Genomic DNA, 102,255 nt, shown 5'->3' with positions numbered 1-102,255 from the left:
GAATGAGAATGGGTGGTACTGCAAACTTTCGGTTATTTAACGATTATGTGACAATAGAAAGAAGGAAGCGGAAATCATTTGCATTTAATGATTGCGAGAGACACTCCACTCCAGGCTGGGTCAAGTCCAACGTGTGATCACGATAAAAAGAAAAACCATAGGTCAAACCTAAACCCCTATTTTAATTGGCGTTGGTCAAGGAATAAATGTTGCTGTTCAGGTTTTGAGATTTCGGTTCAGTCAAGTGCCCAACGTAAACCGACAAGCTCACCAGCTTTACATGAAAAGAGAAAATGCCAACCGATGTTATTTTCTAGGTGAAGAGGCTGATCTGATCCATGGGAAAGACAATGTCAACATAACCTTAGCTCGAAACAACAAAAAAGGGAAAGGGAAATTTTCACTATTTCAATATATGTTGATTTATGAAAAATATTATTCCTTTTAACACTATAAATTTTATAGTTTTAAATTGTGATGTAGCACATTGGCTCTGCTCGTCCCGATTCTTTTGTTTAGTATTTTCGGATGATTTTTTCAGGATTTAGCTTGTAGGACCCAATCACTTCACTGTTGAAACAAGAGATGACCCCCTAAACCCAAGACAGAAATTTTAGTAGGATTCATATCAGATGAGCTTGGAGGAGATGAATCAGGAAGGCCAGTCCTGAACCCTCGCAGAGGCAGTCATCTAACCATCCAACAAAAGTTCAATATTATCTATAGAAACGGGAAAGACACAAAAGATAACTTGAAATTTGACAGGAATGTGAACAATCTCATTCTCTTAAACTGAACTGCCTAAACAAAGGGCAACCTTCCTGATCGACTAAATGATCGGCTAGATTGATCTCCTTACAGTTGCCACCAACTAGCAACTTTAAGCAGTCGCAGCCAAACATCCAAGAGTAATCTCATGGACGTTCTCGCTTGCTTCCATCATGTAAACGCAAATATCTTTACGGCCAATTACTGAAGGTCCGAAGGAGGTCCAGGTTCCAGCCATGTCAAAGTGCTATGCGGCTATGCCCCAGTTTCAGTGTCCAGCAGACGAACGGAAACAGAAAGGAAAATGATCTCAGTTTCAGTTCATGAGCACAAGAACAACAAAACAAACAATGGACTGGTTTAGTGTGCATACTTGCAGTGTAGACCAAAGTGTGAGTTATGTTCAAACGCGTCAGACAAGCAGTGTAGAGAAGAATGGAGTAGGTGGCCTGATGAGCACAAAAATGGGAGGAGCAAATCCACTGATATGCCCTCACAGCTTATAGAGTTCAGACACATGCACCACAAAATCAGGAAAACATTTTCTTAAAGAGATGAAATGACATAATTACAATTTCCTGACAATATGAGAACCAAATTTACATTTTTATTGTGTAACTTCAGAACCGCCTCAAAGTAAAGCCTATTTATTCACTTCAATTTACAACCTCATATGTAGAATAAACCTTCCTATTTGATGTAATTATGCACTCAACGAAAAAGCGTCAAAATGTCTCCTCACCAGTTAATTCCTACCAAGTATAGTACCATATACGACCCCAATCAACAATTCACTTTTTTATGTCCTGATGATAGTGAACGTGGGCTTCCAAAGTGGTTGTTTTGACATACTCGTACATTTCTGATGACTTTGCTGCAAACAAAACTAATTCCTCAAAAAAATCAACTAGGCTTGACCGCAAACTATCAAACCCAGAATGCAAGTTTGCATGAGTTTCTCTGTACTCAAGGTCCACAGGCCTATATCCATCGACATCATTGTGTCCCTTTATTTTCCATGACAGTGAGGTGAGCTTTGAATCCCTTGTCCGCTTGTCTTCTTCAGGTGGCAAAAGGCACTGAACTTCATGTGCTAGATTTTTTACTGCACAAGAGATTTCCTTAACTGGTAGCCCATTAAGTTGGTCAAACCAGTCACGGCAGGTAACGAATATCGGTGGTGCACCATCCTTACGAGGTGAAAACTGCATGTTCTGTCTTTTCCTCCTTGTTTCTGATTTATGGCGTTGGGGAACACACTTAAGCAGCCAATCATAGAGAGACTTCAAATATGATTTTTGTGCTGACATCCATTTTGTGAAGCTTAGGTTCAAGGAACTCAGTTCATTTACCAGATCAATGGCCAGCTGTCTATGAAGTTGAGAGTTGGCTGGAAATTCAGCTTGTGTGCTAAGATATGCTGCAGTAACAATTGCATGCTGGTTCTGATGGCATTCAAACATCATTTTCCACATTTGAGCTAACCTGTGTCAGCACAAGAAACATGTTCAGGGCAGGAAGCGTGACAGTGTGTGACTGGTTTTCTTTTCTTGTGCATTCACCAAATGTTTGGATGTGAAATTTATAACTTCAAAGATAAGTAATAGAAGTTATAATATCCTATTATTTTCTCTGCCGTAACAACTAAGTTTTTCCTGCACATACAATATCCTGCGCCCTAAGATGAAAAAAGTGCAAGACCGGGTTGAAGAAATTAATTGAAAACCGGTTTTGTATGAATGATTGATATTGAGATTGCAAGGAAGTACCCTCCAACCAACTCCTCAAGTTGCGGATGCAGCTCCTTGTCCCTTAACTCCTCAATTTTCCTTGATATTGAGTCTATACGCTGAATGGCAACTAGGATTCTTGAATGAAGATCCTTAACTCTAGCCCGTGCTTTGTCAATCCGTACACTTTTTTCATCCCTTGCTTGTAGATGTCTAAGTTGTTTGCATTGCATATCGTATTCCCTTCTGATGAATCCACTAGCCTATAAGAATGAAACAAACTAGTGTCAAGATTTTCCATGCATTAAGGTATTTGGGTAAACAACATCAGCTTAAATTATTCTACATTAATGGAATCGTAGGAGGCTTTCAGAATTACTTTAGAAAAGTGAACCAATTAAGGTACTACAACAGGATGACAAACAATAGAGGACACACGCTCATGGTCACAAACCTCAATGCAAGTGATTTTAAATTTTCTCTTTCCAGGTCTCCAATAGAATTCCACCATAAACAAGGAAATGTGTACACGTGCAAGAGTATGATTGTCTCCAAACCCATTCAATTTGAAAATCATGGCAAGAAGGTTACTGAATTTTCAACTACATAACAAATGAATCCCATACAAAAAGCGGCAACAAGACAAAAATATCAATCTTGAAGAAACAATTTCAGCAGAGTAACTTGAATGTAATGAAAAAGCAATGGTAGCTATTTTCAAAACAAAACCAATTAGATTTTATGTTATTTTGCTAAGAGGACAAAAAGGGATAACATGAAATACTATTACTCCAGCTTGCAGTTTTCAGTTTTAGGGCCCTGTCCATATACCTGCATGCTCTACACAACTTAGCTTTCAAATTTTGTGAAGCAGATTGCCAACAGAAGCTGCACATTTCAGTAATCTTTGTGACATGCTCACTAATTTCAAGGTTTTCCTTAAATAGGAAGTTGGTAGCAGTGCAAGATGTTTTCTATTAAATTCTTGAAAGTCCAACCAGCTAAACGTTGATAAATCAGCTTAAATTTTGATGAGAGCAGTATCAAACATCTAGCTTGAAGGTTTGAGTTTCCAGTGCTGAAAACATTATTCAATCTCTGGTACCCAGAATCATGTAGAATGCATATTGGGAGACTAATAATATAAATAGCAAAAAAAAAAATCAATATTTGTTCATGATAATAAATAGCATAAAAAAAACACCTTGACTTCATCAGAAAGCTTTCTTTCCCATGCATATAGGCGGTCCAGTGTAGATGCATGACTTCCTGAATTCATGCAAAATGCGTCTCCATAATCATTGCTGCTATCATCCACATCATCCCTCAAAGACGTTGATGCCAAAGGATTCCTTGACGATGAAGAACGTGCTGATGGTGACTGATGCCAAGTGATAAGCTTCAATGTGCCCGGTGCTTGTGCTAAGACAGTGGGAAAAAAAAGTGGCATAATTGGTATAACATTGAAAAATGTTGTTCAATAGTTTGAAAGTACGCACAAATGTTACCTATCAGAAATATGGATAGCATCATAAACAATTAATTCTTAATAAATTACAGAACCGTTATTATATAAAAGGACAGATTTTGTCATCATGTAAAGAAAATTGCTAGGAGGCCACCAGAACCAAAAGGGATAAGTTTACATACCAGGAGGAACAAATGTAGGGTCATCAAAACAAGCCAGGCACGCCGAAAGAAACAAAGAGACCTGAGATTTTTTTTGTGCTGCATCACAGTGTGCATGTTAATCTTGTATGGTTCAAATCTAAAGGAGAAAGATACTGATAACTTGCATCTCAGATAGATCAAATATACAGTACACAAGACAGGCCACACTTAGAGAGCCTGTTATGGATTAAGGAAAGACAGAATCAGGAAAAGACTACTAGAGCACATGGTAATCTAAGAAAAGATGCTTACCTTTTCTTTCAGCAAAATTTGGTAGATAATGCATGTTATTTGCTTCAAGCATCCGTTGTACCTCCTTCCCAGATTCGGAAGCTTTAAGAAAAAGAAGCTCAATATCTTTTATACTTGACACAAAATCCTTTGATGAAACTACATTGTCAGGGGAGGTTCCCCTTTGAGTTTGCACATTTCCTTTTAAAATGAGTGCCCCAGTTGGACCTCCATCTGGTATTGTCTCCACAGGACATTTTTCATTATCAAGCATTGTCAATTTTGCCTCTTCCACTAATGGTTCCTTAACAGGTGATCGACTGTGAGAGTAATGCCTTGAGACCTTCCTGCTATGCCTTTCAGAGTTAAGGACTGCCTCACCTTCCGAAGATGATTCAGATTCCTGCTCAGATTCATGATCAACACCTTTTCCTCCATCAAAACCCTTCTGTGCTGGGAGATCAGGAATTCCCTCACTGTTTCTACTAACGAAGTCCCTTTCTCCTTCCTCTTCCAGATCAGGAATTCCCTCTTCTTCACGAAGCTGTTCAAGATAATCTGCTTCCTCAAATCCAAGACTTGTTTCGGTACCAGCTTCAAATGGATATGTGTTGTCAACAGAAGGGAATATGTCGAAGTAATCCCAGGGTGGGGCCTCCCTTGAGTGCGAAGATGTGGGAGAAGGAGGGGAACTTTCAGCAAATTCGGTGTGTGAAATCTGAGTAGTGGTATTTGATGAGTTGTGCATTGTTACAGGTACTGGAATATTAGGCTCCTCCTTGATGGTGGTGCTGATATTCCTGTTGGATTTCATATGGTTCACATGGACCCGTCTAGAAGAACGCGGAGATGAAATCGTTGGCGAAGAAAGAATTTCTGCAGCCTCCACGTGGTTGGACAAAGAAGGAGAAGCATATGAAAATCGAGGAACAGCCTTGTCTGTGAAGGCAAAGGGTTCAGGTGTTGCACTAGTGGAAGTATACAAGGAGGAATCTGCCAAAGGACCAGGTTCCACAAGCTTCCTAAGAGCGATCCCTACACTCTCGAGTGATCTTAGGTATGAAACATGAGCAACAGCTAATGCTTGCCTCCATTCAATGGCTTGTCTAACAAGGCGCTTCCTTTCTCTACACAACAGCATTGCTTTATCAACTTGCGGCTTGGAGTTCGAAGCCCCCATTGTTTTACAAAGATTTCTGTGAAATTAATGAAAAGACGCTTCAGATCTCCTTCGGGTGCATAAAAGTCAGCATTCCAAGTGGAAGATAGCTTATGGCTGATGCATCTTCTTCTTTGTACTCCGAACAAATCACTGAACGTGTACATAAGAAACCATAACAATAGCGCAGCAGCATGTTTCGTGGCCTTAAATTTCAACGCCAAGAAACTCTGTCATCCGAATTCCAGCAAACTCATCAAATTTCTCCGGAGAACGCATGCGGCCATCGCAGCAACTGAAGTTTGCAAAAAACCAGTAATTCAATTCATTCCGTAAGTTCCATCGAACACACATGTATCAACAAGTCCATTAATCATAAAAAGCCTCAGCAGGCAGATGTTTTCTGCCACCTGGAAATTTCCAAGAATATTACTCGGAACTCTTAACTGACCTACTCAGTAATCTGAATCCAGTCCCGGTCACAAATTATCCCGAATCGATAAAGCTAAGATCAAACAAATAAAAGTAAATGAAATCAGAGTCGATGACAGAATTCACTTAAGCCCTTTCTAACCAGACACAACGAAATTAATTGGGTCGTCAAGAAAAAAAAAAAACCATAATTGAACAGCCAAAACTCCAATTCTTCAGTAATTTATCAAACACCAACTTGCAACAGGGAGAACCACGATACCCACAATTCAAAACCACCAGATGAAACAGAATTGCAGAAAAAGAGGATCCATTTCAACCACCAAGAGAAAGAAACTAAAAAATTCAGTGAAGCCAACAAAAATGCCTGCTTAAAGGAAGCAGTAACGAGAAAAGAAGAACGAATTTTTCGATTCTTTTGGTGCGTTTACCTGATCAATCAGCGTGTCAATTTCACACAGGGAGGAGGAAGAAGGAAACACGGCATGAATTTCTGGAGGACGATTACTTGGCAGACTTCCGTGGCCACAGCAAGAAAAAGAAAGCTCCCTCCAAAAGAAAGACGGTAACTGGCTGCTTTTCCATTTCACAAAAAAATCTACGCTAAAAAATTCTATGGACGATTAACCTAAGAATAAAGAGAATAAAGTAATCGATCGAAGGCGTAACGTCGTGGAAATAAAGCTAAGACAGTTCACAATTCTTCAATGCGAACAAACGAACCTTTAAAATACCATTCATGTCTCCAGATGTTCCGTTTCACGGTCCGGGCCCGGATCTGTCACTTTATGTACCTATCGGGGATATAAGATCGGTTCCAAAACTAAAATGATTCTCGGATCAAGAAGGTCCTACGTACTTCTGCATGTAAGTTGCCGGATGGATCCGACCAACTGCATAATTGGACTAACAAAACCATATTGAATACTGGTTCATTTAGGTTGTCATCTGCCTAAAAGATGTTTGTTGCAACCGGACATGCTTGAATCCGCAGCTGCGGTCTAACTCAACTCAAAAAGACTAGAAAACAAGACAACCAATCGAACCTCGAATTTTTAATTTTAAATTTTCAGTTGATGAGATCTTTACAAGGGCCAGATAATTATGTTTGAAATATTTAATAATAAAAATTGAGTTTTGTAGAAACTTCCGTGGGAAAGGGGCCATGGTCCCTGCCGGCCCATCGAAACTTAAACACCAAGTGTTTAGAAAGTTTTCTTATTGAAGAAGGACTTTTCCTTTTTTTTTCTCCCAATCTAGCTTTTTTTGTCTGTTTTCTTTCTTAAAAGCCTTGAACAGATAAGCCCACCGGGTTCCCTTGGGTGGCCGATGAACAGACCGAACAATTTTGAGATGCCATGTCGGGGAAGGAAGGAGTAGACGTGACTCGCTGCTCATATACGAGCTTTCTCTCCTAGCGATCCAAACTCTTTTCTTTTTATATCACCGCATACGCCGTATTATTCAAACAAGCTTATAAGTTTGAGATTTATTAAAACTTTGAAGATCTGGTCAATGACAAACGTATCGTATTGTATTGACCCATCCTCAAATGTCATTGGCCCAATAAAAGTTTTAAAAAAGATCATGTTATTTATTTAAATGGTAAAAGTAAAAAAAAATATAGGGCGACATAAGCCAATGAGGATCCAGATTGTCAGCGAACCGATACAGATCACAGCCAAAACCTGCCCCACTGTGGCAAACTTCGTAATAGTCATGTATCTTTGATATCCGCCTATTCAAATTGACTTAGTGGCAAACTAAAACTGATCCCGTTTGAGCACCATGTGTCAATTTTAAAATAATTTATTTGAAAATATTAAGAATTTTCTTGTTTGTAATTGACTGATAAGCTTTTTCTTTTTTTCAAAATAATTTTTTTTTTAACATTTTTGCGGAACCAAAAATTTGCAGCACCAGTATGGCTCGGTCTAGTGCTCAGCCTTGGCGCTTTCGAAGTGGGATTGATAGCTTATTGGCAACTACCGCAAAGTTGGTTGAGTCTCTAAGGACGTTTGGATGATGTGAATAGTTAATATGTATATGGTTACATTTCATGAGGTTGGTGAAATGTGTATGTTAGGTTGTAAGAAATTTAATATGATTTCAGAGCTGTGTATAAAATTAACTTCAGCAGTAAGGATGCTTCAATGCAGTTCATTCAAATCCGTCACTCTGCAAGTCAATGAACCAACAGTTGGTTATTCCAGCTCTCTTACTCAGAACAGTACTCAAATGGGTTGGTTTTTGAACTCCAAAAACCAACCGTTTCAAAGCAAAGTTAACCCCGCTACTGGATTATTAATTTACCTAGGCTTGGGTTTGTGGGTATATAGTTAAAAAAAACAAAAAAAACAAAAATGCCTCTAATAAGGACAAATTATAAGTTCATTAATTTTGTTAACGTTAATACATTAACTTTATTTTGTTATTACTACATAACATGACGATGCAAATTTTTTTGTCTTTTACGATTAGAAGTTCTCCAAGAAAAACTTGGTTGTGTTAATGAAATAAATGACAAAATTTTAAATCAACTATTAAATTTTTTATTGTTAAATCTGTAAGAATCAAATTACCATTTTCCCTTAAATGCTACTTGCAAGTGAGGGAAGCTTACATTACAAAATAATTGAACCTACATGTGACTAAAGGCAATTACCTTTAAGTTGAAGGAAGCCGAAAGTTGGAAATTTTGTTCCTTCATAAATTTGCCTAGCGCTTCTTTTAAAAAGAAAAATATTAAATCTTCGGACGTATTATTTTGCTGTTGGACGCTCTAAGCACATAGGGAGTCGGATCAGTATTTGCTTGATTCGAGTCAAAATTGGATTCTGACTTAGATTTTAAAACTTCAAAAACTATGCCTGGACTGGATCTTTACATGGTATTATATCGGATCCGGATACTGATTTGGATGCGAATTCAGATTCAAATAAAATGTATCAGAAACATTGGCATGCCTATTAGAAGCCTCACATGCGTGATGTGGTGATAATATCATTTGGCGTGAAGGAGGTGATTAGCGCACGTGCATGCATGTGCTTTAACTTTGTTTCTGGATCTGTGGTCGATTACGAGATGCCACTTTCTCCCATAAATTAGACCCGAAACTCAGCTCAAGGCCAGACAGACCAGAAGCAGGCATGTGTCCACAACATTTCCTATATTTCCGTTAAAAAAGAAAATTAATTTGAAGACAAAATCAAAGAATTCATAACTAGAAGCAAGAAAGTTCTTGTTAAAATCGCAACGTGGCACTCTTGAATCGAACCCACCACCAAAGTCGAATCACTTAACCACCGAGTCGTTTTAAATAGCCCGATTCGGGCTGATACGACTGGTACGAAACCAGCGAGTTTGCCACATGTTTGTAGAGTGGGGCAGGTACGAGTTTGGCCTTTCATGAATCTTTTTAGAGTTTCTCCAAACTATGCAATTTATCATTAAAACATATTTAACCAAAATCATGAAGGTGTGGTGGATCTGAGCATTTTGGCTCTATCCGGATGCTTCGCTAAAGCTTTGGTCCGAGTCGGAACTTGTGCAACAACTTCCCATCAAAGTGAAATAGAAGCAATTTGACTGGCACGAATCAAGAGTCACAGTTATGCCCAAGGGTGAAGGCAGGTGTGGGCAATTGCCCACACATGCCTGCCAAAAAAAAAATTTGCTTATTTTCATATTGACACATCATGGCAGTTTTTTCCATTTATATATATATAAGTGCCCTTAAAATTTTAAAATGATAAAACTAGTGCCTTTTAGTTAAAATTTTATGGCTCTGCTCAGAAAGTTCTGGAAACCACAAAGTGATGACATATTGATGTAAATTTGTCTTGTGGAGCGAATAGGAGCTGGAAATCCTTTTCTCCCCAAAAGTACCAGATATAGAGAGTTGTTGGGCTAAATATAACTCACGGAGATAAAATTAAGAAGCCTCCAGTAGGCGGGCGTGATGGGACCCCACCCTACTTTATTTATGGAATGTCCAGATCTTCTATGGCGGTCCGGGAACCAGAGGAAGAACGGCGATGTGATATGTGTAAGGTCCATTCGCATTATCGGATCGGACAAAAGAATGTGGACCGGGAAGAGGTGAGTGGGGACATGATTGACGTGGCGTCAAATCCGGAACAGGCTCCTCCCGTCAGTCACTGACGATAGCTAAAATACATCACAAAATAAAATAGGTTACTGTGCAATATGATATACATGGCCAGCTAAGGCGACTTGTTGCTTAGATCCATAAATGGTAAATACGCAGAAAATCAGACGATAGAAGCAGATGCAACCAAAAGTGCAAAAAAACATAATCGCATTCCTATTTCCTATGTGTAAATAACCCAATAGGCAAAAGACAGATCCAAAGTAGGTTAAATTAAATCTCCACAGCCCTGCGCTTCCCAATTTCACACGTCTCATCAGCCAACTTGGTCCTGCTCAGCATTTCCAAACAAATTAGGTCACACCAATGGCAGTGGAGCGATGTGTCTCTTCGCTAGATCTAATGGAGATACATTTTTATCTCAATCGGAAACCAAGGAGCCCGCAGCTTCCTGCTCGCCGCGTTTCAACGGCAGCTCTCCTCACCTCATCCCTAAACAGTTGTTTGCCCGATCGATTTAAAATCACAGAACCAATAATCAAAGCAATGCGCTCAATGCAGTACGGTAAGAAATTAAAAACCAAAAATCCTCGCATTCTAAACTTTTTCTATCTTCATTTTTGGGCGGAATCGTTTGCTAGGGCATGGACTTGAGCAAAATATTATTTCCGAAATCCAGGTAAATAAGAGGAAGGATTATCTCACCTCCGCCCGAAAGGAGAGTTCTCATGAATTGTCTTTGTCCAGACAGCAACAAAAACGAGTGATGTCCGATCATTATCAGCATCGCCTTGGCTTCTTGTTGCCTCTCTGGTCGATCGTGTGGACTTCGCTGCGGCACCACTCCCGTGGTCGTGTAATCTGTTTTATATCACTCAAGGCCCACACCACACCACTTGGCCCATTCATTCCTTTTAGAATGCGAGGAAAATTCGATACAATGCTCAGACCTCCAGCCAACCGCTCATTTCTGATTTCTTGGATGTTCAAATGTTCAGAATACCCAGAAAATTTAAAAAGGTGGAACATAAAGCCTCCATCCTTTTTTACAAGGAAACAAGAAAGGCCTCGGCAATGCCATGTGTATAAAAATGTCATGCACCATATATGCATAATTAATTTCAACGTTCAAACTTAAATCTAGAAAAAATAATATTCGCAGCTGATAACACCAAACTTCAAGTCCAAATATCGTCGTCCGACAAGGGTTCGCTATCAAAATCAATTATGAAAGTTGGCAAATTTGAATTATCATTCCCACTAATGACATTCAATCGAATGTCAACCATTTTCCAACCAAAAAGAAAGAAAGAAAGAAAGAATTGGAACTGATGATCACAGAAAGTTGTAGATCAAAGAGCTCTCGAACTGAAACCCCTACAAACCCAAACAGAAAAAGTCCTATCAAATGAGAAAATGTTCTTCGTAAGGATAAGATGGGAACGTATACCTTCTCGATAGCTCCAACAGAAGTGACGCTGCCTGTTATCTAGAGGAGTTGCACACATGTGCGGCGTCCATGGCAGTAGTAAAAAAAAAACTTTTCAAAACTAATCTTATCAATATTACCACGTATCTGGAGTTTATTGGCCATATCATATCGGCATTTTGCTAATAAGATACAAGGCAGATACTGATTTTCGTTATCTTTTTTGTTTTCCAAATCAATATAAGTCTATCTTGAATTATTTTTTAAATTCATAAAATCAAAATACATGGTAATATAGACCGCTACTTGTATGTATCATAGACGGATACGCCGTATCAGTGAACGAACCGGTATGGCACCGACACCCATTGTTGAACATTCTTCCAGGAAAGTAGCGTTTGCTCTCTTAGAGGTTGAGTGCGATCTGGTAGTTAAGATTTGATGTTTGACAGATCAGACCTGGTTGAATTCGTGGAACAATTAAAGAAGAACTGCATGCAATCAACTGTGGAAGTATTTTCTAAAAGCTAATTGTTCATGTCATTTTCTTCAGCACCTTTACATTCTAAACGTGATTCTATATAGTTTTAAAATCTAAATAATGATAAAACGAACTTATTTGACTACCAAATGCTGAATGGTTTGAGTACCTTTCTTTTTTAAGGTAGCATCATGATGTATAACGGTGTGAGTCTCACCAAATGCGTTGGAGTCCAACACCAACTCGGAGTGTCTATATATGAAAGGCGAAAAGTACTCAGATACTCGTTGAGAGGCAGAACACTACTGGATCCCGTATGTCATCTTCCCTGAGCTTGAGTAAAATGTAGTTCATTATTGTACTATGCACAGCACATTGTCAGTGTCTTTTGCACCGATCTTAATTAGCAGAAAAGGTTGAGCATGATAAAGTGCAAAGCCGTACAGTACAGAGATGGCCAAAACTATTTCAAGAGTAATGTAGAGGTGGATATGTGGTTCAGATATGCTGATATTTCTTCAATTATCCGAGGGAAGTTATAGTTTCAATGTATTCCCTAGAATTTCCAGAAAAAGAAAAGGAACTCGCTATAAGTGGCGGAAACTCTGGCTTCTCCTCTGCTTCTGTGTGCTCCCCCATCAGAAGGAGTCTGCTTGTCAGTTGCCTCCAACTCTCGTACAAACTTTTCACGTATTGGCACAGGTTGCCTGTTTCCATGTTTTGAATTTTTTCTGCGGTTGGTGGGTTATCTGGATAAGTTTGAAGAATATCCATCTACGTGCGCGAAACAATTCACAGTGCCATGTTCCTGTGATTTTAGGCTTTTAGCTTTTCTAGGTTTCCTCTTTTGCCTTTCTCTTGGTTTCCATTTTAGTGGTCTTTTGTTTCTTCATCGTGGAAGAGGCGACGGGTTGTTTGTCTAACAAGTTCATCGCCATTCGAAAGGTTTTTCCTTTTCCCTTTCGTTTCACCTTTCTGTTTCTTTTTCTGTTCTTCGTTTTTTGAGTTGCTACTGTGTACGGATTTCACAAACGCACACAAGAACACCAACGGAGCCTTTGTTTTCTAACTTACACTCTGTGACACATTTCTTTTGCTCTTTTGAGCTTTCAGTTGATCAAAGAAGAGTTGATAGATGATGGGTGGTCTTGAAGGGCCATTGTCTTTGTGCCCAAGGAGTAAGCTATGCTGGGAATGGGCTAGAATCTACATGAGCAGTTGTCTCTGTGATGTGAAGGATAAAATATCGTTCGTATTGGGGATATTAAGTATCATCAGTTGGAGCATTTCTGAGGTTCCTCAGATCATTACCAATTATAAGGAGAAGTCCACTGAGGGCATGTCAGTTGCTTTCCTATTGACATGGCTGGTTGGGTAAGAAACAGATAATTCTTTCAATTATAATGACTGGAAAGGCCTAACCCAAAGAGTTTTCATAATTCTCTCAATTTTACTGAACTATATAAGATCCACTTCATGCGTTTTTTTCTGTTTCTTTTCTCTTGGACTTATAAGGTGCTGACCTACTAATTTTTGCGTAGAACTTAACTTAATTGAATTAACACTTATAACGTTTTTCGGTCTTTTTTTGCAACGCAGAGATTTACTCAACCTTTTCGGTTGCTTGCTCGAACCAGCTACTGTGAGTACAAGAAAGTTAGTTTCTTCTGATTGTCTTAATTAGCATGATACAATCTGATCTGGTACGTGATTTCCATGTGCAGCTAGCCACGCAATTTTATATAGCACTGGTGAGAAGCTCAAAACTGTGTGTTCCAGGCTTTAAATCTGATTGGGCTGTAATCTTTCAGGCGTACATGTAGACGATCTGACAATATTTGCCACTCTTTGCAGCTGTACACAGTAATTGCGTCGCTCCTGGCCCTGCAAACTATTTACTATGGTCACATTTATCGTAGACTGAAAATCCATAAATTTGGTTTTGGTAACAAGGTTGGTACTTGAAGGCCTCAAGTTATTCAAAGTGCAGGATCTAAATGACGTCCAGTGATGGTTCATTTTGTTAAATGTCCACCAGCAGGTCTTTAGGAGCATTATGCTACAGTGTGTGATCCCCCTTTGTTTGGATGTATGGATTTGTAATTAAATAGAGAAGATGTGAAATCTGCAGTTGTGCACCAAGCCAAAAAGATTGCTTGCCTATTTAGGTTTCACTTGAAGTTTTGTTTGGAATGGCTTATTTAGATGTCAAATGCCCTGCACTGTTTCATGATATCATTTCGGATGGTAAGAAACAGATAATTTACGTTTTCAGGGTCAATTTAGAGGGGAAGAGCATATAGAAACACAAAAGCACTCATGGAGGGCGGACTCTCATGCTAATGACTCAGTTGTGCGAGATGACGAGTGCAGTCCCGTTAGCTCACCAATTCCAGTTGCAACGTCAATTGCTACTGGATATGGCTCAGTGAGTAGAGACAGATATTACATGTAAAATTTTCTTTCCTTAACTATTGCAATTTGAAACAGATGCATCTCGTCCTCATAAACGTGACTGCCCATTTGCTAAATCATTCTTTTACAACAGTTCTTTTCATGACAAATGAGAATTGGGATGCTGTAACTTTTACGGTTTTGCTTTGCTATGTATTTAATGTACGATTCAGTCCCTTCCAACTCCTGGCAAAGTTCGAAAACCCAGCCAGGCTAGTCATTACTGCTGGTTCTCGTATTAGGTCCTGATTACGTGCAGTGTCTCCGGTGGAGTTCATCTCAAAGTAATTGTTGGTGTGGATGTAAAACATGTCTCTCATTATGCCACTGCCAATTGTACTACTGTCATGTTGCTTCAATGGTAGATGAGGCTGATGAATTGAAATGCACCGCATGTCTCTGTGTAGGGGAAACCTTTAAAATTGAGTACCTTAGCTTAATCTTCTACGTAGCTCAGTCAAGTCATTGCTTTAGTTGCATTGTGGTCATATAGGCTGGTTCTCCTTGAATAACTAATACTGTCTGCAGATGGAGTGACAGAAAAGGAAACTGTGATCCTTGTATCTGTACAGTTAATTTGGTTCTCTGATTTTTGTGAGTACAACAGTTCTGCAAGATCGCTAGCAACCAGCCCCAATCCTGTAGTGGGGTCGGACTCATACCATTGGGCCTGCCGGAAAAAATCACATGCTTCCATTCTTCATCAATCTCCCAAAGGGGATCCATTTCTAAGCAGTGCCGCAACTGCTCGGTCTGCGCCTCCATCGGACACTAAGAGTCTGTTGTGTGCGGTATGTCTGACTTTCAAGCACTCTGTATTGCGTATCAGACTTCAGAAACGAATCAAATTACCTTGTGGGTTTCAGGTTTCCGTGACCATATTCTTTGTTGGTAGTTTTGGCCTCAATGTATCAGCTGCCCGCAGATCCCACACTTCCTCAAGTAGTGATGCTGCTGTCATCATACCAATAGGGAGGAAACTTTTACAGGTACTTTAATAATCCAACGTTGGTACATATTTATTAAGTTATAACCGAAGACGTACAGATTAAGGCGATTCAACTGTCACATTATAATGGTAAAGTCTACCAGACGCTCTGCTAAAGAACACTATACACTTACAATAATGACAGGGGATCATAACATTGCAGGTCGCAGGTCTGTCATCAAGCGGAAATAATAACACAACCAGTGCGCTTGGTACTTATCTCGGTTGGTTAATGGCCATCATTTACATGGGCGGGAGACTTCCACAGATCTATCTAAATGTAAGTCATGTATCTATTTGCTTTATTGAAAGCTAGAGTCTGTTATATTTATCTGAATACCTGATGTCATAAGCGTAATTTGTGACATGAGCTAAGAAGCATCTAGGAACTTTTTGTATGCCCACAATAGTGAAAGTGTGTAGTATGGAATGCGTAAAAAGCGTGAGCTCTAGGAAAGCGAGTGGAAAGCACTGACCGAAATGGAAATGAAACTTTACGTAGCTTGACTTTTAACAGTAGTTTACTGTAAAACAGATTTTAAAAATGGGTGTATCTGTAGCAGCAGAAGGAATTTTACTCTCATATGATAGGGAAATCAAGCTTTTTGATCTTCCAGATATGATTTTTTCCTAAAGCTTCAGAATCATGAAAGTATGACTCTGCCTGTTTCTTATCTACCACCGTTAGAGGGCTGCTCTGGTGTGAGAAAGTTCCATAGGGTTGTGTGGTTTTCACGGGTGAAGGTTAATTCTACAAAATATTGATGTCAACAAATTTTTGTGCCAAAAGTTCTTACATATCAACACTTACAGACCTGCCTAAACGCCAGAGGTTCAGCAACATTAGAGTTGAATTAACGTCCTCATTTTGGTCTGGAATCCTGTGAATTTGGAGTTTTTTTTTTCTACGATTTCTATGGCATCTTTCAACCATTGCGTGCTTTCCGAGTGCTTTAGTTTCAACCGCTGCTTTGATTATATTTTCCTTGATCAGAAAGTGTGACATAATTTTCTGAACCATTTTATGTTTGCAGATTAGACGAGGAACTGTCGAGGTGAGATCCTTCTTCTTCTTCTTCTTCTTCTTTCTTTGAGTGCTGGTACTTGTACCATGATGACTGCTGCTGCTACCACTGCAACATGCAATTCCTGCTTTCTTTTCCTGATAAAAGAAACGGCTCTCTGACTCTTTTGTGCAGGGGTTAAATCCTTTGATGTTCTTTCTTGCTGTAGTTGGGAACGCAACATATGCAGCAAGGTAAACGTCATGATTGCAAAGCCTTACTCCAGTGTGTGGTATTGAAAAGAAAAAGAAAGGAAAATTTTAAATTTCCTTTTCCTGATGAATAATGTAATTCCTTGTACAGCATACTAGTCAGCAGCATAGAGTGGTCGAAGATCGAGCCAAATTTGCCATGGCTGTTTGATGCCGTAGCATGCATGGTCCTGGACTCTGTCGTATCCTTACAGCTCTTCGCAGTTTATGGTTACTGTTCTTCAATTGGTATACTTGTAACGGGTCCTTGACAACTGTCTAGATACTTGTGCAATTTATTTACTATGCTAGGTGGGCAACGAAAGATGGAGATGACAGTAGTAAACAGCATCTTCTTGAAGCTTAGCGCTCCTTGGAAATGATTGGCAGCTCCTATTGATAGAGTGCCATCTGCTTGCAGATAGTGGCAATGGTCCATGAATCATGATCGGTGGCTACATATAAGGAAGATCAGATTCAGTTTTAAGAATAGTAATGTGTGAAGGTCAGGCTTGATCTGCAATACTGCAGACGGCATTCATGTATGTGGCTAGCGCGCCAACTTTCAGAACCATAAATTGCTATCCATGCTGTCTTCTCTCCCTTTTGCTTTTTGGCCATTGGCGAGTCATTGTCTCGAGATAACACAGAACGGATCCCGTCATAAGCTGCAATCAGCTTTTAGTATTATGACATAAATTGTGCGGTCCATACTAGTCTAGGAGCAGCGCCGAGGATGGCAACGTAAGTGACATCTTGTAAGCATTCTAAAGAAGTTGGTCCACCCGAATTAGATTCCGCTCCGACCAGGATCAAGATCAATTCCTAATGCTGCAGAGGTCTTGGCTGCTTTCTACAAAATTCAATATGCTTTTGGGCAATTTCTGCAGGATTTCTTTATTATATCATCTTCCAATTGAAAAAGGCAAAACCCACAAGAGAGAAGCAATTGGCAAGGTGGAGTTGAGTCTCAACTGAAAAACGGACAGCAGCGGTTCAAGCAACTATGACATCAATTCTCTGCACAAAGGGTTTTAACTTTTACCACCAAAGTATCAACCCCTCGTGTAATAAAGAAAAAAAATACGAAAAACTGACGAAATGCATTATGAAAGGAAAACGAAATGCAGTTTGTAATTACAAAAGCCGTGACTAGGATTCAGTATATTTTTTCCTTCAATATGAACTATAGACACTGCCAAGACAATAAGTACACCATTCCAGGTTATTGGAAGACAACTGTTTCACCTGCTACGGACAGACCTTAAACTCCTCCTCGGTTGCTGGGGAGCAGATTGCATGGGACACCCAGATGGATCTACTTCAACACCGACATCAATCTTTACTTTGCATCTCAGCTTTTTGTCGGGATCACCTGCCCTGCCAGTTCTGCAACTTCTGACCCTCTTGGTCATGGTAGGACTACCAGTGGCATCAGGAAATGGAACCCTCAATTCATCCTCTGCCACATTGACTTCAGCTTCAAGCTCAGTCTTGCAACTCCTCAACCGCTTGGCTATAGGGGGCTTGTCCGTGGCATCAACCCTGCAACTCCTAACCCGCTTGGTCATGGCAGGACTACCGGCAGCATCAGGTGATGGTATCTTCAGTTCGTCTTCCTGCTTAACTTTTTCCCTACCATATGGCCAATCAAAACCACAACTTGGGCAAACTCTTGCTACCTAAAAGACGATATCAAACGTGAGCCCGCCTTGTGCATAGTCCAATAGGTATGTGTAAATGCGTGACCGCGCGTGCGTGTATTTACTGTGCGTACATGCGTCTCTACTCTGTTTGTGTGTATGTGAGAGAGAATATGAGAGAGAGCATACCCCTTCCTGAGAGAATTTCTTTTCTAAACAATATGAATGAATGCGCCCCGCACAATCCTCATTTCGACACATGACCGCCTGACGAAGAATGATTTGCCAAAGAGAATAGAATAAAGAAGATTATTAATGCGAGGAAGCAAATCCAAATTAACTTGCTGAACCTAATAGGAAACTGCTCAATTTATGTCATAAAGGACCAGAGGGAACAGACAAAGGCCTCGAGAAAGTAGAAAAAACGACACACCTTCACTCCAGCTTCGTTACAGACATCACAAGAAGGAATGTCGTTGCAGCGGAACCAACTACGCAAATCGAGAAAAGATCTAATGCCAATACCGACATTTCCATTCTCAGTAGAGCATAGCCATCCATCACGGATTAGATCGTAAAGAGTTTTCTCTTTCTGTGAAAGAGAGAACTGCCTGAAGGAGGAGGGCGCCTGAGAACTACCAGCCTGAGATGATTGCCTTGCCTGATACCAAAAAGAAGCGACCTTCAATAATTTCCGGAAAAATAAGGAGTAGCAACAGATATTTTATGCGACGCTCCACAATGGCCCCTTCCTCCAAGCTCTAATCCTAGCCAAGAACGGATAACACACAAAGCCACGCCGCAACACAGACAAGGATCGGCCAGACGAAACGTAGCCCTTTTCCACGGATAAAAGAACATTTAGGATACCACATTATGATATAAACTGAGAAAGAAATGTGAAGACCTAAAGCTCATACTGAAAATGGATTTACTGCTTTATTCAAAAGCAGGCTTTCATTTTCAAGAACAAATCTCGAAGTTCCGTTTTAGCAAATAGAAATCTTGTTAACGTTCTAAGTGAAACTCTAGAGAACACCAGCAATAAATGTACAGTATAGATGTACAGCTAGAGTATAAATTGCATAGTTTCAGAAGCAACAGATTCCAATTAAAACCACTAGTGTAAAAGAATATGGTGGAACTACAAATTCTGGATTGGTCATAAAAAAAGTTGGATATTTTTAATAAACCAGAAGAAAAAAACAGCAAGTACCACCACTACAGGCATCAACCGTTGTGAACACACTCCATATTCCACGAGAAGAAAGAGACGTCATGACCATTATAGGCCGTGACACTATCTTATATAAGTGTCATTAAAATCAGAGTGTATTGGTATGTATCAGCCAAGTATCAGCTCCTTGCCTATAAGATGTGGAGTCTTAACATGCCTATATTTTTTTATTTTTTGGATCAATTTAAATATTTTAGCTACTTTAAAAATCAGAAAAAGGGAAAATAGGCCACTACGAGCCATGAGGATGGACCACTTCACAGCAACAATGAGCAAACTTAGACGACACCAATACCGAGATTGACAACATTGATCCTACATGTTCTACGGGGCAGCAACTTTTGCGTACATCATTAATAGAGACGACGGAATTTGGAGAGCATGAAGTCATCGTGCATGTATACCTTGTTCTCCAGGCGAACATTGAGAGAAGAAATGTGAGATATGGTGCCTTCAGCCCCTGATTCATGCAAAATTGCCTCTATCTGCACAGAAAAACAAAACGTGAGATATGCATATACACACAAAAGTTTAAGGCATATTTTGGCTGTCAATAAAATTGTGCGATTGGTTGGGCATGACAGGTACCGAAGTAATTTCAGTCTGTTAAGGGATTTGATAACAGGTGTTGTTAGGATAAACTGCGTGGCCTAAGTCACAATTCTAAATTTGTATATGCAAACTAGGAAGGGACACAGAAATCAGATATCTGAAGCAATACTGAGCACAAGTTGTCACACTGAAGATAGATCAGGGAGAACATAAGTAGCAAACGAAGGAGGTAATAAGAGCTTAATAAAAGAACATTTTTCAGTAAAAATATATGTTTCAAGCTGTACCTACAAAGGTTTACAATGGACAGAATCGTTCATTTTATAAGAAACAGAGTTTTCACTTTGTAATAACAATTTAATATGTTTCACACCAGAGAGACCAAATCTTCAACATCTAATGCAAGCTTACCACCGCCTTGAAAAATGCAATCTGTGGTACAGAGTAATTTGTTCCAAGTTTCGATTGTTCATCAGCAATAGTGTTAACAATACCATAATAGACTTCTCCATCGTATTGATTTCTGCAACCCCTTAGCTCAAACTGAACATAAGCAAGCTCCTTGTTTATTTTACGAAGATAGTCATTGAAGACTTGTTGGTTTCGACCTGCAGTAACAAATAGAATAGATCTTCTATGAACGGCATTGTCGTCTAAAATCTTACTGAAGAGAAGATACAGTGGCAAGATTTGGTGTTTATTCGTGAGAAACGAAAACCTCGTGGTTCCTAATTACAAGAGAAAACTACAAGAGAATTGATGGAAAGAATCCTTAAGAAGGATAACAGTGCTGCTTGAATGAGAATACGAAAAGAGGCTAGTTTTCATGTTTTCGTTATAAATGACTGACAATGGCATCTCTCCACGACCAAATAAACAATTCCTATGGATATTCGAAAAAAGTACCTACTTGTTCTACAACTTATTGTAGAGAAAATACAGGTTATAAACGAAAAAAAACACACACACATACACACAATTTTCTCATATCAGTTAGCACTAGAGAACACTATTTCCTAGATGCAAGAATTAGATTTGCCAACTCTAAAAAAAAATAGTAACCCAACAGGAGAATTTGAGAACATAAACGCTTATCAAGACCTTAACCTCAATTATACGTCATACTTACCATGGATCCATCAATTATAAGAATCAACCACTGCATGCGAGTATGAGATCCAATAATACAACTAAATACGGTACTCCTATAGGTCCCTATACAAAATACTCATTAGAAGACCTGATCAGGTAGGACGTAGCTTTTCATACTGACAGGAAAAAGGGAAACCGCATAGTTAAACAACTAACAGAAGCAACATCAATGTATTTTTTTCCGTCAAGAATAATGGCTCGAAAAGCCGAAAACCGAAGTTGTTTTGCCCACTCCTCTTGGTTTTAAACGAAGCGCCCTCCATGCACTGAAAGGAGCCTGATGACCGTTCCTGTTAGGTTGTTGAGTTGCCAATGGATACTTACTCGGGACTTATTGAACAGAAAATTGGGTTACCAACCCCAACCGTAATGCTACGTGTTGATGACACTTGCACGTCCAAACATTGGAAGGCGTCAGATAAACTAAGACAAACTTATCGTTGTCTAGATACCCTGTTCCAAAGCAGTGCTCTAATGACAGCTTTTTGTCCACACGATTATCGTTCCACCGAACTCCGTTAAGCCAGATCCTCAAAGGGATGCTTCAAGCATCCAAGTTTCCGCAATGCCATTTCACACTCCATTGCTATCTAGTTTGCTTCCAAGCAACATACAGAAACCATCACAAATATGTTCCACAAAGGAAAAGGAGAGACCTGAGGTCATAGTCCTCCTCTTCCTCCTGATCATCAGTCACAAAAGACATCGCCTCCTAACTATTTATAGGCATCCCTGACTAGTTAGGACAAAAACCTGATAACCGAACAAAGAAGCCAAAGGGAAAAAAAAAAAGCATAAAAGATAATCATCTCAAACTGCACCAAGAGCAAGAAAGCTCCTGTCGATACCAGTCATTAATGTCCTCGTCAAAATCCATCATCGTCCAACCTCCTATATAACTTTGCTGCTCCTTTGGTCGTGGACGACCAGAAAGCAAACAAGAGAAGAAAGCATGATCCCATCAAACATCTTTTCCACTCACATCGTGTTCTTGGCTCAAACTCCCAACTCACCGAACACAATGAGTTGAAAGTCAAACAAAGAAGCCAAACATCTCCAATGTAAACAAAACACATTTGCTCTCCGGCTTTCCACCGGAGAACGGATAATCAAGTATCCTGCACAAAGAATGAAAGGGAAAGATAAAGACCTGGATTCTTGCCGGTAACATCTGCGAAGAGAGATCGAAAGGCCGACTCTTTGAGAGGGCCGCGAGAGAGCAAGGATTGGATGATAGTGTGGTGCTTCCAATCCAACTCCGCCATCGCTTTCGCCGAACCAAGCTTCAGGACGTCGGAAAAGAAATACAGATCGTTTTGGATAGAGAAAAAGAGGGAGATTTCTCGACTCTGTGCATATGAACCCTAGAAAAGGAAAGGGCAAGGGGGGAGAGGGGATTGGGGGAAGCCGGAAGCGGAGGATTTCGAAATTCTTGGTGGGAAGAAGGACGGTGGGCGGGAAGGTACACCGTCAGATTTTTCTGACTAACGGCCTATCGGCGTTCGGGATTCCCATGCTCGCCTTTTGGGCGCTCCGCTCTGGGAAAACTTTTGAATTTGAGAGAACGAAAATAATTTTTTTTCATCCTCATGGCTGGCGACCGCGAATGGATCGGGTCCCATTCGAGGCAATAGTTCCGGATTCCTTGCTGTTTTCGGGTATTAAATAACCTTGTCCATAGTCCGAGCCAGATCTGCTCCAGATCCCCCTAATGAGACCCTGTATTTGATATGAAATCAAACACTATTGTTAAACAGAATATCTGAGGTCCAAAACCAAATGTGGATCTTCGTGTTTTCAGTTATTGTTGCAGATATCCACAGTTTGTTTAAACAGTGGATCGGCGGGTCCTACAAAAGAAGGATTTTAGAAGTATTGACTAGAATTATGTTATTTTTGCACTAGCAGATGGTCCGTCCTACTTGTGTAAACTAAAACTTGTTTGTGGTATATAATGTTAAAGCCAAATACAATTAACGTTAGTGACACGTATGATAGAAAATATATAGTATTGTGTTTGATTAACTATGTTAATGCAGACCTCAAGACTGGTTTATGGATCACAAAAGGGCGTTGGGCAATATGAACAATAAAAAAGTGTAAAGTGTTAGTGGATCTGTCTCAAGGATAGTTAAATTGATGAAACGTTCCATGCATATGTTCTTGTTTGATTGCTTATGTTTCCTTAGTGGCAATGCCATTTGGCGGTCTGCGAGAGGTGAAGTGAATCCCTTCCCACCACATCCAATGGTTCAAATCTACGTCAAAATTACCTATGTAAAACGTTTATCTTGCTTGATTGTTCCATGACTTTGGTTCCGTTGCAAATAATGCTGTTTGAATTTGTTCAGTATCTAGAATGATAGGATCTTGTGTTGGAAAATGGTGCAGGTACGAGGGTTCACCTTTGATATGATAATGGCAGATCATGATAAGTCTCGAGGTAAGGTCCATCACAACTCGGTCGATATCCCACCATTTATCTGACCTGTCACAGTCAATTCCCTTTTTATTGGACTGGCAATTAAGAAAGGAAGACGCAAGGTGGAAGATTCAGAAAATATAGGCCCTCCGGGCGTCGTTTTTGGTCTCTATCTTCGCCAGTTCCCTCGAAGAAAGCGAGGGAGAAGAAAGGCAATGGAGACGTGGTGCAGGCAGCTGCTGCAGATGCTGGCGGCCGTGGTCTTCTTCCACGCTTCCGAGTACGCCCTCGCCGTCCGATTCCACGGCCGGCACAGAGTGAACGCTTCATGTGAGTTGTCACCCTCCCCACCTTTACTCTTCGACCCTTCATCTCTCCTTCCTCTTCAACACTGTGCTGTTCGTATGTGGGTTATGAAAATCGGTGAACTGAATTTGCTAAACTGTTAGTCCACCAAAATAAGAAGAAAGGAGAACAAGTGGGTAGTTTCTCTATTTCGAAATCAGACCAGGTTGTCTTTGAAGCCATTCGAGTTGAAGGGCGTCTAGGGTTCTGTTTTCACCGTTTTTTTTTTTTTCTTCATCAAGGATGAGATAATGGGGTGCTTTTTATGGTCGACAGAGAGTGCACCAGGGTTTTGCGCCGAGGAATAAATGGAACGGGGTATTAGGGGTTCAACTCACGAGCACAAAAGCTCGTTAATTTGACACAAGAAATGGGTAAGAGGAGAGTGAAGTTCGAAAAGTTTCGCGAAAAGGAAGGCAGATGTTGGTGTTATGGAATGCAAGGAAGATTAGTTGAACTTGGAATACTGCGTTGCTGGAAGATGCTGAATTCACCCTCTAAGGATTAGGTGGCTTTGATATTTATCAACTTCCAATACCCTAGACAGTTATTACCGAAGAAAAGGGGCTGTATAAGAAATCATATCTTAGTATCTCAATCCTATGGCTGAAGATAGTACATTCTCCTATACGGGAAGATGTTATTATTTCCTTTGTACTTGTAAGTCTGATCTGTGTGTTTTTTCTTAGTGTCGAACAAACTGGGGTTCTCCACTGGCAGCGAATCTGCCTTTTCAAGTCCAGGAAGTTTACTGTTAAGTGCTATTCGTCATAAGAAATATCACTAAAGTCTCTTTTTTTTGGGTTAAGTATTTTAGTTAGATGATTTTAAAAGGTATTTGAAAGATACTGGTGGCGCTTGCTTCTTAGTCTTTTTATTCTTCGTCTATGTCCAATTTTCTTGTCAATGCATGCCACATCTTGGTAACTAAAATATCGATGACCATGCAGCACTTTTAATCAGCAAGCAATATCTTCTTGCAATGATTTGTGCATTAATCGAGTACGTGGCAGAGCTTATGTTATTTCGAGAACTAAAGGAACAATGGTGGGTGAGCAATCTAGGCCTTGCACTGGTTGTGATCGGGGAGCTCATTCGTAAAGTTGCTGTTATAACTGCTGGCAATGCTTTCACACATAATATCAGAATATATTATCAAGAAAATCACCAGTTGGTAACTGATGGAATCTATAGGTAAGTAAATTGTCAATCCTGCTGGTAGATTCTTGAGCAACGCCAGAAAATGGCACCCTTTTGCTAGTATTTTCGTATGTGATTTTTTTAGCATTTTACGTCCTAGATTGATTTTAATTGCATCATGGGAAGGAAGAAGTACTAGTGTAGGACTTCTTTTCACAAGCTATAGGTAATTCAGTTGTAGTCACATAAGAAGACTCTGGAAAACTGAAATATTAATAAACATAAAAATTATCCTGCAATATTTTGATTCTGTTATTGGTGGGTTATAATTTATATTGGTAGTTTGGTAGTTTCTTGGTTGAAATTCCAGACATGCTTTCTGCTGTTCTCAGTTTGTAGGGTATGTGGCTCTCAGTCTATAGGTGTTCTCCAGAACTTGACACTAATCATTGTTGAAGACATAAACAAGTTATAGGCCGAATGTTGCCAAAGGTGCTGGTATTTTGATATTTATTACTTTAAAAATGAAAGGAAACTTTCTTAAATATGCACTATCTATAACAATTTGAACGGTGACACCTATCAAAGGAAATGACTAACTGAAATATGAATTAATAAAAATTTAAATGTGCACAAATGTGACAGCTGTTAACTACATATGAGTTAATCTTCTATGGATATTAAAGCTCAAATATTGAAATGGAATTCTAGGAACTATTATACCAGATCTAAATATTTCAGGTGGAGCTCAACAAGATAGACTCTTTTAAGTGGCAAGAAATGGGATGATGCAGATGACAATGTAGTTCAATATATGTAGAATGATGCCCGTGTGTAAGAAACTTGTGCATTTATTTTCCTTATGAAAGCTAGTTCGATAATTATCAGACAGATCATGGACTGCTCACTGTTCTTTTCGTTGCTCTTTTGGGTTGAATTCCTCATCTAGGTGACTGGCTTGCAAAGCTGTGTCCCTTTTTGGGTGTACCAGCATGATATCTCATTATTTGCATAGCACACTAGTTATTAGTTAAGTCATATTTTGTACTGCCAATTATGTTCATTAGTTTTGAATTTTTACAGGACCATCTTGACAATCAGGCTTGTCTTATGCAGACTTCTCTTAGATATCATGAAAATTACATGTTCACGTCAAGTTGATAGTTTCAGATAAATTTTTAGTTGTTATATCACCATGTTGTTGATAGTTCAATGGATGGACCAAAGGCTCATCCTGGTCAGTTTATTACATTTTAAAGCAATGTGTGTTTTGCATTACTGCAGGTGTTTTATAATAAATAGCAAACTTTTATTATAAGAAATTTATATGAATCAATGCTTTTCACAGGTTCGTACGTCATCCAGGGTATTGTGGTTTTTTCATTTGGGCAATTGGAACTCAAATCATGCTCTGCAATCCTATTTGCATTGTTGGATTTACATTTGTTACATGGTGTTTCTTTTCAAGACGGATACGGTATGTTTCTCATGCTTTGCAAACATAGACATCACATTTTGCACACACAGTCTCTCTTCCCCTGCTCCCTCTCTCTCTCTCTCACACACACACACACAGAGTACACACAAAGAGATAAAATACTCAGACCTTTACATGCAATTATACATATACACAGTAAATATGAAATGTATAAAACTATAAATAAGTTTACACAATATGCATAAAACCAAATACGGATGGGAAGTAATACACTTTTATTCCTAACTTATTGGCGATTGACACATCCATCCTCGCTTTATTGACTGATAAATTTTCCTGGTGGTTGGCCTCTAAGGCAAAGTCATTCTTTTGTTGCTTAACCATGTTCATGTGCTTAGCAAAACAGGTTTATATCGTTTGAGAAATACTTGAATGCTTCCTGTCTTTCTTTTCAAGGTTTTTTTTTTTTTTTTTTTTGTTTCTTTGAAAATAATAACAGTTTGAATTTGGCCAATCTAACCTTAGGGTGCGTTTGATTCCTCATGGATCTCAAGTCCGAGGGAATCTCAAATATGTGATAGCTAAAAACCACAGTTGTCAGCTTCTGTCATGGACATGGATTTCAAATCCACACTTTGATGTCAGATTTGAAACCCGCCAATCTCAAATTCGCAGTGATCTGAGATCACTGCGGATCTGAGATCCATGGTGATCAAGCACAACCTTAATGACTAATTTCAAATATTGAGGTAAAAGTGCATGGTATGTGCCTGTCAGCGGTTGCCCAGGGTTTTCACTTTAGGCTGGTCGCTGCAGTTACAAAGTCTCCATCAACTTAGCCTTTGTAGCCAGTCAACCTAGCCAGCGCCAAGCTCTGTGCATCAAATGACTTAAGGAAATCCCTTTGCCCTTCCACTGAGCGGCTATTGGAAAAATCATTCCTTGCTTGCCTTTATTGCTTGTTGTAATTTTTTCCCCAGATTCATGTCCCTGCACATCTTTTTTGCAAGTGAGATGATATTTCTGGGATTTATTATTTTCTTTAGAAATAGGAATAATAAGGAAATTGTTACATGGTTAGTTGAAAAGTTGCTTCTTCTGGTTGCAGTTTTGCAGCTTTGGTAGTGTGAGTGACTCAAGCTAAATTATCAATTGGTTCTAATACAAATCCAATTTCAAGTTTCAAAGACAGCAATTTTCACATAAGCACTGTTTTGAAATGCTTTGATTCCTTATTTAATTTCTTTAGTTGCCTTAATAAAAACAGCTATGAAGAATTCTTCTTGAGGCAGTTCTTTGGTCAACAATATGAGGTTTATGCTCAGAAGGTTCCCTCAGGATTGCCATTTATCAAATGAACACCAGTAAGATACCTTGTCTTGTTCTTGCTTTTGCTTTTTTGAAGAAACAGCAAGTATGTTGTGTGTCAATGCTTAAATTCAGAACCTCGTGGCTAATGGTTCTATTGGAATGGTCTTGGTTCCTGTCCAGTGTCCACCCTTATGCACGAGCAGGATTCTTGAATCATGCAGATCCTTTCTCCGATATAATTTTTTTTTTTTCTTGTGTTGTTAGCAGGTGAACTCAGATTGAGACAGAATTCTGACGGTTGATTGTTTCTGCTGCCTGAATTTTTTTTATGGTAGCAGTTACTTAATGAAAGATGGAGACTTCTGATTCAGAAGCATCGGACAGCAAACCTTTGCAGTTCATAAGTGACTTGTAAAGATTGATGAGCAGTGAGGAAGTGGCTATGCATTGCTTACGCACAATCAACATATGTAGCTAGCACAGTCTCGGGCAATAATTGGACTGAGTTTAGTGTCGATTAGTAAAGTTGCCAGCTCCCCAAGGGATGGGAAGATAAATTAGTTTCTGTTGCAGTTTTCCTCTCTCAGAACAGCTCCATTAACCACTCGATTGTGGATATCCTATTTTTCCTCAGGCTTGGTGTTCTTTTATTTTAACCTAGTTTTTGAATGCTTGGGTTATTTTCATACTGAAAGCGGCCGTATGATGCTTGAAAGCTGAAAGTCTTGGTTCTATTTTTGACTGTACTCCCTGCACTTTTCTTTAATGTGAAATTTGATATACAACATAAGGTTTTGTATCTCTTTGTTTGGTGAATGGCAAAACCAACGAAAGCTCTGCTAATAACTTATGTTGCAAAATTCGTGAGATACGAGTTTGTGCTCCTTGCTTCAATGTAAAAGTTGGATGTAGCTATCGACTTCAATGAGTCAATCAATTAGACCTGCCAATCTACAGTTACTCCGAGTTGTTCACCTTTGTCTCTCAACTACACACCTTGGTGTGTATGGTAGGTGGTCCTCTTTTTGTAGGTCTTGTTTAAATATAAACCAAAAGTTTTCATCTTCTGTTGTCAATCCTGTCTTCATGTTCCTTTCGAGTCTCACCACTCGTTAGTTTTTTTTCAACAAGATGGAACTCACGAGTTACGAGTATGATTCCATGGTATCTCTACAGAAGGTTGACATTGAAATGGTGGGTCTTTTTTTTCTCTTCTGAATTGAGGGTGAATTTCGGCCACAGAGCTTTACAAGGACAGTACCATAGAAAAAACATCAGACAACAGAATGACAAGGTTACAACTTAATTCAGGGTCTTCATCTCAGCACCGTCACATTTTTCCCTTTTTTGGCTACATGCCCGTCACCTGTCGTGGCGCTGTTGATCCAAATTGACGACACAAGGTTCAGGAGATGTGGATATGAAGTTGGGAATGATAACTGAAAGTTGATAGAGTTTTACTTTACCTAAAATACTAACTTATGACATTGGGAATGGCTTTTTATGAAAGCCGTCATTCTTTGAGGCCATATTTTTGAAATGTGAAGCTGCTGATTTATTATGTATAAAGTTTATGTTAGAGTTTTAACGAAACAATCCAGGTATTGATCTCTACAAAATCAATCATATTGTTTAATATCAACTCGTGAAGATTGAAAACAGCATTGGCTCTGATAACTGAGAGGGTTTCTGTATTTTGACATGTTGGCAGAGAGCTGACATATTTGATCCACATTAAGAGCTGTTTGTGTGTGTGTGTGGGCGTGCGCGCACACAAGTTGGTTAGTTGAGCATCCAGTCCAGCTTCATCCGTTAACTTGGGTTCATACTTTAACTAAATAGATTTCAAATATATTTTAGATCCGATTCATGTTCCTTGAATCAAATTCAGTTTCGAATCAGATTCCGGCTACAGCCATGAAATGGCATTAAGAGTCCAAGACCCAATCCGATAGCATCAGACCTATCTAAACAACTGAGGGTTAAATCAAACACGAATCCGGACCCAAGTACAGCTCTAGCAACAACATTTCAAAATCGGATAGAATATAAGCCGTACCCGATCCATCTGCAGCGGCTTCGTGAATTGTTTCAGGAGTTCCTATCTGATACGACTCGGATGGTGCAGATTTCTGGTACGATTAAAAGCGGCTGCGGGCCGGGTTCCGGGGTCATTGCGGACGGTCGTGCGCCATTTTTCCTTCCTTCACTTGGCTCGTCGGGTTCCTTCGTGGGCTGACGACCGATCCGTCAGAACCCTAACCTCGCAAATCTTGGGGAGAAATTGTCCTCGCGCCTGTCTTCCTATTGTGATTGTTCTTCCAATCTGATCTCAACCTCAAAAGCCGTTCGCTTAAATTGGGATTGAGCTTCTTGTCTCTGGAGGCCTGTGATGGCGAAAGGTGACGATGCATCGGCGATGGAGGTTGACGACGGGAAGCCATCTCACACGAATCCCAAGTTTTCTGTCAATGGTGATGATCTCTGTCAACAAGACAGACATTTGTTAGTTTTCTTTTGGATCCACGGTGAATTTTGATGGATTTCTTTTGACACTGTATTTTCTCTCTCTCTCTCTCTCTCTCTTCTTCTTTATGTTAGTTCTGCAGCTTGTGAAGTCTGCTCAAATGCAGCACGGTTTGAGGCATGGGGACTATACGCGGTACCGGTAAGGTTGCTGTCTAGATATATTATTTGTTTTGCTTTCCGTGTTGTTACTTGTGGAAACTATAAAATGCTCTGTTTATCAAGAATTGCTATCTTTGAAGTGCGGGCGGTTGTGAGATAAGAAATGTCATACTTAATGGCACTATTTTGGTTCTGCTTTCCATTGGCTGCAGGTAGATGCTTTCCATTGGCTGCAGGTAGATGGTTATTTCATCATACGCTTCTTTTTATAAAAATGATCGAAATGCATGTTGAGAAGAATGTGTATTCCCGATGATCTTCCGACATGTGCATTTTGATTCTTAAAATTTTTTATGTTTCGCGATTGCTTGTGGTTTGATAGTTTTAGTTTCTCATTAGCGGATGGTTGTTTTTAATCTTATGCGTCAAAATATGCTCGGTTATCATTAGAGAAGTTGACAATAGTTTTCAATCAGATTGCGTGCTACTCTACCTAATACAGTACTAGCGGGTTCCGAAGACCTTAAATTGTTGGACGTTACACCGATCGAGCAGACAGGAAAAGGGAGAAAAAATGCATAGGCGGGGAAATGTAAAGGAATTTATTCAGAAAAGCTGACCATTAAACTGCTAAGTTAAAAATGTAGCACTTATTTTTTATATATCACCTGGGAGTTCCCCCAAAAAACATCTCATTCAGAAAGGCTTATTGTGAAAGATTCAACGGCCAACACAAAGAAAGACATGTGCCTGAAGCTGAGAACCGTTGGACCCATGGTAGCCATTGAGAAAAAAAATGCAGTCATATGTCTTCCTTCGATGAAATGAAAATAAATGCTTGAAATGAAAATAAATGCTCTCCCCCTCACTCTGATTGTGATGTAAAATTTTCTATATGTGCAGCCGATATTGCAGCGCAAGGTTGAGAAGATTGTATAAGTCATTGAAGTTCACGCACGGGCGTGGGAAGTACATAAAGAAGGCGATTACAGAGACCACTGTCACTGAAGTGCGGTATGATAATTATGCAGAATGTTATATGGTGGAAAGTATCATGTTTATGGTAGAAATGTGTAATGTGATTTTTGTGTTAATATTCGTAATATAATTTCTTTTTTTGCCTATCCTATAAAGTTTCCCTCCTCAGTGAGGCAAAGCATATGATTATTCGCCAAGGACAATCTTGTTTGGTGTTTTTCTTCCCCAATAAATATAGAGGCTGATCTGAATTTTGTGTATTTTTTTTTAATGGAAAGAAGTCATTACGGATAACAAATTTTCTGACTAACTTGTACTTCTTTACTCTTGAAATAATTTTTATAAGAAAACTGGCAGTTTTAATCTGTAGTTATTTGTATGCTTATGTGAAGGCTGATGATGCTCTTTTTCATTTTGTTGAATTAGCTATTCCATTCTCAGCAGCAAATATGATACATATTCCTATTAACTTCTTTATAGGTATCTCCATGTGGTTCTTTATATGGCAGAAAGGGCTTGGAGTCATGCTATGGAGAAAAGGCAGGTAGCAGATGGACCTAATGCTCGTCAACGCATGCACTTGATTGGGAGGCTAAGGAAGGCAGTGAAATGGGCTAACCTTTTTGCACAGCTTTGTTCTGTAAAAGGAGATTCCAGAACTTCATTAGAAGCTGAAGTATGCTTGGTTCATTCTAGCCCTACTTGTCATGCATATGGCTTCGTGTCAAAAATATTATCACATATATATCCAAAATTAGAAATGTTTATTTTTCTTGACATGCAGGCATATGCCTCTTACATGAAGGGGACTCTTCTGTTTGAACAAGAGCAGAACTGGGATGCTGCATTGACAAATTTTAGGAGTGCCAGGTAGGATAAATATGCTGTGCTTTTGTTTCCCATTCTGTAACTTTTTGTGCCTTTGATCAAGGAAAAGGAAGATCCATCAGATGTATATTTAATAGCCGATAAAGTAATGATTTTAAGTTTATCTCACATAGTTATGTAAAAGTACCATCTATATCCTTTATTTGTGCTGAAATCTTGCACAGTGCACTCAACTTTTTCTGGATACATTTTGGTATAAAGTCTCTTCGAAGCTTATGCCACAAGCTTTGGCATCTCACTCAGACTAAACTAGTAATTTCATGGTCTATCGATAGGGCTGTCTATGAACAACTTGGTAAATATGGAGACATAGACAATCAAATACTGTGTCGTGAGCGTGTTGAAGAGTTGGAGCCTAGCATCAGGTATTGCTTACATAAAGTTGGTGAATCAAGCTTGCAGACCTCTGAACTTCTAGACCTGGGAAAGATGGAAGGGCCTGCGTTTGATCAATTCCAAGCTAAACTTGAGGTGCACCTTATCTTATGTAGTTGTAGCAAGCAATTGTATAGTTTATTGGGATGTATTCTTTCATGCAACAATGAATTATGACTTTTAGGCTTTCAGAAACCGGACTATAGATTCTACCATTTGTTTCTGTAAATGCCAATGGATTAGTAGCTGCAGTCATGTTTTAAGGTTTTGTCACTCATTTCATTGTTACTAGTTCTTTATAATTTATATACATTAAAACATTGTTTAGGATGTTCCCTAGTTGTGCTTGTAAAGATTTCTTTTATTTGTTGCAGATCTACTTATCTTTTAATGTTTGTGTTATTAGTTTCTTACTTATTTTATTTTTTTTTCCTTTTTCAGTTTTTTTAAATTTTTAAAAATTTCCCGTATTTTTCCTATTTTTTCCAGTTTTTTTCAAGCTCGCCGTATTATACCTGAGAAAAACTTCGCTGTTTAAAACTCCGAGATGTTATTTGTGACTTTGACATTGTCACAAAATACACGTCCTATTGGAAAAAAACATGTATAATACGTCAAAACACAGTCAGCCGTATAAAACGTGAAAAAATGCGTTTTTTTTTTAAATGTCAGAAAATAAAAAACTTGAAAAAAAACGTGTATTATACACGTATTATATGCATTTTTGCGGTTTTTTTCTTTTTTATGATTTTTTTTATAATTTTCAGGATTTATTAAATGTTTTCAATTTTTTAAAAATTTGCCGAGATATACAACTTTGCTGTATTATATCTGAGAAATTCTTCACCGTATAATACCCATACACGTTTTTTGTGACAATGCTTTTGGGTATATCATATCTGTGTTTGTGGTGGCATGCCATCAGGTCCAATGGACCAGTATTTGATGATAAGTGCATGAATACATATTCTGCTTTTACAGGCTGTAATGGCTGAAGCAAGATCTCAACAAGCTGCATCCATGACAGAATTCTCATGGCTGGGTCATAGATTTCCAGTCGCTAATGCAAAGACGAGAGTGGCACTTCTCAAAGGTTTTTTTTAAATTCATACCCATTTGATAGTTTTAATCAGTCTCATATCTTGGTTTTTTCTGAATCACTTCCTGTAATATTAAGTGAAAACAGCGACAAAACTGTACTTTTTTCATTTTCATTCAGTTGATATCAGTGGCCAATTATTACCTGACAATTGTACACGTCTTATAACTATGTAAGGTGAAATTTATCCTGAAACTAGAAATTATATTTTTAGATGGCCATGATTTCTCTTATTTCTGTCATGATGTGCTTACTGATAAAAGACATAATATGCTTTCTCTGCTCTATTACGTGATTAACTCCCCGATCCCTGTACAGTTTTCCAAATTATTGAATGTGAAGTTCAGACGAGACATTTAACCAAATGCTTTAGGAAATCATGTTCCACTAAATAGCAGAAAATAAATTTTACTGTTGCCATTTTTACATGGTTTTCCCCAGTTGTATGAAGTGTCTTGAGAATGTTGGATGCTTGTATAAAGCCAACCTGGTAGAGTGAATAATACCTCTTAATTGCAGGACAGCAACTGAAGAAATATAGCGTGGTTCAAGTCTAAACCAATTTCTCGGCTTCCAGTTTTTCTTGAAAGTTCTCATGTTCAGTTTCTCTAGTTTGTAACTTTATATTGACAGTCAGCTAAACAAATAAACAAGAAATATGTAAAACTTGATCTCATTTTACGTTTCTAACTGAGAAACATTGTTCCACAACATTACATGTTTTCCATTGTAACTTCTGGTGGTACTAATGGCTACTTCAATTAAAGTTATCACATTATCATATTTGAAACCCCTTTCAAACAAGCTCCAAATAGGTGTATGTAAGCTTTACTGAAGGCAATACATGTGCTCTAACCTCCTTTCTGTAGACTGAGCTGATGCTCCTTTCTTTTTTGCTTTTAAACTATTGTTGTTTAAATCAATGATTGCACATTATATAAACCTATGGCATTTAATTAATCTAGATACAAATTAAGTCTTCTAGTGTCGCTTTTGGAATAATAATGGGTAGTTCACAAAGGAAAAGATGTATATCTCATAGACTTCTGAATGCTGCTTGACTCATTAAGAAATCTGAACAGCTCAGGAGCTGGAGAAAGATTTGCACGGTCCATCATCAGAAGCACTCCCTGCTGAGAAAAGGATTTCCTTGTTCGATAAAATCTTTGCTGCATATCATGACGCCAGGCGCTGTATACGCAATGATTTGGTAAGTTGCCTCTTTTTGTATCCCTTTGGTGATGCTCTTCTGAATCTTTTTATCAGCTGGAGCTAAACACCCCTAGTTGCTGTACAGATTTTTTCTTGCATCAATTTTTTTGATACCACAGTTACTTGATTATTGATGGCTGACCATATTGGCTATGCTTATCCATTTAATATGCATACTCAGGTTACTGCAGGAAATGCAGAAAATGTTAAGGATGATCTTAATGGCCTTGACAAGGCTGTCAGCGCCGTCCTAGTGCAACGTACAATTGAACGTAATCAGTTGCTTGTTACGATTGCTAAAAGTAAACTTAGCAGAAATCCTGATGACAAGGGTGAAAAACGCACAAAACCTGAAGAACTTGTTCGTCTATATGACTTGTTAATCCAGGTATAACTCCTGTATGTCCTTATCAGCTGCTTGTCGTATGAATATCTGCTCGCATGATGCTTTGCCATGCAATAATTGGGAGGCTGACTGCTACACTCTTCATTTCTGTTTCATTCTTTCAGAATACAACAGATTTGACAGATTTAGTTAGTTCAGGAAGAGAAAGAAAAGCAGAAGAGGTGGCATTTGCCGAAGAATATGAGCTCAAGAGTTCAGTTTATCAGGCAGAAAGGTTTTTCCCTCACCTTTCTCTTTTCTCTTTCACTATTTGGGCTTAGAGGGATGTGCTTTTCTGATCTCAGCTATTTTACTGTGATAACTAGACTGTAAAAAGTGCTTGCAAACAGAGAAAAAAATGTTTTTTTTAAGATTTGTAATAATTTCATGTTCCAATGGCCTAATTAACAGGGTAATTTTCCAGATGTTAGTATCATAAACCAAATTGCTATTTTTGTGTCTGTTTAAATTTTAAAATTAGCAGCTGCCAACATTGTTAGCTATTATATTTAGTTTTAACAAAAAATTTATTCGTTCTTCATATTTCAGTTTTCTTAGTCTGAGAGAAGGTTTGCTTTTCATTAATTTTGCTAATTTAGTCCCTAATTTGTTGCTTGAAATGTTGGTTTTTGTTTTTTAAACTGTCCCTGTAATTTGTTTATTGAAGTGTTTATAAATGCATAATTTTCTTGCTTGTTAATAGCTTAGGTAGTGCAATTATCATAACCATGTACAGTTTAAGTATTAGTGTTCCCTTGGCTTGATGCGAGTCTTAACTCTTAACTCCTAAGCATGTCGGCGCAGGTGCTTCTATTTGGCTAAGTCTTATAGTTCAGCTGGAAAAAGGGCAGAAGCATATGCTTTATACTGTCACGCTCGCTTGCTTGTTGATGTTGTTCTCAAGAGATTGCAATTGGTTGCAGATCCTGATAAGGTGAGATAGCTAGCTGTGTACTGTTTCTCTTATAGCCACTTGTTGAGATACAAGGGTACCATGGATTTTCTATTTCATGAAAATGTTCCTCACAATTGCCTCCTGGTTAACCTTGTATTTTGGGTGATTAGTTGATACAGGAGTTGAAGGTACTGGCCGACAATTGTAGGTCTAGCAGCTATATAGAGCATGCGACGGGCATCTTGGAGGAGGAGAATGCCAAAGAAAGTATATCTAAAGGAGTATCAACAATCTCGCTTTCTGGTGCTGGAAAGAAGGTAACTTATTCTAGTTCTGGATTCGTGTAGATAACTGCATTCTCGGCGAACACTTGAGGGCATTTTTGAACGTAGTTCAACAGTTTAATGCCCAATCATTCTAAAACCCTAATTTTGCAGTGTTTTCGCATTCTCCCCAGATAAACCTTCCATATGAATCGACTTTGCTCAGTTACAAGTTTTTTTCCGGTTGCTATAGGTCGATGCTTGCATCTTTTGGTTAACTACCAAAATATTGATCTTTAGCAATTATGGTATACAAATAATTTGTCATAAGCTTTTATACTTGCTGCTTAACAAGGACAACTTTCTATTGCAGCCGGAAAAATATCTCCTTGAAATGCTCGAGGCCTACGAGTCTGCGGTTGGTGATTCCCACACAAAAGGAGTTCCACGTATTGCAATGTTTCCACCGGCTTTCCAGTCAGTGCCTTGCAACCCTATTGTCATGGACATCGCTTACTACTCTATTGAATTCCCTTCGCTAGAGGCAAGAGTAAAAAAGGACAAGAAGAGTATCTTCAGCAGATTCTGGGGTTGAAGATTTCCAAAATTAATGTGCTGCACTGTTCTCTTTTCATGGAATTTTTACTGATCCACGTATTCTGTTTCATTTACGTTTTGCCAAAAAATTTTGTCATTCATTTCATCTCCTTAACCTTATCTTCCATCTGTGTCTTTTAGTTGGACGTATACTGGACAGCGACATGCTCAGCGGCATGGCATTATTTGTTTGTTTTGTTTTGTTTTTTTTTTTCCTGGAACGTCAATCCTGGCTTCTGAGAGAGTCCCGAAGTTTGTAAGTTCCAGCTAACCTGAACCCATCCTTTTTCATTTTGGCGAAGGTGAATCTGTAATTTCTCCTTAGCGAATTATTGAACGTTCAAGGTAAAACCAATTCTTTTGAATGGTAAATCTCAGAGCAAGTTATTTGAGTTCTTGTGACCTAAGCGTGGCGTTTGATCGCTGTTCTTCGGCTTGAGTTACAATTACGTGGGGCTGAATGGGTTGGATATACGAAGTTTATCTTTGAAAACTGGATTCAATTTTAGATCCAATCACATGAAAATGAGAATGTAGCAGAAAAAGAGCGGGTAACAGAGTAGAAATTAAACACTACATTTTTCAAAATTTTGGATACGGAGTTCAAATTAAACTCAAAGGTAGGATATCTGGCCCTCTAAGCGACATCCTAATTGGATGTGTGCAGAGAAAAGCGAGAGAACTCGAGTCCGTCGACTTAGAGTTGGGCCTGGCTCGCCCTACAACTAAGCCGGTTATCCGTCTGTAGAGTTGAAAAAAATGCCACAGTTCTAGATTTAGGCACTTTGACATGTCAATACATTCTTTCTTTGAGCAGGTTTGATCGGTGCAGCATCTGATCATCATTACATTCATTCTTTGAGAGAATCAGGTTGATCGGTGCAGCATCAGATCATTACGTTCATTCTTTGAGAGAATCAGGTTGATCGGTGCAGCATCTGATCATCATTGTCTGGCAATAGAACCCCTTCACGATCTAACATGCTGCAGGCATGTTCGTGTTAAATTCAGTGGCATGCAAAACCCAAATATAAGTGTGGTATCTGCTGACATTTTCGAATAAATAATTCTATTTAAGCTTTTATTTTCCCTGTTGGGGAGAAAAAAATCATTAAATCCACTGCATGCCAATTTTACCAGTCGCAGTTTTGTCACCATAATATCGTGTTCTGGTTATCCCTCGGTATTCCCATTGACATTCGACTTTTGAAGGATGTCAACTTTTTGTCGTCCTTCTTGTCAAACAAGTTCGCATAGAGAAGATACTCTAAACCATGAAACGGGGGATTGAAGAACGACTTTGCTTTTAGAATTTAAGAGCTTTAAAATCAAACCATTATCGACTGTGCATTCCCATGCGGACATAAGTTGATATCCTCAGACGGAGGAGTGTAAACCACAAGACGACCTCAATGGTCTACGTATAGGAAGTAATAAACATTATCCCTTCGGCAATATAAGAGATAAATATCACTAGTTTCCACAATTATGGTGCTACTGCCTATCATCTGCTGCATACTGACGCCTCAGACTAAAAGATAAAGCAGGAAAAAAAAAAGTGGATATTTTTACCCAAGCTTGCATTCTATTAAAAAGGAATGTAAGTTGGACAACAACTGCTAACTATTCTCTGCAGCATTCTTCAAACGAAACTGCAGATGGCAACCCCAACTGTGTCAAAATTGATTTTTCTTTTTTTTTTTTCCATTGATTGGTCAGAAAGGACGGAACTTTCTTGCTGCCTTCAATTGTTGAATCCTTTTCTTATCCTGCTCGAACTTGCTCTGCAGCATCATAACCTCTGCAAGAGAAAGCATTTTGAATTTGTATCAGCATTGAGAATCTTATAAAAATTTATGTCTGGAGAAGTTAACAATAGCATATGCCCATTGAATAGTAAAGAGCTTAATCAAGATAAGAAAATACCGTAGAAAATCAAACCAGACAAATGAATCCTAAGCAATGAGGAAAATAGAAAAATTCATTCAAATACTAAGGATAAAAGCTTCTGTTGGGTAAAGCTAAGAAAAGTCGCCACGTTGTAGTTCTACTCACTCCATGCAACCGATAGACGAATAAAAAAGTCCAAAGGACTTGAATTTAAAATTGGAGCTGATATGAACAAGATGAGGGTGTTCAAAACAGGTAGATGAGCCAAAATAAGCTCAAGCACAGGCTAACTCGAGTAAGATAAACAAAGTTAGGCAGGTTCCCCTTAAAAATAACAGTCTTCCATGCTTTCATAAGCTATCATTCATACCGAGCAAACCCACATTGCAAAAGTTACACAAGGAATGACACATTTCAAGCAATAAAAAATAGAATTTGCAAATTCTTAACATTGTACAAGGCAAAACAACATACAGCACGTGACCTGTTTGTGATCTTCTAAACGCTGAGCTGAAGCAAACAGGTGTTTACTTAAGCTTAAGTTCATCTAATGAGTTGAGATCAGCTCTTACAAGCCGGCAAGACTTAAGCTGTGAGAAGCTTTTCCCAATCCGCAGCTTTATGTAAATCAGGTAATCACCTAAGGATACAGTTACATCGCTAGTTATAGTTTCTATAATTTCAGTAAAGATTCCTCAGACATCGTGCAGCTACCTACACATAGGTCTCCCCAAGACTAGGGATGTTCCTATCAAGAGCTTGAGCCTAGTTGGGCCAAATCGAGCTCAGGTGAAACTTGAGTACACTGAACTTGCTCGGGCTCGGCTGGGGCTAAGCTCGAGTTCAGCACATGTTACTCAAAGTTTCGCTAGCAAGAATTTAGAAAGATTTTCTATTTTCCAACAGAAGGAGAAGAGTGGGTTGATGAAGTTGAAAACATGATTTGAGGAGCCAAAGAAAACACATAATACACCAACAGTGTGATCACAAATACACCAACAGTGTGATGAGCTTACTCAACTCTCAAGCCCAAAAACCTGAGATTGCTAAACTCAAGCTTTAACTTTTTACTCATACCTGACTAGTTTAATAAATGAGTTGAGCTCAAGTAGCTCAAATAGAGCACCCGACTTGAAATGTGGCGCTCATTATATGGCAAGTGAACAGTCCAAGGATAGTTCTTTCAAGTAGACTCTACTATGTTTTCAAGCAATTTAGCTCCAAAGGGAGTAGTCAATAATTAAAATAAAAAAAATAAAACCTCTTTAACTACCCAAAGCATATGTATCTACATATATACACATACACATATATATACATGTGCAGAAAACACCAGAGGCAATCACATCCTATCAATTTCCATATATTTCCAACCTTATTGTTTCACCATCACAGCTCAAACTCCCACACCTTTAATGCATATGAACAATCAAATACATCAACATGACACATTGCAGTATTGCATACTGTAAATTCCACAACATTTATTAAAAACATTTGATCAAATTTGTGTGCAAAATGAAATCTTTCGCCTACCATTTCTCTGGGCTTCACGTCTTTGGAATCTGTAAAAATCTTTAGCTGGTTCTTTGTTTTTCTTTTTGGCAATTTTTTCCAAAACAACTGCCTCCGCAATAGATCCCACAGCGATTCCACTTTCAGCATCCATTGTTTTTTTTCTACCTTTATGGTGTGTAACAACAGTCCATCCGCCATCTGCAGCAAGTGCTTCCCTCTCTTTCCTTTCCTGAGAAATCAGAGCAACTGAATATAAATAATCCAATCATGTGGAGATACAGAATTCTAAAGCACGTCATCAGTTATTCACCATCAACTACAGCAGTATCAAATTTGCCTGGAACGAATTTTATCTTTTGGATTCTGGATTTAAGTAAAAAACCAACCTGTCCTAGAAATCATTGTTTAAGTATTTGATGATACTAGGAAATTTTAGTTCAGAAACTAACTATTTGGCCTCAACAATAATGCATCAAATACAAGTATAACATAGTCACACAACCCGAAACGGCAAAAAGCATTCTGTTGTGTTAACACGAATGGATTTCAAAAGCCATGTTTCTTGGGAATTTCGTGCTCTCATATATAACGACAGTGTCTGTATTTTTTGCCATGTTAACATTTCCTTCTGAACGTAGATGTACTAAGAAAAAAGTTCTAGCAAACTAATACCTTTTCCTTCCTTGTTTCATAGGCAACTATAAAGTCATCAATTTCCTGTTGCAAAATCTCCAACCCGGGTCTACGTTGATGGTATTCAGTGACCCACTCTGACAAGAAAAAAGGAAAGGTTTACTAGTAACTACAGCAATGAAACTTCAGCTAGTAAGAAAGTACACACTACTTGACAGGATATTCAACAGGGAGATAACTGATGGAACAGTAACAAAATTCAGCCATCAATGAAAGGACAGTAACAAAATTCAGCCATCAATGAAAGGGACATTCCCCACAAATAACTAATGGCAACAGCAACATAATTCCAGACACCATACTGCTAGTTTCTGATTCAAATTTTTAGTGCTACTTCCTTTTTGAACATCTTCAAAAAGCAGCAACACGGTTTTGAAGATAAGAAAACATAGAAAAGAAGCATTTGAAAGGCACCTATCTAACAGTTTACTATTATGCACAAGTGTGACAGGATGAACCACTCGAGACAACACATGTACATAGGTTAGAGAAAAACAGAAATATAAATAGAAAAGGAGAACAGCGATACTCAGTGCAAGGACATGCAACTCACAACAATTAACATACTTTTCATGCCTTTGGAGCAGTCATCATCTACTGAAGGGATTTCATAAACCTCATTTGCTTCATCTGTCTCTGCATCTGCACTTTCTCTCAATACTTGAGAAATTTTCCTTTTTGCCATTTTGCCGGATTTCTTCACCTTAGGATCTGGCATAAAATTTAACAATTACATGACAATCACAATCCATAGTTGCTTAGAAAGTACAACCAAAGAAGAAAAGAAGTGTGACTAGTCATGGCTAAGAATCTACAATCATCATTTCCAAAATTTAAAATTGTTATTTGGATTTGGTTTTGTGTATCACTTAAAAATACTGGAAGACCAGGCTGTAGCATCATGAACTGCAGAAACAACACAGCTAAGCCACCTATAGACCTAGTTGACTCATTAACTGTAGAAAGATTATTAGATTAAAAACATACATGCTCTCGTAGTCCAATTGGAAGATCAAAAACATGTCACCTGATGATTTATGGGCTATGAGACGAACAGAAAGCAAAGAGGTTGAAGTCCAAAATGTTGATATTGAGGAAAAACAACAGAAGAAAAAAAAACACATGAGGTGTCAGTTAATGTTCTTAAAAGGTAAGATGCTTACAACCAACCTATATGGAGCAATGGATGCTAACCGTCACATTTTCTCAAATAGCCGTTGTCACAAAAAACGTGTACGGAATATACGGCGAGAAATTTCTAGGGTATAATACGGCAAAGTTGTATATCTCGGGAAAATCTCAGCGAATTTTTTAAAAATTTAAAACATTTAATAAATCTTGAAAATTATAAAAAATAAAAAATAATAAAAATTACGAATAAAGGGAAAAATGTGTATAATGCCCGTATTATACCCGTATCCTGTATTATATGCGTATTATACCTTTTTTCGCGTTCTTTATTTTTTGGCGTTTTTTCTTAAAACGTGTTTTTTCGCATTTTATACGGCTGACTTGTTTTTCACGTTTTATACACGTTTTTTTTTAATAAAATGTGTTTTTAGTGACAATGGTATAAACCATGTTAGGGTGGCAAGTTTATAACAACCACTTAAAGAGAACTTTGTTAAAAATTTTTAAGCCAAAATAGAACTCCAATACATAATTATCAACAAAAAAAAAAGTAAAAGGTTTAGCTACCAGTTACTCGATCAACATAGACGGATTGCTTCCCTGCATGTGCATTTACTTGCAATATATAACGGAAAGATGTGGATTGACTTCCTAACTCCAGTATGAGCATAAAAGATATTTTGACTGAAATACACCACAACACTTAGTGTTGTGAAACCTTTCTAAAATTTTTGCTTATTATGCTAAATCCAAAACTTGCCCATGGTCTTGTAGAAAAGATTAATAGATTTAAAGTAAAAAAGTTGCTCAAAACAATAGACAAATAGCTTCTCTAAATCTATTTGACAGTTTAATGTTCATGCATATCTTATGTGACTGTAACATTTAACAAAGCATTCAGACACGTAATATCATAACAGATAAGATGTAGGCAAAAGATCATCTCAAATTTTAGTCCATGCTAGCACTTGTTATGCATCCGAGATAACGTTGAACACTTGTAAAGTAGTCATTGGATTTTATAGCTCTTCATGATGCAGTCAAGACCATGACATTCAAGTAACGTGCAAAGCTCTTATGGATGTATTTATGAATATAATAATTTATTGTCTTTTTTTTTTTTTTTTGCATGATGAAGCTTCCCTTTATTTGATCATACTTATCATTATGTGTTAGAATTTATAAATCAAGAATGAGGACCACCATGCTTTAGTATTTAGATTGCGATTTATGAATTTAGCCTAAGATACATACGCATGTCCATATATTATATCCTAGTATTACACAGTTATTGCATCATTCAAGTTGTTATGATGTGTCAGTGTCCATGCTCACAGTTGGGATTAATCTTGTTAAATTAGAAAGAAAAATTAGCTTATTGACTTGCCAATTATAGAAATGTAACAAATGATAGGAAACAAGAAACCATACTTTTTACATTCCTTAATTTGGAGTAAGGAACTTCAAAACCAACCATCCACGCTGACATTTCTAAACATAAGACCAGCCCTTATTAACAGATTGGTAACATAATAAGCATCCAACTGAGAACTTTGATATAGAGAGCAAAATTTGGTTTAGGTCTACACAATTGTGCATTGTGTTCTCTACCTCGAGACCAAAGTAAGATTAGAGTGGGAAGCAATTCTAAACATGGTAAGAGTTTTAGGTTGGACAATCGAAAGGTTGTACAAAGAACAATGAGGAATAGTAAAATATTAAAATAGTATTATTGTGAGGTCAAGAAGATACGCATAATGAAGACGAGACTCACTTTTATCATCAACTTCCTCCTGTAGCACCCCATCATTCTTTGTGTCATTCTTCATTTTAATCCCTTCTCCTTTCTTTGACTTCTTCACTGCACAAAGAATCAAATATTTCAATACGAAAAAGAGAAGGTAAACTACAATGACAAAGTAACCCATGACGTTAAACTATTGAGTGGTCCCCGGCATAAAAATCACTAGTTGGCTGACTAGGCTGATCACAATGTCTATAAGTTATAAACCATGGTTTGAATCTCCATATTTTTCGGACTCTCTCTCTCTCTCTCTCTACACACATGTGCTTACACACATATGCACATGTATTTATACACACAGTGACCAACCTGTGCTTGATGCTTGATTTTGACAACCTAGTGTCAACAAAAATTCACAATCATTCAAAACAAAACTAGGGTGAGGGCCACTATCAATAAATAAATTATTTGCTCAAGCAAACAGTGCCCATGGAGAACAATAAAGGGTTACACCTTAAGAACGTGTTACCCAAGCAAAGAGAAAATTCTAACTTCGTCTAGCTGCCTTAGGAATCATGACCAAGTTACAAACCTTTCTTCTCAACAAGGCTTTTGTCCTTCAACTTTCTTTTCTTCTTCTTCTTCATTGTCAACATGGAGTCGTTACCTTCATCTGTCTCCACTCCCTCAGACATCAGCTCTAAGATCATAACTCATGATAATCAGTGACACAGAACAATTAAAGCAAACCATCAAGCATTCACAAAAAGAGGACAACTCCACAAGAAAGGAAAAAGTAGTAAATATCTGTGTGTTTGCAATTGTTCTATTCTAATCTTACCCTTCTATGCTTCTTTGCCAAATTGCAAAAGCACCAAAGGCATGCTTAGGATTAAATTTGTTCTCACAAATTATTTGTCGTTGCTTGTTTCCCGTTTCCACCCTCCTATGACCTCTACACCAAATTGAAAAAGTACCAAAGACATGTTTTGGATGTAAATTTGTTCTTTATGCCAATTTTATGTAATTTCTGCTGTGTTGGCACTGTACAGTTTGTTGATGCAACACATAAATATGTAAATGCAACACATAAATATGTAACAGGTCAAATATACGAGCATCCCACAGATCACATAATACCCTGAAAATCATGCTAGTGACATTAGACATGCTACCTTCTTTCTGTTGTTGTTGTTGTTCTTCTTCTATGCGACTACTTATCCGTGATTTCTTTTTCTTCTTCAACTTTAGACGATCCTTTGATTTTTTAAGGCCTTCCATAGCCACTTTTACCTAAGAAAAATATTAGAAAGAACACAAGAATGTAGCAAAAAAGAAAAAAGGGATTAAAAAAAGGGCACCTAGACCTCATTGACTATGATTTAACAACTGTAAGCATCATATTTATGAAAATTATAAATTTTAGAAGTAAAGATATTCTCAGGATAGAGAAATAATAGCCAAAACCAAAGGTATAAAAGGAAAAACGTTCAAAGAAACTAACATAGCTAGTACAAGGTTTAACTTCTGATGAAAATAGTCATATTATACAAGACCATTTTTTCAATATACCAATTGATGCTACAACTGAATGGAATCTCAAAACTACCATAACAGGAACTAGGCCTCAATGATGTGCGTAGATTATAGCTGTCAAAAACTACCCATGCAGCCTCCAGGAACTCTCACCTGCTAACCTGAAAATTTTGAGAAAACCCTTTAAGATAAGATGTTCAGAGTACAATTTTTCATTACCATAGGCGTCGCATATTAAGAGCTTGATGGATTACATGCTAAGGTTATCAAACAATTCATAACAAATTTTCATGTGCGGGGCAAATTAAGAAAATTATTTGTGAGCAAATACCCCAAACACCTGGCCTTTGTTGGCAAATGATTACCATGAGTTTCATATGTCCTCAACAAGGACAAATTCAATCTTAAGGCCCTCTTTGATGGCAGGGAAGAATTTAGAATGGTAAATTTACCATGGAAAAGAATGCTGAAAAAAAAAAAGAAGGAAAAGGGTAGATTTTTGCAGGGTAAAATTAACTGTGTTTGGTGCACAAGGTAAAATAAAGGAGAGACGTTTTAACCTTTTAGGTGACCGTTGGAAGGTGTGATTTTTTTTTTGTTCTCCTCCATTTTCACATGGGTACACTCACATTCTTAATGGGGCATCCAAATAACTATATTAAAAGTACTGCTATCTAGGAATCGAGTTGCATGTAATCTGCAGCTCTATCTTCAAAGTTGCTCTCTTGAAGATGGTATTTAAGAATCACAAACTACAAAAAAAAAAAAAATTGAGCATCCTACTGCCTGTGAGGAAGGAACAATTACATGAACAGCAACCTGCTTATCCATCCATAGGAACAGGGGAAAGCTTACCTATCATCTATCCATAGTAAGGGCTGTAATAACAGCAAATGGGTTGTCATCATCATCACCATCGATCCTAACCACTGTACCTACTGATATAACCGGGTATATCTGAAGAAGTTAATACAAACTAATGAACTTAAATTTGTTTTACTTGTGAGCATTACAGAACAGCAACCTGCTTATCCAAGCAACACCGAAAGGCAAAGGAAATGCAGAGGAAAGAGAAGATCGGTAATTCATGAGACAAAAATGAAATTAGTCAAATAGGTTATGAAAACAACACAGTAAAAGCACGACTAGAAAAAAAAAATGTATATACAATTCCTCCATTCCCGTCCGCCATGGTAGCCCTGGAAGGGTCCAAATTTTTTTGCAAGGTGGGGCGGCCATAGCCGACGCAGCGCCTCCAGCATCGATGGAAAAGAGAGATAACGAGAGAGATTGTGGGGGGGAAAAAAATAAGAATAGGAAGACAAAGAAAGGGGCTCCCGGAGCAGCCCCTCTGTGCGTCGGCCATGGCCAACGCATACCTCCAGTCGGGAGGACCTCCCTGCGTCGGCCATGGCCGACGTACCGCGCGCGTGAGAGATAGAGATAGAGAGTCGCATACCTTCCCGACGTGGTCGAAAAATTCAGAAATGAAGCAAATTAAAGAAGACAATAGGAGGCAGGGACCTGCCCGACGTGGTGGCAAAGTGTGTAAGCAAAGTATGGTCGAAAATTTCAGAAATGAAGCAAATTAAAGAAGACAATAGGAGGCAGGGACCTGCCCGACGTGGTGGCAAAGTGTGTAAGCGACGAAAAGGGGTCCGCCCCAATTGGAACCACGGTTATGGCACCGGCTGAGGAAGGAGGAGAGGAAATCGGATTGGACGCCTGGAGATGATGACAGAGAAACCATCGTCTGTGAGGAGAGGGTTGGTGGGGCAGAGAGAGGAAGACAAAAAGGGCGATGGTTTGGTGATGGAGAGCTGCGAGAGAAGGAGAGCCCGCCAGCGAAGGGGTGAAGATGACCTTCTCCACCACTCTCTCTGACGAAATACGAAGCAAAGCAATAAATGGATGCCGCTGGCTGCGATGGGCGAGACCTAGCTGCGAAGAGGCTAACCTGAATGAAGCAACGCAGTGCGTGACTGCGGCTGCGGAAGAACCGTGCCAACTTGGTTCGAGAACGCATAAGAAGAAAAGCCCAAACGGGCAAAACAATAATCTCCGGAAACAAGCCCGCTCCTTCTGGTGCGACTTTATTAGTTCAGGAAGAGTGGAAGAACAGCTTGGGAATTGCGAAGGGTTTTCAGAGACCCCCCACCTCGACGCAGAGGTTCGAGGAGGAGGGTTTCAAGCGTTGAGTTAGAGAGAGAACTGAACGGGACTCACCTCCAAAAGAGAGTCGTCAGTCGCCGGCTCTCTATTGTGTCGCCGGTGCTCGGAAGACGGTGGTCTGAAGAAGAGCAAGGACATGAGAAATGGGAAAAATCGAAAGAAAAGGAGAGAGAGGAAGAACGAGGGTTTTAAGTTTGTGAAAAACTTTCAATTGGCCTCAACAATTTAATAAATTTGTGAAAAGTTTGAAATACTTTCAAAACAATTGCATTGTCACCCTATAACTTCTCATTAAATTTGAAAAAGAGCTCACATCCCACCTCTTCCAACATATGAATCATCAAACTAACAAATGAACTGCCTGGAATCTTTTTTTAATTGAATATGCAGAGCATATGCTTGAAGGGTATCTCTTGGAACCGTTGTTGGACTGAATACATGGCCGAGCTCATTGTGCTATCAATGGGCGTGGTATTCTGAGTTGTTGAGACCCGGGTCGGGAGCGGTAATGAAAGTTTTGGGGTTTGAACAGTGCAACAAAAATGAGAACGGAAATGAATGATCATTAGGAGATCTTTGTTTTGTATCAATTGTTATATCAAGTCTTGGTTTGCTTTCTTCTCCCCGTTATGTATGTTATAACTTCGTGACTGTAAGCTTGCTGCTTTGTACTGTTCAACCAGACTGTTTCCCTGTTACCAACAACGATTTTGTTTCTGTTTCTCTTTTCCGTTTAAATACATTCTTCTTTGCCTTTGGTTGGTCACCGCAGGAGGTTCTCGTGAGAAATTTTTCATCGCCCCATTCCCGTTCTTAGTTTATGAATATCTGATTCTAGAGTTACATATTGCCTAACCCTATTTTCCATCTTTGAGAGCAAAATAGGTGAACAACAGATCTGTAAATTTTGCACCACAAAGGTGTCAAGACGAAGCTGGAAGCTATGCTTGTCTATTTTGGCAGAAGACGTTGGTCTATTTTAGCCCTTATTGGATAAGTTTATCCTGTTAAGTTAGCGTTGGAAATTTTTATGATTGAAGTGGTAGAACCTTACCTCAAGGGATGTAGATGTGTGATGCAATTGGAGTCATTGGACAGCAAGGTAGCTCGTACTCAAGGGGTTCAAGGTTCAAATATTGTGGCCACTGTCATGCTCTGGAACGTAATTCTTTCGCAGCAAATGGTGGCAAGCCAAACATCCGATTTGAAAGATGTACCATAAGTCCACACATAATCCAGCTTAGATACAATCTCAGACCAGTAGCTACTCTACAGTCCAAGTTGACCGACTCTTGTATTCACTGTGATCATGACTGTAAAGAAAATGCAGCTTGTGCGACTCTTGAATTCACTATGATCATGAGTGTAAAAGAAAAAGCAGCTGCTCCCCCTCAAGGAATCGAGTGTCACCGGGCATTTCCATGATGGACGTTGAGCTCGAACTTGAACCGAACCACGTAATTATTATGTCCTATCTGTTGTCTATGCAGAGCCAAACATCCTGTACACAATATGTCCTCACAAAGCCACCCTGTAACACTTGTTTTTTTCATTCTTTGCTCGGCAGTTGAGAACGTCTTTCAGACTGTTCCATCGAAAAACCAACGACAGGAAAAAGACAAGTTATAGCCAAGCAGCATCATTCCAAACAAACATCAAAGAATAGTGGACTCATGACGTGGGACAACAAACTTTTTATAGCCCATAAAGTACCAGGTACCAACAGCAGGCAAAGGAATTCCCTCATATAGATCAAGATATATCAAGTCAATCCACACAAATCAATTTCATTAATATAATTGAGTTTCTTTCTTAACAAAACCAGTAAATAACAGAATCGACGGGGAAACATGAAATGATAAGCTAAGGATGCCAGAAAAAGTTGTCTGAAGACTGTCATCTACAATGCTTCCGGTCACACCTGAAAATACATCAAAAAATCAGTCACACCATTACTCATATCCAAAAACCCAGCAACCAGCTCCTGAGTTATAAACTTTTCAATGTCTCCATAGGATACAGTGAGTTGCAACATTTCAAACAGTTAAATATCAATTTTTACAAATCCCAATCTACATATTAGAGAAGCATGTTAAAAGGCAGTTTTAGGTCTACTGTTAATTTTGTTCAGATACAGCTTCAATCAGATTCAGGCAGAACAGTCAGACATGAACAGACAGCACATGACAGCTCGACTGGATGGACTAACAGTCACGCCAGATTAAAGCCAATGACTGGTAACCGGTAAGTGGCTGCATGGGTCAATGTCGTCACAATCTGCCTGAATCGCTCAACTTGAATCAAAATAGTGGCAAATTGGTTAGATTGATCGGCAAATACAAGGGTGCCACATTTCAAATTTTAAAATTTTTTATAGTTTTAATTATTTTTATATTTTTCTTTATCTTTTAATATAAAATAATAAGTTCTGTTGATTCAGCCGAAACTATGAATTCACCGACTTGGCAGCTTATTTTGATAACATTGACACAGACAACCTAAACTGCTGTTTCTGACAAATGAGGCAACATCTAAGCGCCACAAAACCACCTTACTTACATTTAACTACAACGGGAGGAAATTATTTTTCTCAAAACATGACCAGTCAGTCAAGAAATGTTATTTCCAACTACGTACCTTGTTGGCGATGTTGTTGGACAGCCAATCCAGCCCTTCATACAGACCCTCTCCAGAAGTAGCACATGTACTCTGAATATACCTGAAAACAAAAATAATTCAATTTATGTTAATCCAATGTTGCACACTAACCAGCCTTGCATGGATGACTTGTACATATTAAACCGTAAAACATTTGTATCTTCAGTTTTCTCTCACCAAATTTTTTAAAATGTCACTACCTCAAATTGTTAGTTGTGAGTTTCCTTTTTCCTTTTCTTGACATAGATTGTCGGTGACATCTAACAAATGATTGCATGTATTGCTTATTCTTTTGGTACAAAAACCAAGTCAGAGTTCAACTCAGGAGGAACATCAGATTTTCATACCAGTGTCGCTGACGAAGGGAATGCAACCCAAGCTTATCAGTTATCTCAGCAGCATTCATTGCATTTGGAAGATCTTGCTTATTTGCAAACACAAGCAAAACAGCATCACGTAATTCATCCTGCAACAAGAGAAAGTCACTGAGCTATCATGGCAGATAGGAACATCCTGACAGGCAGAGGAGCGAAGAAAATTTATGGAGGCAAAATATTCAGACCCTCCTAGGGCTGACTTCCGTTTCATTTCCTTTCCGGCCTTTACAATATGAAAAAAAAAATACGTTGTTCAATTTCAGGATGTAGAATGAGTGAAATTTCACCCTTCACTACACCCTGAATCTTTTTCAGGATAATCAGACCCCCGAGGGCATGGATGTATGGAGGAAAAGGAAACTTTGATTGTCAATTGGAATTTCATCAATGCAATTACTAGCTGATAAAGCTTTATAAACAGGAAATATTTTGAGAAACACAATCATTAAGTCAAGTACATTTGAAGGAAGAAATTACCTCGTTTAGCATCCTGTGAAGCTCATCTCGGGCTTCAACGACACGGTCTCTATCATTGCTGTCAACAACAAAAATAAGGCCCTGGGTATTCTGGAAATAGTGCCTCCACAGGGGTCTAATCTGTTGCAATGGAAAATGTTATATGGGCATATCAGTAAAAAATATCATGGCAGTGAGCTTCTAACCAGATACTCTTATACCATGCAGTAGATCTAGATCTGGCTGCCCAACATACTAACAGAAAAATGAAGCGTATATGATTGGGTCTACGTCACATAGGTACGGGTACTGACCATTTTCAAAAAACTTGGGTGCGCAGGACGGCCGTATATATATATATATATATATATATATATATATATATATATATATATATATATATATATATATATAAACAATAAGAAATACTTAGAAAATATATATCAAAATAGAGAATATACATCAACATAAACAAATAAATAACATAGAAAATATATATCAACGGCTCTCGCAATATTGTGTTTAAGAAACCTATGAAAAACTTTAAACATCCCCAAACAGCCCCCTAGTCAAATATGAACATCAATCGAATTTTCACATCCAAAGAATAGAATAAAAAGTAAGGAGGAAAAAATTAAATCAAAGTAAAATTAAGTAGTTTGGATCTATAGGTATCCAAGTGTCAAAGTACCCATTTTGGGTACGGGTACGGAGACACGGGTACGTGGACCTTACTGAAGTACCCATGTGACTTAGGATTGGGTTTGCTACAAAGAAGTGCATACAAGTATGTTTTTTTTCTTTTTTTTAAAAAAAAAAACTACGCATTTAAGATAAGCCACTATTTCTCATGCATGGACTGATGTACAACCAAAAAACATCACTGAAGAATTAGGGAGGTTTCAAGCTTTTTGTACTAAGTTGGAAACCTCAAATAGCATATTAACAGGCCAAAGTTAATGTAACAAGGACCAAGCTTATCATGGGTTTCCTCTTTGACATAAACATGGAATGAAATAGAATATAATACATTTGGTGGATCCATACCCTATAATGGGAAAATAAATTTCCTGGTAAGGAACTAAAAAGAAGAAAACTTAGAAATATATCTCTAGGGTATTAATATAGGTATCTAATATAAGTGCCTGCTTTGGCCCGGAACAAAAATAAAAAGAAACAATGAAAGTAAAAACCACACAGCTTCACATCGCCAAAGACTTTGAATACACCAAAAAATTCAAATTAATAGTCTTCACTTTTGCATAGATCTTGCACCACTCTCACGATCCATGAAAGAAAGAATGTTGCCCAGTATTATTGTATGAAAAAATCAGAAAATAGTCACAGGATACATCAGCGAGTATGCTAATCATAACAAATACCAGAACTAAGTTACAGGGTAGTGTAGAGATTATCCTTATCTAGAGTTATCACAAACCTTGTCCTGGCCACCCACATCCCATACGGTGAAGCTGATGTTTTTGTATTCAACGGTCTCTACATTGAAACCTGCAAAAGAAATTCAAGCGATGGTAAGTAGTGCCTTCATGAGAGAACAACTGAAGCCTAAATACGGAAAAGATAAAAATAGAATTCACATAAGCAAGAATTGACAATGTCAAATAAGAACTCCAAGTAGTTTATTTTCTACTATGAATACATGAACATGCGAGAGATGTGGCAGCTATACAACACATTACTCTTAATAAGCAATAAATTCTAGCACTGACAATGTCAAGTAAGAACTCCAAGTGGTTTATTTTTAACTGTAATTGCTTGAACATGAGAAGGATGCAGGCAGATGCATGAATCATCCTCCTCATGTAAGCAGTACATTGTCCACCAAACAGTTTCATGTTTTACGATTTCCTTCGGTGCTTCATTGGAATAACGAATCATCACACTCAATCCTAGAATAAAAATGAACTTAAAAGAAGAACGTCAATTATTCAAACAGCCATATGGTCCACTTTTCTAGGGAAACATGAAAACATGCATTTCAGAAAAGCAGATAAGAGATCTATGAAGAAAAAACAGAGGCCAGATTATGAGACCTAACTAAGCAGCTAAAGAAAACCACAAACAGCAAGACTCCCACGTGTTCTGATTCAATTACCAACGAGCAGTATAAAAAACACGAAAACAACAAAAATTCTACTCCGGAAATCACTCGATCTACAAGCAGCATCACTCAAATATTTGAAATATGAGCAGATCGGTGAAGTATCGAATCTCATCAACAAATTTGTCACTAATATGGGAAATCCAAGAGTTTCTTAGGAGAAACAGAAGACGGTCGAGTTAGATCGTCAATGTAGGGGTCATCATTAACCTGATAAGCATTCCCAAAATGTTAGCACAGTAATTTTCCTTTGAGCAGAAGGCAAGAAAAAAAAAAAGGGGATGGCAGATCCATAAAGCAACTCTAATTTCCCAGAAATGACTCAATTATCAACTTTCAAAAATTCATACGTCGTCCAGAGACCCTGGTCGACGATCTGAATATCATAAGTTCATACACATGGATCAAGCTGCTGACTCGGAGAAGTTCAAAAAAATGTGGAGTGCAAGAAAAGAAAGAAAGGACTGAGAAGAAAACAAGCAAGAATGGCTCACCAATAGTCGGGATCGTTGTGACAATCTCTCCGAGCTTCAGCTTATACAGGATCGTGGTTTTACCGGCAGCGTCGAGACCGACCATCAGAATCCTCATTTCCTTCTTAGCAAAGAGGCGGCTGAAGAGCTTCGTGAACGTGAGCCCCATTTCTTCGCAGCTATAACAAAGAAAACACGGATCGACCATAAAAATCGTCAGATCTCTTCAATCTCGCAGAATGCAGACAGAAAAAGGAAAAAAAAACATGCAAAACCTAGTTCCGTTCCGCATCTTCCTCGATGACGGTAAATATGCATAGAAATTCCGTGAAATGGAGAAACTACGACAGATCCATCGAGATCCGCGTTGCTAACGAATGAGAAGACCTTTTGAAGCGTAGAATTCGCTGAATCTTTTCGGCGTGGAAGGGAATGGAGACAATCATGATAAAAGAGAGCCCAGGATAGAGAGATCGGATGCCTTACCCGGCAAACTCGAGGATGCCGGCGAGTCGGATCGCGAGGGATCGGTCGGACAGCCGGAAGGACGGACGTACCCGGAGCCGCTGCTGCGCGTGAGGGCAATGGTTGGGGAAGAGAAACGCCGGGTCCTCCCGCGTTTTTATACTCACCGCGTCCAAAGGAACCGTTCAATTGAACGAGGAGGAGGGGGCAGGGACTGGGAGTCCTCGCACGCGCGACCCCGCACGTACGCAACGCGGTAGGCGTGGTTCGGGACCTGCTACCGACACCGGGAGCCAGGTTAGACTGGACCGCGGTCGGTAGGATGTCAAATCGAAGGATGTTGAACGAGTTGGTCTTGACTCGCACTCACTCGCTCGAAGTCGATATCAAATCAAAGAAGCTGAGTTCGAATTTCGAAATCAACTTGGACTAAGGAAAAGAGCAGAGCCCGAGTTAGTTAGGCTCCGCTCGATTAAACTCCTGGAAACGTAATACGTAAAATGTGGGTCGGGATCTGAATTGGATGGTGGATTCTCGGCGTGACCTCATACCCAATTATATGGGACTGCACCAAACCGACAAGGACCCCCACCCCCTTCTTTTGCCCTTACCGATATGCTCTACTTTGTGCTGCCAATGCCAACAACCAGGCATCGGCCAGCTTGCAGGTTCCATCTCATTAGAGTTGGATCCTATCGTAAGGCACGTGGTAGTGCATGTTCGGGCAGAAAAGAAAACCACGCACACATTGCCTGTCGATGGGCAACGTAATCAGCTCCAAGTTTCGAACACATGACCTCCTCCTGGCATACCGGTGAGTTTGTTCTATCAAATGGAAATTTCTGGTAGCCCAGCCCAGCCCGCCTTGCAGTTGTAGGTCGTCCGGACTTGATTTAATATTTTGTCAATCTCTGAACATATGGATGGAATCAGATTTTAGTAGGTCATCTAATGCCAGTTCACTCTCTTCCATTCCCCTCTCCACGCTTAGCTTTAAGTTCTTCGCCTTGAAGTAAAGTTGGCTACCGGCAGACGTGGAGGAATGGCAGACATTCTGTTTCAAAGCGAGATCCACAAGTTCCCTTCTTCAATGAAGTTGTCTCCCTCAACTATATAATTGGTAAAATTTTGATGGCCATATTGTTCTTCCTGGTTCAAAAGGAAAGGCGGCAATTACTTTTTCTTCAATAGCTGCCAAAAAAGGAGTCCACGCCAAACAATTAGAGGAATACACCTCATCCGGGGTTGGGTTTCCTCATTCGACGCTTGGGAGACACCGCCTGCCGATCCGGCGATCCGTCATCATCTCCGGTCGTTGGAAATAAGTAATAGTGAAGAGCTTTGAAAAAAAAAAAAAAAAACGATGGTGAGAAGAGAGTGAGAGAATCAAAAGGTGTGAACGGGTTTAGGTGTTATTGTGGTTTATTACATTTTGATTTTTTATTTAGGTTGTGTTTGATAGATTTGAATTTTAAATTCGAAACTACTTAAAAACGTGTATTTTGAAAGTAAGGTTGGTTTATTTGTTAAAAACTATAAATTTAAGGTCGGATGAATGAAGGGGTGGTCTGATTTAAAATCTATGAGAGGATCTATAAGATTCACATAAAACAAACACATCCTAAAAGAAGTTATGTCTAACTACTTTTCAAAAAATTTTGAAACCAATGTTCAGCCTTTATAAAAATAACACACGACCTTTGACAAACTTCACAACCATGTTTTAGTTCCTGTCATGCTCATCAAGCTCAGAAATAAACTTTAAAAAAGAAAGATCTGTTTAGACAAACATAACGAGGTTTTGGAATCAGAAATTGTATTTCTGATTCCATCAATTCCACAATCAAACTTCTGAAATTAACAATCCAGAATATTGATGGCACCGACAAAAAATGGTGATATTGTGAAAACAGGATTTGTCAAGAAAGATCAACTAGGAGGACTGTAGATTTGAGATCCGTGGTGATACGAAAGTCTTTGGATGTTAGATGAATTTAAAGTCGGAGCTCTCCCATCCGACAGTAAATTTATAGTTTTTAACATGTTATGTTCCTGAAATCAGGATCTACTTTTTTTTTTTTTATACAGCTTCGAATCTTTCTTTTTAAACGAAATTTTTAAGAAAAGGAGACCGTTCTCCGCCGCCTCCGAGTCAACACGCGCCGATTCATTTCCGTCCGACTCTTTGCATCAGACGATCATTACTTTTGGCGCCAAAACCCTCTTTCTTCCCGAATTCTTTTCGTTTACTTTCCGCCTCTTATTTTCATCGTTCTTTCCTTCTTTGTTCCGTGCTCGTTAGATGGTGAAGGACAACCCTCTGTTTCTTTCACCGTCTTGGATGTGTTCGTCCTGGATGCGATGATATACTGTTCGCCCACTGCTGGTGCTGGCTGCTGCCATTGTAGTTAGATAAACCAGTTTGGTGGGAAGGTATGTTTACGACGACTCTCGCTTTACACGATGTTTTCCGAGTAATGCGTCTAGTTCATGTTTATCGAGTTGCAGTCTCCTTTTCAATGCCTTCCTTTTTCTTCTTTTTGAGCGACAAACTTATTTCGTCCGATTAGAAGTCCATCTGTCCATGTCTGTGCGTCTCTTCACGTTTCCCTTTTTTTTTTTCCCCTTTCCTGCCATGCAGAGGGTATACTTGAAGGTTATCTCTGGACGGAGAACATGGCTGAGTTCGTTGTTCTGTCGGTGGCGCGGTATCTGGAGCGATTTATCGGGGAAGGGTACGAGTTGGGTGTTCACCTTGAGAAAAATCTGAGAAAGTTGCTGAGCTTGCTGTTGGCCCTACAGCCATCCATTGACGACGCAGAGCGACTGCAGATGAAGGACGAAGCTGCTAGAAACTGGTTGAGAAGGTTGAAGAATGCTGCTTACGATATCGAGAATGTCCTAGACGATTGCACGACCCAGATTCTTATTTCTACGAAGAGGGGCCTTGTCAATGCTGCCTATGATGTGGAGGAATGGCATGAGAGTGTCGGCAAGTATTCTCCTCTTATTAGCAATCAAACTCGCTCTCTAAGCACGGGGAAACGGAAGAGAGAATATTCTCCGATGAGTGTTTGCAATTATCAAACGAACCCTCTGGTTCACTCTATAATGAAGAAGGCAAAGGACATCCTTGGAAGTTTAGATGATTTGGTCCGCATGAAAACTGGGTTTAGGGAAATGGCTATTGAAGAGAGGAGGTTGCAGATGGAAGCCCGTTGTACGACTTCCTATGTGGAGGAGGAGGATGTTTTTGGCAGGGATGATGACAGGGAGAAGGTGATGCAGTCATTATTAGGAGGAAGTAATGAAGAGATTTCATTGATCACCATTGTTGGTATGGCCGGAATTGGAAAGACGACTGTTGCTCAACTTGCCTACAATGACAAAAGCGTAGTTCAACATTTTGAGGAGAGACTTTGGGTGTATGTGTCTCAAGATTTTGATATGCTAAGGCTTACAAAAGCATTAATCCAAACTGCGACGGGGAAGAACATTGATTTGACAGAATTGGATCCCTTGCAGCATCGTCTTAGTAAAGTTTTGAACAATAAGAGAGTGCTGATCGTGTTGGATGATGTGTGGAATGAAGACATTGATAAGTGGGAGCATCTGAAATTTCCATTCAAAGCCTGCGGGAAGGGAAGCAAGATTCTGGTTACCACTCGAAGTGAGAAGGTTTCTTTGGCCATGGATGCCACACATTTGCACCGGTTGACCCGCCTCTCAGGTGCTGACGCTTGGTTAATCTTTGCCCGTAGAGCATTCACAGGAATGTGCAAGGAAGATCTTTTCACATTTGAACCAATTGGAAGGAAAATTGTGAAGAAGTGCAAAGGGATACCCCTTTTGGTGAAAACTGTGAGTAACATGATGCGCACAAAGAAAAGAAAGTGCCAATGGAAGCGTGTCTTGCAAAGTGAAATTTTCGATTTGCCATTTGTCAACAAAAGAGTCCTTCCAGATCTGTTGCTGAGCTATTATGACTTGAACGTCACTTTAAAAAGATGCTTTTCTTATTGTTCCATGTTTCCCAAGGACCGCAGTATTTCTTGCAGTGATTTGGCAAAAATATGGGTCGCAGAGGGGTTTATCCTTCGCAGAGGACAGAAAGAGATGATGGAAGTTGCTGGACAATATTTCGATGATCTTGTTGATAAATCTTTGTTGGGCGTCTTTTACAAGGCTAAGCATGGGCAGACCAGGAGTGATGAAATGCATGAGCTAGCCTATGTCCTTGCTCGATTTGTTGCAGGGTCTGACGGCTTCAGCTCAATATGCAAGAACGAGAGATTAGATGAGATCCCTGACGAAGCACGTCATGCATTTCTCATCTGTAAAGAGTTCAACTCTGCCAAAGACGTAGCATTATCCATTCGGAAGGCCCTTCATCGTGCCAAGAATCTCCGCACGTTCAAGCTACAGACGGCGAGGCGTCTTGTACTGCCTCCTGACCTGTTCGACAGAGTTGACAGCTTAAGGGTGTTGGACATGAGTGACTCTCAAATTCACAATCTACCAGAATCAGTACGGAAATTAAGGCGCCTGAGGCACATTTTCCTCTGCTATTCAGACATTGCTTGGTTACCTAAAACTTTTGGTCCTTTGCTCCATTTGCAAACCTTAGATGCAGAAGGGTGTTATGAGCTTCAAAACCTGCCTTGTGATTTACCCCAGCTTTTAAGCTTGAAGCATCTTAAACTTGGTGGTACCGAGAGTTTGGGATGGTTGCCAAAACACATTGGTCAGTTAAGTCGCCTCGAGACACTGGGTCATTTCATCGTGCAAGATGAAGATGGCCACAGAATTGGAGAGCTTCAGAATCTAAACTCTATCGGCGGGCACCTGTCAATAACGAACTTGGAGAAAGTGCGTAACCAAAGAGAAGCCATTGAATCTCAAATCTGTGAGAAGCCAAAATTGAAGTCTTTGACACTGCAATGGACATTTGATGAATATGCAGACGGAAAGGGGACTAAAAGTATCTTTGACTGCCTCCGACCTCACAGCAACCTTAAAATGCTATCCATATGGAACTATCCTGGCATTATGTTTCCAAAGTGGATGCTGGATTCATCTCTTTGTAATCTGGTGAAACTTGAACTTCTCCATTGCGACAATTGTGAACATTTACCAGCTCTGGGGAAGCTTCCTTTACTTGAGCACCTAGAAATGTTGGAGTTTCCTGCAGTTAAATCCATTGGCTATGAATTTTATGGGACGGTTGAAAATGCTTTCCCCAGGTTGGAAACCCTAGAAATTTTAGAATTTCTAAACTTGGAGGAGTGGTTGGACATGGACGGAGCAATGCCAATGCTGCTCAATCTGACCATCACGTCCTTGCCCAAACTGAAGCAGTTCCCATTTCAGTGCCTACGAAGACTGAAGAGTTTGGATATAAGTTGTGTTAGCATGGAGACGATGCCAGCTTTCTCTGACTTGAAATCATTGAGGATGGGCATAGATCATGATCCAAGAGCACTCCAGAACGTGCTTGGACACATTCCGAGCGAGACACTTGAAGAACTGACAATCTCTATTCCGCGGGAAGTAAGGTCTCTGGAGGAGTCTGCACTGCAATGCTTCAGGGGGCTGGAGAAGTTAACCCTCTTGGGCTGTGAAAACTTGGAGTCTTTGCCGGAGAGTATTCGTTGCCTAACAAAACTTAATTCGCTGCAAATTAGTCTCTACGCAACATCCCTTACTGATCGGTGCATGAAGGAGAAAGGGGAGGACTGGGATAAAATTTCGCACATACCAAATATCCGAGTTGGCCAGTTCGTAATTCGGGAGTCTGAACAGTTCAACAAGGGTGAGGATATAGATGAATGATCATCAGAAGATTTTTGTTTATTTTGTATCCGTTGGTATGTCAAGCCGTTTCCTCGTTTTCCGATCATGTATGTTCTAGCTTCTTAACTATTAGCTTTCTGCTTTTGTTTTATCGTGACTGGTTTCCCTCCCATCAAGAATGGTATTTGTTTCATGTTTTTCACTTTCTCCTTGGCATTGTATGGCATGCTTCTTTGCCCTCGGTTGGGTACAACGGGAAGTTCTCGTGAAAAATTCTTCATTACATAGTTCACGCTTTTATTTTGTGAATATCTGATTACATATTTGATTAGGCTTTGCCTGGGGCCCTGGCCTAATCCTATTTCCTAGTTTGAGTGTAAAGTCGACGAACAATAGATCTCTAAAAGGCATGCAGTCAAAGCAGGAAGCTACTTTTATGAACTTTGGCAGAAGCTGGTGGTTTGTTTTGTTCCCTGTCGAAAACACTTTTGGCCGTGTTAAATTATTTGCAATTTTTGTTGTGGGTAAGAAATTTCTGTCATCGAATTGTTTGAACTTTTCTCTCCCTTTTTCGACTGCGTGCACGGGCAACTCATTAACCACAGAACGCCCTTGGGTCATTTGTATTATAAAAACATCCGTATTTGTTTATACTGCATATTCCATATTGGGTCTTTCGTTGTAGCACGATGAGTCTAATCGCCGCACGATCGACTGGAAACCGGCATTCCGGCTTTTCTCAGACTTATGGTTGTGAACAATGTGGCGTTAAGGCCCAACAAAAAGAATGAATTTCTCTTGGAAAATTGGATTTTAACAGTTGTCAAATCTACAAATAAGAAAACTTCTTTGTGTTTTAACTTGCAAAATCAGGTAAGATATGTGTAGAGCTTTCATTTGTCAGTTCGACTGATGTGCAAAATAGGAGCTTTTTTTTTTCCAAAAATTCTTGTTTGGTTTATATCTGTAAAAGGAAAAGAATTTCAATGTTCAAGAAATAATTTAAACAAGGTTGTCTCAGCACGATTATGGACCTAGGGTACAACTGTTATGTTCAAGCTCTTTTTAATGGTACAACTGAAAGCTTAGTGCACCCATTAAAAACATTCCTTGCTGGTCTGTGCACGATGAAGGGGAGGGTTGGGACAAACTTTCGCACATACCAAATATCATAGGGACTGGCTCCTGGTACAGACCCTCCCGATGGAGTCGAGATATGGGATTTGCTGAACATGAAAACAAGGATGTTCGGCCAGCTCTTTGGCTGAGTTACTATATCACCAACCTCCACTGCTTCAAATTAAAGCACTGTTGCCGTAAGAAACAGTACGTGAAGGGAAAACGACGACCGACGCCACTCGAGAGCTAAACCCGGTTCAAGAATGCACTACTCGTTTTAACATTTCTGCAATCCGTAGACAGGGGCAGTCTTAAGCGTGCGTGAACCCCCAGGATGCAAATGATCATCCCCTTTGCAGAAATAGTGGGCACTGAATAGTAAAATCCAATTAGCCCATTTCAGGTACCAAAACGCATAAAAGCTGGGACATCTGAAGCGGAAAAACAGGATAAAGAATTTCATGCATATGAAAAAAATCAAATGGTTCACATGCTACAAAGTTTTTCCTCCTCTTTCACAAACCACTCGTTATGTCTGAGCAACACAATAAAGGCTATTCGCTAAGTTACTACCAAAATCATTTGAAACTACAAAACAGAGATATCAGTAACTTGCTGTTTCCACTCACTGCTCTCCAGGAATGCTTTTAATGATATCAGAATCGCCTGAAAACAAATATTAATACAAAAATCAGAGCCACATTCACAACAAAAAAACGCAAGAACATGGATTGTCGGAGACCCACCTGGATCAGTAATGCCAAGACAACACACTCGGAAGTATTTTCCACATGCAGTGCCCAAATCCACGTTATCTGCCAAAAAAAAAAAAGAGATGGAATCAATCCGGTACGTTTACCCACTAACAAAACCAAAGTCCATGTCTGGCAAGTGCAAAATTCATAACGAAATTTGACAAGTAAACACAACAGATAGCAGAACCAATCCCTTGTGGCAACTATACAAACCATGCACTTGATATATTTGAAAAATATCCATGACTTGATATTTGAAACTTGTGTGTCATCACTCATATAAACTTTATTCTATTGCTAAAGTGACAATCCATCCAGTGTTCTTTTCAACCACAATTGAGCTTGGGACAACTATCAGGAGTTTGAATGAAAAAATTCACCATAGATCATCACATTAAACTGATACATTGATTCCAAAGAAACCCCACATGTGTCTACCATAAAAAGACATGGTATGATGTTTATTTACCTCAAATCTAAAGAACCTTATAACTTTTCCACTGTAACATTCTAAAATGCTACAACTTAAGACTGTACGAGTACAGATAAAGTCAGTTGACATCAAACATGCCAGGCAAGCTATTCTAACATTTTCTAGATTTTTTTAATAACATTTACATGTTTTCATACGTAAGAGATAGCCCGTCTATTCTCTAATACAATTTGAATTTACAAAATATAAAATATTCAAATCCAAAATGATCGTGTAGCAGTGAATCCTTTAAATCAACTATCACTTACCACATTTTGTAGTTTTGATTCATCAATTTTGAGATAATAAAAAAGCAATAAACATTGGATGATTAGAGACAGCAGGGCTTCACAAAATTAATGGAGCCAATGAATGTTTGTAACAAATACTGGGATCTTGTCCACTACATATTTTTTGTCAACTTGTTGAAACAAGAAAATTCCGTATTTCACGTATAGAATATATTACAATTTCAAAACACATGGTAATCATAAGGCCATTGCTTTTCCCACCCAAGTGCAACTTGTATAGAAAGCAACTAATGGGTAAACATCTTCAACAGCAATATATTTGAAAATATACAGTTTTTCTTGAACAAGATCCTGCAGCAAAGATGGCTTCCTCATGAACTTGTACCAAGACTCATGAACCATTTGCCAAATAAAAGTATTCTTCAACTACTAGCCTCCATAAATTTGTAGACATCAGCTTTTACTGCAACGTCCAATGGTCAAGTTACAGAGACTGATAATGTTAATTGAAACCAGCCAACCTTATATACTGAAGTCCTAAATCAAAACCCTAAAATAATCACTATCAATATTTCATCTTAAACATCCAACGTGGTTATCTTTGTCAACTTCTAGTAATAAAAAAATCTCCCTTCTCTTTTCTTCTGTGACAGAATCATAGTTTATCTGAAATGGAGGTGCAAGGTGTTTGTATATTGTATTTCTCCACTGATACCATGACAGGTGCATATACAGCTTTAAGCATGGATCATACAAGACACGATACTTTCCTATTTATGCTTAATTCAGCACATAATCATATATGTTCACTTGGACACTCCAATATTTGCAAGGTCGAAGATATAGCAGCAAAGGACAGGTTATAGAGGCTCTACGAAATAAACTCAACCATAAAAAACAGTATATAGCAGATGAAACTTGGTGCATTCATAAATAAAGAACTAAAAAATTTAATTAGCAGTAGAAAAACACATACCCTGTACTCTAGAAACGGATTAAAAAGGGAAATGATTCAAATGAAGGACACACAGTAGAACCACAAGTGGATGCGACAAAATATATATTGAGTAAAAGTGATGCAGAAGTGCATAAAAAATTAAGTCTGCAAGTACGACAGATCTATAAACTTACTCCCATTGAAATGGTGTACGCCAACTTTTGCAAGCATGGCATAGTACTCGATCTCAGACTTCCTGAGAGGCGGGCAGTTGTTTGAAATGATTATCAATTTTGCTGCCGACAACAACATAACATGTTCCATCAGTTTGAATGATAGTAACATTCAAACAAAGCAAGATGCACTGTCGAAGTATATAAACAGTTATCAAGGCATTAGAAGAGTGATTCCATCAAAGTAACAAGGACAACCTATGATATAGCATTTCATCACAGGACGCACATTATTGAAACTGACCTGATCAAAAATAATTATTTTCAAATTAACTATGTTTACAAACTCTAGTGGTGAACAAAAAGCAAAACCAGGAGATAAAAACCCCCGCACTGAAAAAATAGAAAACCGCAGGGCCCAGATTAAAGAAAAAAATAAACCACAAGCAAGATATAGCCCACCCCAACCCTGGCCTCCCCGATAAAGAAGCAGGGCAAGAAGGCGGGCATCCTTTTCATCATGAATGATTTATCAAGTACAAAATGCACACGAGCATATTACGCAGCAAGATGCCTTTGCATGAAATGTATCTCATGATCAGTTGTTTAACAAATAAATTCAGAAAACAATCTCGACCTGGAGATTCATCGCAAAGAGACCAGGAAAAAAAAAAAAAAAGGAAAAGCCAATCCACGAATTTCAGCCGGAAGGCCTCAAAAGATGGGTACCTTTGGAGCTTCTGAGAGATCTCAGGACGGTCTTGTAACCAAGAGTGTACTTCCCACTCTTCATGACGAGAGCAAGTCGATTGTTAATGCTCTCGTGAGTCTTTTTCTAAAGAATGGCAAACAAAAATACGTCCGCAATCAGATCGACAACAAAGGAAAGGGAGAAATGCGAGAAATCGCGGTTAGACCGCCAAGAGAGAGGAGGGTTGGGAAGAGAGAGAGACTCACAGCCTTCTTGGTGGACGCCATGGCCGCCGTTCCTAGGGGGAGAAGGCTGGGAAACGAAAAGCCGAAGCGAATGATCCCAGTGACGCCAAGAGACCCAAACCCTAAAACGACTCCCGCCTTTTGTGTTTGCAGACGCAGCCGCGGTTACTCGTGTAGAGAAGCCTTAGCCCAGAGAAAATACTTGAGACACCCTTGTCTTTTTCATATTTTATTATTGGCCTGCAAAATTCACAAGTAATTACGTAGCAACCCCCCTTAGGCCTTAGCCTTAGAAGGACCAAAGAAGATTGAGCCGACAAGTTCTACTTCTGAAGTAACGGGGGATCCTCTTCAGCATTGATTACTATTTCCTTGTGCAGACCGACCCACTCCTTCCTTGTCTGCTCCTTACTTATGTCTTTTTCTTTGAGTTAGTTAAATTTAGGTACGCTATTATATACTCATCATTGTAAGTTATCCTTCCAAGTCAAAATGATTTAATATTAATGAATATGCCAAATTTTGGTTTGATGGTTGTGGCTTACGATGGACATAAATATGGGGTGGTGATTTTTTGATCCAACTAGAACTTAAAAAATACACTGTCAGACCTTGGCTAGGAGCATTTCAAACCTGTTCGATGCCCGGTCATAATCAAACCAATCTCTTTTCTTAAATTCAATTTTAAACCTTGTAAAAAAATTTTGAGTTTTTGATTTTTGAGTATATCCACGAAGCATTGTTTCTCCATTAAATTAAATGCAATCGTAGATAGTGTTTGGTAATCCGAACAGTAATACACTACACTGTTCTATAGTGTGCAGAACAATTTTTAGAGTATGAATCATGAAACAATTTGTCAATCAATATTGAATAATTTGTTACTGTATCTATTGGCAAACAACTCCTTTGGCAGTAATGACTTCATGTGAGTTCCTGGAGGTAGATTTATAAGACAATTGTTCTAATGTTGCATGAGTTTTCTTGAATTTTGAAGCATGTTCATAAAACGCTTACAATTTTGGTCTCATTGGCAAAAATAAATATAAAACAACCGTTTCATGAATTTGCCTTATTTTCTAAACAAATTCAATACTATAACGATTATGTGTTGTTATTACCAAACGACCTCTAAAGTTATTTAACTTGGCCTTTTTTCGCTTGTCTCCACTACAAAAAAAAAAAAGCCACTAGAATTGGATGCAATGACTTATCCCAAAAAAGTGGGATAAGATTAGGAAATTTGCATAACGCTCTCTCAGCTTTATGAATCAAAAGCCGTCCCAAGTGATTTTCGCCTCTAAAAGTGTCATTCTGAAACATCATAAGAAGGATATCCGTGTTGAAATACATTTCGTAGCTTCAACATTCATCCATACAATAAGAATGCATGAAATAAATTAAGAGGAAATCGGAATTCAAAAAGGTGGGGGTAAAGGGGATTCCCTTTACATGAAAACAATAATGACTTTTTTGCTAATGAAAAGGTTGGAGAGAGAACTCATGGGAAGCACAAATAAATTACGAGAAAGAAGTCGAATAAAGAATCCGATACGATGCAGGCTAAGAAAGAATGTTAATTTTTTTTCTCTTTTCTTTTAAAGGAGGCATGAGCTGCCTCGTGGAACTATAAATTCTTACATTTTTTTGAATTTGTAATTCATAGATTTGAATTATAATGAAGATACAAAATTTGAGGTGACTTAAAAGTTCAGGATTTTTATATCTGAAGGTTTCAAAATTTTAACTTCCAACAAAAAAAAAAAAAATCGACTTTTTTGGTTTCAGAGATGCACAAACTGCATCATGAAATTGTAATTCTTACGACGTCAACATCGTGAATTTGTAATTCTTACATCGTCAGCGTCATAATATCAAGTCAAACTTTTTATTTTTTTATTTATAAATGAAAACATAAATCAGCACGCACAATGAGCTCAACATCCTTCGCAGCTTTACTCTTGCCATGTTGACAAGCACATAATAGATTAGATTATTAAATGCGTCGCTAATTTCTTCGCATGAAATATTTGTGTTTTTGACAAACAAATCATCACGAAGAAAATCCTACTAATAATTTTTTGCGAAAAACCGAGAACAGTTGAAATAATTTTTAAATTGAAGCACTATAAAGCTCGCAGAGTTAATTTTAACTGCTAAAATACAAAGAAGTTCTCACACTTTAAGCTGATATTTTGTAAAAATACTTGCAGTATTTTCGCCGGATGGTGGCTGAACAACGTGGCAGCAACCAGATGCGCGGTCTTGATTTCTAGGTACACTCATGACAGGAAAAGAAAAGACACAGTGTGAGATCGGGAGAGGGAGAGAATATATGAGCGGCTGATTGAAACCAAAGCGGCAATATCTGCCGGTTCCATCTCTGTCTCTCCATCTGATCGTCGATGGCGTCGGAGAAGGAGGCCGCTCTGGCGGCTGTTGCGGATCCACCGGATGCTCCTACCATGTATGCTTTCTCTCCGTTCGGATGGTCTCTCGCTGTCCTTTCTCCGCGTTTACTATTCTCTCTGTGGAACTGATTGTGCTGTTGGCCTTAGCGGGTCATTCCGCTAGTTCTTTGAGCACTTCGAATGCATCCTCACTTGCTTTTGTGTTGATTTGATGCCGATCAAAGGGGATGGACTTTCTAAACAACCCTGTTGGTTGTTGGTAGTTCTACCCGAAAGCGCGATGTAACTAATTTTTTCCTTCCTCGTTTGAAATGCATTAGTGCTTTTAGCCTGGCAATTCGTCTGAAACACGCCTCTTTGGAGAAATTAAATGAGTTGTTCACCGCCACGCCTGTATCTTCTGCAAGCACCGCTGGTTGAAAATTTATGTGGCTGTTGTGATTCTCTGCGGACCCAAGTGGTAGATCTCCTTGTTCCGATGGGCAGTGTTTTGGGAACATATTGAGAGGGTGGATGCGTGTTTCTTCTATATTAAAATATTTCAAATAAGCAAGCTGGAGAATAACATTCATGGGGTTCGACCCTCATTTGTCGTGCTGAACTAACCATGACGAAAAATCAATATTTGCTGAGGTAACTAACTACTGGGAATAGGTTAATTGCTTCATCGAACCCAGAAAAGCATTAGAACTCGCGGGGACAAACTATATGAAGCCTGGATTGTTGAACCACTTTATGTGCTTTTAGTGTTTTTATCTGAGTTACTATGCTCTTCAAAGGTCCTCTTTGAGTCAAGCCTTCCAAACGTCGCGCATATTGTGGCTTTGGTTTGGGACATTCCAACTTAATTTACGAATTTGAAAAGGCAGACATTTTTTTCTTAAATCCCAAAACGTTGTTCTTGTTAGCTTTTGATGTGGAGCACCTGCTGCCGTGGCTTTTGCTCTGAATTAGAAATACACAAAGCTCTATTGTTGTTTTCCATTTATGAGGGGACTTGCTTGGACTTTAGCTTTAATTTCCTATTTTCAGATTTGACAAGATATTGAAGAAGGAAATTCCCAGTACTGCGGTCTACGAGGATGATATGGTAATCTTTTACTACTTCACTTTCTCTTGTTATCCAAAGAAGCTAGGATGGTTTTTATGTTCAGATTATACCTGACATATGTTAGATAAAGCAGTGTATTATGTACCCTTCATTGCACGTTCTGGATTAAACACTACAACTCTTGTTTCGAGAACTGTTTTTCTGACACTTTTTTTTCGGACAACAGTTGCCTCTAGGCCACCTTTCTGGTGTCTCTATTGTTCTTTTTTACTTATTAGATGTCAATACAGTAAAGGTTAAAAAAAAAGTTTTTGCAAGGATTTTTTTTTTTAAACGTCCTAACTGGTCTGTATTACAGGTTTATGCTTTCAGAGACATATGCCCTCAAGCTCCCACTCACATCTTAATCATCCCTAAAGTCAAAGATGGACTGTCTCAGCTCTCCAAGGTATCACATTGTGTTGATGCTTAACAGAGGTTTGTTGTACCATGACCTCACTGATATGGTAGGAAGAATTAATATCACCACCAAACTGAATATTTGTCAGAACTTTGAACACCACGGTTCTGTTAATTTGTAACAAGATCAAGGCTGCAATTTACTCCCTACTGGGATTTAAGGTTTTTATCAACCAGAGGCTTCCAAAAGTGTGATTGGTGATGGAGGAGCATTTGGTCCTTGGCTTAGCTAGAAAAGGAGAACTGTATTGTTTCATCAGCCATTTCACTGATCTTTACATGGATGGTTCCACTGGCACTTTATATACTTATCTCCCTTTTTAATGACTGGCTACTGTGGGTTGCTTTGCTTGCAGGCGGAGGAGAGGCACCGTGAGATTCTTGGCCACCTCATGTACACTGCCAAGATTATCGCCAAACAGGAAGGTCTTGAAGATGGCTTCAGGCTTGTTATCAATGATGGACCGAGTGGATGTCTGTATCGTATAGCTAGTTGATGTTTAAATTACTTTGATTTAGTCTTCTTATCCATGGCTTTGTAGGTGACTGCTTTTCGTTCTTTTGCAGGTCAATCTGTGTATCATCTTCATGTTCATCTTTTGGGTGGAAGGCAAATGAACTGGCCTCCAGGTTAACAAATATTTGTCATTAAAAGATCAACACAGGCAGGCATCTAGTTAGAAAAACTGATTCACCTCTTATGGTTCTTAGTTAATCTCAAAACTTCTTTCTGAAGCTCTGAATTTCCGTGGTTTGGAAACATTTTGTCAATAATTGGAGCATTTCTGGTTGTTTGAAGAAGTCTACTATGATTGCTTGTCTTGCTCATTTTTCATTTTAGCCAAAATTTCCCTCTGTTTAATTGCCTCGGTCAGGAGCTTGATGAGTAGATAGGGCATGTGTGGTTGGTCCTGTTTTGCTAAGAGGGACTTCTTGATGTGCAAATTACGAAAAGGTTCTTTTACTTGATAGGCAAGTTTGATTTCTACAGAACTCATGTTCTGTGTAATGTAGAACTAAGATCAGGTTGTGCTCGCAGCCGCTGTGTGTGTCGCCCAACTTGGACCACAATCTGGTCCTGCCATTATACCTTGTGAGAGGACGATGAAAACTCAGTTGAAGTTCTCTTATGGCTGGCAACACAGGAAAGTGAAACCGCTGGCAAACCCCATTTCTGTTAGTGCAAAATGTTAAACGGCTTTGGGGAGGGGAAATACCCGAAGAAGCCGAAGTTGTTCCTCCTGCTCCCGGGGTCAACGGCTGCTTCCAGTCCTAGGTGTGGAGTGATAGACCTGTCAGTTAAAATGTTACTCTATCGTCGAGAATCAAATTGACACAGAATTTTCACTGGCCTGCCAGTCTACACCCCGGGAGACATGCGAAGCTGCTTTGAGTCTCAACCATGGATAACTATTATTTTTTCGGCAGGACAATCCTTTTCAGTTTTGGACGTACCTGTCTTTGTTTATGAAGTGTCAATATGTTGGCAAGTGATTGCTAACTCCGTCTTATTGGCACTGATTATTGATATCGCTGGGTAATTTCCAGGTGCAATTGGCAGGCCAAAGATGTGAGCTCGTTAAAGCTTCTTTGGTGTAGAGGCTGCGGTAGGTTTGCGAATAGATCAGATCTGGTGTGGCAAATTGTTTGTCATTTTTTATTGTGTTCGACCCGATTGCGAACTGATCTTTTAATACGTTTAGCTGTCTTTATATCCGGGTCATTTTCTACTCCAATCTACAACAGTACCAAGCTGTAATTTTTTGTTTGGTTATTATGTTAACGTTGGCATCTTCGTTGTCATTGCATCTAAGTCGGACACAAGGAACTCAACTTCGGGCTTTTTTTAGGGGCTGGTAGGCGACAGTAACAGTCATGAATCTGCCCTAACATTTGGGCCTACTTCATAAAACAGAAATAAATTGTTCCCATTGTTAAATGGCTTCTTATAAAGCCACCAGTTAACCAAGCTAAACCTAGATGAATCCAAGCTCGTGTTTTGTCCTTCAATTAGGCCAAAAATGCACAAAATTTATATCTGGTATATGTTTTAAAAATGATGTAGGGACCCGCTCGAGCTTAACTGTGGAGAGTCAGTGGCACCCTAGCTATCATACTCGTACAGTGCCTTGTATTCTCTTGTAGCGTGGACCTAAAAGATTTGATTGGTAATTTGGTATCTAATTTTACTGGGCTATTGTGGAGGAATTCATCTCTAATTTATACTCTTAGCTTGCCACCGAGTTAAAGAGGCTTGTGTGGCAGTGCTTGTCAAATCTACGAGAAGAGAGAGAAGACCCAGAAGACAAGTCGGGACAAAGATCTTGCCAAATAGCATATTTCTCAATCAAACTAAAACCGAATCGTTGATGATGTTGGGATTTATAACCACCGTAGGCTAGCGAAAAACCTTATCGAGATTCATCTACATGACCAGGCTGGATCCGATCTGCGTAAAGCTTTTGTGAGATTTTAAGCAAGAATGACTTGGCTTTGAAGATTTAGCAGGTAAATCATCCTTCTTTGAAAGATATAGCAAGCACATTCTTGAAGCAACCTGCACCACATGATGGCATTGCCTCAATCAGGAGTCTTCAATCAGAAAATTTTCAGGGACAACAAACGGCGCCGACTTTTGGTTTTAGGTGTGGACCCAATACCTAAAAATCTTGCTTTGTCAATTGATGATAATGCTTCGTTGTGAAGTTCGGTAGGTGAAGTATTGCAGCAATATGCACCACATTTTAGCATCGCATCTCCCCCCGGCCTGTGATATTGGTAAGAGAGTATTTTTAATAAGAAAGTCTTTGATCGGAAAACGATATCAGAAAAGCAGTGGATGTGTTGTCACGCGAGCCATGTACACTTCCTTGTTGAATAGCAGGTTCCTGCTAGATCTTTTATGCTACCTGTGGCGGTCTCGTCAAGGCAACATTTTTTAAAGAGAAAAACCTTCAAGTCTGCTCTCACTTACCATAAATCTCTTTTGAACTTTCCAGCTAGTCTTAGACTTCGAGAATCTCTTCACATCAGGTCACCAGCCGGCCATACGAATTGATTTTTTTTTTCCCCCCCTCAAAAAACTGTATCTTTTTGGCCCCGACCTTGAAATGTCGAAGTCCTGCTATTCATACCTCAGAAGTCAGAATTTCCCATTATGGGACCAGAAACGATCACAGATGCTTCCGAAACTGTGGGAAAGCTGACGTTCAACACAGAATTTGTGAATGAACTCATAAAAGAAGGTGTAATAAACAAATAAGTTCTGTCAGTTATTCCAAAAAAAGGCAAAAATATAACCACCCACCAAGGAGAATCTCTCTCTCTCTCTCTCTCTCCAATTTTCAAGCAGGATTCAGTACTAATGTGGTCATATTTCCGAAACTTCCTGAGGAAGGATCAGAAAGTAAATTCGGGGAAAAGGATGTTAGCTACCATGGCCTTGGAAAAAAAAAATGCAACTAAATTCTCATCTCTATGCTCAAGAATCGAGCGAGGAGAAGCATAGCCTCCGTTCAAGTGAGAGGAAGCCATCCGAAAAAGGCCGAAGTTCTCTTCCTCTTTCCCCTTACCACCCTTAAGGTCCAGTTACGCTATACTCCTTGGAACACAAAAGTGCCTCAATTCGAAACAGAACCGGTTGGAAAAGGATTTGTCTGCATAACCAGAATACGGTCAATTTCGGAGCACTAACTATAAGAGCATTGATAGATTTGTAAGGACCACGTTGGTCAGCTCAATGTGAAACCAAGGCCTGCCTGAGACAGCCATGTGCCTCTTTCCTATATGAAGGGCCATTTATAACAAGTTTTTCTGTATTCGGATGCTTAGACTTTAGACAATTGTTAAAAAAAAAAAACAGACAAACAAAGAAAAAACTGAGGAGTCAGTGGAAGGTGGGTTTCTGCTGATCTCAACCACCAACGCTGCCGGCTCAATCACGCAAACAAGCTATGTGTTGCCTATAAATATAAACCACAATCTATTGGGAAGCAGTTTGCCCCTCTCAGGCCAGAACCCAGGCCACACAAATCGCAGTTTCCCGTTCATCTGATTTCGAAGTAGCCGTCCATCAGGTAAAAGCAACAAAAACTCGATGATTCTTCTTTTTCTTAGGATTAGTTTGCAGCATCGCCCCCTTGGTATGTATGCCTGATCTGGGAGTTCATTTTTCCATGTAGATAACCAAATATTTCCAATTTCCAACTGAAAGCATGTCGTCATAACAGATCATGAAACACTGGGCGGCTGATAGACATACTCTGCATACATGACGATCGAACGTATTTCCAGCAACCGTAGGGATATAGTTGCATACTCTCAGTGTGTGTCTGTGTGTGTGTTTCCATTTGTGAACCCCAGAGACAGAGAGGTTTATTCTTTGCATGATATAACTGATTTGATGGGTTTATTCATCCATTCCTCCTGAGACTTTGTTCTTGAAGCTACAAGGAGCTAACTCCACCCACGTTGCTATTTAGTTGGAGTTAAATGACTTACATTTTCTCCTATTTCTCGTGATGTCCACAGAATCCGAGCTGCCAAAGACATGGGCCCTATGGATTTGATTGGAGATGACCACGCTCAGAAGGACAGCGCAGGTGACAACCAGGGTAATTTCATCTCCATGAGGAGGTCAAGTTCAACAGACTCCTTCTCCAGCATATCTGGCAGTAAAATCTGTATATGCTCTCCAACAGTGCACGCTGGCTCATTCCGTTGCAGGCTTCACCGTGCTCCTCCTGGTCAGGCACCTCCTGCCCCAGCGCCCCATGCCAAGCCAACAGAAGTCAATGTCGTAGAAGCCAAGTAACTTGAAAACAGTTTTCACCTATTTTGCTCAGGCATATTGTGAAGTGTAAAGTTGGTGTTCTGTAGTCGCCTTTACTACTATTGGCAGCTTATGATGTACTATTGGTAAACGAGATCTAGGTAATTTAGCCAACATATCAATAATTATCAATAAAAAAAAATTTGGCACCTGTTGGTTGATGTAAGAAAAGGGATGGGGAAAAAAGGAATTGAAAGCTCAGGAACATTTCAACAGTCGAACCATGTCTGCGCCGGAAAAAGGACTGAATAATTAAGCCACCAAACCCGACGGCCTGGTATCATAACAAACTCCCAAAAAAGGAACCTTGAAGGAGATTCAGAGGAAACTAGGCACGTACCGAACTGTAATTGGCTCAGACATGGTGATGCAGCTTGAATGAAAAGTTTAGGGGTAGATCACTCGACTGTTAGCAACAACCCTTATTCCCCTGCAATGTCTCTTTGAAGCTGTTGTTGCCAAGAAATGTACCATAAGGATGGAGTAACTATGTTGAAGAAACGGATCTTGCATGGATTGGTTAAATTTTTTCCCACTATACTACCTAATCAGATGAAGCAGGATTTATTTCACGATTGACTGCAGTCAGGCATAGTAAACACTACCAATTCTGAGCAACCACATATACCATCCAAACTGTTCCCATCTACAACCTGGCAATCCGAGGCCCAAGCAGCAGGACTACATTCCTGACATATATCTGCAGTTAGAACACATCCTCACGAAACGCCATTAGATGTGTGATGTTATTGTGGATGCTCTTAAGAAGAAGACTGGCTTTATTGAATCAAGCCATTAATCAATCTGCATTTTGAAGACATTGAATATGAAAATACTCATTATCAACTCAAAGTCTTGAAAGTTTCCTGATAGTCCCTCGCAGCCTTGGGGCACCAACAGCAGATCAGATGCAAGACCACAGTTTGCTATCTGTCACCGGCAACAGGTAAATAAAATATGATCACCAAAAAACTAACTGCGGTTGCAAATGCGTGTTTTCCGCCAAAATTGCTTTAGTCAAGCACTTGCTTTTAAATATGCCAAACTCAAACTCATGCATACGCTCGGGCATGAACAAATAGATAACCAGATGCTGAAGATAGACTACGGACCATTCAAACAAGTATCATTGGCAATTCAAGAGAGATCAGGCAAACCGATAATAAAATTGCGGATTCCGTCTAAGTTGGATCAAATAATGGAGAATGATAGGCAGAATTCTAGGTCGGAAAAATATGCCATCTAATTTATTTAATGCAAGGTTGAGAATTTTATGTCACACCATCTTTACTTCTCTCCTCTTTGCCTCACATTCTCTCGCTCTCTGAACAAAAAATGCAAAACTTAGAGGCGAAAAGAAAAGCCAACCGCTTTTATTAATCTTGTTGATCCTTGTGGGTCTCGCCATCACAATTATCCTGAAGCACCTCGATGACCTCTGCCTTCTCCTCCTCCACCTTCTGGGACCCAGTCAGACGGGCAAGAACCACGAAAGTGGCCCCACCCAGCAAGTTGTTCGCGCACCTGAGCGCGACCACGGATGCCCCGAACCCCAACGGAGGCAGAGCTCGGGCGAGCATGAACTCGAGTCCATTAAGCGTCTGGTACCTGAGGTTGCTGCTCACACCCAGATGTATCGCCCAGGTGAGCGCGTTCAACACGGTGGGCGGCGCCTTGTTCTGCGGCTCGAACCCAGGATCCATCCGCTTCCGCCAGGAGATCAGCGCGTTAGAAATCGCCGTCCCCAACATACCAGCGGCGAACCCGACGGCCGCGAATACCACCCCCTTGCAGATGAAGGTCCCTGATCGATGTAAAAGGCTATAAGGGCCGGGTTCGAACATGTGACTCTTCGGACAGGCGGCAAAAATTGAAGCGAAGGGATTCGACGCCGCAGAAGCCGATACTGCGCCGGCTGTAGGGGCGAGGAGGTACATGAGGAGGAAATTGACGATCGAGCCGACGACCAGCGTGCTGAAGACAAAATCAAGCTCGTTGAGACCGAAGTTCGGCCGGGTCGCCATGTCACCGATCACGTTCGCAGAGACGCCGACGAGCTCCTCCATTAACACTTTGAACGGAAACTGGGGATCCGCTCTAACCCTAGAACGCCAACCTTCCAGGAAAAGCCCCAAGATCCCGCCGCCAGTGTCCGATTTCCCATTGCCCTCCTCCCTAGAATGTCCGGCACCACCGCCACCTCCTCCGCCGCCACCATTCTTCCTCCTTCCGCCTCCGCTTCCTCCTCCACCTCCAACGGTGGTCCCCGCGCCATCCCCGGTGGTCGTGCGCACTAGTGGTCGGACGCCAATCCTCAACGGAGGCGAGAGATTGAGGGAGATTCCAACCGCAGGGTGGACGGAATTGAGGGCAGAATCCGCCGGAAAATGTATGGATCCGTGCCGCCCGGAGAACCGGATGACGGCAGTCGAGGTGGCGGGGGCGGGAAAGCGAGAATGAGGAGTAGTGGAGAAGCGGAGCTGAGCCATCGGTGGCGGTGAAGATCGACCGGGAAGGACGGCGCTCTCCGGAGTGTCAAAGCTTCTTTCTTTCCATGAACCGTGGTATTGCTGGCGGGAACGACCGAAACCGTGGGTTGGACGAGAACGGCCCGATAATTCAGTTCGGACGGTACTACCCTAAACCTTTTCCATAATAACGTTGATGTTATAGATCGTGGTTCCGAGTCCTGCTTCATGATCCAGCGAGCAATTAGGGCTCTACCCCGGCTAATCTATAGACCAATTTTCTTGCTTGAGCGGAGCCGAAACCCGATCAAACTCAATCTAGAGCACCAAGAATGGAGGGATTTCTAGTTCTAGCTTTGAAATTTTGATTTCGAAACTGAAAATGATGTTTTTGATAAAACAAAAATTAAAATTATAGAATTGATGAATTTAAAGCTACATAACATGTGCCCTAAAGGGGGATAAAAAAATTCTGAAATCATAATTTCATCTATTGAGGTAGAATCACAATCCTGAAATTTTGATTTAAAAAAAAAAGAGGAGCCTATAATTGTGGAATCAATTTTTTTTGTTTGATAATGCAATTATTGTTTCATCAAAAATGAGAATTTTAATTATAGAATTCCTCAATTCCAGCCTCATCAAACACCACATGAAGAAAACCATCTCGATGACTTTGCAACAGACAAGTCATGTAACAAAAGCAAAAGGCCTAGTTCCTAACTAAATGATCTTCTTAGCCGATCTATGAGACAGATATATAACGCTTATTCACATTCCGCTTGGGGATCTCCCCAAAATTTGTTACCAAAATGAATGTATACAAAAACGACAAAGAAAGATAAGGTCGAATATTGCTCGTCATTAGAAAACATGGGCATTAGACACATGAAACTGTAGAAGTGATAAGAAAACATGGGTATTCTACTTTGGATTCCTTCCCTGAAAATAAATACATTTTTCCAAGGCAAGCCAGGGGAGGAGATGCTCGCTCATCTACGGGAGCTACCAACGCAACGCCCAGGTGAGTGCTCGACTCGAGCACTTGTTCGGCCTCCTTCCGCCGGGTCAAGCAGAAATACGTGTAAAAGATCCGTTCAAGGGCAGAACTGGAATAGGAAAAGTGCTCTCCTGGTTGGACGTATCTGGGAGTTGGTAGACGACGGGGACGGCTACCCGTGCGTTACAGCGTCCGAGATAGGATGACGACAACATTGGGGCGGCATAAATGTACCCTATGACGGTAATACCCTTCACCAGGGGACGTCTCGGGGCAGTTGACTGCTCCGGGGTTTCGGATTTGTGGGAGGATAATTTCGTCAGTCAGTGCGGGAACGGTGGGGGTCGGAGGTAGTAGTACAGATGCGAGTTTTCTCCGTCATTTTCTCGCCAGTCGCTTCGGCTATCGAGATCTCCGATTTTGTCATCCTCTCCAAACTCAAAGGGCTTCCCTTCCCGGGTCTCAATCGTTCTCAGTAGAGGCCGGTAAATGGGTCGGGTCGGGTTTGTGTTCCCAGGTTTTGGATATGAAGAGTTCTGATCCGCCTGCTGTTTTAAATCTAATTCATCCCATTCCCCGCCTTCGTCTTCTTGGATGAATCTTTCATTTCATTCATTCCTCGTGAACAAATATATTTTATCGCGGGTTTGGGTTGACCAGTTTCCGTGGATCTTTGTCCATCGTTTGAATGCTTGATAGATCTGAATCTGACATAAATCCGAAAAAGGCATTACTGTTGAGCCGTTTTCGCTAGAAATTCACACGAAAATGTGTTTGATTAACTGAAATGTCAGATTGTTGGATCTTTTATGTCTCGAGATTTCAAATCTTTGTCTTGGAAGTTCAAACGAAGCTTTTTAGATCTTGGGCGTTGAAAACCGTTTAACCCCAAGCCACAGCAACATAAGAAAGTTCGAATAGGGAGAAACGCACTGGACCCATCATCATTCATGTCCAAGAAAAAGTGAAAGGAGCGCCTGTCTCAAAGTGTCGCTACTTTCGTATTGGTCAACGTAAAGCTCATAGATACAAACCATGTAAAGAGAGAGAGAAAGAGAACGAATAAAATGGAAATATATATCAAAAGAGGTTTCTAGTTAAAAAAAATTGAAGACAAGAAGTCCATTAATTACAAAACAAAGAGAGAGAGAGGAGAAATGGGGGGAGAGAAAAGGAACAAAAACCGATCTACTTAGCTTTAGTAATATCATTCTTAATCGGAAACTCAATATTCTTCAATAATACTATCAAGATAAGATAAGATAGCATTTTCTAAAAATTGAATTGAGGACGTGTTGAATCGCGCTGGAAAGAGAGAGAGAGAGAGAGAGAGAGAGAGCATTGGGTATCCAACCCGACTCAAGGATGGTCATTAAAGAGCGCATCAAGTGCCATTCATAACCAAGGATTTGAAAACATGTTCGATCTCCATTGAGGCTTGGACATGGAGTGGCAGGATTTATAGAATTTGTAGAACCCGAGGCATGATCCAGATCTGAGGGGGGAAAAAACGTAACCATTGAGGGATGGAACTGAAGGGTGACGGACAGGGTCTCACACGAAGATCAAATAAGCATGGCAATAAATTAAAAGGGGGCTTCCGATATTTGATTTCTCTGCAGCTCAGGCCCCGCCTTTTCCTCCCGACAGTTTTCCTTTTTCAAAACTGGGTGCCACCATTAAATAACGAGCCACGTCCCTATCGGTTCACGCGATCTCCCCGCCCTTCTTTTAATTATAAAGATCTGAAGGGAACAAGGAATCAGTAAAATTCAATGAAAAAAAAAATAGACTGAGACGTCGCTGCGGTATCATTCATCTCATCTGTCTGTAACTTTACAAAAGGCAGATTGATGCTTCTCACCCATTCACTGCCATGAGACAAAAATTTGGCCAGTTCTTTTTCAGACAAAAATTTCAATTCCTTGCTTTTAGTTTCCAATTTTTTTTTTTCCTAATTTCATTTGGGCACGGTGGTGAAGCTAGAAATTTTGGTCTGATTCAAAATCTCTTATATGTAGCGGGAATCAGCCATTTCACGCTATGATAATCATCATCATTTTTTTTTTCTGAAAAATAAGGAAAATTTATATGCTTCCGATAAATTAAGAAAAGTTAGCGATCCTCCTCGTCGGATTATCCTTTTAAAAGCTCTCCTTGGAAGCGTGTTTGAATGAGCTGAAAAGGATAAAACTTATATATTCAGCGTAGTTTGTCCATGGTTTGGTGCAGTGCTAACCCTCTTCTCTGAGATCTTGCTTCTATGTTTGCATTGGTCAAAAACACCGGGCCATAACTTTTCCTTCTCAACTTTCTGGATTAACAAATGTGAGCGTAACCCAGATCAGATCAGATGTACCGAATGGGTTGCAGGAAAATGAAATTGATGGTGATACCGAGAGGTGCCTGCCATTTATGCACCGATAGCACAGGTGAGCCTTCAATTTCCGACTGCCACCAGGTGACCCAATTTAATGGATACCAGTTGGATCTTCGTTCCCGGGACCACAATGATCCAGCTCAGCTCAGATACAGGTGAGCGATCGACTTGCAGTCTTCTGCTTGCGGGTCCAAATCCAGATCTATTCGTACCTGAATTTTTTAGGAGGAAGGAACGTATGATCGATTTCTGAAGCTCGTGTTAAAAATACGGCTTCTTTTATCACGAAGAAGATCTTTAGCTTATAGTGAACGGTAAATGGATCGGACTTGAGTCCGAACGCTAGACGTCAAGGGAGGACGTCAGCGTATCCAGATCGGGTCAGACGACTCAGAGATCCGATCGGGTCAAGGAAAGGGGGAAGAACCAAGCAAAGCGGTTGGAACTTGGAGCTCGTGGTCTACCACTACCAGACCACCACCCATGGTTTCCGCAGAAACCCGTTGGAGCCCCTGCCAAAACCAAAACCCCTTTCCAGAACCGAGGAAGAAGCGGAATTAATACTGTGGGCTCCGCCGTCTGCAAGTTCCTTCCTTCTCCTTTTATATATATATTCTGCCGATCGATTAACAGCAATCATCCTAGCTCCCCAAAACCTCCCACCTTTGAAAAACCAGGTTTCTGCGCATACAATGGCATCCTTGGTCCTTCTGCTGTCCGAGATATTCAAGCGCGAGACGCCCGATCTCCTCCTCGCCGGCGGCTCTTTCCCGGCTTCCTCCCTCTCCGCCTCCTCGCTTAAGGGGAAGCAGATTACCGCCTTCTCGTCGATCGCCGTCCGGAAGCCGGTGACGATGTCGCCGCAGGTTGTTCGCGCTGCCGACGAAGACGACGCCGTGGAAGATCCCTCGGAGTTGAAGATCGCGGTCGACATGGTCTGGTCTTGAAGGAAAATAAACGGAGAAACATTTTTCCGGAAAGTCTATAAATTTTTGTTGTCTGTCTGTAAAAAATTTTGAGATTTCCCCCTTTCTGCTGCCTCTTTAGATTTGGGTTTAGCTTCAAATTCGTCATTGTAAATATGGTTATTCACCGGTTAATGCAACAGTTAGTTAGTACGTCGATTGGATCCGAGTCGCATTTTTCCAATGGTTTTGGCAAAAACTGGTTCCTGAAATCGAAGATCGAAACTACTTGCTCTATGCTCATCTCCTCCGATTCTTCGATCTGCGCACTTTTGTCCAAGATAATGCTGGTTAAACCTACCTCTTTTATGCGGGAAATTCTTCTTCTTCTGTTGGCGGGTGGTGGTTTGGTTGCAATACACCATGGCTCTCTGTAAAATGAATGTGGGATACCTGAAGTTGGAAGCGCAGGCAAAATATTACATCAATAATATAGAATTAGGGGAAGCATGGAGAGCGGGAAGGGAATGTTTGCTTTTGTTTTGCCTTCGATTTGGAGATGGGGAGAAGCTATCGCGTTTTTTTCGATTCGTATTATCATATTTGAGCTGCTGAACTCACATCTCCTTCAAGTTAACCCGTGAGATGTTGAACCCCACGCATCTCTTCCACCTCTTGTGGTCTGGTTAAATGGTGAAAGGCGGAAAAGGGCGCGAGTTACTTTAACAAATTGCTCTTACAGAGAATCATGAATTTCTACCCGATGTTCCGCTCTAACCAGGCAAATCTAAAAGTTACGGTTCCCTATTTCTTATCGGCAGAATGAATGAGTTCCAAGGATCTTGCTGCGACGTTATCCTAGATAGCGTTGCATTATAAGTACTTGGGAGATGCAATGCCACATTATTTATGAGGGGAAGTTTCTAAAACTTGTTATTTTTCTTACGAGTGTCAGTTTTTAGTTTGCAACTTTTTTAACGTGTTGGGATAGTTTTGTTTTAATAAGAAAGCACTGGCGATCCAAAATTTGGCCCAATATTAGATGGGTTCTGTTTTTGATCTAACCTCTGGATAAACCTTGAGGGAGACGGGGATTCCTGTGTCGCAAAAACGATGTTAAGTTTCCATTGATGTGAGTGGGTGACTCCTCCCAAGATTCACTTCTCCGGGTTGCAAATGGGTTGGACATGTTTTTTTGATTATTTAGTCGTGTTCTACCGCATCTCAATTAAATTGCGGTCAGATAGGAACTCAAATAAATATCTTATATTTAATTATCTATATACTTTGAAATTTGGTTCTTAAATGATCATAATGTACTTGCGTATTTAAAAGTTGGATTCATATTGGTATGTGAAGAAGAAGGTTAGTTTCTGATATATGGTATAAACTTTTCCAAAACCCAAATTAAAGTTCAAATTTGAATTTAACTATGTGAATAGCCCATAAATAAATAAGATATGATTTGAATTTCCATCCGTTGACATCTTAGATGCGACAAACCGTCTCGGCCCGACTTTTGGGGGGTCTCTGGTACTACTATATCTGCCCCGAGAGTCGGCAAAACTGATAGGCATTGGGTCCCCGTAGATATATAATATACCATACCCACAGAATTTGTTTGAAACGGTGCGATGTTGCTCATTCTGATTGAACATGGAACGGTTAGTAGTTATCCCATTTTTTTTTCCCCGTGTCTGTCTGTCTGTGCTTTTTCTGGGGAAACTATGGGCACTGCTTTTGGTTTCGGGTTGGTCTGAAAAATAGAAATCCAACTCAGGCTTGCACCGCTTCTGTTGGATTAACGATAATATCATATGATGATTTTAAATTAGCTCTCGAATTCCTCGTTTTTTTCAGGAGTTGGGTTTGAGATCCACGGAAATTCATGGACTTAAGGTCATAATTATTATTTTTTTGATTCAGAGAATAATATTTTTTATACTACGGACCCACCATCTTCATTTTCGTCTTCCTGCCATTTCAGTAATATTCAAGTAAGAAATTATAGAAGAAGTTCACGACAATAATCCCACACGTATCTTTGAACGAGCTAATTCAATAACCATGGGCAGTCTTGCGTTAAAAGGTCCTAACGCCAACCAACCTCTTATAGCCTAAGTCAGACACAACCATCTCCAAGCTGCAGCGGTGCATGGACCCATCCACTTACTAATCGATCGAAAGTAGGCCTGGGGGTCGGGCCGAGCCGCCGCCGGGCATTCGAAAGCATTCGACTCTTGTGATCTCACCAAACGCGGACCCAATTAGATACACATACAGATGTTTGATTGTATAATGTACACATCTCTTCCAAGATCATTCTATTTATCTTGTTTCGCAATACAAGGCACTATAAGATCTTTATCATCTTAGTGACTCGTAAAATAGATTTGATATAAAATAATTTCTGCCTAAATTCGGGGACAAAAAGACTAAGTCAAGGCACAAAATACAATTGTTTCAAAAACAATCAACGGTTTAATTCATGTGGGGATCAACTTTCGTGTACTACCGAAAAGGGCTGACTCTTCCGTCTCAAGATTTAAGAATACAACTTATTAATCAACCAAGACAGTGAAAAGATTCAAAACTACCAAATTGCGTGCTTGAAAATTTCTGAAAAAAAAAAATACACCAAAGTTTCCTGACGCTTGGCTGACAAGATTTTATAAATTATTAAATATATGACTGCCAATCAATTATTCTTTTTTTTTTTGAAAAAAAGTTACATTTACCATCTAAATTAACATGATAACTACCTAAGATTAATACAAAATAGTTTAGATATTAATGAAAAATTGTCTCGCATAAAATTAAACATCTATTAATATTATCGGACACAGGAAAAAAGGGCAAATTGCTATTAAATAAATGTAAACTTTGTTTATTTGGAGAGACTTTAATGATTTTCTACCATTAACTAACTTAAAGCTGGGGATAAATTAAGTTTAGGCACCAAGATTACTTTTTTATTAATAATTCAAAAACATTAGGTGCATTTATAAAGGTATCTTGGAAAATCAGGTGCCTCCTTATTTATTGCCAAATATTGAGTTAGGTATTTATTTTTTCTTTAATCAAATAGAAATTGTGGAAAAGTATCACTTGGTAGGCCTACTCTTGCCTAACGTGCTCAACCATGTTCGTTCATCAGCTGAAACCGTTCCACCAAAACGATACGCACCGTATCGATCACAAACCGAAATGGTTCTGGCTGCTATTCATTAACTATTTCTATTAAATTATTTTTAATAAGAAAACTAGGGAAAAAATAGCTCCATACAAAGCCGATACTTATAAACTGATACGCGATTGTTGGTAAAAACCGAGACGGACAAGAATCCTTGAAACAAACGCAAAGCAAAAAGCTTGAGGAGCACCCACTGTAATCGCTAACAAAACAGTGGACTCGAGAGTTTTCTTTCTGTTGCTGTTGATCTACAAAAAGCCATGGTTATCCGCAACGTAGACGCTTGTCCAATATCGATTATCTTTTTTTTTTTTTCTTCTATCTTGTTTCCTTTTCAAATTAAGAAAACAACAGGAGCTATAAAATTTTTTATTATTAGAAGAACTGAACTATAAATTCAAAATATTAACAGAAGCCAACATATAAATAAAACCTTTTAAAAATTATATATATGCAGTATACCTAAGAGGAAGAAATGTGACCGTCCATCTCAAAGATGGGGTGCCTCCGGTTTGGTTGGTTCTTCAAAAAAAATAAATAAATAAATAAAAGCACTCTGGTTCAAGCAGAAGCGCCTCTGTTCTGCCTTTTCCTTTGTTAATATTTCTTCTGTCTCTTTGTTTCTATTGCAAGTTAGCCAACAGCAGCATATATATATATATATATATATATATTTATATCCCACGAAAAATTAGATATGATTCAATCATTCAAAACTATGCATTTTAGACTTTTTCTTTCTACCAGATTTGATAAGATGTTGCACCTGAAAATTCAAATTTGCGCCGCAATTCCTTTTTCTAATACTTTTCGAAAGAGATTAAGATACATACATTTCAGATCGAGGAACGGATCAATCGGAAGAGGTCCATTCGCATTGATCCGATTTGATTGAAGTGTCTTGATACTTACGAGTTCCATTCGGGTCCTCTCCTCTCCTCTCCGTCCATAACTAAATTGTACGTTTCACTAAAACCCGCGGCCCGCCAAAACTAGAAGGGAATCAATCGCTTACTTACTGAAACAAATCGTCGGCTGAGGGAGGATTAGCCCTAAATATTCGCCGTCATCTTCTCTCATTCTTCCCCTTCTCCACTTGGGAAAGACGTTGATGAAGACTGAAGAAAACCTTCGCCGTTCGCACCGCCGATCTGAAGGCAAGATATAAAAATCGTGTTACTTTGATATTTCTTGAATTTCTTCTTCTTCTTTTTTTTTTTGCCGCTATTCAGTTCTTGGACCCGGCCGTCATCTGATTACTATGACGCAGTTCGATTCAAGTTAATTTTACGATAACATGCTTTTGCCCTCCTTTCTGCTGTTCGTTTTCTTGATAATAATTACGGTTCGATTAATCGCCAATCCAAGCGATTCTAACATCTAAACTTCTAATTATCAAGGTTTCTTGGGAATTGAAATGGTCCATTAGCGACTTTGTTTTGTTAAGTTTCTTTAGTTCACAAAAAGTGCTATATTAATTTAATCATCATGTAAGATGGAGCTTTCTTTCCTTCTTATTCTTGTGCTCTGGGAAAACTTATAAATGGTTTAAAATAGTAACTATTTACAGTTTTTTGTAATCCTCTTTTGTGTCGGACGGGGACAAATAACTTGAAGCCTATTATTAGGTTATGCGTTTCATAATTCATTTTCAGGAGTGTGGGCTCCGTTGCTTTTGGCTGGGACCGACTTTTGAATTCACATTCCTAGTTTGGCGCACCACATTATTTGAAAAGGTGCTAGCCTGGCGTCATGCATCCGTTGCTTCCTTAGAGACGATGGCACCCGCAGAAAAAACGCACGGAAATCCAGGGTTTGGCATCAGGATGATCCTACGCTCCCTTGCAGCCTGACTCTCCCGTGCAGCCTGACTCTGAACTCTAGTACAGCGGCCTTCTCCTCTGTTGTCTGATCGGGCGACTCCGTCGTATCAACGGCCGCGACCCCTGTTCACCGGCGTTGGAACCTCCAGTCTCACGAGCCATCGCTCAACCCTTTTCACGTTCATCTGCATACATTTCCTGCAACCCCGTTAATCTCGCCTTTCCCTTTTCCCGTGGATTCTTTCCTGGTTCGTCGCTTCTTAACTTCTGTTTTGGGAGTTTTGGACTCCATTTGAGTGTTCTGCTTCACATTGTTGAAATTGGCTGATTCTGCCTGCAAATCCCGTTGAATCTCCCGGTGCGCCGTTGCTCAGGTCAGTCTCTCTCTCTCTCTCTCTCTCTTCCCCCACTCCCCTCTCTATCTATCTATCTATCTATCTATCTCTGCTGCAAACTACGGCCGCCGGCCGGCCGCCCTTGTCTCTCTCTCTCCCTTTTCTGATTAACGTGTCTATCTTTTTCTATTTTTTCTTTTCATATAGTTATATTTTTGGTTGGCATATTTTTTTGTTTTGCTTGCTATTTTTCTCATGGCTGCAGCATGCTATAATTTAGCGGATGTTGGATGAAATGGATAAATTTTGGATTCAGCGAATGTTGGATCTTGGATGAGATTGTGGAACTTCGTAAGTGTTGGATAAATCGTAGAATTTGGCGAACCTATTGAACTTCTAAAGATTGGATGAAATAGGTGCTCTCAAAAGTACGTTATTTAAATAACAGAAAGGATTTTTTTTTCCATCTGTAATGCTTATAAAGTATTAATCTTTTCATAATCTTTGATGTGATGGTGCTTGAAAAGCAGTTTTAAGTAAAAACCACCACGTGAACAATCTTCTAGAAACATAACATATTCGACCGGAAAGACTGGGCGCGGGCAGATTAACCTAAGTGGGAAACCGCATGAGAAAAAAAGATTTATCCTTGGAGCAGATGCAAGAGATATATGCTTACAATTATACTTGAACTCTTTAAAATATCTTAATAGGCATATTGGCCTTTCAGTTTCAAAAAGCCAACTTGTTTTAAGACTTAATATGTACTGATTTCCTATTATGCTATCCATATAATTTTGTAGTTACTAAAGAAATCTAGTGGCCACGCTGGTACTGCGGACTTTTGGACATGGATAAGCTTGGTTTGGACATTGAACAGTTTTTTTATTCTTTTTGCTACCTAACAGATTTATGGTCAATGCACAAGTAAAATGATGTTCCAGGGTTCATCCTTCTAAAATCAGCCATTTTCATTGCAAACTTAACACCATATCTTGGTGTGGGACAGAGACTCCTGTTAATGTCTGCTATGCCAATTGATCATTACATCGTCTGCTGGGTATTTCTTTTTCGATTGAACTACTGATAGGCAATATATATTGCAGACTTACTGATTGGCCTTCTAAGCTTTTTTTGGACCTCGTGATGAGAAGCTCCCAGAAGTGCATTTATGCGACTTGAATGCTCATGCAACCCTTCCATCTTGTGCCACCCCTACTTCCCACTTCACTTCTCATTCCATGTTCTTTCTGCACTGAGATCAAATCCTTCACTTCTACATGGACCCAATATCAAGCTGTATCACCTCCAGCTGTTTTGTGCTGGTATTGAGCAGCTGTGGTAAAGAGGAGGGTTAATGCTCGTGGAGTTGCTTGAGGCTTTGGTTCCACCATCAAAGGTCTTGCATGGTTTGTTTGATTTTAAAACTGCTGTTGGTATGGCGTCTTAACTCGGCCACGTATTTTGAACTTTTCCATTTTATGATTTTATCTATACCAAAAGAACATTGTAGAGTTGTAAGTGTAATCTTTGCAAATTGAGCAAGGAGTAAGTGGTCCTTAGCAGTAAGCCTGGTTGGTTGAAAGTTTAAACTTTCAAATTAGCCAACTTTCCGCACTAGCTGGTCAGAAAGTTTTGAGACACCTTCTTGCTTTGCTGCTTCAGATTGAAAGCAATCACTGCTTTAATATAACAACGCTGCGACGTTCAGTTAAACTTAATGTTCATGCTTCATAATCCTGCATTGGTCGTGTTCTTGTTATGTACTAATTTCTAAAGGTTGTTACTGCTTGGTATCAACTGTAACATTCCTTTTCCAGCATTCTTATGCTGGCCCATCAAACACCAGGGATGTTCTGGAATAATTAATGCAGAATATCAAACACATCTTGGTATTGGAAGGAGAAAAGATTTTCTGCTTCCACCCTATTCCAGAACTGTTGTTTTGGAATTCTAAGTCCAAAAAAATAAATTAGGTTCATCAAATTAGTCCTCTATAGTGAAGTTGCTGATGGTTTGTTCCTTTTGGTTTGTGCAGCATAGATGAGGAAGTTGTTCTTCTTTCGGTCTTCACAAGATTCTTCAACAGCCACAAATGGGAAGGTGCATAAGGAGCCTCTCAAGCATGTTGGTGGAGTTATCGATGACATAAGCGAGGTCAAAGGGTCACAGTTCATGAAAGACAATGCACCTAGGCAAGAGAAACAATACTTTAACAGCTTTGATTCAGGCGAGTCCAATTGGTCCAGAGATACTATCAAGTCTCCTGCTGGCAGAAACCACCATGATGATCGATCCAACTGGCAAGTGCTCTCTATTCTCATGTGGTAGTGTAGTTTGTGATGTTGTACTCATTCCTTGTTCATTTTGCAGCGAAGTCACCCCTGAGAGGCAATTGAAAATCAAGACATCCAGTAAATTGAAACAAAATTCTCAGGGACAAGAAGCAAGGGATTCTGGACACCCATCATCAAGAAGTTATTCTGGATCTGCTGGAAGCTCGCCTTATTCATCTCCTATGCCTGTAAGATGTAGATCTGCACGCTTTACACATGCGTCAACTGGAACTCTAGACCTGTACATCGATGGGGAGCAATACGACAGGGATATCAGGCCCAAACAAGATTCTTTTGAGTATACATCTTGCGCTGGGGAAGATGGTGTCTTGGTAGAGAATAGGCCTTTTAGGAATGTGGGACGTCCACCAAGATGCCAGGTTTCTTCAGGCCTAGATTCATCAGGAAATAACAAAAAGGTTTCCAGGTCTCATTCGTTTCGGGAATTTAGGGATGTTGGTTTCCCGTTTTCAAGCAGAGACGGAGTGGAAAGTCTTCCCAGCAGTTCCCCTAATCATGACCTAGTACAGAATGTTGATGGGAGGCTATGGAATGTGTTGCCTAGAAAATCTAGACTGAAGCTACAGGAAGTTGATGCTGAAACATCCTCTACATTGGATGAAGATGGTGATAATTGCCTAAAGAAGCACCCTCTTGTAGGACCTTACTCTTATGTTCCTGGACATGAGCAGTCATTTGATCATTCTCAAATTTCACGAACAAACATGAACAACTCCAGTTCTGAGCATATGTCCTATCCTTCCAATGATCTTGTTGGCCCTAAACAAACATATCCCGTGTACCAAGGACAAGAGGAGGAAACTGAAGCAACAAAATTGGAGAATTTCCATGATAGAGATGAACAGTTGCTGGAAGAGTGTAAGGCAGCGGAGGAGAGGCTTGCGCATGTCTCAGATGAATTTGAGCAACATGTTCAGAGTAGAGAACTGGGGTCAGGTGAACTGATCCATATGGTAAAGGTCCTTAACAGTGAAAGAAGAAAATTGACTGCTGAAGTTGTTGAGCAGATGCAGAGGCGGATGATGGAGAGGGAATATATGAAGAATACAATTGAAATGGCAAAAATAGAGCATGAAGCACTGGTGAGGAAGATTGAGAAGGAGAAAAATGAAATTCAATCATGCTTGGAAAGGGAATTGGACAGGAGATCAGGAGACTGGTCGTCTAAGCATGAAAAATTTAAACAAGAAGAGAAGAGACTTCGAGAGCGTGTAAGGGATTTGGCAGAGCAAAATGTCTCTCTTCAGAGAGAAGTTGTTTCCTTGAGTAGCAAAGAAATAGACAACCATGCAAGGCTAGAAAATAAGGAGCTGCAGCTGGGTGATTTAAAGAAGAAATTGGAAGAATCAATGCTGGAAGTTTCTACTGTTCGGCAATCCCTAATTGAGATGGAGGAACAATGCAAAGAAACAGAAGCTGAAAGAGACTTGATTGGAAGAAACTATAACAAAAAGGAAATTGAGAGTAAGGACCTACAGAGAGTGGTGGTTAGACTACAAAAGACTTGCAATGACCAAGAGAAGACAATAAATGGGTTAAGGCTTAATTTGAACATTGAGATTGGGAAGGCAGCATTTGATAAAGATGACTATGCGTGCAAATTACAGATGGAAGAACTGAGACTGACAGGTCTAGAGCAAACATTAAGGAAGGAGTTGGACTCCTCAAGAGTTGAAATAGAGATGCTCAGAAAGGAGAACATAGGCCTCCTGGAGAGATTACAAACTACTGGAAATGGTGGTGGATCTGCAACTGTCAAGCTTGATCAAGAACTTCATGCTCGGACTGAGAGCTTGCAGGACCAAGGGCTGTTTCTACTTGATCAGAGCTGTTCGATGTGTGATGAATTATTGGATTATATTAAAATAAAGCTACACGATTCATATTCCGAGCAAGACAGACCTTTAGGAGATGGTAATCATCAATTAGCAAGCTATTCTTTCCTTGAAATTGACCTGAAACTCCAGAGATTGAAGCAAGAAATCGAGAGTTTCAAAAGGAGCCTGCAGATAACATCTGGATTTTTGCATGAGAGGTTCAACCTTGTAACTGGAGATTGTCAAAGTCAATTGTCAAATGTTGATGAAAATGAACCCAAACGAGGGCTCAAGCTGCACAAGTTGCAGGTAACGGAAGTTCCTTTTTTCAATTCTTTTGTTTGTTTTGGCTTTGTTAGTCCATTTGCTAACTGAATTTTTTGAGTAGCAATGTGTGTGAAGTTGGTAGTTGCATCCTTTTTTCAAATGTGTAATGATTAGCATAGGTTATATCATACAGGGAAATGGCAAAAAAGGATGGAACATAGAAAATATTCAGTAGAACTATCTCTGATGATGAGATCACGCAAGCACCATTAAGATGTTATTTCCTATTTTTCACTGTATGCATAATGAATAACACTGTATATTTCCCTTGCCATATGAGGATGTGCTTGACATGCCTACATCAATTGGTGCTGCTCATAACTTCTGTCCTTTCTCTAAAGTCCATCCGCCGATGTGACCAGATGTGCATATAATAAGAACTCTTGAAATGAAGGAACTTCTGTGGACCACAGCATTATAATAGCAACAAAGTAAACATGCTCAACAACTTAAATGTATTGACATAATTTGGTTTAGAAAAAAAGTTTAAAAAAGCGCTTAACCTTTGGACAAATAATGGATCATCGCCCAACTTTTGAAAGTTAAGAAATAGATGTCCAACTCTTGAGAGAAATTCTCAGAGAGCTGCCTATTAAAAGAAAAAATTAATTTTGGGCATAAAATGACAAAAATACCCTCTTGTGAACAAAAATATCTTTCTTCAACCAAAGAAGAGTGGTTTTACGAGGTGCATTTTTTATTATTTTAATATAAAAAATTAACGTTTTCTTTTAGTAGGCTGCTATTTGAGAATTTATTTCAAAAGTTGAGCGCCTTTTTGTTATTTTTCAAAGCATGATTTGTTATTTTGGCCAAATGTTAAGCATCTTTTTCTTATTTTTTTCTTTCCTTTATTACATAAACCATGTGGACTGTTGTCAACATCCATGTAAATGATGTGTGGTTCTACAGGACTGTATGGAATATAAGCTACTGAATTTAGGGCCTATCCATATATGAATCCCAACCATGTCCGTGTCAACTATGTATAAGGGCTTAATTGCTCATTCTTGCTTTCATCAACCATGTATAAGGGCTTTTAAGTTGATGGGAGTTACTTTTTCCCCTTAACTTTGTTAATATTGTTTTCCTTGGTTATTTAGGTGAATACCTGCTTTGAGCTAGAAGCAGAAGTTCTAGTGGCCAGAGTACTGAGAGAAAAGTTGTGGTCAAAGGAGGTCGAGTTAGAACATCTTCAAACAGAGCTTGCTTCATCAGTGAGACTTCATGACATACTGAAGTCAGAGATTCAGAGAACTCAGGATTCCTTGTCCTGCCTAACCCATAAAGTAAAGGACCTTGAACTTGAGGTACATGTTTCATCTTGACCATTAAATTTATCCATATTTATTTGGATGGATGCTCATTTGTTTTCAGTAGCAGAAGGGAAATGGGTCACCATTTTAGCATCACATGAAGTGTAAAATTGCTGTCTCATAATCCTTTTCTGTGACCATTGTCTTTACTCCTTTTTCTCTCAAATTATGTCTTCATGTTACATCCAAAAAAATGTCATTCATTTCATTTCTGAGCTACAAATCATGGGCAGGTTGGCAGAAAGAATGAAACAGTAAACAAGCTTGAAATGGAAGCACAAAATTGCCAGAAAGAGCTTGCAGCGTTGAAGGGAATACTGAGTCAGGTATCAAAAGAGAGAGATCTAATGTGGGAACAAGTGAAAGAATACAGTGAAAAGAATATGTTACAAAATTATGAGTTGGATACTTTGCGCAAAAAGATTGAAGCGCTTGATGAAGAAATATTACTCAAGGAGGGCCAGATTACAATATTAAAGGATAGCCTTAATGATAGGCCGTGTGAGATACTCTACAGTCCAAAGTCAAGCCATGATTTCTCAATAGGTGAATTATCGGGATTATGATCTTGTAGTGACCAACCCCAAGTAGCCTTCTTCTGTGCAGATTTGTCATTTGCTCTTCTTTTTTTGAGTCTTGGGAGTGTTCTTTTCCTGGTTTGCTTCTTCCCTTTTGGAGTCTTTGGAATTGTTCTTGAAAGGAACTATGTAAATATCCGTGATTCTTTTCATAATAAGTCAGTCAGATGAATTTAGGAAGTCATATTTGTCGTATATTTGTATATTGTTTCCAGAGTCGATAAAGTTCTCTCCTTCATTCACTGGAGTGAATTAAATCAAGCTGAATTTGAGTATGTTTACAGCCATTGTATTGCCTTTTGCAGAACCGTGGCAATCCTGTAAACTTTTTTTTGGCATCAATATGGTGTTGCTACCAATTTTATTAGATGTTGCATCATCTCATATTTCTTTCCTTGCTCGACTGTGTCATGGTTTTTTGTGTGCGGCATAAGGCTAGCTCGTCCTGATATATTCGGGGTATGACTTTTTTGTTAAGAAATAGAACAGAGCTACAGTGTTGCAAAAGTAATCCACGACGAAGATCCTGTCCCCGTGCAAGGATGACCATTCTGATGTAGAGACCAACAAAAATGATACAGCAAATCCTGATGTCCCATTTGCTCCTTCATCCTGCTAATGCCTCCATGAGTATAATACCAGTAATTGATGACAGGATGTCATGGTCCAACTCGCGTTGAGGCCCATCGGTTGGTGCTCCGTCTTTCGAAGAGAGTGACAAACCATTCCATTCCTGACATGAATTTAACATCCGGTTAGCAAAGTTGCATAAACAAACGCAACCTAACTAGATGTTTGCTATAATAGAAATTCACTGCAATAACTAGCAGCCTTTGTAAAAATTTAATTGACATGGTTTGACTAATACTGCACATATTGTTTGCTATAATAAAAAGTCACTGCAATAACTAACTGGCAAATTTTAATAATTTTTATGTGAGACATGATCATTCACTATAATTTGCCCTAATCTGCGCATGGATAAAATGTTCAAGTTCGTTTGCGATTGTGTACTTCTCAACTCATATAAGTGGTTGGCATGTATATTTAACTATCTTTGCCTTTCACGGCCTTGGTAAATGATGAGTGTGGCTACATATTCAACCTATTGATTGATGGACTTGGTCCAACCTACTGACCAAATAAACGATAAATCATTTCAACACTACTTTGAAAAACATGATAATCCATCTAATGAGATCCTAAATCTTTTTCAAGATAGATTATGAAGGCGAAGAATGGTTAGTGAAGGCACGAGGCATGTTCTTATATCTTCACTCTCTGTTTGACGTTTCTGTATTTATTCTTGAATATGAAATTAAGAATTTCATACTCGCATATCTTTTTCTTGAACAATTAAAAATGTTACCTGCATACAATTTTGACGTCGTTGCTTTAGTTTACGGGCAGAAACCCATTTTAATAAATGGGATGGTGCGTGGAAGGCTAAAACTCGAGTGACCTGCAACCACTTTGTTTTAAGAAATTAATATCACGAAAAAGCTTAATAAACATGAGGCAAGATCGGTGCTCGAGATTGGATCCTTGCTTGAAGAAGCATAAAAAGATTATGTTTTTAGCTCAAACCATTTAAAATAAGACCCAAAAAACATTCTATCAATCCATCTCTCTCTTTCTCTCTCTCTCTCTCTCTCTCTCTCTCTCTCTCTCTCTATATATATATATATATATATATATATAAAATCTCCCCTAGTTGAAACTTTAATTACTTAAAAATGTGCTGGTACCTGCCTAACCTCTCACGCATTCATGAGTACCTAATGTTTGTCTTTGAAGAGAATAGTTTAGCTAGAATCATGCGTCAAATGATGTAAACAAGTAAAAGGAGTCGGGAGTCGCGCCTACACCTTTTTGGAAATAGGAGAAAGAAAAGCCAGTGGCCATGTGGCTGATATGGGTCTGCATGATTAAGTACTGGTAGGCTACGTGTTTGTCCTCTATAATATATTTGATTGACAAGAGGAAAGGATCGAATATCCTGCGATATTTTTAAGCATGTGGTAGGTATGCAGGATTTGCTTCTGCACGCATCGGGCATGCTTGATTACGTGACCCTACTTCCTCTTCCGCTACCGAATTACAGTTCATCATGGCCACGAGCAATAGAAACAGAGATTAGTTCATGGAGCCATATTGCAGGTTTCTACGAGAAAAACTCACCTCAAAGGATGACTGATTACTAGGCAATGATGGACTTTCAGTCTCAAGAAACTGAACGCACATATATCCATTTAAACTGATGGCATAGTTTCCTACTTCACCTTTCTGCAGGAAGAGGACGCCTCTGTGGCTTCTGCTGCCACTCTGCGTCGTCCAGCACTGCAGGTTCCTCACCTTATAGGCAGCTGTTTGGACACAAGATAAAATTGGAGCGAATTATCACATCATAAAGTTGCGAATGCAAATGCAATGGCACTATTCTGTCATTTTCTCCAACAAATAAGTTGTTCACGTCAAATTTCAAAATCTCAGGGATTAAACCAACTTTATTTTGCAATAGATAACAAGCTGATACATTATAACCATTGATTCTCATTACCCACCCACCTAGAGATGCAGGGTCAGTATAACCTATGCTATATATGACATCCACATAATAGATCTCCAGCAACTTTTAGCCACCATGCAAGCCCTTAGATCGACCACAGATTTTTCAATGGAGAAAAGACAGATGACCCACGATGTGCTATTGTCTAGCTAATCTAATCCATCTCTAGGCACTCAAATAGAGTCTCAAGGAGAAGAGGCATGTTCAACTGCTAGCTGCAGCCTGCTCAGTAACTTAAAGTGTACATAGCTGAAGGCTATGTGTGACGACTAGGTGCTTGCTTACACTTGCAGTAGACCACCAAGAAGCAGAATTCTGTTTATTTTGAAGAAAGAACCTGATGAAGAAAGCATAATTGGAATCTCCCAGCAAGAGACAGGGGAAAGAGGGAAGGCAGGGATTAGAATAAACCACAAAATTTGACCAGTATATTGGAACCCAACCGCTCTTGAATTATGAGAAAGGGAATCCGCTTTCGAGCTTGTATGAATTCAAAATTTCAACCCAGAATCTCCGGGGAATAATCATTTGGAGCTCAACGTATCGTGGCACATCAGACTCTTGATTCTGCAGCTTTTGGTTGCAAATTACATTTCAAACATTGAAAGATCTGTGCGATTTTGGGGCCAAGTCGTGAGGGACTATTACATGAAACAAGAAACAATGAATTTATTGAAGCTCCTGATTCTTGATTCATCTGGGTGTTAATGTTGTTCTCATAAGCATCAAAGCTTGAGCTGGGTGTTCATGTATGCAAAAACCCGAAAATTTCTGCACACTTGCTTTCAGTTCCTGGGTTCTAGAACTTGGTCAAAATGTCTCCTCGATTTACACCAGTTCGACTGAATGCAAAACCTCTTTTTCTTCTGTTGCCTAAAGAATTCATCATATTGGCAGGAAAGCTATTCCTCCATTCACATTGCCCTGTTCTGTCATTTCGGGTATTAAATTCATGCAATCTACCGATTCTTTCCAACACATCAAAGTCATGGCTTTTTCTGTTTTGCTAGTTTTCCTTTAACAGGAAACTTGACCCATACAGCTAATGCAGTCGAATTTCAAAATACCAACTTGTTGAATGGAAGATACCGAATGGTAGTCAACCAAACCAACATGGTTTGGGTGAAGTTGCAAATAAATTACATTTCTTAGAATTGGATATGATCATGCAATATCTTCTTCATTTTTAAAATCTGGGAAGTAGATGGTACATGAATCCAATTACATCCTTCTTGCTTGAACGCGTAGAATAGACAAAGAGTCCTCTTTTTCCGTTTCCGAAGATTGGGACCATCAACAGTCAAATAACGCTTGAGGACTGTCAACATAAACAATTTATCCCCGCGTTTTTCGGTGAGAAAGTAGCACATAGAATAATGTTGCGTTGAAGATCACCAACTGTAATATATAGAATCATAGATACATCCCTGGCTATCGTCATTTCATATTCTGCTTCCCCATATCACTGTCTATCTTCCTCATAAATTTAATAATAATGTGGTCTATACCTAAACATTTTGATGAGCGATCCAACCAGCTTCAACGTCATGAAATACGTGAGGTCCTGCGCCTAGAAACGGGGTACTTGCAGTTGGAAAACAAGTTGCTAGTTGCACTTTATTGAGACTAATGAAACACACAGACGGAGGCAAATTGGCGTAACCGAAAGGGAGAAAAAAGAAGGGTTAACTTGGCATTATGTGAAAAATCCAGCTCATAAACATGAACGCCGTTGCTGTACCTATGAAACTTTTTTGAAAAGCTTGTATGAAGTGAAACCTAAGGTCGTATGAACTCTCAGAACTCTTTTAAATGGTAGGAATTGATAGAATTACAGATCGAAATTTAGTCAGTTCCTCTAGTTGAAGTCTAAGGCATCATAGATAGCATGAAGAGCGTGCTAGAACATATATCAATTGCTTCACTCTGAACCTCCTGCATAATGATGGCCTGATCTATAGATTAATCCTTTTTTGGTAGAAGCTGAAAAGTAACAATTCATCACATGGTTGCCTAAGCTGATTTGAAGCATAACCAATGGTTTTCTATGCTTTAAAATAATAGGTCTGTGTGTGTGCGTGTGTGTAGAAGGCCCACAGTTTTCCGTGGGCATTCATGTACTGCAACTGTAGCTATGTTGAACAACGACACTGGCAAGGTCAGATGATGCAACCATACTACTGAATCGCCGATTACACAAGGATTAATATAATTACATGACGCTATTTCTCCATGTGCTAACCAAAAGAGACAGAAGAAAAAGACACCAAAAGTTACTCAAGTCCAATCAGCCAGCTTTCTTCACAGCCCAATGAGACCATCCCCGAAAGAATCATCTCCAAGTGAACACAACAAGAAGACAGCCCAATTGAAATTCATGCCATCACTCTTAAACTCAAAAAACAAAAAATAAAAAAGCGAAGAAGAGACTTATTCTAATTATCAACGTTGGTTTCAACTCACTTCAAGTCTATGAAAAATGGGGGATGTATAAAAAAACCCAAATGGATGGGAGAGGGGGAGAGAGAGAGATGGTACCAAGATTTCCTACTCTCCTAGGGATGTGTTCTTTAATAAAATTTTATAACTTAAAAGGAAAAAAAAGATACTTTTTGGTATCACAACAAGTATTCTATATTCTGCCCCCAAAAACAGGCGTCGCTACGCTAGGGAAGGTGGGTTCTGATGAAATTGCAGAGTGCCAGCAATGAGGGTAGGAAAGCCCAGTGGACCTTCTGTGAGTGTATGTGCTTGTACTAGAAAGCATGTCCTTATTTAATTGCATGGTTGAATTTTGGTCAGAAGCAATGGGTTCTTTTGAAGGAGAATTTTAGTTAAAGAGGAATCCGAGGCGTAAAAAGGCTAAGAAAAAGTGCTTGCTAGATACTGTCACTTTTTAGATGCCCTCTTCAGATGGATCCTGGAAAGGCACACAGAAAATCAAATTTTAAAGTTGCTTAAAATTCGAACTGTGTGAACTTGATCTTGACTGTCTGCAATCTTAAAGGTAAGGTCTTTTACTCATCTTATTAGTTTGTGCGACTAATAACTCATAAGATCTTTATTTATACGTCGACGAGGAAGACCACAAAAGTAGATGTTGGGGCTCCCAACATAACGATTATGTGTATGATTGAATTTCAGAAAAGGGCAGTAAAGTTTCTGGTACGTAGTTACATGAAATTTCTGCTCTTAAACTGCAGGCAATTCGGACTTCATTTTCTATAAACAAAGTGGAAATAAAGAAAAGAAAATGAAAGACTCGGAAAGAAAATGGGTTATTTATGAAATGGGTCAGTGTCCATACATGGTACAGGTTGAAGTTTAAGCATCAAGAATTAAATGCGGGCTGGGTCTCGGTTGACTAGAATAAAGCAGCCAAAGTCCAGTCTTGGGCAGAAGGAAGCATGTGGATCCAACTGAGATCAGACCCCAGTTGGACTGACGCAGACATAAATCAAATTGGGTTTCGACCCATAAGATCCAATGATCATAGAACTGCACCAGTTGGGTCCTTATCTTTTAATACGTTGAGTTAGCCTGTTGAGCTTGCAGTTCAGTTTTATCCCCCAAAAAACAAAGGAATCACATGCTGAGAAACTTTCGGTAAATTTGAACTGTGAAAAGGTGAAGCATGAGGACAACCTTATAAAAGAAAAAGGAAGCCGTGAGAGAGAGAGACTACATTACATGGTAACACAACTTTGCAAAATTCTTATGTAACTGGCCCTTAGGGTTCCCTTGGTGACCACTTGCTCGGAAGTTTCCTGCACATTGTGTGTACATCTCTTCTCCCGTGGATGTTTGCAAAATATGATATATTAATCTGCTAGATGTGAAGAAGCAGTGCCTTCGTATTAGTGATTATCCTTGGAAAGAGATTGGCAGATTTTTGGTTTATGAACTCATGTACACTACTATCCCAGAAAACTAAAGGTAGAAAGTATAAACTGTTCAGTACTTCTGCAGTTACAGAAGGGAGAAAAGAGAGCTGGTTAAGTCTAAAACTAAAAGGATTAAACTAAGTTCACCACTGAGTGTCACGTGCCTCCTCACATGACTTCCATATACAACTTAGCCTCGAAAAATTTGATTTACTCCCCAAAAAACGTGAATCAAAGTTGGAACAGTCAAAGTTGCATCACATGACTGCCTGCTTCCTTCCTATTAGAAAAGTCCCACACTCCCATATAAAATCGAATGCATCATCTTCATACTGTCTCTCTTCTCCCTTTCGCCAACTACAATGCTTCACAGAAGCCATCCGGAAGCCATGAGAAGCATCAGCAAAAGCTCATATTGTCTCTTATTATTGCTCCTGTGCGTCCATCTCTTCATGTCTCCCTTCTCTCTCTGCCACGCTAGGAGTCTAAGACATGGAGCTGTTAATGCACCAAGAAAGCCCGCAGCACCACCTCCATCAGTTTCGTCTTATCAGACTCTCAACGGCCTGCAGAAGGATGCCGGCAAACCCATCTCTGAGCCAAATGAGAGCTTGAGGAGGATCCCGCCGAGCAGACCAAATCCTACTCAGAATATGTAAGCTTCTGATGCTTTCGACATCTTCTTCTTCTGCTTCTCAGTTGTTCTCTATAACCAAATCTTGGATCCACTGCAGAAGGAAGGAAAAAAATGATATGGGTTTTTCTTTTAGCAGGTCGAAGTGGAAGTTCGATCGACTTTCTTTCTCTAACAGGCATTGATAGCAGCGGCGGCACAGGGGCAGATGTAACTATACTTCAAAGAGGATGAACTTTTCCTCTTTTTCCCTTTTTGTAGCAGGTTTCTGTTTTTTTCACTCTTTATGTTTTTTAGGCTTCTAGCAGAAACTAGGAAAGCTACTGCGCTTCTGCTATTCTATATTTCCCCTTTTCCATTTGCTTTTTCCTCTGTTATTAGTTGCCTCCGAGATCCACTGCCCAAGAGGCAAACCTGGCTAATTGATGTACAGAGAAAATATATGTGCAAAATATATCTAGTGAAGTACTTCGAATCTTGACACCCCAATGAGCAGTCTTGGATGTGAGTTTCTCCAGCAACTCCATTTGAAAGAAACTCAAAATATATCTATTGAAGTACTTCGAATCTTGATAACCCATTTAGTAGTTTTGCGTGTGAGTTTCTCCAACAACGCGATTTGAAAGAAACTCAAAATATAACTAGTGAAGTACTTCGAATCTTGGTAACCCAATGAGCAGTTTTGGATGTGAGTTTCTCCAGCAACTCGATTTGAAAGAAACTTTGAGCAGTGATAAGATCATAGCCAGCTTTTCCTTTCAACTGTTGCTTGACATTGACTGATGTGTCCATGGGGGCTTTGTGGAACCCATGATTATCTTTGACATGACTTAGACAACTGAGATATGTGGTCAAGAGGAGAACACCAACAAGTTTTCTTTCCCCTTGAAAACTTAAATCTGTCAACATATTCCTTACAAAAATCTGTATTTTCCCAACAAAAATGCTAAAGAACGTGAAAATTTCTAACTTCTCACTAACAGTCTAGTGATTTTGTTGTTAGGCTGATGAAGGTGGGATCGACGCTGCTTTTTCTTTTGGGTCCCACTGTGAGAACTTCCCCGATGGCACAGGTGCCACCACGTTGCTGCTTGTCATATAGTTATTTACCCACATGGGAGGAAGATATAGTTTTCCCCCATTGCACAACGTGATAGCTAATCATTGAGCAATTTTTTTTTAGAATACGCATAGGGATTGAGTTAAAACTCAAAAGCAAGCAACTATATATCTGAGAATTAGCCCCCAACCAAAATAAATGAACTCTGTGGAACATTGGAAAATGCTGGTCACTTGCTTTTCTTTATTCTGTGCATTAAATTGCCAAGAAAAAGAATGGTTGTTCTTTATTTACTTCATGGCTGTACAAGGTAGAGACGTGATATATATGGACGTAAACGTAATGTCATGCATCTATTTTCTTTATTTACTTCACTGGTTACTTCATGTGGTAACCAGTGCCACATGGATGGAAACAGACATGCTACGATATGACCACAATGTGTTGTCATACTCTTTTAATTTAAACAATTTGGAAAACGTAAATCTTATCAATATATCATGAAAAATACAAATTTATAAGAGAAAATAAATCTGTCCCCCATTTTTCAAAAGAAAATTTGTAAACCCATGTCAAATGTACAGTACTATTCTGGCTTTGTAAGTTGTATTTTTCTTTCTGGCTGCAAAGTTTTAAATCATGCTTACGAAGCAACTAGTTCACGTGAACAAGTTTGTAAAATTCCACCTTTGGCTGGCCGTATGACTATGATCAATCCCCGAGGTTGCGATTCCCTGGCATTAATTTTCTGCAAAGTACAGTTTCGACATTTATCAGCTAAATACAGTTCATTATGTGCGCACTAGCAAATAAAATAATTCTGGACTGTACCATCGTCTTCTGTTGGGCAGACTTAAAAAACAAAAGAAAGCAGAAGATCACTTGTCATTGCTTCACAATGGGTACTTGCAAGGCGCACGATCGAAAAGACTATACAAAAACCTGCTCGATATACAAGTTTACATCGAGAACAAGCTCGTTTTGAAGTTTCTCATATGATCCCCCCAGGTTGATAGGCTAAGTCGGAAACGATATTCAGTTTTTCCTCGTCTGCTTCTTTCTCACCAAGTTTGATAGCCAGAAACCTTTTACTGGAATGTACTTTTCAGAAAAACTTACTAATCAAACGATGGAAAAAACAAAAATTGAAACTTACTATGACAGAATGCAAAGTGTAAGGATGTTTGCAGAAGTTTTTTTTGTCCTTTAGGCCTCGTTTGGATTTTACTGTGTGCATATGCATCGGGAGAAACTTGCCGTTTTTGTACGGCTTTTCACTTTCATGTAAAGCACAAAAAAGATTACCCTGGTGAAGAGTAATTTTACCCTCCAAAAAAGTCGAACCCCATACCGTGCATTTTTTCCCCTGCCGCATGCCTTAGGTGAAGGTCAGCAGCGGCTACCAAGTCCTGCGGGAAGGCGACGGGGACGACGTTTCGTTTTGGTTGGTGGTTTACGTGCTGTCATGCATATGTTTCATGGAATCTAGTTAGGCATGATTTCTTTCTATCCAATCTTATTACCGATATGAAATTCTTTTCTTCGATCTGAGATCGTCATATTTATGAAGCTTGGAAGGATGTTCCAATTCGAATCACATTAAGGGTGAAAGTTACATGGCAAATACGGCATTCAATGACCACAAAGATAAAAAATGGCAGTTTATCATTTCATGAACGTACTTACTATGACGCATTGAAAGTTTTCAAGTTTCTTCCATTTGGTGGAGATAATCTTGGCAAATACAAGGGGTGTTTGGCTGACACTTCAAAACTATGTTGTTGAAGTGTTTGGGGGGCATCAAAACTGGTTTGAAGAAAACCCACAAAATCTGGTTTTGTAAAAAGAAGTGAAAAACCGGGTCCTCTTTAAGTTCTTCAAAAACTGTTTTAGATGTGTCGCCTGAAAAAAAAAAGT

At 39.5% G+C, this 102,255-nt stretch overlaps 12 protein-coding genes and 1 long non-coding RNA gene across 24 annotated transcripts; 7 read left to right on the top strand and 6 right to left on the bottom strand.

The window, feature by feature from the left end:
- Positions 1–1,298: 1,298 nt before the first annotated feature.
- Positions 1,299–6,720, bottom strand: LOC116258735 (nitrate regulatory gene2 protein). Of its 5 annotated transcripts, none has more exons than XM_031636096.2 (7): positions 6,423–6,720; positions 6,011–6,064; positions 4,422–5,854; positions 4,149–4,226; positions 3,703–3,920; positions 2,538–2,761; positions 1,299–2,253 (listed from the first exon to the last, which is right to left on the bottom strand). In XM_031636096.2, the coding sequence occupies exons 3-7, from the start codon at positions 5,578–5,580 to the stop codon at positions 1,560–1,562; spliced, it is 2,373 nt and encodes a 790-aa protein (XP_031491956.1). In that variant the 5' UTR covers positions 5,581–5,854; positions 6,011–6,064; positions 6,423–6,720; the 3' UTR covers positions 1,299–1,559. The 5 variants fall into 5 exon arrangements, with proteins under 5 accessions (XP_031491956.1, XP_031491981.1, XP_031491965.1 ...); XM_031636121.2 differs by lacking the exon at positions 6,423–6,720 and adding an exon at positions 6,258–6,414; XM_031636105.2 differs by lacking the exon at positions 6,011–6,064 and having other exon boundaries at positions 4,422–5,969.
- Positions 6,721–12,432: 5,712 nt separating this feature from the next.
- Positions 12,433–17,312, top strand: LOC116257477 (uncharacterized). Its single transcript, XM_031634264.2, has 13 exons — positions 12,433–12,957; positions 13,126–13,386; positions 13,612–13,654; positions 13,737–13,763; positions 13,867–13,965; positions 14,288–14,463; positions 15,074–15,257; positions 15,333–15,455; positions 15,618–15,734; positions 16,489–16,509; positions 16,654–16,712; positions 16,822–16,912; positions 16,993–17,312. The coding sequence occupies exons 2-13, from the start codon at positions 13,148–13,150 to the stop codon at positions 17,074–17,076; spliced, it is 1,263 nt and encodes a 420-aa protein (XP_031490124.1). The 5' UTR covers positions 12,433–12,957; positions 13,126–13,147; the 3' UTR covers positions 17,077–17,312.
- A 481-nt stretch (positions 17,313–17,793) lies between these two features.
- LOC116257483 (uncharacterized) lies at positions 17,794–22,853 on the bottom strand. Its single transcript, XM_031634277.2, has 6 exons — positions 22,444–22,853; positions 20,553–20,749; positions 19,994–20,074; positions 18,786–19,013; positions 18,542–18,619; positions 17,794–18,391 (listed from the first exon to the last, which is right to left on the bottom strand). The coding sequence occupies exons 1-6, from the start codon at positions 22,556–22,558 to the stop codon at positions 17,954–17,956; spliced, it is 1,137 nt and encodes a 378-aa protein (XP_031490137.1). The 5' UTR covers positions 22,559–22,853; the 3' UTR covers positions 17,794–17,953.
- A 918-nt stretch (positions 22,854–23,771) lies between these two features.
- Positions 23,772–28,765, top strand: LOC116246138 (probable protein-S-isoprenylcysteine O-methyltransferase). 5 transcript variants are annotated; one of them, XM_031617848.2, is made up of 5 exons: positions 23,772–24,045; positions 25,011–25,254; positions 26,549–26,677; positions 27,906–28,002; positions 28,285–28,765. In XM_031617848.2, the coding sequence occupies exons 1-4, from the start codon at positions 23,931–23,933 to the stop codon at positions 27,994–27,996; spliced, it is 579 nt and encodes a 192-aa protein (XP_031473708.1). In that variant the 5' UTR covers positions 23,772–23,930; the 3' UTR covers positions 27,997–28,002; positions 28,285–28,765. The 5 variants fall into 5 exon arrangements, with proteins under 5 accessions (XP_031473708.1, XP_031473707.1, XP_031473706.1 ...); XM_031617847.2 differs by having other exon boundaries at positions 23,773–24,045; positions 28,288–28,765; XM_031617846.2 differs by having other exon boundaries at positions 23,773–24,045; positions 28,214–28,765.
- A 1,336-nt stretch (positions 28,766–30,101) lies between these two features.
- LOC116246272 (uncharacterized) lies at positions 30,102–37,661 on the top strand. The gene is made up of 13 exons (XM_031618057.2): positions 30,102–30,423; positions 30,551–30,617; positions 31,481–31,591; positions 32,036–32,231; positions 32,340–32,425; positions 32,719–32,914; positions 33,800–33,911; positions 35,000–35,127; positions 35,311–35,517; positions 35,640–35,749; positions 36,319–36,448; positions 36,580–36,726; positions 37,046–37,661. Exons 1-13 carry the CDS (start codon positions 30,342–30,344, stop codon positions 37,265–37,267), a joined length of 1,794 nt encoding a protein of 597 aa, XP_031473917.1. The 5' UTR covers positions 30,102–30,341; the 3' UTR covers positions 37,268–37,661.
- A 1,039-nt stretch (positions 37,662–38,700) lies between these two features.
- Positions 38,701–48,163, bottom strand: LOC116245759 (uncharacterized). 2 transcript variants are annotated; one of them, XM_031617295.2, is made up of 9 exons: positions 48,008–48,163; positions 45,855–45,942; positions 45,421–45,538; positions 44,838–44,945; positions 44,276–44,362; positions 41,938–42,081; positions 41,350–41,447; positions 40,696–40,906; positions 38,701–39,070 (listed from the first exon to the last, which is right to left on the bottom strand). In XM_031617295.2, exons 2-9 carry the CDS (start codon positions 45,855–45,857, stop codon positions 38,985–38,987), a joined length of 855 nt encoding a protein of 284 aa, XP_031473155.1. In that variant the 5' UTR covers positions 45,858–45,942; positions 48,008–48,163; the 3' UTR covers positions 38,701–38,984. The 2 variants fall into 2 exon arrangements, with proteins under 2 accessions (XP_031473155.1, XP_031473154.1); XM_031617294.2 differs by lacking the exon at positions 45,855–45,942 and having other exon boundaries at positions 48,008–48,135.
- Positions 48,164–49,713: 1,550 nt separating this feature from the next.
- Positions 49,714–54,685, bottom strand: LOC116259375 (ADP-ribosylation factor 2-like). Its single transcript, XM_031637168.2, has 7 exons — positions 54,526–54,685; positions 54,061–54,218; positions 52,883–52,953; positions 51,466–51,585; positions 50,959–51,077; positions 50,591–50,672; positions 49,714–49,874 (listed from the first exon to the last, which is right to left on the bottom strand). Exons 2-7 carry the CDS (start codon positions 54,206–54,208, stop codon positions 49,869–49,871), a joined length of 546 nt encoding a protein of 181 aa, XP_031493028.1. The 5' UTR covers positions 54,209–54,218; positions 54,526–54,685; the 3' UTR covers positions 49,714–49,868.
- Positions 54,686–56,774: 2,089 nt separating this feature from the next.
- On the top strand, positions 56,775–60,499 carry LOC116267728 (putative disease resistance protein RGA3). Its single transcript, XM_031649603.2, has 2 exons — positions 56,775–56,937; positions 57,146–60,499. The coding sequence occupies exon 2, from the start codon at positions 57,181–57,183 to the stop codon at positions 60,334–60,336; it is 3,156 nt and encodes a 1,051-aa protein (XP_031505463.1). The 5' UTR covers positions 56,775–56,937; positions 57,146–57,180; the 3' UTR covers positions 60,337–60,499.
- A 1,367-nt stretch (positions 60,500–61,866) lies between these two features.
- Positions 61,867–65,117, bottom strand: LOC116245732 (60S ribosomal protein L30-like). Its single transcript, XM_031617249.2, has 5 exons — positions 64,962–65,117; positions 64,734–64,839; positions 64,026–64,127; positions 62,163–62,231; positions 61,867–62,082 (listed from the first exon to the last, which is right to left on the bottom strand). The coding sequence occupies exons 1-5, from the start codon at positions 64,980–64,982 to the stop codon at positions 62,042–62,044; spliced, it is 339 nt and encodes a 112-aa protein (XP_031473109.1). The 5' UTR covers positions 64,983–65,117; the 3' UTR covers positions 61,867–62,041.
- Positions 65,118–67,251: 2,134 nt separating this feature from the next.
- Positions 67,252–69,689, top strand: LOC116264076 (14 kDa zinc-binding protein). Its single transcript, XM_031644027.2, has 5 exons — positions 67,252–67,407; positions 68,384–68,441; positions 68,761–68,850; positions 69,218–69,335; positions 69,429–69,689. The coding sequence occupies exons 1-5, from the start codon at positions 67,346–67,348 to the stop codon at positions 69,494–69,496; spliced, it is 396 nt and encodes a 131-aa protein (XP_031499887.1). The 5' UTR covers positions 67,252–67,345; the 3' UTR covers positions 69,497–69,689.
- Positions 69,690–74,806: 5,117 nt separating this feature from the next.
- Positions 74,807–76,315, bottom strand: LOC116247222 (protein RETICULATA-RELATED 3, chloroplastic-like). The gene has a single exon (XM_031619261.2). The coding sequence runs from the start codon at positions 76,179–76,181 to the stop codon at positions 75,069–75,071; it is 1,113 nt and encodes a 370-aa protein (XP_031475121.1). The 5' UTR covers positions 76,182–76,315; the 3' UTR covers positions 74,807–75,068.
- Positions 76,316–85,297: 8,982 nt separating this feature from the next.
- Positions 85,298–92,558, top strand: LOC116244800 (filament-like plant protein 1). 2 transcript variants are annotated; one of them, XM_031616670.1, is made up of 6 exons: positions 85,298–85,835; positions 86,903–87,232; positions 87,835–88,099; positions 88,170–90,279; positions 91,401–91,607; positions 91,847–92,558. In XM_031616670.1, the coding sequence occupies exons 3-6, from the start codon at positions 87,840–87,842 to the stop codon at positions 92,177–92,179; spliced, it is 2,910 nt and encodes a 969-aa protein (XP_031472530.1). In that variant the 5' UTR covers positions 85,298–85,835; positions 86,903–87,232; positions 87,835–87,839; the 3' UTR covers positions 92,180–92,558. The 2 variants fall into 2 exon arrangements, with proteins under 2 accessions (XP_031472530.1, XP_031472522.1); XM_031616662.1 differs by lacking the exon at positions 86,903–87,232.
- Positions 92,559–98,843: 6,285 nt separating this feature from the next.
- LOC126409460 (uncharacterized) lies at positions 98,844–99,767 on the top strand. Of its 2 annotated transcripts, none has more exons than XR_007572206.1 (2): positions 98,844–99,299; positions 99,418–99,767. It is a non-coding gene; the product is annotated as an uncharacterized LOC126409460 (long non-coding RNA). The 2 variants fall into 2 exon arrangements; XR_007572207.1 differs by having other exon boundaries at positions 99,415–99,767.
- The last annotated feature ends 2,488 nt before the right edge of the window (positions 99,768–102,255 follow it).

The sequence above is a fragment of the Nymphaea colorata genome, chromosome 1 (genome assembly GCF_008831285.2).
Source record: "Nymphaea colorata isolate Beijing-Zhang1983 chromosome 1, ASM883128v2, whole genome shotgun sequence".
NCBI classification, from domain to species: Eukaryota; Viridiplantae; Streptophyta; class Magnoliopsida; order Nymphaeales; family Nymphaeaceae; genus Nymphaea; species Nymphaea colorata.
This window is presented reverse-complemented; position numbering and strand designations above follow the sequence as displayed.

Excerpts from the sequence above, each read along its gene's own strand:
- LOC116258735 (XM_031636096.2), bottom strand. The coding sequence starts at position 5,580 with ATGGGGGCTTCGAACTCCAAGCCGCAAGTTGATAAAGCAATGCTGTTG. Across the intron at positions 4,227-4,421 it reads AAATTTTGCTGAAAGAAAAG|CACAAAAAAAATCTCAGGTC; the intron begins GTAAGCATCTTT and ends ACTGTGATGCAG. Across the intron at positions 2,254-2,537 it reads CTTGAGGAGTTGGTTGGAGG|GTTAGCTCAAATGTGGAAAA; the intron begins GTACTTCCTTGC and ends GTGCTGACACAG.
- LOC116257477 (XM_031634264.2), top strand. The coding sequence starts at position 13,148 with ATGATGGGTGGTCTTGAAGGGCCATTGTCTTTGTGCCCAAGGAGTAAG. Across the intron at positions 13,966-14,287 it reads AATTTGGTTTTGGTAACAAG|GGTCAATTTAGAGGGGAAGA; the intron begins GTTGGTACTTGA and ends TTACGTTTTCAG. Across the intron at positions 14,464-15,073 it reads AGTAGAGACAGATATTACAT|TTCTGCAAGATCGCTAGCAA; the intron begins GTAAAATTTTCT and ends TGAGTACAACAG.
- LOC116257483 (XM_031634277.2), bottom strand. The coding sequence starts at position 22,558 with ATGGCGGAGTTGGATTGGAAGCACCACACTATCATCCAATCCTTGCTC. Across the intron at positions 20,075-20,552 it reads TTGCATTTTTCAAGGCGGTG|ATAGAGGCAATTTTGCATGA; the intron begins GTAAGCTTGCAT and ends TTTTCTGTGCAG. Across the intron at positions 18,620-18,785 it reads GTAACGAAGCTGGAGTGAAG|GCGGTCATGTGTCGAAATGA; the intron begins GTGTGTCGTTTT and ends ATTCTTCGTCAG.
- LOC116246138 (XM_031617848.2), top strand. The coding sequence starts at position 23,931 with ATGGAGACGTGGTGCAGGCAGCTGCTGCAGATGCTGGCGGCCGTGGTC. Across the intron at positions 25,255-26,548 it reads GTAACTGATGGAATCTATAG|GTTCGTACGTCATCCAGGGT; the intron begins GTAAGTAAATTG and ends TGCTTTTCACAG. Across the intron at positions 26,678-27,905 it reads TTCTTTTCAAGACGGATACG|CTATGAAGAATTCTTCTTGA; the intron begins GTATGTTTCTCA and ends TAATAAAAACAG.
- LOC116246272 (XM_031618057.2), top strand. The coding sequence starts at position 30,342 with ATGGCGAAAGGTGACGATGCATCGGCGATGGAGGTTGACGACGGGAAG. Across the intron at positions 30,424-30,550 it reads TCCCAAGTTTTCTGTCAATG|TTCTGCAGCTTGTGAAGTCT; the intron begins GTGATGATCTCT and ends TCTTTATGTTAG. Across the intron at positions 31,592-32,035 it reads ACCACTGTCACTGAAGTGCG|GTATCTCCATGTGGTTCTTT; the intron begins GTATGATAATTA and ends ACTTCTTTATAG.
- LOC116245759 (XM_031617294.2), bottom strand. The coding sequence starts at position 48,091 with ATGTCCTTGCTCTTCTTCAGACCACCGTCTTCCGAGCACCGGCGACAC. Across the intron at positions 42,082-44,275 it reads GGAGGAAGTTGATGATAAAA|ATCCTAAGGTGAAGAAATCC; the intron begins GTGAGTCTCGTC and ends ATTTTATGCCAG. Across the intron at positions 39,071-40,695 it reads ACGTGAAGCCCAGAGAAATG|AGGTTATGATGCTGCAGAGC; the intron begins GTAGGCGAAAGA and ends TTTCTCTTGCAG.
- LOC116259375 (XM_031637168.2), bottom strand. The coding sequence starts at position 54,208 with ATGGGGCTCACGTTCACGAAGCTCTTCAGCCGCCTCTTTGCTAAGAAG. Across the intron at positions 52,954-54,060 it reads CACAACGATCCCGACTATTG|GTTTCAATGTAGAGACCGTT; the intron begins GTGAGCCATTCT and ends TTTCTTTTGCAG. Across the intron at positions 50,673-50,958 it reads TCCCTTCGTCAGCGACACTG|GTATATTCAGAGTACATGTG; the intron begins GTATGAAAATCT and ends TTTTGTTTTCAG.
- LOC116267728 (XM_031649603.2), top strand. The coding sequence starts at position 57,181 with ATGGCTGAGTTCGTTGTTCTGTCGGTGGCGCGGTATCTGGAGCGATTT.
- LOC116245732 (XM_031617249.2), bottom strand. The coding sequence starts at position 64,982 with ATGGCGTCCACCAAGAAGGCT. Across the intron at positions 64,128-64,733 it reads ATCTCTCAGAAGCTCCAAAG|CAAAATTGATAATCATTTCA; the intron begins GTACCCATCTTT and ends TGTTGTCGGCAG. Across the intron at positions 62,083-62,162 it reads TCTTGGCATTACTGATCCAG|GCGATTCTGATATCATTAAA; the intron begins GTGGGTCTCCGA and ends ATTTGTTTTCAG.
- LOC116264076 (XM_031644027.2), top strand. The coding sequence starts at position 67,346 with ATGGCGTCGGAGAAGGAGGCCGCTCTGGCGGCTGTTGCGGATCCACCG. Across the intron at positions 68,442-68,760 it reads CGGTCTACGAGGATGATATG|GTTTATGCTTTCAGAGACAT; the intron begins GTAATCTTTTAC and ends TCTGTATTACAG. Across the intron at positions 68,851-69,217 it reads GACTGTCTCAGCTCTCCAAG|GCGGAGGAGAGGCACCGTGA; the intron begins GTATCACATTGT and ends CTTTGCTTGCAG.
- LOC116247222 (XM_031619261.2), bottom strand. The coding sequence starts at position 76,181 with ATGGCTCAGCTCCGCTTCTCCACTACTCCTCATTCTCGCTTTCCCGCC.
- LOC116244800 (XM_031616662.1), top strand. The coding sequence starts at position 87,840 with ATGAGGAAGTTGTTCTTCTTTCGGTCTTCACAAGATTCTTCAACAGCC. Across the intron at positions 90,280-91,400 it reads TCAAGCTGCACAAGTTGCAG|GTGAATACCTGCTTTGAGCT; the intron begins GTAACGGAAGTT and ends TTGGTTATTTAG. Across the intron at positions 91,608-91,846 it reads TAAAGGACCTTGAACTTGAG|GTTGGCAGAAAGAATGAAAC; the intron begins GTACATGTTTCA and ends AATCATGGGCAG.